The following is a 144,179-nucleotide window of genomic DNA, read 5'->3' as shown; positions in this document are numbered from 1 at the left end:
ATAAAATTTTATTATTTATTTATTAGTAATAAAGAAATAAATTATACTTTTATTTATCATTATTTATATTTAAAATATAGTGATTGAGTTATAATTAAAAAATATAATATTGGAAATTATAAGTTATTCTTGTTTATTTAGCAGTAATGAGAAAAAAATTATACTTTTATTTATTAATAATGTATAATTATTAATTTTATTTATACTTTTGTTTAAGTTATATTTTATTGGAAGACATATTTTAAGTTACATACTCCTTCCTTCTTTTTTTTAATGACCTCATCCATATTATCCTAATCGTCTCATTGTTAGGTCATTCCTAGTGATTTTGTTACATATTTCTTTTGTTTTATTTATAAGAACAAAGTATGAAATAATGATTATTTCTTTTTATGTTATCAATTTATAATGTTTCTTATATTAATTATTTTTAAACTAAAAATATTTTTCATTAAAAGAAGAAAGATAATGTATTGACAAATCATTAGAAGAGATACAATATTAATGACAATGATAATTTTAGAAAATATTATAAATTTAAGATAAATTTTTTGCTATCAACTAAATTAATCACTTTTCTTAATATTTATTTTTTTCCTTCTTTAATATTATATATTTATTAATTTTTAGTATTTAATATTTATTATATTAATAAATTAATATTAATAAATAATATAGCATAAATAGTATAAAAATAATATTTTATTAATGTTAATAAATTATTATTTAATATAGCATAAATATTTTATAAATATTTATTTTTTCCTTAATATTTATTATACATTTTAATATTATTAGTATATTAATAAATTAATTCATATATAGCATAAATAATAAGTTTATATTGACTTGGTCAAAATGAATATACATTAATTTTGGTCAAAATGAATATATATACATTAATTTGGTCTCACATATAGTATAATTTTCATTTATTTGCCAATTCAACATTTGAAGGAGTTAAAATTATTTACAAACATTATTTTGTGCTATGTTAAAAAAATCTGCACACAGTGTCGTTCAGCTGGTATGTGCAGTTTTTTTTCAGGCCCAGAGGCCATACATATTGAACAAGACTTACTATTAAAGCCTCAATATTACTAAGCACACCCCCTTTTGTAAATTTTAACTTTCATTATATCCTTTTTTGTTAGAGATACACCCCTTGGAACCCTTTTTCTTTTTGGGAAATGTTGTTCTAGAATAACATTTACCTATTCTGAAAATGTATTTCTGGAACTATATATCATAGTTCCAACATTACATTTTTGAAATAGATATATGTTATTCCAAAAAGGAATTTCTAGTATTAGAAAATTAGTCTTTATCTTACACTCTCATGTTTGTTAGTTTTATTTTCATCATATCATTAGTGATCTTCAAGCCCTATCTAAAATTTTATTTTCATCCTATCTTTATTGTCTTTAAACCCTAGTTTTATACCCCATATTTGAAAAACTAAAATAACACTTATTTTATTTTTTAAATTTTTTTCTTACATGACATTTATTATGAGACAAATAAAGTACAATAAATAAAAAGTGTATTAGTATGTTTTTTTTTGGAGGAGAGAGATTGTAAGGGCTAAGGAGGTGAGTGCATGGAATAAATACAAGATAAATTATTACTTTTTGTTAAAAAAATATTTTCTTTGATCTCAAATATAAGAAAAAAAATTGTTTCATATTAACTATGAAAGTTAGTTAATTACATTTAGTTGCATAAATTTCAATTAAATTTTTTTCCTAACATGTTTTTCATTGAAACTTTTTATAAAGAATAAAAAAGAGTCATTGAAACTAAAACATCAATTAAATGAAAGATATTTTAAAAATAATAGCATTAAATAAGGTGATGTTAATTGAAATTTTCTTATATTTAAGACCAAGATTAATGCATTTTTTTCTCTCTTATATTTGATACCAGAGAGAGTATTAATTAGCTTATCAAAATTTATTGGATGAATAATTAATGAGGTTTAACTTATGCAAGTTTGCCCGAAAAATCAATATTGAAAAGCTAAAATGATACTTATTTTAAGATTTTTTTTAATTTATTCCTACAAGATATTTATCATGAGACAAAGAGAGTACAATAAATAATACTATTTAATGTTCACATAAATGCTACTCTATTGGTCCTATTTATAAGACTCAATTATCTAATTTATTAAGATTAAAAATAGTGATTAATTTAATTTATAACAATAAATATGTCTTAAACTTATATACCCTTTGTTCCTAATTAAAGACAATATTGACTAATTTACACTTATCAAGAAAAACAATTAATTTAGTTATTCACACTAAATTTTTTCTATAATTGTATTATTTCTCTAAAATTACTTTCAAGTAATTAACGTATGAAGGAAAAATAATAATAGTAATGTTTTAATTTTTAAAATTAAACTCTTCTATTCTTCAATCCTAATCCTTGTAAGAGAAAGAAAGAGACAATTCATAATGAAACCAAAAATTTATACTTTTTTTTTATTACTAATGTATAATTATTAGTATTTATAAATATATACGAACTAATATTTATTATTGTTATTGTACATTGAATATTTATTATCATTAGTATGTATTAATAACTTAATAAATATCATTCAAGTTATACTTTTTTGGAAGGCATAATTTAAGTTACCTACTCCTTTTATTCATATTTATAAGATTCAAATTTAAAATAATATTTTTTTTTATAAGACTCAATCTATAATTTTTTTATATTAATCATTTTTAGATTAGAAATACCCCTCATTAAAGAAAAAAAATGTATTGACAAATCATTAGGAGAGAAGAAATATTATTGACAAGGATAATTTTAGAAAAAATTATAAATTTAAGATAAATTTATTATTATTAACTAAATCAATCACTTTTTTTAATATTTATTTTTTTCCTTCTTTAATATTATATATTTATTTATTTATTAGCATTAAATATTATTTGCATATTAATAAATTAATATTAATACATGCAAATTAATTCATATATAACATAAATAATAAGTATATATTGACTTGGTCAAAATGAATATATACATTAATTTGGTTAAAATTATTTTAAAACATTATTTTGTGCTCAGTAAAAAAATGTGCCTATAAATTGTTTATTTTCTTTGAAATATCACAATAAGAATTTAACACATACAAAATTTGGAGTTAGAGAAAAGTTATGGCAAAGAACGAGTTGAAACCTATCAAAGTGGCAGTCATGATCATGATTGTGTTGGGTTTTGCAGAAGCTAATTATAATTCTCCATCTATGAAAATTGAGCCAAACAGCGCAACTGATAAACTTTCATGTCCTGCGCAATGTGGCATAGATTGTTTTCTAGCTAACATTGGGTATCCTATATGTTATGCTATTTGTGTTTCAAAATGTCCTAAAAATCCACCCTCAAGTCTATACAATTGTATTACTCGTTGTGGCATTAACAAGCCGAGTGATATCAACATTGGTATGTATTCTCTTACAACATTTGTCTCTTTTCAAGGTTTATTCTTTATGATTGACTTAACCATGTTTTTAATTACACCCTTTTAATAATTTATGTGATAGATGCTCGTGGTCTTGCGGCTACTGCGGTGAATTCTTGCTTGCAGGAGTGCATTAAAAAGTAATCATTTGTTATAAATATGTTAAAAAATGAGGTTGTTAAAAGAAATAATATTCATAGATGATTGTAATAAAAAAATATTATACAATGAATAACACCTCTTTTTTATTTTTCATGGATGGTACTTTGCAATTGGTATAATGCATAACCTTTTCGTCCTTAATCAATATTGTTTGGTAGAATATGTCTAATTTCATTTTGATTCATATAAGTGATTTTTATGTTAAGGATCTATTTATATATTAGAGGAATTTCATAGTTTTGGGACAAATTTACCGTAGTGTATAGGACAAAATCACTAAGTTATATAGTTGTGTAGGAGTTACTTATTTATTTAACGAATAAAAAAGTAATATAAATTAATAAAACTTGCTTTCTATATATAAAGATGTTTTTTCTTTCCAGCAAAAAATATTGTTTTTTCTAAGTAATAAAATGCAATTTTATAACATTACTTATTTTCTTATCAAAAAATAAATATTGTTGACAATTTGATAATTTTTACCAATAAAAAAGGACATAAAACTAAAAAAGAACGATAAGATAAAACTTGCATTTTATTTAAAATATGAATATAATATTTGAATACTAATTACTTTTTAATAATGTCAAACGATATTACAAATTAAAAAAAATGTTATGTTATTGCATTTGTAAAAATCTAAATTATGTACAACTTTGCTATTTTTTTATCTGAAAATTGATAAGATAATTTCTAAATTTAAATAGACATAAATACATTTTATTTTTACGTATTTGAGATGTTAAAATATTTTAATATAATTTATTTATTTGTTATAAAAAATTATTTTTAAAAAAATGAAACATCATTTAATAAATTCCTGAATTCTAAAATGTTAGTAAATAGTGTAGCACTCTCAATTTTTTTTAAAAAGGTATAATTTTAAAATTTATGTAAGTTAGTTTAAATACTTATTAATGTTACCAACATAGTGTGACATAATCAATAAATAATTCAGAAGTTCCATCTTTGGTTTATAAGTATTATGTAAAAGTATTTATTGAGAGAGATCAATCTCTTAAATAAATCTTATATCTTGATAAATTAGTCTTTACCTCTTGATGGAAGGATATCTCGAGTTCATAAAAAAAATACTTATTAAAGTTTACAAGATTATTTTTAATTTTTTGATATCATAAAAAATATTTAAATATCAATTTTAAAATAGTAGCACTTTAATTTTAATTAGTGAGAAAAATAAAATAGTCTAATTTAATATATATATATATATATAAAGTAATATAATAATAATAATAATAATAATAATAATAATAATTATCATTATTATATAAAAAATATGAAATATAAAATAAGGGATGACCTAAAATTACATGTGACATGCTATACCAAAGTCTTTTAAGTGTCACACAAAGTAAAGAGTTTATTTTCCTACTACCCCTCTATGCTTATACGATTTAACCTATTAATTAAAATGATTCAAATCGTCAAACTACTAAAATGATTTTGTATTATAAATAAAATAATTAAAATATTTTTATTATAAAATATTATTGATAAAAAGGCCGGTTCGTCAAACTTAATAAACTTTTCTTAAGGCCTGTGGCCTGATCCTATTTAACCAAATAGGGTTTTTAAAAAGCTTGATCATGATCTTTTTGCTAGATGAGCTAGGCCAAATCAGGACTCAAATAGGCTGAGCTATAAGCCTTGACGTATGGTCTAACCTAATTCTACTCCTATTTGTAAACAATAAATAAATAGAAACAAAAATCCGCCAATTAAAAAGGAGGCAAGGGAGTAATTTATTGGGTATGTTGCATATTATATAACTAATTCATATAATTTTATGAGAAAAATGATTATACACTGACAATATAAGTTTTTTTACACAATCATCCAATCACAACTCACCGTGTGTGATAATTTTGTTGACTTTTAAAATAATTATCTTAAAGTAATTTAAACCGTAATTTGTGATTGTGTGACAATGTAAAACTGTTTTACACTATTAATGCATAAACATTAAACTCTAATTTTATATAGAATGCATAAAGTAATGGGATTTAAATATTTTACTTAGAAATATATTAACTTTTTAAATATTTATTTATTTTTAAAAATGAATTTTGACCATATATAATTTTTTTAAAAATTATATCTTTAATGAATATATATATAACTTTTTTAACTATGCTAATTAACTTTTGCAAGAGAATCTCGCTAGCCACCTTTTTAATGGGTTATTTCCTCCTTTCTTCTATTCAAAATGTTCAAACTCAAGATTTTATTCAAGTGGATCGAGCTTAATATCACCCCAATCATATTTTTTTTAATTATTATGTACGTGTATATTATTTGATGGCAAAAAGAAATAATATGTTACCATTTTATCTAAATAATAGTTAAGAAACATAATAAATCAAAGATTAATAATTTTTTACTAATGATACATAAAAGATAATGTTAATATAGTTAACTAAATAAAATAAGTATTTTATTTTCTTATTTATGAATAATTTTATGTAAATAGTTAGAATAAAAATAATCTGGATATTAAAATCAATTTAAAAAAAATACGTGAATAATTTACATATTAATTTATGAAATTTAATTATAAATTAGTAAAATAAAAATATGTAAACTATTTAAAATAAATACATATAAAATAGTATAAAATAAAATTAAAAAGATTTATATATTAAATATTTTTTAAATTATAAATTTTGATCATTTTAAAAAAATTAATAAATCTTGACAAATGATACATAAAAAATAATATTAATATAACTAAATAAACAAAGCAAGTGCTTTAGTGATTGATTACTTTGTCTATCTCAATAAATGGTTATGAGTTCAATTCTTAGTAAGATATTTTATATTTTTCATTTCATTTAATTTTTTTTCACCTAAGTGTAATGTCAATAATTTACATAAGCTTTATATCAATATTAATATGTCATATTAAAGTTAATGTTTGAGTGATGATCAATTGATAGAAAGATTAAAATTACTTATTTTAAAAAATATGAGAACTAAATATCTTAATTTAAAAATAGGAAAATCAAAATTACACATTTGAAATTATATGGAACCAGAATTACATTTTAACCTCTTTAATTTATTCATAAATGTTTTAAGTACATTATAAAATTAAATACATATATTAAATATTTAATAAATAACATTAAATACATATATTAAATACTTAATAAATAACATTAAATACATATATCAAATATTCAATAAATAGCATTAATACATATGTTAAATAAGCATAGCGTTAGCGTGAAAATTATTTTAGCTAAATCAAATATCTCTAGTTCAAATCATGAATTTGCATTTGCATTAAATATGCAGTTGTATTGGTTATGTTTTAATAGAAATTAGGTTAAATTAATTATTTCATCCATATAGTTTTACGATTCTTACCTTTTAGTTCCTATAATTTACATTTTAATTCTCTTTTAGTTAGTTTAGAGAGATCTTTTTAGTCCTTATAGGTTGTATTTTAATTTTCTTTTAGTCTCTATAGTTTGAAAGTGATATTTTTAGTCCCTATAATTTTATTTTTAATTACCTTTTAGTCCTTACTACAAAAAATAATTAAGTACAAATTAGTTATAAATTATCAATTATTTTTTTATTAGAAATTAGCCTATGATAAATTAGTTACGAATTAGTTACTAATATATTTGTAGTTAAATGTAATCGATAATATTACTCATATATAGTGATGATAAGGACTAAAAGGAAATTAAAATATAAAGTATAAGGATTAAAAAAACCACTTTCCAACTATAAGGACTAAAAGGAAATTAAAATATAAATTAAAAGGACTAAAAAACTCACTTTCAAACTATAGGAACTAAAAGAGAATTAAAATGTAAACTATAAAGATTAAAAAAATCATTTTAAAACTATAATGACTAAAATATACAAATAATGAAATTATAGAAACTAAATGAATAATTAAACTTAAATACTAAATTGATTGTGTTAATCATGGATGGATTTAGATAACAATCAAAGGGGGGCTAATTTTCTTCTTCTTCTTGTTGTGTTGTAATTATTTAAATTTACAACTTATAACAAATAATTATTGAATAAATAATAAATTTTACAAAAAAGTTTACTAATTGTACACATAAAACTAAAATTGATTTATATTTCAAATGATAAACATAAGAAACTTATATGCTAATTTGTTTCAAAAGATTGGTTAAAAAAACTCCACATACTATAACTCATACTGATTTTTGTTTCAGACTTTGGAAAACTCTTCTATTAATCAGACACAATAGCAATCATCAAACAAGACTTACAACAGTCTTACAATCAAAGAGTAGATCAAATTAACTTTTAGATATAATAATTGAAAATTATTAAACCCTATAACAACAAAATATTGAATCCGCCCACTCCCCGCCAAATATTGTTAAAAAAAGAGTCAACTTGGTGACAAAATCTTGAAAGACCATGATGCACAATTTTGTTGAGGAGTTAAAATTATTTTATAAGCATTATTTTGTGCCAATAAATTGATGTTGATTTTCCTTGCAATATCACAAGAATTTAACACTTATTAAAAAACTTTGAGATATATTATAAATACTTAGAGAAAAGATATGGCAAAGAATGAAATAAAATCACTGGAGTTGCAATCCTGATCCTGATTATGTTCGGATTCACAGATGGTTATGATTCTCCATCTATTAAAATTGAACCAAACACAGTGTTTGTTAAGCAACTCAGTTGTCCTCCAATATCTGGCATAGATTGTTTTTTTGCTAACATTGGGTATCCATTATGATTTGTTATTTGTGTTTCAAAATATCCTAAAAAGTTTGAAAATTATTACAATTGCATTACTTGTTGTGACGTGAACAAGTCCATTAACATCAATATTGTTATTCATTCTTTTACACATTGGTCTCTTTTTAATGTTTTATATTTATTCTTTTTAATTGAGTTAATTATGTTACTATATTTATTTTATAATTGATTTTATATGTCAGATGCTCGTGATGTTGTGATCAATGTGGTGAATTCTTGCTCATAAAAGTGCTAGAACAAGTAATAATTTGTGAAAAGAATGTCCAAGAAGGTTGTTAGGAGAAATAATACTGATGGATGACTATAATAGACAAATATTAATCAACGAGTAAATAAATCCTTTTGTTGAATCATTTTTCTTATGTTCTTGTCAAATGGTAGACGATACTAGCAAGTGGTGTGGTACCATCCCAATTTTTCGTAAATAAATTTAAAAAGCTTTTTAGTAAAAAATAAATAAATAAATAAATATAAAGCAAATAATAGGTTGAGTATGCTAGGTATAAATAGTTATGTTAAGTCAGCTGCCTCCTGTTGGCCTCATTTTCGTTTTTCTCCTTCTCTTCTCAAAACCCTTTCTTTTTTTCGCAGTCCACCAAATCAGTCTCAGAAAAACGACGATCTCGAACCCGTTCACCGTTGGATCGTCGTGAAATTTGATTATCATGTTCGCAACACAATTCCGAGCATTCTCACCGTTGATAATTTCGATATCATGTCTGAACTGAGAGAAACACCCTTCGCATTGTAGTTTTTTTCTTTCCCGCAGAAACCCAGAGCTGTCTTGGTAAAACTACGATCCCGGTTTCGTTAACCGTTGGATTATTTTGAAATTTGGATATGTTGTTCGAAATTCAATTCCTCACGCTTCCACCGTTGGGATTTGCGAGATAATATTTGTGGAGGGAGAAAATGGAATCGTATGAAGACAGTACAAGTGGAGGTTTCAATCTCTTCTCCGTCTCTCTGACGTTTGGGAATTCTATCGGAGTAGTCGGATGAATAATTGAAAGAATTTCCGGGAACCGCTAGAGATGTTGCTATCGCTGGCTGAAGACACGTGAGCCCGCTTAGAGGTAAGGGATAGTTTATCGCAATTGGGGATTAGAATGAACATGTGTAGAGATCCTTAGAGAACTAAATTTGGGTTTATTTTGAGATGTTTATTGAATTATAATTTTCTCTTTATGATTATAAATATAATATTATTGTGTTCTATGTACCAATTGATGTCCTGATGAGAATTGATTGATAAACTTGAGTGCTCTTGATGTCTTTGTGTTTAACCCATGAATTTGATTAATTGATTGTGATATAATTGTGAGAAACTATTTCAGGGATTTTACACCCCATGTTGTGATGAAATCTTTTGTATAAATTGTTATGTTGAGGTTATGAAATGATGATTCAAACTGTGAGTATGTGATAAATTGAGAATGTGACGGATGATGAAATACATGTGTATTGAGATGAGATGTGTGTATTGAGTTGTGAACTATGAACTGTGCAATCACACAATTGTAAGACCCTTTAAGGGCGACGAGTATTGTGATGGGATCCACTGTGGGAATCCGACGAGTTAAAATGATTTTGAAAACAATTGAGTAGATGTGTGTATTGCATAGTTCATAGGTAAAGTGTACATGATTCATGAGGTGTGATAACATGTTAAATTGAGATTATACCATTGTGATTGGGATTAAGTGTATGTGATAAATTGAGTATGTATATGATTGAGATATATATGTGCATCGAGTTGTGAACTATGAATTGTACAATCACACGATCATAAGTCCCTTCAAGGGCGACGAGTTAATGCTAAGTCCCTTTTAGGGCGACGAGTTGATGTTAAGTCCCTTTTAGGGCGACGAGTTGATGCTAAGTCCCTTTTTGGGCGACGAGTTAATGTTAAGTCCCTTTAAGGGCGACGAGTTAATGATAAGACCCTTAAAGGGCGACGAGTTAAAATTATTTTGAGAACAATTGAGGAGTCATGTGTTTTGTACAGTTCATAGATAGAGTCTGTGTGCTAAAATAATTTTAGGGGTTGGACCTGAATCAGGAGGGAGAGGCCCTGACGAACTCTTCGGAGTGTAGGCCTTGGGGGTCACCGGGTTTGAGTGCTCCTTTAAGCCTATGTTGATCTTATATGGTTGGAGCATTCTCGCAAAACATCGTGACCCTGACTGGTCTCCCTATGATCTTACTTAGTGAGAGTGACCTGACAAACCCATTGTGTGGTGTGTCTTGTTATGTACTCCTAAGCGCCCCAGGGTGGTTTTTCACTGACATGGTACCACATTGCATATAGGCTTGAGTCTTAGCATAACTGTTGGATACGCTTGCTAATTGTTTATTATGAAATTGATGTGTTATTATGTCTTGATCGGAGTATGTGATTCCTGTGTATAATGATTGATGATTGAAAGGTGTGATTGATGAATGACAAAGTGATGAAATAATGTGAGATATGCTAAGTAAATTGTATTTGGCTACTATATGTTGTGTTGTTTCTCTCTAGTAGTTAGCAATGTGATAACTCACTCCCGGTTTGCTGTTTGTGTTTGGATCCTGTGATGATCTTGAACTTTGTGTTCGGGGGAGCAGATGAATAGGTGGATGACTATGAAGAACCTCATGCTAGAGGACACGGGAACACCACGCTCTAATACGATGTGACATTAGGATATAGGTTCTATATTAATTGTATGAGACTTATATGACTTTCTTTGAGTCGAGATGACTTTATTATTTATTTGGACAAGTTTGAATATGATGCAGAAGAAAGTGAATGTGAGCCTTTTACCCATTTGAAAAGCTTGTATTTAAAAATGTTTTAAAAATACTTTTAATTAATATTTGAATTTTTATTCCTTTATTAATATATATGTGAGGAGTAGAGGGTGTCACAGGTGTGTAGTGCATATATTTTGTGTCCTCAATTTATATTGTTTGGTAGAATTTGCCTAATTTTATTTTAATTGTACGTATACGTGATTTTGTAATAACTTACAAGAGAAACCGGATGAAATAAAGAAATATTTGAAGGGAAAATTTTTGTTTGTTGAGTTAATGGATTGTCACTAAATCAATTCTCCGTTAGACATGTCGATCTGATCTAGTTTTTTAAACAATGACGTTTTATATAGACCAAAATATTTTGAATGTTTATTAAAAAAAACTCTTAGCGATATTAAATATCAATTATTATTTAAACCAATTGATTATTTTTAATTAATATAAATGAGATTTTTATAAAAATCAGCATTAAAATTAAAATATGAAAATCTCCTAAATACAAAATTGTGCGTAAATGAAAATTTATTTTTTGCTGGCAAACATGGCACCACCTCAAGAATGAAAATATTATTATATGTCAGAGAAAATAAAGTTTCAGATACATCAGCCATGACAAATCATACTTAGCAAGAACATCATCTACTTGGTTAACTTCTTAAAGATATGACTCCCTAAATAGTGCCCTCCTCCTCTGCTGATGAAATCTTTTATGAGCATCCCTCTCTGATAAGTAGTGCTTATTTGGTCATCAATGATTCCAATATAACAAATATCAAACTATCCACATCCTCCTCTTGTTATAAAAAAATAACTTCATCATGATGCCTCCATAAACAAGATAGGGTAACTCCAAACACTAGTGACCAATGATTAATGTTTTGAGAGTCCATAACCAAGATTGAAATTTTGATGTGAAAAATTGAGAGGAAATAGAGTTGCCCACATTTGACGGGCGGGCCACAGTACATTCACGATACATATGGCTGACACTTTCACTGCCATTATTGCAGTGGGCAACTATCGTTGTCACAACGTGGCAGATTTCTTAGCTAGTGTTTCTGTATTTGGACTCATTAGGTTGGATCTTGTACCAGTTTTCTATTCTTGATTAATTAATTGGATTCATTACAAATTTTACCAATCAATTTTTATTATTTTATAAATTTTATTAATTAAGTATTATTTTTCTAAATTTTGTCATCTAAGTTTTTAGTTTTTTGCATTTTAATGATCACCACAATCAGACTTTTATTTACCAAACTATACCAAATCAGGTGGATTTAAAAACTAATTATCAAAAATAGATAATTTTGTTTTTTAATATTCGTTATAATTATAATTAAGGTAGAGAAGTGACTTTTTAAGTTAATTATAAAATCGATATACAAAACTCTAAGAAAATTATATCATTTTGGTTACCAATGTGATGATAAAAATAAAAAAAATTAAATAGTAAAATTTATGAAATATTAAAAATTGAATGATAAAATTCATAAAAAACTTGAGTAATAAATTTCATAAGAAATTATAAAAGTTGAGTGATAAAATTTAAAAAAATAAAACTTGAATGAAAAAATCATAAAATAATAAAAATTTGATGATAAAATTTCCTATTTTTTTTATTTGTTAAAAAAAAAAACTAGCTAAGCAATTTGCCACAGGATGCCAAATATCTCTAAGGGCTATATCTGGATGACTCCTATTAACTTTGAGACGGTACCATAGTTTTCCAAGTGTGACACGGAAGCCAACGTCCGGGTAGTTAACTCGGTTTGAAACTGATAGACTAAGAGTATGTTTGGATTTCCGTTGAAACCCCTCAAACATATTTTTGGGTGACTAAACTGAGTTTTGCTTCATGTTTTGTTTTCTCTAGAAGTACTTTTGCCAACTACGTTTAGTGGTAAACTGAGTATGCTTCAAAAGCAACAAATGGGTTGCGTCTCCAAACCTCAGTTTGGCCAGCAACATTTATGAAAAATAATAAATGCCCACTCATTATTACCCCAACTCAAACACGATACCTCATATATTGTATTTTTCTTTTGGGTTTTCGACGGTGATAAGATTTTGTCTTGCTTTGTTATTGCTATCTGTACATCCCTCTTTAGTTCTTTGGTTTTGCTTTCAACGTTTGTACCTGTTTTTGGGAACTTTTGGTACCTGAATTTATATATTTCTTTTCCCTAATAAAAAAACTGGAAAACTATTTTGATACTCATTAAAAATATATTTAAATGATATAAAAATAATACTCTATTAATATATATATATATATATATATATATATATATTAAATTTCATACCTTTTCAGTAATTAAACATTTAAAAGTACTTTTGATAGTATTCTCTAAACAAAATTTATTTTATCAAACATATTTTTGAGTGAAAAATATTCAAACTTAAATCATATTGTGTAAACTCATTTTATTTTATCAAATTTAAATTTCGAACGTATTTTTAATTCAAACTTAAGTTCAAACATACACTAACACTTGTCCAACATTTCGCCTTAGTTAAATCCACCCAATATATTCTCTCATAGTAGGAAAAATATTTTTTTGTGGTTAGATATATTAACTTTTAAACAGAGGGTGGAGGGTTATTTTCGTCTTTGTATCTCACTCAAGACAACTTCCACCGCTGCCAATCCTTCTTAACTTGAAGGGTTAAAGTTAAATTCAACATAACGCCACTAGAGAACCCTCAAACCACCCTCCCAAACACACACCGGAACATTTATTAAATAGTTTTAAGTTTAATGTATCCACGTATTTATATTATTTTTTACTGCTCTAATATAGTAACAACTACTCCCACTAAAGCACTTCAAACAAAAATATTAAAGATATTTAATGCTTCATTAATTATTTTTGTAAAATAACAACTAATTTTAAAATATTTATTTTATTATTAAAACATCATATAAAATGGAACGAAAAGAGTAAGAGTTATATCTATTAATATTATTAATGTGAATTACTATATGTTTATTTAAGAAATACAACAAATAATACCAAAATTTGTAATGTTTAATGTTTATATTGTAACAAAAAAAATTATTCTAACCAAATATTAGCAATTTTTAAGCTTCAACATTTGGCAAAAACATTTGGTATTTCATGCACTAAAAAAAACATTTGGCATTTCATTACCAAGAATCCATAAATTATTATTTGGTTGTAATTTTGCTCTCTCTTTTAAAAGGGGCAGAATTACTTTTTTTTAGGCAATAAGGGAAGAATTACTATTATTCAAACTTTTTTAATTCTAAATTAAAAAGCTACTCATAAACTTGATTAGGAATTTGTGAAACGTAGGAATAAATTAAACGTATTTTCTCGACCTCATACACTAGATTTGGAATTTTGAAAAATTAATTATGAGTTGTAGAACGCTTGAAACTGAAATTTGAGCATTGAATGCATAACATTTTTATTTATTTTATGTCATCCAAAACTGTCATTTCTTTTATGAGGCATTTGCTATATATCCTTGATACAATTTTATTGAGGAGTTAAATTTATTTTAAAAGTATAATTTTGTGCTTATAAATTGATGTTTGTTTTCTTTGAAATATCATAATAAGAATATAACATCTATATAATTCCTGGGAGAGATTCTAAAGACTTTTGAGAAAAGTTATGGGAAAGAATGAGATGAAAATTATTGGAATGACGATCATGGTTATGTTGATCTTCGTACAAGCTGATTACTGTTATGCATCAATGAAAACTCAGCCAGACAAGCTTACATGTCCTGCACAATGTGGCATAGATTGTTTAGTAGCTAACATTGGCTATCCAATATGTTTTGCTATTTGTGTTGCAAAATGCCGTAAAACAGCGACAATCGATAAATACGATTGTATTACTGGTTGTGGTGTGAACAAATCTATTACCGTCAATATTGGTATTCTTTATCTTCCAACATAGTTCTATCTTTAATAGGTTTTATAATCATTATCTATAATTGAGTCAATATTGATATTGTTTATCTTACATATTTTTTTTTATAATTGAATTTACTTGACAGATGCTCATGGTTTTGTATCTTATGTGGAGGATTCTTGCTTGCAAAAGTGCCAAAACAAGTCATAATATGTTTACAAGAATGCTGAAGAATAAGGCTGCTAAGAGAATCAATACTCACGAATGATTGTAAATAAACAAATATTAATCGATGAGTAATATCAATCTAATTTTAAAAAAATAAAACTAGTTCTGAGAACATTTAAAAAGTCTTTTAGGACAAACAAACCAAGTTATTTAAGTAAAATAAATGAATATTTGTCCTAATTACGATGATAATGATAATAATCTTTTTACTTTCTTAATTTTGTTATAATGTATAAAAATATTTTCTTTATTTATCTTTTTAAATGTTGAGCATGTTGACTTGCATAAAAGTTTAAGTTTAAATTTATATTCTATATATCGTCTTATTCTGCAAAATATTTTTTTTAAAAAAGTTATTATAAATACTAGATTAGACCTTAAAATCGGGACTCATTCATGGCCTAACTCTTGCCACGGATCGAGCTTTCAGCCACATTCTTTGCAAGATGGAAAACTCCGACATAGTGGATATCCTCAATGTTAGTTTTGTTCATAGGGAAACTAATAAAAGAATTATGTAACTTTATTTGTCCATTGTACCCAGAATATGTAGGAGTAAAGGAACCACCCCTGTCCAGTTAAAAAAAAAAATCCGCTTATTTAAACAAAATATATAATAAAAATGTTCTTAATAATAAATTTTCCGTTGATAAAAATCAATAATAAAACTATTTTAGAAATGTATTCTTATTTCATAAGGGATACCAATAAATATTTTTAAGTTATATTCATTTTGTGCATTTAATTAAAGTCGTCTTTATATTGTAAGGTGCAAATATCAACACATAATCAACTTTAAACTTAAAATTAATTTGGTTTCGAAGGTCGTTTTCTTTTTTCAAATAGGTTTTTTTTATGACTTTTCCTAATAAATATTGGTTGCGACTTTTCTATTTTCTTCAATTCTTTCTATTGGGTAAAATAAATTCCTTCATATAGGATAAATTTTAGGAGTATTTATGGATTGAGTTGAGTTTGAATTTAGTTAAACTTGTTATCCAACTTGATCAAAAAAATTTGGATTAGGTTGGGTTGAGTTTGTGAAATTTTTTTATATACTCGACCCAACTCAATCTACTCATAAATGAATTAGGTTGGGTTGGATTAATCAGGCTCAATATTTAAAAATAATATTTTATTTTGTTAAATTTAAATTTTTTTAGAATAATAATTTGTTTTTTCCTAAAATTTTATAAATATATAATGACTAAATACACTCAAAAAATATTAAATTGTGATAATATTTGATTAAAGAATTAATGATTTCAATGTTAATATAATATTTTTATTCTATAAATGAAAAAACATAAAACAAAATAAAAAATAGAGATAAAAACAACTTAAAAAAGAAAAAAAAATCATGAGTAATTTAATTTAATAGTTTAATAAACTGTGAAAGCTAAAAATTAATGTGCTATATATTTAATAATTAATTTCTATATAATAAAAAATTAATTATATGATATAGGTTGGGTCGGATTAGGATGGATTGAGTTTTAAAAAAATAAAATCTATTACCCAACTCGTATGTGATTAGGTTTTAATTGGGTTGAATTGAGTTCGACGGGAATAATTAAAATAAAACCCAATATAATTGGATAGGGTTAGATCATTGATTGATCTGAACATCTGAATACTTCTAACAAATTTACTAGAAGAATCTTACTAAGTTATATTTTTTCATAATAATATTTTTTATATAAAAATGTTTTTCTTAGGAATAGAAAGTTTTATAACTTTATTTTACAAAAAAATATTAGCAAGGTTCGACACAATTGGAAATACACTTTTATGCTTTTATCCCAAAATGAATCAATCTAGCGGAAGGAGGATTAATTGGATGCAAATTAAAATTTTACTCCTTTCTTTGTTAAGAAATAAATTTTAGTTGGATTAGCCAATTTTTTCCGATTGAAAAAAAAACATAAAACTCAAAAGAACGACTAGATAAAAGTTAATTTATTTAAAATATGATTATAATATTTGAAGACTAATTAATTTTTAATAATATTATACGATATTCAGCATTTAAAAAAGGTTATATCCTTGTATTGATAAAAATTTAATCATATAAAAGTTTGTTAAATAATTTATAAATTTACGTAGATGTAAATGAATTTCATTTTTTGCATATTTTAGATGTTAAAATATTTTAAGAATTTTTTTGTTTTTTATATTATAAAATTCCTAAATTTATTAATTCAACAATAAAAATTACTTTAATAAACTCCTGGATTCTAAAACTTTAGAAAAAAAAAAAATAAAAAAAAGGTTAAATTATTAGTCTATAGTAAATAAAATTGGCATCCATGATCCACGATAGCCTATTGGCGTTAGATAAAAAAATCATTAGAAACATTAAAATGTTAAGTAGCATCCATGTTTTGCTTGCAAGTGGACTTACATAGTTACATTGCACTTCTCAAGCACATTATGGTTCATAGGCAATGGTGTGATGTCATGTTTGTTACAGGTTTTTGAATGCTAGAATTTTCGGAAGATTGCCATATATATATATATATATATACTTTGCAACATTGTTACAGTAGCTGCAATTAATGTTTGTGAGAATAATCAAACCCTCCTTGAAAGGCTGCTCTGGCATCAGATTTGAGATAGTACTAGAAGTAGAAGGCATTGTAAAACTGCTGAATCACAACATGCGTGTTTGCCCTTCAGCCTCAGGTGACTTAATTGGTTTCATTTTCATACATATATAGCATAGCTGGACTCCGATCCATACAGGAAGGTACCCCAGTTGATAACCCTTTGATTGAGGTATCTAGGAACAAAGCTTTGCATGGTGACAGTTTTCAAGGTAATTAACCCCAGTTGGAGTTTCAATCATGATTATGTTTTTGCCTACATTAGTGACCCGAGTAATGCCATGCACGTACCCACTGATGCAAAAACTAAAGCACGTGATGGTGGACCAAGCATTAATTGTTGAGTCATGATGGTTTTGCAAAGTAGATATGCTTTTCATATTCCTGAAGATTGCTTTTTTGAAGAGGCACTGAAGGTTGTCTTGCACAAAGTTGAGTGTACAAGGAATGACCTTGAGACTGGGAGTTTACCTAGTCCTAATAAAATTAAGGAGTGCAGATCGTATCCACTTTATAAATTTGTCAATTGAGGAAAATTAAGTCCCCTAGAGAAGATTTTGATGAACTTTTCAATGTAATTAATCAGGGAAGGATGATAGACCCGGTGCTTGTGCCTCAAGGATTGGGATGGTGTCCCTCTTCCTATACCTGAAAGCTATGAATGAAAAAATTATTAGGTGATCTTAGTTAGGATTACGAACACCGGTTGATAGTCTTAAATTAAAACTAATTAATTTTTCACATGATAGAGATTGACCAACCACTTAGACATCTGAGAAATTATTAAAAGATACTAGAACAACACTCAATTCCAACCAAAAATGTAATACTTAATCATAATTTCGAATTGAATCAAGCTAATAAGTTGACTTTACAAGCATGAATCAAATTGAGTTTGATTTGAAAAATAAAAGTTCATATTAAACTCAATTTGATCTTCGAGCTTAATCAATTCTTATTCCTTCATGTTGAACTGGACCTTACTCATTTCCAACTCTAATTCTTATATTTACATTTTTCAAGATCATTGATTTAGACTATTCTAATCTTTTATATATAAAAAAATAACTAATTCATCAAAACCAAAACAAGTAGATAACTTAGTTAATTTTAATTAATAATCATAAATTTAAATTTATGATTCTAATAGAATTAAATGATTTAAATAGTGATAATATTTAATGACACTATACTTAATTCAAGCATTGATTTTTTTTCACCCATAAGTGTGACTTACTCTCTTTGTTACATAATAAATGTCATCCTAAGTTTTTCTTACTAAAAATAAAAATAAATAGAAAAAAAGTAATATTTTTTTACAAAACTAATATTTTTTTATTATCAAAATTTTATATTAAAAAGATAAAATGACAATTATTAAAGATATTAGTGAAAAAAATTGATATGATATTAAAAAAATAGTGCAACACTTGTTTCAAAACTTATATTTTTTTTTCTAATTAATAAAACTTATATTAATGTTAATAGGAAAATAATGAACCACTGGCATAAAGAATAAGTATACATCTAATTATTAGATTTCACAATAAATTAAAAATATAAAAAATTAACAATTAATACAAAATGAGTTCATGTTTGGTATAATTAGAATTAAAAATAAGGCTCATTTGTTTTATATAAAGGACCGAAATAAATATTGTGAATTAATTTGCATTTTCATTAGCACTATATATGATCCATCCCATTATATAGGATAGCATAAATTTGATATAAGTTTTAATAAGCTTTTATATATAAAAATGATGACACTTTAGCAATTCAACTGTTAAATTCTGTAATGTAAGAATATTTAAATTATTCAAAATTTAAATGTGTTTGTAATACAATTTAAATTAGTAAATTTATTGTTATTTAAGAATGTATTTCATTAAAATCTTTTAAAAAGGCATAATAGAGAAACAATCATTTCTTTTAAGTTAAGATTTTACATTTTAAGAAATTAATATTGATTGGAATATTATACATAAAATTTTAAATTTATGATTTACCAAAGATTTTATATTTGGACAGATCTTCGTATTTAACTAAAATTTATCCAAGAGCCTTATTGAGTATTAGGGTATTTTGTGGAATGAAAACTTTTGCATAACTAACAATTAGCATTTTCTTTATCAAGAGAACATCTAGATCAAGTGAGCATCCTTATAAGAGCACTACGAAGTATGAAGCATCATTAAAGAGTGCAAGAGGAGTAATTCGCTTATTAACGAATTACTTTGCTGAGAGAACTGGAGCATGGTGGGGCACTTCTAGATACTAATTTACATAAAACCTTAACAAGTATTTTAAATCTAAAATGCGATATGAACAGCAACATGCTTTCATTTCAACTAACACTCATTCATCTCCCCCACCAAACTAGCACATCCATTCATTGCAATACAAAGGAGAACCATACAACTAATTTACATTGAATATACATTATAAAATAAATAATAATTACAACACAATAAAAACAGATGAGGACGACACTGGCACTGCCGCTGCCACCACCACCACAACAACAATATCTGCCCTCCTAAATTATTGTTAGAAGCCCCTCGACGAGGGAAAAGAAAAAATTGCCTAGTGTTAGGACAGATACGCAAAAGATATTTAAATACTTCTTCTGGTCATTCATCATCTGATAAACAGACTACATCAGGTGATGTAGCTTGATGTGCTGAGTTAGCCGGCGAGCTATTACAGCCAAATTTGGATAGGTTCAAGTTCATCAATGTAGGCAAATCTGGCATATGTGGCCGAACATTTGCCAGATTTATACCAGGTTGACTATTAGCATCACCACGAGAATTCATGGCAGCAGATAAATTAGGTGTGGATAACCCACTTGTACTTACGGGCCAATGCCCCCTATGAGGAACAGACTGAAAGTTTGCGGGCATTGGCCGGGGTGTCCGGTGAGAAAATGGGGGAGAAGTTACCGGAATATTACCGGGTGTAGGCTGACCTGGCCTCCCATGCGGAACTGTACATGGACTGGAGGCTGGGATGGATGTTGGGGGTCTATAAGGCTGGAGATGTGGTGCAGGGGCACGTATCTCCCCGGCAGTTTGAACATTTCCCAAGGGTGAAGAGAGGGAGTTGATATGAGGTAGTCTTGGAGAAACACTGGAGAAAGTTCCTGGTGTACTGTAAGTGGCCTGTATTGGTGATACCATAGTCTGAGTGGTAGTTGTGGCGTAGGAACTCTGCACGCTGGCTGCAGGAGGCCCACAAGATGATGCACCAACCAGACAGGGCTGAGTGGCATTTTGCTGACTTGCAAGCTGAAATAATTGCATTGGAACACTTGCATCTGACATTAATATAAGGTGTGGTTAGAAAAGACAAACAGAAATGAGGAGAATGGGGAAAAAATGAGGTGGATGTGCCTGCGCAGTGAGAGACATGCATAAAATGGCATATTTAACAAAATAAAACCCTTGCCTGATGTTTACAAAAATTCAAACAGCCAACCTTGGAAACAACTGCACTCCGTAAATGCATTGGTAGTTTTTTACTTTATATAAAGAAAGAAAACAGAACCCCAGGATATAAGTTATTGTATGCATTGTTTGCTTGAGAGCTTGATTCCAAATGCCCTACAAAGCCTATCGAAAGGGAAAGCCCTCTGTCCATTAACATTTGTTTTTGTGCAGATTCATTTTTTCCTTTTAGGAGTTAAATTATAAAAGTACATAAACAATGATAGAAGCATGACACTTGTCCATGTTAAGAAGTCTCCGCATATATCTTAATGGTATCAGCAATTTAGTTATGTTTTCAAGCAACAAATATACTTCAGCAGAAACTTGTACAGTCAAAAGGAGAATAATAAAGGGCAAAGAAATTTCCAACATCACTAGAGTCGGTATAATTTGAAGAAATATACCTTGCTGCATTCTTGATGCACCAGATACTTTAAGATCCATGGATTTAGCCCTGAAAGCCTCAGCCAATATCTTATTTACAAAAACTATTTTATTTCGTGTATCCAGGTTCTTCCTTATATTCTGAAATTCAACCTCAATCTCCTTACGTTTAATGTCATACTTCCTGTAAAGTTCCTCGAGTTCCTTCTCAAAATCACATTTCAACTGCAATTTCTGCTCCAACAAGTAGAATAATATAGTAGTTATCATAAAAGAAAAAGATTAAGGATATAAAACCTAATATAAGTATTATCATAGCAACAGTAAACCAAAAGCTAACCTTGTTTTCATATTCTTTCATATTTTGGTCTGTCAGTATACGCAGTCTTTCTAATTCATTGGTAAGTGGATCAAGGCACAAATGTCGAATAATCCTGGAAGCTGATTGGCTAGCAGGTTGTACAGGATGGCTATTATTCTCTGTGAGAGTTGACAAATTTCTTGTGTCTGAAGACTGCCGTCTGAATCCACCAGGAAGAAGTGAATCAAGGTCCATATTTGAGGCTGGATGTACAACTTGACGAGAACATGAGTCAAGTTCCACATTTGAGGCACATTGCCCAACAGCTTGGTTTTGAATCTCAATTGATGTCTCGGGAATGTGGTTGGAAATACCATCTTCATTGGATGGCTGGTCTTCAGTTCGAGTCACCAAAGGCAAGTTAGCTAGGTCCTGGTTGGAAGAAAGGATACCGGCAGAAGGTAATTGCCCCTCCTGCTCTGGAGGCTCCATGACCAGTGAATCATTAATGGATTGATTGTCTGGTACAAAATCAACAGAACTAGATACCAAAATGTTCTGCATTTCTCTAGCAGTATCACGGTCAGGTGGAGACTCTACAGATGATAATGGTTGCACTTGTTCTAGAGGCTCCATGAGATCATCAACTGGTCTAGATACTGGAGTCTCTAGGGACAAACTGTTTTCTGTCACGGTTCTACATGCTCCTTCCTGCTGGTCCGAATATGAGGCTTGTTGCACAACTTGATTTTGAATCTCAGAAATGTGATAGGGGAGATCATCTTCATCGGATGGCTGGTCTTTGTTTCCAGTCACCAAAGGCAAATTAGATAGGTCCTGGTTGGAAGAAAGGAAACCTGCAGAAAGTAATTGCCCCTCCTGCTCTGGAGGCTCCATGACCAGTGAAACATTAATGGATTGATTATCAGGTACAATATCAACAGGACTAGATATCAAAGTGTTCGGCATTTCTCTAGCAGTATCCGGGTCAGGTGGAGACTCTACAGATGATAATGATTGCAGTGGTTCTAGAGGCTCCATGAGATCATGAACTGTTCTCGATACTGGAGTCTCCTGGGATAAACTGTTTTCTGTCATGGTTCTACATACTCCTTCCTGCTGGTCAGATATGGCATTTTTCTTCACCACTGCACTGTCTGTTAATTGACATCGAGCCACTTTATCGCTATTTTCTGGCACTAAGACAGGAATTTGTTCATCAGGTAGGGTCAGACCATTGCCTGGGCTAGTAGCACAAGGCCCTGATGATAAATCTCCATCTAATAATGGACCTCCATTAGATATTTGATCCATGGATGAAGAATTCAGAGGAATTATATTCTCAGGATAATCAGTACAATTGACTGTGGCAGGCCTTCCCACAGCTTCCTCCCCATCTAATACATTTACAGTAATCCTCTCATGACAAGTGTCTGACACTTCAACTGGAATTTGTCCAACAGGTATGTTTGATAAGACTTCATGATTTTGTTTCTCTAAAGAAGGTTGATTTGAAAGAATAATACAATCAGCATCCGAGCTATTACTAGGACTATCAGCTTCGCGTCGTCTGGACAATACACTATCTAAAACTGATGACTTGGGAATGTGGTTGGGGAGACCATCTTCATCTACTGCACCTCCAGATATTTGCTCTGTGGATGGAGTGAGATTGACAGTCTCAAGCATTCCCACATGTGCATCTCTATTTAATACTATGGTCCTATCAGCATTTCTCTCATCAATCAAAGGTGGATTTGGAATGACAATAGTTGAACCATCACCGTCATCATCCTCAAGGCTCGGTGCAAAATTCTCACAATTTTGCATGCACATGGCATTTTCATTACGGACATGGTCTTGAGGTGATTTTGAATTCAAGGAGGAAATTCTTTCATCAGACAAAGATGAGTTCAGAGTTTCAGCATTTTTTGAACCATTATTGTCATCAGCCTCATGGATTTGTGCAGCATTCTCACAATTTGGTGTGGATATGGTATTTACACATGGGATATGTTCTTCAGATGATTGAGAATTCAAGGGTGCCATATTCTTTGCACCATCATTGGAACCATTAGCCCCAACCTCTATTGATGAACCACAAACAGGATTGCTCAGTATAGTCCCATCAAGTTCCCCTTGCCTAGAAGAAGGAATTTCAACATGATCACCATTTGAACTGCTGGTGTTACACCCTGTAGGAGACACCTCTCCACAGGGAACATCTAATGTTTTCCCATCACATATCTCTTCATTAGATGAAGGCAGAACTTGGGCTATAGCATCCTGCCCAAAATCATGAGATTCACAACTATAATTTATACACTCCCCCTCCTCTGGCAAGCTAATAGCTCCATCAGAACGCTGAACATCTAATGTTTTCCAATCACACATCTCTTCATTAGATGAAAGCAGAACCTGTGTCATAGCATCCTGCCCAAAATCATGAGATTCAGAACTATAATTTACAAACTCCCCATCCTCTGGCGAGCTAATAGCTCCATCAGAACATTGAATATCTAATGTTATCCCATCACATATCTCTTCATTAGATGAAGGCAGAACTTGTGTTATAGCATCCTTCCAAAAATCATGAGATTCACAACTATAATTTACAAACTCCCCCTCCTCTGGCGAGCTAATAGCTCCATCAGAACATTGTTCTCTGGAATTGTAATGCTTAGAGAAAATATTTCCTTGACTATCATATTCATTTTCAGCAACATTATAGCACTTATTTCCAGATACTGGTCCATCTTTTGAAGCCACTATGTCCATCTCATTAGCATAAGCATGTTTGACCAGAGGAGTTTGCAGTTCAACTGTGCTACTGCATGGTACAACTACAGAGGCATTGGCATCAGGAGCTTCAGATAATCCAATCCCAGTTCCAGTCCTTGTCATGATTTCAACTATATCATTGAAACCCTCTCCTTCGACAACATGATCAGACACAAGGTCTTTCGGAGCATTAGAATGCTGGGCTTGATCACAAGTCTGGTCAACCTTAGTCCCAGATTTGTTTGAAGTAACTGGGTTTATCAATTCATCAGGTGCTGAAATCTCTTGGAATGTCAGCCTTGTTTTTAATTGCTTGTCCTCAAGATCCTTGAGACATATCTCATGCTGCCTTTCCAATTCTCTAATTATTTTCATGTATTCACTGTTGAAAACCTTGAGCTTTTGCTCTTTGGTTACATCATTGGGAGAACATGATTGAATAGCTGCCCTGTGTATTCGGTACCTTCTCCAAAATTCACCATTTTCATTTTCAATATCTTTTTTCAACTTTTGCTTCTCTTCTTGTTGTGTCAGAAGTAGCTTATTCCACTGGCTTTTACTCTTCTGAACGTTTTTAATATTTTTAGAATTGTCATTTTTTACTAATTCAACCTCTGGTGTCTCTTCAATAAATGAATAAACCCCATTTGATGACTCAGAAGCTTTTGGATAGCTGGCAACATTAGAGTTTCCTGTGAGTTTTAAAAAAAATTCCTTCAGATCCCAGAGTCTTGAATTAATTTCATCCACCACTTCCTTCTTGCAGTCAAAATTCAAGTTCTGCTTAGCAAGCATGAGGGACTCTTCAAAGTCAAGTTTGTGATTTAGCAAAGCAGCAGCAGTCCAACACTGAAAAGAAAAAGCTTGTCAGTTACATGTATTAAAGGCAACCAAGTGAACGACACACATTTACAAGAATTTGGAAACCTAAATTTCCAACATTAAACAGGTTGTTAAAAACTTAAGATGGTAACCATAATACCATATTGCAAATAAGCAGAAGATAGAACCATAACTTCTTAATAACAAAAGTTTCATCCACACAACATTGTTCTATGTAGATCCCTACAATGAAATATGAAGCCTTGTATGCAAGAAAAAGGCAAAAAAAAATCCATAGAAAGGAAGAAGTCTCATTAAATGGAATGAGTGGAAAGAATACAATATTCAACAGAATTAAGATCAGTAAAATAACTTTTACAAAGTTACTTCAAGTCAAGATTATTTGACCGGAAAATTGTGTCAGGCATGCATATTGAGGCTAGAACCTAGCCTCATTTGATCAGCTGACTGCGCTACCCAGAGATCAGAATCTCAACTTGTAAAAATTTCAAGGCATTCAACATAAGAAACAGGTTTGAAGTTGACCAGGTAGATCAAGTGCAGAGTAAAAAATGTTTGCCCATTAGGTTGCAGCAACAAACAAATATCCATGGATAAAACATCAACAGGCATCAATGAAGTATTAGACTTTACCAAATAGAAAGGCCAAATGATGTAGAATGAAGGATGTTTAAGGATTATTATGTTATTCTTATATCTTAGAAATTGTAAGAATGATGCACTTTCATTTTACCAACGGTCATGTATAAAAATGTTAAAAAAAAATATTCCAGCAAGCAAAATAGGCCAGGCCAAAGAAAATTGAAGGGAAAAAACATATGTATGAAAAAGAAGAAAATGCAAATTCTAACCAGAGATAGTTGAAAAGCCTGTAATATTGACACTGGTTCTGTACAGATCTGGTAATTGTTCATAGTATATTCAAGACAATTTTCAACCATACTCTTGACATTTTCCTGCATTAGGAAAAAGATGTTCAAATAAAACAAAATTCAAACTGAACAATAGAACCAAGATTGAAATATACTAAATGACAGAGTACATAAAACATTGTCCTTGGGTCATGGATTCATGATCTGGAATTCAGGTTTTATTAGTAGCAGGTGAAGCCATGATATGCTATTTTAACGTATACGGTGACTCCCAAATATGACAAAGTAATCCATCAACAATGCATACACACTTTCCAACAAAATCAAACTATCAACACCAAACCCTTGGGAAACCAGCAGCAGAGCATCATGTCAGAGATATGCTCTCATTAGTTATTTACAGCTCCCCCCCCCCTCCAAATTATTTTAATATTGGCTGTTTGTTTCTAAGAATAGCTTTTGGTGTAGAACAAGTAATATTGGTCTACACCTATAATTGGATCCAAAACTTATTAGCCTGATCACTGTTGTTCTTTCATTCCAAGCACACGGCAACCATTTCCAACCCATTATCTTCAACCCAGTTACTGCTCTAAGCAATATCCTTTCTGTTAATATTTAAAACATTGTACTTTTCCTGTTTCAGATATCACTATTAAGTTTCAACCTTATACTTTTCCTATTTCAGGCACCCCTATTAAATTTCTAAACAAAATGTTACAAAATCAGAAAATCCACATCAGAAAGCCCCTTCAACATATCCTGGATCAAGCCTTTTAACCTTGGACTTCACAATTCCAAAACAGACTTCATTCCCAAACCATTAGACAACATTCACAAGATTCAAACTAAAACATTTGCAAAATTATGACAGGATTAGTAATCTATCATCTGAACATCCAGAGCATAATGAAAGGACAGAATCAAATCAACCAAATTATGAAGGCCTTTTACAAACAAACAAACAGCACATATAACTTGACAAAAAGAAAACAAGGTACATACAGGCAGATGCAGAATTTCACAAAGATTTGCTATCTCTGGCTTCAGTAAAAGATGTAAGCTCCTCTGCTGTTTTCGTATTTTCTCTGTTTCAACAGTGTTCCCTTGAGGTATCTCTGGGTCTGTCATTTGATCAGCAAACAAATTAGCAAGAATTAAGAACTGCAATTCATATGGAATAAATTATCAATCAGCCTTGTTATGAAGAGAAAGGACAGTTAAGGCAGCAGCATGCCCAAAAACTGCCTCACTTTGAGACAGTAAGACAGAGTGAGTGCCTCTTGAAAGTGAGACAACAAGATGATTTTTTTTTTTGGGGGGGGGGGGGATCAAGCATATTAATTCTACAGTTGTGACGGGAAAGAAAAGCAAGTAAGTTGGGGATGGAGGAAATGAAGAAAGTATGCTGTGTTGGCAGGAGTTTGGTCAGTAATAAAGATGTTTGTACGTGTTTCCTACTTTCCTTCAGTTTTGAAGATGGAAAGAGAGAAGAGAAGTATATGTCTCAGCTATGATGAGTGAAAAACCATAGAAATAGATAAGAATCTTCACCGAAGATGTGAGAAGTCACTTATATTACTCCTTTGGCACTGTCTGAACTCCGGAACTGAAAGATTTTTGTTTTTGGCTTCTCCCTGTATCTTCCCTCGGATAGGCCAGATTGACTACTCTACATCTTAGTTCACTCACTAGGATTAGAATGATTCAGTAAGGATTTGGGGTATCATTTAGGTCACCAATAAGCTTGCAACTCAAATGGCACCACCCCCAAATCAGTAAGATCATAGGCCAAGTCATGCCAGAGATTCAAACTAACTCTAGACCACCTATCCCTTTGTCTTAACCAAATCCAAGCACATTCAATTCACAAAAAGAGAATAAAAAATGTGTCATTTTGGTTGAGTTCATGATACAACAGAGGTGAATGCCTCATGCCTCAAGTATAAGAAAAAGCCTCCACATCAGCATTGAGGCTCCTCAGGTGATGAGAAGCTATCCAAGAAACCTGCCTTGTCTCATTAAATCTCCATATTTTTTCAAGAAATAATTACAAACACAAGCAGTTGAACTAGACAAGAATTAAGAGACATTACCCACTGAATCTCCAGAATTTCCTGCAAAAAGTACCTTATGGTGTCAGACGCCCATAGGAAACATCAATGGCTTCAACAATTCTTGTTATTTGTCATTTGTCTGTGAAGACACATAACAAACTGAAACTTAATAATGGTGGGGACAACTAACCTTCCTTGTTCCTAGTAGATAAATTTTCACCATTAGATTTTGAAGAAGGCTGATCAACATTATTGGCAGTTTTCCTCCCACCCTTTTTCACATCTGATTCTGATAAGGAGATACGCCTGAAAAAAAAATTTAGGAGCTAACAAAATAAGCTTATCCCAAAACTAATGTGCAGGCAAGGTTTTTTTTCTTCTTTTAAGATACTGGCATTGTTTTTAATCCACCTAAAAATTGATTTGCAAGCATATCATCTTGTATTAATGTATGATATGTGTTGACGACCCATTTCCCATAAGCAATACAATCCGCACAAAGAAACTAAACTTTAGGTGGTTATAATAGCCAGGTAGTTTCTTAACAAAATATGTAAAGGCTCTGTTAAAAGTTGTTAGGAACTCAACAACCAAATGGATTAAGTATCAACAACCCAAGTAGCTAGCAGGTATATGCACAAGTTTGGGAAAGTTGGCGTAAGAGGTGCTAAAGGTGTTTGGCCAAAAGGGGAAGTCCGAATGTGAGATAATGAGTTAGGATATAAGGAGAAGGGAAAGTTAGTTAACATAGTTAGACTATTAATGAGTTAGTTACAACAGTTAGGATATTGATTAGTTAGTAAAGGAGTTAGTTAGATAGAGGGGTTTATTTGATATAAATAGGGGAAGAAGGATAGGAGAGAGGGAGATCTTATCATTTGTAGATTGAGCATTAGCTCTTTGTGAAAGGAGAAATCCTTTGTGAAGAGGAAACCCTTGGAGGAGAGTTTTTTCTCCTATTTTACGTTCTTTTCTTATTAGTCAATAAAATCCTTTATTTTCTTTCTCATTTCAATTCTTGGTGCCTAACAGAATGAAAGTCAGTTAGACACATAGGAGAGAAAATTGAGGTGAGGAGGCATGCAGGGGACAAATCTCTTGGGAGTTAGGGGAAGGGATACATGTGTATTCTATTAGTAAAATTTGTGACAGAAATGCCTCTATGCAAAGATTAGGCTTGAGGTGAATCTCATCTTTTGAGGATGATCCATTATGTGTTTACCATTATCATACTTGAATAATAATACACATTCACATCTATTTACAGCTACTTCGAGAGAAAGTGAGGGAGTGTATAAATGCAATTTTAGAGACACACTTTAACTTACTATCTATTACCTTTCCCTTTCATCCTTTTTCTTTTCTATTTTCCTTGCTCATATGGCTATTAGAAAAAACTTAGCAACTAAGAAACATCCATACAGTATTTGCTCAAAAACAACATGTGCGTGTAGATTGGACAATTATCTAGTTAGCTACTATTTAGGGATTTTGAATTAGTATTTAGGGTTTTTGATTTAGGGATTTCTCTTCATTAGGGATTTAGCTTTATCTTTTAGATTTGGTTAGTTTAGATTTTTTATTCTATTTTATTAAATTTTGTTAGTCCATATATAGAGCATAGATCCTCATCAAATGCCTTGAACAACCTTGGCCGACACTTCCTTTAATTAGAGAGCATCTGAAATTTTAGTCAGAGGAGCACTCTACCCTAGAGGAGTACTCTAGGTTTATCATGGAAGTATCCTATCAAGAGGAGTACTTTTGGATTAATTTTCCATTTTGTTACCCATCAGTATGACAAGTCGACAATGGAAAAATTATACCTTAGTTAAGCTTATAGTCCTAATATTTTTTTCTTTGTAATTATTTTAGTCCTTTACTTTTTCACTGCATTCATTTCAAACACTCATTTTATCAATTACATCAAATTTCCCTAGATCATATATCCAAATCATTTTATTAAACTGTAATTTATCCAACAGTTATTCAGACGTCTTAGAAAAATCAAACTTGGCACCTCACATCTTACTAGAAAAAAGCCACAGTATTTTTAACATACAGAAAAAGATATCTTTAAGAGAGAAAAGAGGAAACTATGAGAGAGCTAAACCTAATAAAAGCAACAAAACATGGATTAAAACTCTTATTTCATATTAATTCAGGAACAGGATTGGTTATTTCCCTATCATTTGCTAAAAACTAGCAATTACCTTATCCTTTTGGAACATGACCCGCTGGTCTCCACAACATTGCCACATATCCTTGATGGGTGAGCATCCTCAATCAAGTTGCTGATGTTATTGTCAACCAACATAGCAGAAGCATCTGAATGCATGTCCAACATATTTTTTTTTCTCTTCAAAGATATTGATTTTTCACCCTTATCATTCTCAACACATTTCCTAATCAAATTTTCATTTATTATGGAATCCCTTGACCCTGACTTCTGTGATGTCTCCTCCATGCACGATTCAGACTGAACCCTTTCAGACGCCCCACTGGGCGGCTCACAGGTTGCAGCATTAGACGGTACCAATGAATTTAGAGTCGCATTATTATCTAATAGTTCTTTCAAAGGCCCACTCAACTTAGACTCAGCTCTCATCTCTTTACTATTGGCATCTTCAGGTAGAAGAATATCCTTATCATCCCTGGCAGAATCAAAACAATTCTCTTTAAGGCACACGTCAATCTTGTCCCTAGCCCCGTCATCACCTTCCTGAGCTGACATATCCACCCCATTTGACTTCTCATGGCAATCTGGCATTCAAAAATTAAAAGTAGAAGAATATTAACAACAACAATATACCAACACTGGCACGCCACACTCGACAACATTTTTAGTTAACAACTCATCACCTTCTTGAGTTGACCTATACATCCCATTTGTCTTATCATGGCAATCTGACAGTAAAAAATTAAAAGTAGAATAATATTAACAACAACAATATACTAAGTACTAACACTAGCACACCTCACTCAGCAACATTTTCAGTTAACAACTCATCACCTTTGACCTATCATTCCCATTTGTCTTCTCATGGAAATCAGGCAGTCAAAAATTAAAAGTAGAAGAGTATTAACGACAACAATATAGTAACACTAGACAACTCACTCAGCAACATTTTCAATTAACAACTCATCACCTTCTTGAGTTGATCTATTCATCCCATTTGGCTTCTCATGGCAATCTGGCAGTCAAGAATTAAAATGAGAAGAATATTAACAACAACAATTTACTAACACTAGTACACCTCACTAAGAACCATTTTCAATAATTCAATTAACTCCTCACCTTCTTGAGTTGACCTATCCATTCCATTTGTCTTCTCATGGCAATCTGGTAGTCAAAAATTAAAAGTAGAAGAATATTAACAACAACAATATATTAACACTAGCAAACCTCACTAACCACCCTTTCTTCAATTAACTCACCTCCTTCAGTTGACCTATCCATCCCATTTGTCTTCTCATTGCAATCTGGCAGTCAAAAATCAAAATTAGAAGAATATTAACAACAACAATATACTAACCCTAAATTCCATCCTCATCTACAAAGGCATCACAGCCATGAGTGAGAGTGTGTGAGAGATAAAAACTGTATGCTATTGATAAATTGGAAATCGTAACTTGTAACAATCCAACAACAGAACTCCACCTAACTCAAAACATTTTGTTAAAAAGTGTAACTGATCAGAACCAACTCATAGCCACCTCCACTAAACTCTAACCAAGTCCACCAGTTAGAATAACACTGCAACTGATCTGAAACCGATTCATAGCCACTCGCTTAACAAAATAAAATTACTTAACCATTAAATTTATAAAATTTTTGCAACCTGTTAAGTTACCTATCTTAGGTTTAACAAAGAGAGCACGATACTCGCCCGCAGTCATTCTCTTAGGTCTAAGTCTCGAAGAAGCTTCCGCGCCACTTTTCTCATCATCATCATCTTCGTCAGCGCTAGCCTCAAACGCCAACTGTTTCCCACTGCAATTGCTCTTCGAACCCGAACTCTTGGATTTCGAAGCCGAAGGATCCGAAGAAGGAGAAGGAGAAGCGTTCTTCGTTCTCTCAGATCTCCGCAACGGACTCGGCGTCTTCTGACCGAATCTCACCGTGATTCTCGCCGAGAGCGACGGCGGCGTCCGCTTCTCGAGCCGTTCCGACTTGCGATTCGGAGTGGCGTTCGTGGCGGAACCGCTCGCAAGCGCATTCTTCCCTAATGTCTCTCTCGAAGACCTCGTAGCCAGTCCTTTCTCTGTGACGACGCGACCGGAACCAGTGTCGTTCGCCATTAAAACCTAATTTACAAACCCTAATTCGCCAATAATAGCAGTTTCGGAGACATGGTGGTTTCTTCTGAGCAATGTTGAACTCGGAGAGTAGCGCGGAGAAAATTTTACTCGGCTTCAGGAAACGGCGGCGAACGGCGACGGTGTTCTTCGAGTTGGGTTGGTGTTGCAATCAAGGGGATTCTCCGAGCACTATAAAACGCTGCATGTGTATCCCGAGGAAAGCCGAGAAATTATTGCGAAGAATGGAATACAATTGGCTACAAGAACGGGGAAAAGGGCATTATAGACTTTGACTTCAAAGTGTCATTCTACACTTGACAACACAATTTTGGAGTGAGTGTGGAAGAGAGACAAAAAATTATGCCCGTTTGGTACTGAAGAAAGTGGGAGGAAAATCAATAAAAAAAAAAATATGATTAATGAAATATTTTTTTCTGTTTGATGGAAGAAAAAATTGATTTGTAAAAACAAAAATTTAAGATGTCGTTTAGGTTTAGGGTGGCTTTTCATTTTGAATTTTGTTTTTTTAAAATAAAAAATAATTTTGAGTTTTGATTTATTTTTGTTTTTAATTTTTTTTTAAATATTACAAATTAAAGATAAATAAAATGATTCAGTTATTTTATTGTATCTCATTTTACTATGAAATAATGATAATAATAAAGGTAGCGGGATATGAGTGACAGCAATGAAGACAGCAACACTAGTGGAATTGAAATAGTAACAACAGCAATGATGACGGTAATAATAGTAAAAATGGTGGAATAGTAATGATAATGTTTTAAGATTTGAACCAAATAAACTATTTTAAGTGGTTCAACCACGACGCAGAGGTTTGATTAGGTTAAGTTGCTTATTTGATCGACCATGCATTGAACCTAATGTAACTCAATATGACTTGATCAAGTTTGCGGTTAAATCGATGACCCACTAACCAGGTAGGGTCACGCCCAAAGGAGGAAACACACTAGTCATACGGGTCAATTAAGGTTGGATATAATTTATTTTTTAAAATAAAAATTGGGTCATGCGGGTCAATTAGTGACCCACTGGTTCAATCATTGACCCAATGTCTTGATTAAGTCAATCACCAGTTTAGTTTTTAAAATGATGGGTGGTGATGAGTGAGTGGAATAGTGCCAATGACGTTGACAACAATGATAAAGGCGATAGAATGGTGATGGTGGTGGCGGTAGTAACGATGATGGTGACAATGACACTGGTAGTGGTGTGGCGAAAGCAATGGTAAAATGGTGACAACAACGATAGGGTGAAATAGTGGTAGCAATGGCAACAACGACAATGGAGGCAACGAAATGATGACAGTGACAATGGTATTAGCGGTGGTGGTTATGGTGGAATGGTGGCAATTGAGGTAGCAATGACAACGATGTGATGGCGACAATGATGACAGAAGTGGTGGGGTAGTGGTATGGTTAGAATGTGTCTTTTAAAACTAAAAACCAATTTTGCAAAGCCTTTTTTTCTTAATTTTGATAATGAATGTAAAACTATTTTGAAATTGAGTTGAAAATCAATTCAGCTCTATTTTTGTCGAATGTGTTTTGTTTTGAACATTGCATTTGAAAATCAAAAGGCAGAAACTCACAACCACCTCGAACAAGACCTAATGTGACACTTGGTTTGAGTGCTTTCTCTTTTCATTTTCAAAGAAAATAAAATAAGAGTGGAAATATGTTTGCTTAAAATGTAGAAAACATTTTTTCTAAAAATATTTTCAAAAGCATATCCAAAGCTAAAAACAACAAATTAACGTTTTTAGTCTTTTTCTAAAAAAGTGAAAACAATGTGACACCTTAGATTACTGTCTTCTCGATACATGTTTTCTAAATCTTGAAAATTTGAAAATAAAAACAGAAAATAAGACCTCAAACGAAGCACTTAATTCTGATTTTAATTTTTTCTTTCATTTTTTATTTTCCTTCTATCCAATCAAATAGACCATTAGAGAATATGGGAAAAAACCAAGAAAGGGATAAGAAGAAAGATAAGAGGGAAGAAAAAAATAATAATAACACTTTATTTTTTACTAGTAGTTTAAGAGTTTTTCTTTAAAGAAATTAAACACCATTAAGCAAAATAATCATGCTCTTGTTAGAAATATTACAATGGTAGGAATCATTTACGATTCATTCTATTACTTTTCAATTGTCTTTATAGGAAAATAATTTTCATTTTTTTATTTCTTAAAAGTCTATAATAATATTAATGATGTAAAGAATATAATTTAATCTAATATTGTAATGAGGAATAGACTAAGGTGGACCACCTTGATAAGTGGTCCACAATAGACCATAAGTTTTAATTATTAGATTAATCTAACAATTATATGATAGTCCACACCAGATCTTGTACCTTCCTAACAACTCCTTCAATCCCCCTTACAATCATTATTTGTCATCACCTAAGGCAATTTTTCGACGACACCAACCCCTTATATCATTTCAGGAATTATGGAAAATAAAAAAGATAATGCAATTTACGTCATCGACTTGTTCAAAGAACTTTGTTTCATCACGTGCGTTGCACAAACAACAACTCCCCTCCTTGGTAGTTAGTGGCATAGTGGACAACATGGTGTTTGGGGTAAGAGACCGTCATCACCTTAATGCTCATTGGTGTTGTTGAGTGGCATGGTGGATGATAAGGCACATGTGGTGGCAACCATTGTGACCTTGGTGAAGATTGGCATGTGGTTGGATGAGGTGATATTAGTGGTCATTGTGGTCGCATTCACTAATGGATTCAAGGGGGGCCTCCCTTCCCAGGGTCCCTTCCCTTGAGATCCTTTATGTATATATAAAAAGAAAAAAGAAGAAAAAAAAGAAAAATTAAAAATAAAAATACTAATAAAGAAAAATAGATTTTTAAGTTGATATATGCTTAATTTTCTTTTAGTAGTAGATCGTGTGACTGTCCAATATATAACAATTGAGCTTCTGACATTGGAGACTTGGACCCAATAACATTCAATATATTGATTCCCTTTGTAATCCTAGGTGATTCAAAAAGGGATTGCTAGGATTTCTTAAGAACTCCTTGGCGTGGGTAGACATGAACAAAGACCAACAAAAAAAAACTAGTGTAATAAATTACTAATTTTTTGTCTATAAAATAATAATGTCGATCAAAGTTATTGTTGATAGGAATAACACCGGGGCGGGTCGAGGGTTAGTTTGCCTATCCCCATCCTTGACCTCACAAAAGATGGGACAAATTTGAGTTTGGATTTATAAAAGGTTGGGTGAAAAAAGAAATCCAACTCTATTCTCATCAGGTTCAAGAAATCCATTTCACATTTTTAAAAAAATATTTATTAATATATTTTAAATAAATCATAGATTAAGTTATATATATAATTTGTACGGCCAACTACAACGTGTTGACTGGACACAAAACTTATATTTTCTTTTACTTCTCATTTTTATTGTTTGTCTCTTAATCGGTCTCTTTCTTTCTTTGGATTATTTTAAAAATTATGCATGAGCACAGATCTCTCCCTAGTTAATTATATTTTAATTCAATCATTATATATAATTTAATAAAGAATAAATAGCGTAAACATATTTAAGAATTAAATTATATTTTTAGTTAAATGTATAATTTTTAATAATCCTGCCTAGGTTAGCTTTGCTATTCTTAGCCGGTCCCAAGCCCGGATAAAAGGAGAGGGTTGTGTTAGGCTTTCGACAGCCAACGTAAAACTTTGTCGAATCTCTATGACATGGATCAATTATGTAATAATGTGAATGCTAGGTCGTTGCCCGGAAGCAACGCGCTGTATGACTCGAGTACAGTGTCAAAAGAGCAAGGGCCGCTGCATCGCCGCCCGGATGTAGTGAAAAGTAAGCAAGGGTTCCCACATTTTCGTGAACGAGTGTGGGTAAAGAAGCTAGTTCATGACAGGAGGATTCGCTTTGGTACATGGAATATAGGCACACTTACTGGAAAATCTATGGAAATAGTGGATGTTATGGTGAGGAGGAAGATCAATTTTCTGTGCCTACAAGAAACTAAGTGGACAGGTGAAAAAGCGAAAGAATTAGACAACTCGGGATTTAAGCTGTGGTATACGAGAAAAATCAGATCAAGAAATGGGGTAGGGATTATTGTGGACAAGGAGTGGAAGAAGGATGTCGTGGATGTAAGAAGAGTAGGAGATCGTATCATAGCCTTAAAATTGGTAGTGGGACAGGACACCTTTAATGTTATTAGTGGGTACGCACCTCAGGTTGGGTTAGTAGAACACTTTAAGGTAAAATTTTGGGAGGATCTAGAAGGGGTACTTCAGGATATACCCCAAGGAGAGAAAGTTTTCCTAGGAGGGGATCTCAATGGACATGTAGGTAGCGTGGCTAGAGGTTTTGAGGGGGTGCATGGGGGTTTTGGCCTAGGGGAGATGAATGGGGAGGGTAAATCCATCTTGGAGTTTTCGGAGGCTTTGGATCTTTCTATAGCCAATACATGGTTTAAGAAAAGAGAGGAACATCTTATCACTTACAAAAGTGGAGGGACATGTTCTCAGATAGATTTCTTCCTTGTCAGGAAGTCTGATAGGAAGTATTGCTTGAACTGTAAAGTTATCCCGGGAGAGAGCTTGACTACCCAACATAGAGTTTTGGTTATGAATGTAAGAATTAGAGATAGGGCAAAGAGAAGAAGTCCTATGGTAGCACCAAGGATCAAATGGTGGCACTTGAAGGGTGAGAAACAAGGAATCTTCCAACAAAAGATATGGGAGGGATGGTGTGGACAATCACAAGGAAGTGCGAATGATCTGTGGAACAAGATGTCCCAAGAGATTATTAAAGTGGCTAAAGAGACGTTGGGTGAATCTAGAGGTTTTGGACCTAGGGGTAAAGAATCGTGGTGGTGGAATGAAAGTGTTCAGAGCAAAGTTAGAGTAAAAAAGGAGTGTTTCAAGGAGTGGTCTAGGTGTAGAAATTCTGAAACTTGGGATAAGTATAAGATAGCTAGAAATGAAACCAAAAAGGCGGTGAGTGAGGCAAGAGCCCAAGCTTTTGACGGACTATACCAAGCTTTAGGAACCAGGGACGGAGAAAGATCTATATATAGGCTTGCTAAGGGTAGAGAGAGGAAGACTAGAGATCTGGATCAAGTAAAGTGTGTTAAGGATGAAGAAGGCAAAGTCTTAGTGCATGAAAAAGATATCAAGGAAAGGTGGAAGGCGTATTTCCACAACTTATTTAATGATGGATATGGATATGACTCTAGCAGTCTAGACACAAGAGAAGAGGACCGGAACTATAAGTACTATCGTCGGATTCAGAAACAGGAAGTAAAGGAAGCGTTGAAAAGAATGAGTAACGATAAGGCGGTGGGGCCAGACAACATACCTATTGAAGTGTGGAAAACTCTTGGAGATAGAGGTCTTGAGTGGCTCACCAAACTCTTTAATGAAATTATGAGGTCAAAACGCATGCCGGAGGAATGGAGGAGAAACACGTTAGTGCCAATCTATAAGAACAAGGGGGATATACAAAATTGTGCAAATTATAGGGGAATCAAGCTCATGAGTCATACCATGAAATTATGGGAAAGAGTGATCGAACGGAGATTAAGAAAGGAGACTCAAGTTACTGAGAATCAATTTGGTTTCATGCCGGGAAGGTCGACCATGGAAGCGATTTATTTATTACGGCGGGTGATGGAGCAATATCGCATGGACCAACAAGACTTGCACTTGATTTTTATTGATTTGGAGAAAGCGTATGATAGAGTGCCTAGAGAGATTTTGTGGAAAGCTCTAGAGAAGAAAGGGGTTAGGGTTGCATATATTCGAGCTATCCAAGATATGTATGATAGGGTATCGACTAGTGTTAGGACACAGGGTGGAGAGTCAGACGATTTTCCCATCACAATTGGTTTGCATCAAGGGTCAACCCTTAGCCCCTACCTTTTTACCTTAATTCTGGATGTCCTCACGGAACAAATCCAAGAGATAGCGCCGAGATGCATGCTTTTTGCAGATGACATAGTCCTCCTTGGAGAGTCGAGGGAGGAGTTGAATGAGAGGTTGGAAACTTGGAGACGAGCTCTAGAAACACATGGCTTTCGCCTAAGCAGAAGAAAATCGGAGTATATGGAATGTAAGTTCAACAAAAGAAGGAGGGTTTCTAACTCAGAGGTGAAAATAGGAGACCATATTATCCCTCAAGTCACACGGTTTAAATATCTTGGGTCTGTAATACAGGATGATGGAGAAATTGAAGGGGATGTGAATCATCGCATTCAAGCAGGATGGATGAAATGGAGAAAAGCATCGGGGGCGTTATGTGATGCAAAGGTACCGATCAAGCTAAAGGGAAAGTTTTATCGGACTGCGGTAAGACTGGCGATTTTGTACGGAACAAAATGTTGGGCGGTCAAGAGCCAACATGAGAATAAAGTAGGTGTAGCGGAGATGAGGATGTTGCGGTGAATGTGTGGTAAGACTCGACAGGATAAAATTAGAAACGAAGCTATTAGAGAGAGGGTTGGAGTAGCGCCTATTGTAGAGAAGATGGTGGAAAATAGACTTAGGTGGTTTGTGCATGTAGAGAGAAGACCGGTAGACTCTGTAGTGAGGAGAGTAGACCAGATGGAGAGAAGGCAAACAATTCGAGGCAGAGGAAGACCCAAAAAGACTATAAGAGAGGTTATCAAAAAGGATCTCGAACTTAATGATTTGGATAGAAGTATGGTACTTGATAGAACATTATGGCGGAAGTTGATCCATGTAGCCGACCCCACCTAGTGGGATAAGGCGTTGTTGTTGTTGTTGTTGTTGTATAATTTTTAATTTTGTTATAATTGGTAATATAATTATAATATTATTTATTTAACTATTAAATTTTTTAATAATTATAATAATAAAATATGAAAATAATTACATAATTAATAAATACATATAATAATAGAATTATATATAAATATATAATTATATTATTAATAATTATAGAAATATATATAGCCAAACGAGTATGGGGCGGGACGTCAAGTGACATATTCAAACCCAATTCTACTTTCCCAAGTTGAAGAAAATCTGATCCTACCTTGACCTTAGTCAAGATGGTTTTTTTTTTGTCAAAATCAATGTGGGATCGGATAGATAGCCATGGGTTTATCACTTTTTATTGTCAAGCGTAATTATTAATGAGAAAATAATATTTGAAGTAGGATTTATATATGTGTGCGGTTATTTATTTATTTGGTTCATTTTATATACCATGTTTATAAGAAAATATGAATAAATTATAGAAAGATAGAATAATTAGGATTTAATTCAAGTTTAATATAAGTGTACAAGAAATATATATAGAGTAAAAAAAATAATAAATTTAAGTTATTTATAACTTGAAAGTTAAAAAAAAATATAAATTCAATTTAAATATACACTTGAATTTAAATTATAACAACTTATATCTAATTTTTCTATTATATTTAATAGTCTAACCTAAACACCATTATTTTTTTCAGCTGTGATTGTAGCAGAAAAAGCGAGATTTTCTTAGGTGGACAGACCCAATATCTCACTCTTACGCAATCAATAAAAAATTGACAAGTGATAAAATTTAAATAAAATTTTCATTATTTATTAAATTTGATTCGAGTTCCTTATAATAAGGATATCATATAATTAGTTTCATTTGATAAAGATTTGATCTTATGAAAATTTTATATAATTAAAATTTTCACTTTTTTATCTTTTATTTCTGTAAATAAAATAAAATACATAATTAACTTATTTATAAACAAGATTCTTTTTGAAAGAATAAACGAGAAATTTTATAAATATACTTTTGTGTATTTTTAATATATTTTGTATTATAATTCAACTTTTTATTAAGAGAGACCGAGAAGGGAATGATCAAATTTCAGACCACATGTTGAAAGTTATATAAATAATTTAAATTATATTTTTACTATTTATATTGCTGCCGTATTTGAAAAGAAAAAAAACTGCCTATGTTCCATTGCCATGTCTTTCTTTAATTACACATGATAATTTTTTTTGGACAGAATTACACGTGATAATTATGAGGTATGTTGGCAGCAATATATACAAGGCATATATTGTATAAAGTTCGGAGAGTTAGTTAAGTATTTTAAAAAATATATATTAAATAATTTTTAAACTGTTAATAAAATAATTTAAATAAAAGACAAAGTATATACAGATTGTAGGAAGATGTCAAATTTAGAAAAATAAAAGAAGAATAATTATGTTTCAATTCGTTTAAACAAACAAAAACAATAAGAGATTAGTTTTTTTTATTCTATTCTTGAAAATAGAGTTTCTTATTAAATTTTATTAATAATACAAAATATATTAAAAATACATAGAAAATATATTTATAAAATTTCTTATTTATAAGTAAGTTGATTATATATATTTCATTTACATAAACAAGACATAACAAAAGAAATGATAAAAAAAACAGTCTATAAATATTTAACATATTTTCATTAGATCAAATCTTTATCAAAGGAAACTAATTATATCACAATCCTTATTAGAAGTAAATCAAATGAAATATAATAAACGATGATTTTTTTTTTTATATTTTATTACCTATCAATTTTTTATTGGTTATGTCTAAAAGTGAGGTGTTAGATTTTTATGCTATCCAAGAATATCTCCAAAAAAGCTCCTTATTACTATTATCTTTTTTTGAAGTTACTAAGCCTTTATCTTATTATTCTTATTATGCTTATTACTTCATGCATATATGATTTTAATTTGGTCATTTATATGCATGACTGATAAACCCTGTTGATCTGATAAAACGAAGAATAAACATGTTTTATAATTTTTATTTTTCTGGCAATTGGTGTTTTACCATGATATATATTTAATTTATTATTGATCGGCGGATTGACAATCTATATCGTATCTGAAGGGGAGAAAGGACCTAGTTCCAGACAACACATCAAATATTGAATATGATTTTTTGTCGAAGAAAGAAAGATATTGAATATGACCGGTAAGAAACAAGTAGAAAGGAATAAAACAAATATCATGTAACAACCATAAAACATATATAAAAATAATAATTAAGTTTATCCTCATGTAGCCATTTGTTTTTCGGCCGGCTTCATACTCATTTATGCATTTGACCACACATGTTGACAAACTTTGAATAAGTTTTTAGTCAAATGGTCTTGATCTCTAGTGTCATCTTTCTTTGGAAGCTTGCTAAATAATTCAATCATACCTTATAGCAATAATGAATGACACAATTCATATGAATCAAGCTCAAGCCCAAGGGGGATCTAATTTATCACTTTGATTTTGCATCCCCTTCTTTTGGTTCCCACTTCATTCTCCTCTTTGTGACTTTCTAGTGACTACTGAGAAATTCCCTTCATGGGAAATCTTGTACTTAACCACAAAATTATGCTTCATCTTTGGCTAGTTGCTTGGATGTGCTTAGGTGCATGCTCAGCTCAATTGTCTTACGACCAAAACAATTGTACTCTGAATGAAATTGGGCAAGGGGCAAGGTACAGTTGCAAGTCAACTCAGGATTCATGCAGAACATTCTTGGTGTATAGAGCAAATAAGCATTTCAACACCATTTCACAAGTTTCAAAGCTCTTCAACATGAACTCTGATGAGGTGCTACAAAAAAACAACCTCACATCTTCTTCTTTGTTTGATGTACTCAAACAAGGTAAAGAGGTTCTTATTCCTGTTAATTGCTCCTGCTCTGGAGGGTATTTTCAAGCCAGTTTAAGCTATAAAGTCCTTGACAACACAACATACTCCGAGATTGCTTGTGGTGTTTTTGAAGGGCTGCTGAAACATCTCACACTGGCTGAGGAGAACCTTTCACAAGGTAATAAGCCAGAAGCTGATTCTGAGCTTCATGTTCCTCTCGTATGTGCTTGTTCTGAAAGTTACAATTTCACAAGGAGCATGAAGGTGAAGTACCTTGTCACATACCCTTTAGTACTAGGAGATGATCCTGACAAATTGAGTAAAAAATTTGGCATTTCAATTGAAGAATTCTATGCAGTTAATAGCTTGAATCCCTTGTCAACTGTTTATCCTGATACAGTTGTTTTGGTTCCATTAACGGATGGTCCTATCAGAATACTTGATATTCCTGATTCTCCTTCTCCACCTCCTGGTTTTCTTCTCACAAATCCAGTGGTTACAACTGAGGAATCAACGCAATCGTCGAATATGTACATTGCAGGATCGGTTATAGGATTCTTTTTGTTCATAGCATTGCTTGCAAGTGGATTGTACATGAAGAGAATGAGGAAAAGTGATGTTGTCCATTCTTTTAGTCAAACAAACTCCCTCACTTTGTTGTCTCCAACTAGAAGCTCTCATATATCTACCCAAACGGGTAAAAGCTCTACAACTTGGTGCCTTTCCCCGGATCTTCTTGTTGGAATAAAGTACTACTTACTCAATTACAGCATGGAAGAGCTCCAAAAGGCCACCAAGTATTTCAGTGAAGAAAACAAGATCTGTTGCAACCAGGGTCACGACAGTGACTTTGTCTACAAGGGCTCGGTCGATGATCATGAGGTGATGATAAAGAAGATGAGATTGGCAGACACACAACAGGTGATTGATTTACATTCTAAAATCAACCACACTAATATTGTGAACTTGCTTGGTGTTTGTTATATTGGTGATGAGAGCAATGATGACTCATGGTCTTATTTAGTTTTTGAGTTGCCTAAGAATGGATGCTTGAGGGACTGCTTATCTGATCCATGCAACCCTCTAAATTGGTACAAAAGGACACAAATAGCCTTTGATATTGCAACATGTCTTTACTATTTACATTGTTGTTCTTTTCCTTCCTATGCTCACATGAATGTTAGTAGTAGGAATATATTCATAACAGCAAACTGGAGGGGGAAACTGGCAGATGTTGGAAGAGCATTGGCTGCCAGTGTCACACCTACCAAAAGAAATGGTGTGGAAATTCCCAAAGGATTGGTGGCACCAGAATACCTCTTACATAATGGTTTGGTTTCTGAAAAAGTGGACATTTTTGCATTTGGGGTTGTTTTGCTTGAGTTGATCTCAGGAAGGGACAACTTTGATGGAAAAGCAATCAAAGATTCCCTTGGATTTTGGTTGGGGGAAGCCAGTGAAGGGGGCTGTTTTGAAGGGTTAAGGAGCTTCATGGATCCAAATCTGAAGGATTTTTCTCTTCCTGAGGCTTTATGTTTGTCTTTCTTAGCAAAGGATTGTGTGGCAGATGATCCCCTGCATAGGCCATCCATGGATGATATCATGAAAGTCCTTTCAAAAATGGTTTAGCCTAGAGCAGAAGAAAATCTGTAACCAAATTGGCTAATATTAAGCTTGTAAATATGAAATGTAAGAAATATTATTATGTTCCCTCTTGTTTAGCTCCTCGTGATTATGAAATGGAAGAAATATATTGATACAGCTGTATATGCTTGGAATTGTTTGGTTTGCCAAGGCATCTAATCTATAAACTAAATAATTAAATATTTTTGTGTTCTCAATTGGTCTTTAGTTTTGTCACCAATCTTTGCCCTTGAACACAAATTAATCATCACCTCAACACTTAGTCATTGGAGGATATTAGAGAAGCAGATTCCATTTTACACTTATATAGCAACCGTCATGCATAAACAACTGTTTTTTTTTTAACTGAAGCATCCATGTCTATCTATAACTTCAAAATTAGGATAGTTTCTATTCCACCGTAGTATTAATGAAACTAGGGCCATATTGGGTCTTTTTTTTACTGGGTTAATATTCTATAATTATAACAGTTTTTTTTTTTGGAAAAATAAAAAAGCGTTAGAAATAAATATTTTTAATACACTCTTTTAAATATTTTTTTACATTTATTGAAATTTATTAAATATTTAATAAATTTATATCACTTCATAAATTTTAATTGATAATTGATAATATATTATTAGATTTTTGTAATGTTGGGTATTTTGATTAAACCCTATCCCTGTTAGTGAGGTAACAATTATGACACCATGATTTGGGTAATAAATTTTATTAAAGTAAGACCGTAATGTGCTAACCTGTAAATACTTACAAGTATTTATTTTTATACTTGAAATGCTCAAATTGAGGTTGGGCCCAATCTAACAAGATACAAGGTTATCGATTGAGGGGAATTGCTAGGGGCATCCAGCAAAATTGTTGGTGCACCCAACAATTTTTTATAATTCCCAAAATATTCCTTAATGTTTCTGTGGAAAAACCTTTTTTCGCAGTTAATGTTACAACTATGGAAGAATCTTCTTCCGTGTCATCTCACAGAAGAACTTCTTCCACAGGAAGCCACGAAAGAAGTTTCTTCCATAGTTGTAACATTAATTGCAGAAGAACCTTCTTCCGTGGCTTCCTGCGGAAGAAGTTCTTCCGTGAGATCACATGAAAGAAGGTTCTTCAGTTTGTTATTTTCAACTGCGGAAGAACCTTCTTCCGTGAGTTAATTTATTTTTTTGGTTTTTAAATTTTTGGATTATTTTGTATTTGACTATGTTATTTTGTATCTTGTATTTTACTATTACAAAATTTAATGCATATTTAATTCGGGTTATTATTAAAAAATAAAAAATATTTATTTAATATATATTAAATTTTGTAATAGTAAAAAAAATTGTGATAGTAAATATTTTTTATTTTTAAAAAATATACAGATTAAAAAATATATAGGTTATTAGTACAACGTTCTAACCAACTGGGATAATGAGCCAATTAGGTTATAAAATAAATAATGTTATTATACATATCACTACAATTTCTAGTACATATTTAATGCGCATGTAAATTTAAATAATAAATTTTATGATAATTAATTTTGATATAAATCATACAAATTATTTAATCAGTATATTTTTCTAAAAATAAAAAATATTTACTATCACAAATTTTTTACTATTACAAAATTTAATATATATTAAATAAATATTTTTTATTTTATAATAGTAACTCGAATTAAATATGCATTAAATTTTGTAATAGTAACCCGAATTAAATAAAAAATATTTAATGCATATTTAATTCGAGTTATTATTACAAAAATATTTAATGCATTAAATTTTTTAATAGTAACCCAAATTAAATAAAAAATATTTAATGCATTAAATTTTGTAATAGTAATCCAAATTAAATATACATTAAATTTTGTAATAGTAATCCAAATTAAATAAAAAATATTTAATTTGTATATTTTTTTAAAAAATAAAAAATATTTACTATCACAATTTTTTTACTATTACAAAATTTAATATATATTAAATAAATATTTTTTATTTTGTAATAATAACCCGAATTAAATATGCATTAAATTTTGTAATAGTAAAATATAAAATACAAGATAACATAGACAAATACAAAATAATCCAAAAATTTAAAAATAAAAAAAAAACAAATTAACTCACGGAAGAAAGTTCTTTCGCTGTTGTTATTTTCAATTGTGGAAGAACCTTCTTCCGTGACTTCCTACAAAAGAAGTTCTTTCGCGAAATGACACGGAAGAAAGTTCTTTCACAGTTGAAAATAACAATGGAAGAACCTTCTTCCGTATGAAGGTATTCGCGTTTTTCAAATAAAGGCAATTTTGCCCATTCACATAATTGTTGGGTGCACCTAGCAACTCTCTCGATTGAGGTATCTTTAAAGTTGTGCCAACTAAAAACTAAACACAGACTTAGTGTTCACTTGGTGTTCAAATACGTTTTTAACACAATAATGATATAATGTGTGTGTGAGAGAGCATACTTGGTCGAGGGAACTATTAATATTTGTCAAGATATGTCGTCACATTGGGATTAAGGATGAGAATGAGTCACACGAAGTGAAACGTTGCGTAAATAGGTTCAGTCTATTTTATAAGATTAAAGTTTAAACATGATCTATTATTTATCAATTTTTTTTTCCTTGACTTGATCTTTTTAAAAATTGGTCTGACATATTAGTTTATTTAAAAACTTATTTTATATTCAAATCTAAATTTTATATTTTTTCCAAAAGTAAAACTTACAATTCATATTAGTTTTTCAACAACGTAATTACGTTAATATCTCTTCACAATAAAACGAACCAAAAAATGACGGTCAATAAGATAGCATGCATGCATATTTGATCCATGGATGATGTCTTTCAATTGGATAATGTGTAAATGTTATTTTTCTTTTTAGTTTTTTGATTTTTTATCTATTAATATGTTCATGCCAAGATTAAAAAGAGAAAAAACTGTACATTCTTCCCAAAAACTTAACCAATAGGAATAAAAAAATTAGCATGCAAGACATTATCACCCTCGCATATTACATATTTATGATTCACGAACTTGAAGTTAATTATGATTTACGCTCATTTATTTTAATAATAATAATTTTTTATTTCAAAAATTATTTTATTATTTATGATATGAGATTATTAATTTATTAAGATATTAAATATATAAGTATAATATGTAAATAGATTGATTTATCAGGTCTACTAGACTTTTTTATAAGTCCAAACCTAACTTATTAAATTAAATAAACTTTTTAAAAAGCCTAAATTTAACTTTTTTATTAAACAAGTCAGATTTTAAATACGTCATACCATAAATCCTTATTGACCTTTGTTCTATTTTCATCCCTAATTGGGATTTCTTATTGTGTTAAACTTGAGATGAGTTGGGATGCACTTGAATCTTATTGGACTACCAACTAAAAAGACTTTTACCAGGTTAAAAATAGGCCTAAATTTGGTCATAAACACCCATTTAGGTATGACAACTGTACCCATTATTGTAGGAATTGACCCGAACCCGCTCCGACTTTGATGAAGGAAAATCAAGTTGATTGGGGTCGAATTTTTTCCTAATGAGGAAGTTAGGTTTTGGGATGAGATTGAGTATGTTAGTCCTCACCTTCACTCTCGCCCTACTACTATTCTAATATAATAAATATTTTATATTACTATTATCACCTTACAATTTTAATGGATTAATGCTTATTTTATGCATGAAATTATTGCTTTTCCTTATAATCGTGTATAATTTTTACTTAATTTGTTGCTAAGCACTTGAAATTTTAACCTCGGTAAATAAGATGTTATGATCACTATTTTTTTAAGCTATCCAAAAATAAATGATATCAAACAATTTTTACTTGAAATTTCAATTTACCATGTTATAATAAATTTAGTTCAGTTACAAATTTTTTATCTTATTTTCTCCATTTTTTATGAATAAAAATAATAAGATAAGATCAGGGATAAGATGAGGTAAAGAAACCTAATCCCCAAGCGGATACAGGAATTGATCTAATTTTTGAATGGGTAGGAAGGATTTGGGGAGTCAGGGATGGAAAGATTGAAACTATCCTGTTTCGTCCCATTGTCATGCCTACACCTATCAAGTCTATGGTTTCGAAGATTGAAAAAAAAAAATCATCACTGGTTACACTTTATTAATTTTTTCATTACACTTTATTAATTTTCTCATTACTTAAGAATATTTGTTTAACGAGTTTTGTATTTTTATATAATAATTTCTTTTGCAATAATTTTTATTATAATTATTTTGAAAAACATTAGTTGCACATTATTATTAATTGAAATATCAAATATGTATAAGTTAGACTCACTAAATAATTTGAATCCCACTAATTTTATAGGATTCGCATAAAATATATCTGACATAGAATTTTACTTTCAAATTCTAATTTTTTTATAATAATAATAATAATAATAATAATAATAATAATAATAATAATAATAATAATAATAATAATAATAATAATAATCTTTCCATTAGTTTCTAAAAAATACCATCTGGGGAGAAAGTTTTATTACTTTTTATTGAATTTTTTTATAAAATATATTTTACATTCCTCTGCTTTTTATCAACTTGGTCTTTGTTCTTGTATTTTAAAATTGATTAATTTGACCCTCGCATTTTGAAATATGGTAAAATTAATTTTTAATATCACATAGTAGCTTTTATCACACATAAATAGTCACATGATTGTTATGTGTTAACCATGAGAGTCACCTCAATGAACATAATTAATCAAGGTACAATTGAACGACCAATTTCACATATTTCTAAAAATAAATTAAAATTAAATTAATCAATTTGAAAATGAAAAAAATTAAGACATAGTTTAATAAAGAAATAACAAGACTTGAAAGTTAAAACACATTTTTTTTCCTTTAATGACGTCAAGTAATCGTTTTGATATTTCAATCCTTGATCCTCCTTAATTAATTCCTAGTTTCTTATTTAGTTTTCATACCCTTTGGCTGTCTATAAATATAGCAAGCTTTTTAAATCCTTGCAAGCATTATTCTATTCCACATACAACACCAAATATCCATAGAAAATTACACTTCATAGCTCAGAAACTAAAACTAAAATGGAAAAGCTTGCTAAGCAGGTTTTGTTTTGCAGTTTATTAACTGCACTTGTTTTGCTACCATTCCCGGTAATAATGTCTCATTTAGTTGGTAAGGATCCTTTTACTTAGTTGCTTTGTTCTTAACTTGCATGCATATGCGCCAGAGAATTAAACGGCCACAATGAAATATTTATATCAATGAATTCAAATACGCGTAGACATTTTTTTTAAGATTCTTTTTATCAGATTGAACACTAGCTAGGTCCTATATATGTATATGGTAAGATTTTTTAAATGTTAATTAATTAATTCTTTGTTGGCTCCTACAGAGGACGAGAGCGAGTTTAATTATGATGTTAAGAGTAAGAGAGGACCATATAACTGGGGAAACATTAAACCCGAATGGAGTATATGCAAAAATGGATCCATGCAGTCACCGATTAATCTGTTGAATAAGAGGGTTCAAATAGCACCCCATTTGGGAAAACTTCATATCAACTACCAACCATCCAATGCAACTCTTAGGAATAGGGGTCATAATATAATGGTTAGTCTAATTACAAAAAATATTTAATTAATTAATTGTCACCAAATTATTCTGCAATTAAAGGATTAATTTTCTACCAATGATTTCTTTGTGACCCTTTGCTAATTCTTTTGCCAATAGCTGGAATGGCTTGCTGGCACAAGCTATCTACAAATTAATGAAACTCAGTATGTACTTAAGCAATTCCATTGGCATTCTCCCTCTGAGCACACCATAGATGGCAGAAGGTACTTATATACAAACATATTTCTTTCTTTAGGTTTACAAGGGATTAAATCTGTATTCTATATGTAATTGTTTTTCTCATTAACAAAAGCAAATTAAAAGAACCTTTAATCAAGAACAAAATTTAGATTAAGTTCTTGCAGTGTTTTTGGTCATTAATTAAGTAGTTTAATTAATATCAAATTGCTTTCAGGTTTGATCTGGAGTTACACATGGTGCATGAAGCTTCATCCGGAGAAATTGCAGTGATTGGAATGTTGTATAAGGCTGGAAGACCAGACCCTTTATTGTCATTGGTAAATTAATTAAAGATGACAGCGTCTCTCTGTGTGATTGATTAGTGAATACAAAATTACTTATATTAGTTATATATACGTGGTGCATCTTTTCTAGTTAAATAATAAATTACTTGTATATACGTTGTGCATCTTTTCTAGTTAGGGAATCACATAAAGGCCATTTCTGATTGTACGGGAGCAGAAATAGAATTGGGTGTACTGGATCCTTGGCTGGTTAGCATATGCAGAAGCAGAACACAGTATTACAGATATAGTGGTTCTCTGACTACTCCTCCGTGCACTGAGAATGTTGCTTGGACCGTGCTTACAGAGGTTTGCTAACTAACCATTGATATTTCAATTTTGCAGTATTTGTAATATTTAGGTTATAGTTTTTTCTTGACTCAATTACATTTTTACTCCCTTAAAAATTATAATTATGAAATATTAGTTTTTTAAGTTTCAATTGTTTTATTTGGATATTTCAATTATGATAATTGTACTCTCTTCTTTTATTCTTTCATTAAATATTTTACATTTTTTTATTAATGTGACACGAGATGATAATATGTTGATGACTTGATTACTAATGTATTGCTTGAGACATGTGTTTATGTGGTTTAATTATATTTTTAATTTCATAAATATTATAATTATAGGAGATTAAAATTACGTGTTAACATATATGTTAGATAATATGTCGGTTAGCCCATGATTTGCATTAGCAATTTTTTTTAAAGTTTAACAAAAGATTAACGCAGGAATCAAATCACACAATTACGGTACTACGTAAATGAAAAGTAGTGCAATTTAAGCTTCCTTTTTCTTTCAATTTATTTTCTTCAAGATATTTTACTCTGTCGAACCTGTATGATTGATTAGGTGAGATATGTTTCAAGGGAGCAAATCAGACTGCTTAGAGTTGCCGTTCATGATGTAAGTTATTATAGCTTTAATATATCTCACAAGAACAACGGAAATATAGATAATGCAAAGCAAGAATTTATAATTTATATAGATATATTCGTCAATTAGTAGGGATTTTTTTTTTGTTTAATACTGATCGATCCTATTAAAGTACTGAGACTTAAATTGGATTCGATAAAATATTAGTATAAAGGATGAATATATTTTATAACCAAACTCATACTTACGACGATCAATCAAAATTTTAATGTATCAATTATTTTCCCAATTTGGTTAATGAGTATTTCTATACATCATTAGGATAAGGTTGGCAACCAATATTTTTTGAAAGCTAAAAAAACTTTTAGCAAGATTATAATTAACTGCTTAGTTTTATCGTGTTTTGTTCTTAAATTTTAAAATGTCAATCGACATGCTGCTGGTAGATGAAACAATTTATTATGTTTTAAACTTTACCTATACTTTGCAGGATTCAAATGCAAGACCATTGCAACCAATAAACAATCGCTTAGTGAAACTCTATATACCATTGCAGGATTCAAATCGCTTAGTGCAACGTTAGAGTTTCAAGTCATCGGGGAGCGAGTTTTCACATGCACTAGGCCTATATGTGATTTTGTTTTTCCTGAAAGGACCTATATATGTGATTGTTATTCAATGCTACTTAAGTATTAACTTCTATTTCATGTTTTTGGGTATAAATTTACTTTTGAAAATTTTGTTTCTTTCAGATGTACTAAAATAAATTTTTAATTGTCTCTATTTTATTATTCCTTTATGTTACTAGTACCATTATTACTTTTGCAATGAATTGACATTATCTTTAAAAATTTATTCATGTATCGATCACACTCACACGTAGTATTATTGAATATAAAATAATAATATAATTTCGTTAGTGTTAAAATACATGTTTATAGTTTTTGAAATATGGTTATTTTAGAATGAGTTCCTTTTTAATCTCTTTCTCTCATCTTAGACTTAAGTTAAACTTTGGCTGTTATAAGTCCCTTACGAAAAGTACATATAAAGAGTAAAGATGAATAACTTTTATATGCTTTAACAACCTCTAATGGAAAAAAAGTAATTAAAGATAAATTGTATTATATTAAAATGGTCCGAATGTGTTTTTATATATCAAAGATAGATAACACCAAAAAATTGTTAATATTTTTGTGTTTTTGCTGTATTTAAGAGTAAATTACACTAAAATTTCCTATATTTTTCTTAAATTAAACTCTATATTTTTTTATATTACTTTTACCCTCTTTTTATTAACGCCGTTAATTAATATCTAATGAAATATGTAAGCAAACGAAATTATCCTAACATTTTTGTTATACTCGCATCATTATGTTTTTCTCAAATTGCATTCAATATCTCTCTCTTTTTTATATTACTTTTACCCCTTTTCTTTTAACAGTGTTAACTAACGTCAATTGATAAAATTGTCCTAATATTTTTTGATAAATACTTAATAACAAATTAACAATTGATCATGTGAATAAATCTTTCTTAAAATAATAACAGTTTTTCCTTTAATATTTGACTCTTACTTTATTGTTACTAACACTTGAAGAAAATGTAACTTTTGACCGAGATGTTACATCAAACACCTAGCCATCAAAAATAAATATTTCAAAGAAAGGAGTTAAAAACATAAATGCAGGAACAAAACACTAAAATTTGAAGCAAATGACCAAATTTAATCAATAGACATTGTTGGAAACACATCCAACAAAAACACAAGAACCAAACGACCTAACATGTATCAAAAAAATTGAACTAAAAAGAAGAAGAAGGAAGGATGTTAGTACATGCGTACCAATAAGGTAGGTTCACGTAGGAAAAAAAGTTGGATTCACATCCAATTAGAGAAAAAAGAAAAAGAAAAAAGAGTGTTAAAATATTTTTAGGTTAAAAATGGTGTCATGTCTTTTATAAAGTTAAGATGAAGAATATGAGAGTATTTTAAACATAAATTTTTATTAAAATTCATGTAACTAATATGTATCTATTTTCTGTTAAATTATTAAACGGTGTTTAGGAAGAAGAAAATATGGGTGTAACTTGAGTTAAATAGTTAAGGAGTTTTTTTAGGTGAAAAAGAAAAAAATGTCAGGTGTCATTTGAAAAAAATATAGAAGGTGTGAATATAATTTATTCTATATTTAAACATAAAATATTTACGTTATTATAGTTTTTTAATGTGATTTTCTTAAACAAATTTGGAAATATAGATAAGAATTTTTTATTTTTTTTGCTGTACAATGAGAATAATGAAGATCCAACTAAAGTTTCCATGCATATGACCTAAATCTCCACCAGTAAGCCACGTCCCTTACTGATATTGTAAGTTACCCCAGTGTTGCTTTTCATCACACGAGTTGGCTGCCTTATTGAAATGTATTGAGTTCATTTCCTTTATTTTGTGTCAATAAATAGAGAGAGAGAGAGGGGTGAGATTAACTTATTTGAAGAGTAATTTTTTTTAGAATTATTTTTTATATTTATCATTTATTTTCTTAAAATTTATTAATTATAATAAGTAGTTAATTAAACGGATCATAATATCCCAGCTAAAATTTAAATTAAAAAAAAATTTCACGTGAGCAGTGAGCTAAAACTAAAACCACATCAATTGCTGCTCAACTCTCGTCTCATCTCATCCGACCAATTGCGTCTCCTCTTGTTTCGTTTCATAGGTGGGCAAGGATATATCATATTGAAGAATTGGTGACTTAATTAATGCTTAATTCAATTCAAGTACGTGACTTAAAAGCTTAACTGCTCCACTACTGCAACCAATTCATCTGGGCAATTACGTAACTCGATCAAATGACTTATTGTATAATTGGGTAATTGGTGAGCGCAGTACCGTTTTGGAAGAATTACATGAAAAAACTTAATAAATTCAATATTCAAGTAACCACGCAAAAGTTTCTAATTCGGGTTCCAGACTTACGTGAGCATGTCATTAGGCTAATCATATAGCATGTCATTTAGTAATTAATTTTGGATGATGTTGATATACGATAAAACAATTGGAGTCTCTAGCTAGTTGGGGAAGGTGGTTGGTTTTGTTCCGGTTATAAGTAACAACAAGGGGGAGACAACATTGCAAGAATTTAGATGAGCATGTCATGCATTAATGATGTTATCATTGAGAATATGAAATGAAGAAGAAGCTAAATTATTGTGACTAAGTTGAACTCTTTTCTTAATTAGCATGTCTTTAATATGAGCAGACCTGTACAAAACTTTGTAGATGTTTCTAATGCTGCATTGTGTTAGGCACCAATCTAAAAGGTGGGAGGCCAGAGGGAAATGGAATTAGACAAATACTACTATAAAAGGATTCCAAATACCAAGATTCAAGGAGTACACTTGAAATAAGCTACCGTAGCTTATATGAATAGGACCAAAAAGCATTAATTAACTCATAATTTATGGTACATTGTCTGCATTTTCTAAAAATTTGCATGCCTATACTGTATGAACGTACTGATTCCAGACTGATATGGTTGTACCAACTAAAGACATTTTTCGAAAGAGATCTAACTCCTTAAAAAAAATTTAGTATTTTGAGAAATTAGTTCTTAGGTCTCGGCAAAAAAATAGCCCAGTACACCAGAAAAAAAATCTATTAGTGTTGTTCATGAATTAGATAGGCAGACCCGGCCCTCATTCATTTTACTGGATTGGTGTACCAGTTGGCGATTGAAGCCTATGTCAGTTACAGATTGCTTTTATAACTATTGACTGGCTAGCTAGCTTTATCCTAAGGTACTGGTTCACTCTTGAATCAGAAAAAAGAAGAAAATCCCCGCATGCTGCATGACACAAGTATTAGAAAAGAAGATAAGCACTTTGCTTTATCAACTTATGCATGACTATTGTTATATTAAATGTCTCAACGTTTACATTTTCTGAAAATCAAAGGAGAACTCCAATGAATATTTTAAAGGCTTCAAGAGAAGACAAGTTACAAAAATTCTAGAGAACAAATGTATGAATATTTTTTATTCATTGTGAAACATTAATTCTTTGTAAACTTATATTATTCTAGCATATTGGGCTATCCCATCCCATTGTTTAATATCATAGCACAATATATAGCCTAAGGTTACGGCATTAATTTGTTTGTGATTTACATAAAAGCTTGAAGAGATTTGGTAGAAAAAAATATACTTGTGTACGTGGCTGAAGATGCAAAGACAAAATAATACTTGTGTAGCTTAAAAGAGATCGCTTGGAGGAAAAAAAAAACATTTCTAATAGTCTAGAAATTTGTTTCCTGTAATTCTATTTTCAAGTGGAATTCTTGGTGGTATGTAAAGGACTAAACATAGTAGCTAGGGTGAGACAAACTAGATTTTATTATATATATATATATATATATATATATATATATATATATATATATATATCCCTCGGTACTGATGGATGTTTATAGAGGGGCAAATTAAAGAAAATCAGCTTGCCAACAATTAATGTTAATATTAAACATAGTAAAGGAATTGAATACATCACGTGATTGACTTCAGTGGGGATGAAAAATTGAAAATTTATTTTAATACATATATATGAACGAAATAAAAAATTGAAATTGAAAATATATAGCCTAAAACATGAAATAAACATACAGAAATAACAATCACGTGTAGACCTAGTGCATGTGAAAAATCACTCTCCCACCAAAATCCCAAATCATATTCTGGTCGTTTTATTATTTTATATATGCTCTCGCTAATGTCTTGAAACTTTAACGATGATCTTTCGGCTTATTTAGCTGCACTAAGCGGTTGTTTATTGGCTGCAATGGTCTTGCATTAGCATCAAAATCCTGCAAATTTATCATAAATATGAATTTTAAAATAATTATTATACAAATTAGTAATTTTCAATTGACATTTTATGATTGAACGAACACTTTAATTATTACAAAACTTTTTCATTATTAGTATATTCTAATTAATTTCATTTTACAATATCATAATTAAACAAATATTTTTTTCCTACAAATTGACGACTCCTCTCTCTCTATCTATACAGTTATAAATTCCTGGTTTGTATCGTGAGCCTTTAGTCATGTGAGATATATGAAAAACTATAGTAACTTACATCATGAACGGCATCTCGAAGTAATCTGATTTGCTCTTTTGAAACGAATTTCACCTGATCAATTACACAGGTGTTCAAATTATAAAATATTGAAGAAAATAATAAAAAAGGAAAATTTATAATATAACACGAATAAATAAATATTCCAAATACCGCTAAATTGATATATCATGCAAAGTAGAGTTAGCTAACAAACCTCTTTAAGCATGGTCCAAGCAATATTCTCAGTGCATGGAGGAGTAGTGAGCGAACCAATATATCTGTAATACAGTGTTGTGCTTGTGCCTATTTTAACCAGCCTTGGATCCATTACACCCACTTCTCTTTCTGCTCCCGTACTATTAGAAATGGCCTTTAAGTGGTTCGTTAACTAAAAAAGATGTATGTACATATATAAGAAATTTAGTATTCAATCATAACAAAGACATATATAAAGACACTGGCATATTTAATTAATTTACCAGTGACAAGAAAGGATCTGGTCTTCTTCCAGCCTTATACAATATTCCAATCACTGCAGTTTGTCCTGATGGAGTTTCGTGCACCATGTGTAACTCTAGATCCAACCTGAAAGCAATTGGATATTTATTTCAAATACTTAGTTTTATTATTTGAAGTATTTAATTAATTTATGTAAGGGTAAATCTTTTTGGTAATTAATTGGAGGATAAAATTTAGATAGGTAAATTAATAGTAAAGTATTATTAAAACTCAGGTCAAGAAGCACAAGCTGTGTTCGAACTATATCAAAACAGATGAGTACAAAAATTATTTCACCACCTATGTAAAGCACTACAAAATAGAATAGCAATTACAAAAATACAGTTCCTTATATAATTTTGGTATTTCTCTCTAATCAAAGTTAGAGTTTTAGTTTAAAATATTCTATCTGGATCTTTAATTCAATTTTTTTATTAAGTTGATTATTTAAATAAAACTCTAATTTTAATTATAGGAGAACAATAAAAAAATAAACCATCATTTTCATTCTTAAAGTATTGCTACTGTTATACCCCGAGTATTGAAAAATTCTTTAAATTAATTCCTAAATATCAGTAAAATATATTAATTTAAGGACTAAATCAATAGATATTGAATACTTTAAAGACTACTTATATAATAGTTTCATTATTTTAAGAAATATTTAGGATAGAGGATAATACTTGAGAGCTTAAATTGATAGTTTATTGTAAAAAGAATTACGTATGTATGCAAGGATGTAGAGAGATTTAAATATACAGATTACAGATTTAATTAATTCCTTGTAAAGCTAAAGAAATATGTTTGCAATTAATATAATATACGTACCTTCTGCCATCTATGGTGTGTTCAGAGGGAGAATGCCAATGGAACTGTTTAAGTACATACTCAGTTCCATTAATTTGTAGAAAGCTTGTGCCCGCAAGCCATCCCAGCTATTCACATTCAAACAAAGTTGGTAAGGGACACAAAAATTATTAGTAGAAAAATATTTAGTGATAGTAATAAATAAAATATTTTTTCAAATTGACTAACCTTGATATCATGGCCCCTATTCTTCAGAGTTGCATTGGATGGTTGGTAGTTCATCTGGAGTGTTCCCAAATGGGATACTATTTGAACCCTCTCATTCAACAGATCAATTGGCGATTGCATGGATCCAATTTTGCATAGACTCCATTCGGGTTTAATGTGTCCCCAATTAAATGGTCCTATCTCACTCTTTACATCATAGTTAAACTCGCTCTCGTCCTCTATATGCGTGTCATCAAAGAATGAATTAACATTTACAAATATTACCATATACATATAGGACCTGGCTAGTTTTTAATCTGATAAACTAAAAATCCCAGAAAAGTTTGTGTGTGTGTATGCTTGTGTGAATACATTAAAAAATGCTACTTCTATTTAGTTGTGGCCATTTAATTTTTTGACGCATGCATGCAAATTAAGAACAAAGCAACTAAGCAAAAGGATCCTTACCAACTTCATGAGACATTATTAGTGGGCATGATAAAAAAACAAGTGCAGTTAATAAACTGCAAATCAGAACCTGCTTAGCAAGCTTTTCCATCTTAGGAGCTATGAAGTGTAATTTGCTATGTATATTTGTTGTTGTATGTGGAATAGAATTAATGCTGGTAAGGATTTAAAGATCGTACTATATTTATAGGCAGCCACGTACGGTACAGGGTATGATAAAATTAATTAAGAATTTGGGAATTAATTAAGGGTCAAGGATTGAAATGTGAAAGCGATTACTTTGACGTCATTCAAGACACTTTTCTTCTAGACTTGTATTTTAGGAATTTCGGAAACCATTAAGAAGTTGCCATTTGTTACCAACAATATATGTCTGTTTACACGTTTCAGTAATCACGTTTTATGTCCTTAATTATAACTATGTAGCATGTTGTATTTCAGTGACTCCTAAAAATATGCTTTTTGGGAGAATTTATTTCACTAACGTTTGCGATGACGAGTCATGGTTTGACAAAAACAAAAGCCATTCTTACATTAACTAATGCACTCTTTTGAAGTTTTGTACGACATAATTGACTCACAGTCCATCACATAATAAGAAGCAAATTGAAACACTTCATAAAAGTTAAAACCAAATCATATTAAGCAACAGGATCCCTTTCAGTTTGAACAGAAAACTGCGTGAGCTCTCAAGCCAGGATTTAGACTTTTCCACACGTGCTTATAATTTTTTTTATTATATCAACCAATTTTTTTAGTATAAAATAAAATAATTAAGGGTTAATTAAGAATGTATACGACTTCTAATTAATACATGGAAAATGTTTTCTTGACAATGAAATGGGATAATAAAAGTTTCCTTTTTAATTTTAGGGAATATTTTAAATTAATGCAATAACATACATACTATTCTAGTTAAAAAAAGTTCTCCAACATTGTCTAGAAAACTAATTATAAACAAATTCAACAACATATAAGTTTAATTGTGGAGTGTGCTTGAGCCACGAGTTTCTAACATACCATACCACACAAGTAAATTTAACACTATTTTTAATATAAAAATCTTAAAACATTAAATTTGTGAGTTTGTCACTTATAAGTCAAGTAAATTTAACATTATTTTTAATAAAAAATCTTAAAACATTATATTTGTGAAAATTTTCTTACTTATATATGTGTATGTTGTTCAATTTGTTTATTTTTTTTTCAATATGAAATTTCACCTATTCACACTTGTCCTTATAAAGAATTAATCTGCCTTAATATTTTCAGTTAAAAACAAATTCGCCCTACTTAGCCCCTTGATCTGATTGCCTCTAACATGTGAAAATTAAGATTATCTTTTCTGGAATTTACTATACCTATCTTTTATGTTTGAATTAACATATTAGTATATTACTATTATTACATTTAATATTTATATATAAATCATAACAACCTTTTTTAGAAGGCTAAATATAGGACATTAATTTTTTAAAGTTCAAATACATAATGTGATGGGATCTTATCACAATAAAGTATGTGTGGAATAAAATGAAAAATGTGATGCGGATTTTATGCATAATATATAACTAGCTCAAAGTTGAATAATTCAGACAAGAGTTTAGCTCCATGTTAATATGATTTATTAATATAATTAATTAATAAGTTGGATCGGACCCGAGAAGCCACTAGAATGATATATATATATATATATAAGTTATGTATTGTCCAAGACAGTATATGATATCCGAATACAAATATTTAAATGTGTTAGTCGGATTAATGTACACGTTAAGTCGCCTTTGATTCAGCCAAAAGTGAATTACTAATTTACACCAGGTGTGTTTAGATCGCAAGTTTTGTCTACTGTCTGAAATTTGTAACATAAAAATATAACAAAGACCAATTCAATGGTCATTCTTATATGCAGTTTTGTGTCATACGTTGAAATTACTTGAAAGAAAAATAGGTGCAAGGAAGCGCATGTTCAACTAAATTGATCAGAGTCTGTTCCAATATATATTTATGTACTGTGCATGTGGAATTGGTTTGTGATTTTTATTACAAGAAATTTTAAAAAAATATTTTTTGAAGTTTTCAATGGCTTGGATAGTGTTTTCCCCTTGTCAAAAGTTTTCAATTTTTACCACCGTACGTTATCATTAAAATAACCCTTAGTCAAACATTCAAACTAAATATGAAATTAATGATTAAAGAAATTAACGTAATTTCTTGGAAGAAGATTAGCGCCTGCTAATGTCATTTGCATTCTTGATATTTGTCTCGTTTAGCAAGTTACATATGTATATTAATTAATATTTTTTTGATCGAAGAAGGCAATAACAGAATTTTCATTACGGATACCATTACCTGGTATTAATATTAATGTTTTAGTTTTGAACATTATAACATAAATAGTTGGAAAGTTGTTAAAAATAACAGTTCATAAATAATAGCGGAAACATATATTTAATGTGTACAGTAAAAAGTACAAATTGAGGCCAAATTCATGAGTATAAGCACTGATTAGAGATTCTCCTCTATTACTTGGGGTATTATTCTCCCTATTATTCTTCCAATAGAAGTTAAATGCGTTGTATTAAAGCGAAATTAGATTGGTCCAAAAGTAGTGCAAGGAAGAAGCAAAGCTTTCAAGGCAAACATAATCATAATATGGTCTCCACCAATTAGGGTAGGAAATATATATATATATTTTATCGATAAATATTTGTTATTAACAAGAGAATTCAAACTTACGATATTCTCTTTTTTTTTTCTTTTCCTAATGTAAGAAATATATTAATTACGTGAAATGAAAAGTGATGATAAAATATTTGTTTAAGATTTAAATATTTTTTAATGTTCAAATTTGGGTTTAATTTCTTTTTTATTCTTTAAATTGAAAAATTATTTAATGGATTTGATTCAATTTGATCTATTTGAATAAAAAATTCATCCAATTCATTTATTAACACTATTTTTAATGGATATCCATCCATAAACAAAAAATTTAAAACTTAATTATTTTTAATTTAAAAATGTAAAACTTAATTGTTTTAGCTAACCTTGACTGAGATTAATTTTTCATTGATATCGATTGAGACTATTCTTTTGCCAATGTCACTTGATGATGATTTCTGGCAGACATTGGCCATGACTATTTTTTAGCCAACATCAGCTAAGTTTTTTTTTTGTTGACATCGATCAAGGTTATTTTTTGACTGACATTAGTTAAGGTTTTTTTTTTGTTCAATTGACAGCCGAGGCAACTTTTTGCCTGACGTCAACTAGGATTTTTTTAGACAATGTTGGTTGGTGATATTTTTCAATTGACGGGCCAAAATATAGCCCCAATGAATGTCGATCAAAAAATCCTAGTTGATGCCAGCGGTAAAAAAGCCTTAGTCGACATTGACGGAAAAAACCCTTATTGATGTTAGCAAAAGTTAGACATGATTGATATCGACCAAAAACCCTAGTGGATGTAAGCAAAAAATAGCCATGATCGATGTCAACCAAAAACCCTAGTCAATGTCGATCAAAATAAAACCCTAACTAACGTCGACCAAAAATAGTCTCGATCGATGTCAACTGAAAAACATCATCAGCCGATGTTGGTCGAAGAAATTCTAGAAGACATTGGCCAAAAAATAGTCCCAACCAAAGTCAATTGAAAAAAACCCTAACCGACTTCGTCCGAAAATTAGCATCGACTGGCATTTGCTGAAAAACATCATCAGCCAAAGTCGGTCAAAAAAACTTTAGACAACATCGGCTAAAGAATAGCTCCAACCAAAATCGACCGAAAAACTCTAGTCGACATTGTCTGAAAAATAACATTGACCAACGTCAACTAAAAAATATCATCAACTGATGTTTGTCGAAAAATAATTAGACCAATTTAATTTTTCTTCAACTAGTGAAATGCAGGTTCAAAAACGATCAACCCTATTTAGTTTGGTATTATCTATTATTTATTATTTTTTATAAAGTATATATAAATAAGGGAGAGAAAATTGGCATGACCTACTTTTTCAGGCCTTAGCTAGTCGGTCTGGCCGAAACAACCCTACTTGTTTTTATTCTTTTAGGGACAAAGTTGGTAGTTTATTAATTTTTAAAATATACATTACCTATTTGTATAATTTTTTTAATTAACATAAATTTTGTAGAAATGATATAATGAAGTCCTTCAATCAAATGGTGAATTTTTATAAGTTTTAATTGAAAAATCATATTAAATAAATTGAGTTTATGAAATTTCATATTATCTTAATAATTAGTTAATACATTATTATTTAATTTTATTTTCACCTATAATACATTTTTTCAAAATATAAATGTCGATTGTAAATTTTTTACACACTTATGAATATTTACTATATCGAGCATCTACGTATAATTATCAAAATAACAGTACATGATTTAGTAGTTAAATTTGTAATTAACAACGAAAAGTTATATTAATTAGACGGAGTGTGTGTACTTTATCTCCTTAACTTATAGTCTACTAGATAAATTTACGATCGACCTAAACTAATAGAAATTAGAATTTATGTTCTTAAAAAGCTTGCTTGTTTGTGTTTTCATAATTACGGAAAGATATATATTTTGAAAAGCCTAAGGTAATTTGATAATATTCGGCAAAAGTAAAAAAAAAAAATACATAGTTTTGATATTTTTAAAAAGTTAAAAAGGTAGATGTATCTTTTGATGGAGATCGAGAGTGTGTTACAAAAACATACTTCTTCAGAATTAATTTGTCCAAACACACATATTACTCTATTTCAACAAACAAGCTTAACCGTTTAAATTCTACCGATCACCCATTTTTTTTTCCTTCAGGTAGATGAAATGATTCTTCATCACCTCATTGTGTTTCCCACGATTCAACCAACTTGGTCATACCATTAAAAAGAAAAAAAAAATATCATGGATACCAAATTGGATATCAACCTATATTTTGAATGTCTAGCATTAGGTGGAATTTCCCTATTTAGCCCACATAAAAATATGGACAAAACATGTCATCATTTAATTTGTTTAGTTAACAATTTTAATGGGCATCGCACTATAGATATTGCCTCATACGTCATTGGTGACAACCCCACCACTATATTATTTTCCTTGGATTCTATCTCAAATTATCATTCCCGTGCCTATGCCCTATTTAAGTTGCTTAGCCTCTTCCTTTCCTCTATCGTGTGAGATCATTCAAACTACAAAGGCACATATCTATAGCATCCTAGCTATATCTGGTGCGTTAACTAAATACGCTGGCTGTTTTTTTTTTTTTAAAAAAAAAAATTCAAGTTTTAAGAATAAACTTATGCTCACACTGATTATTTGCGTATCTTCTTCTTCCTTGTTTAAGACCGTATACATACATATATCGTTGGCGTGATTAGTTAGTTAGGTTTAAATTCAAATAATTGTAACTAATCTTTTATCTTATATTTTGGATACCTCGTATATATGTATATACCAGTTGTATCAGTTATTTAATAATGAGCAAACCCTAATTTCTTCCATTTTTTATATGATACCAGAGCCTAGCTAGCTAGGCGATGAGAAAATCCTAATTTTTCTCCGTTCTCTCTCTTTCTTTATATATATATATATATATATATATATATATATATATATATATATATATTATGTTCTTGCTTATGATTAACAATTTATTAGCATGGATGAATGTGTAGTATGCTTAGTTTTATATTATGAGCTCACATCGTTTTTATTATGGTTAATTAAGTAAACCAATGTAGTTGATGTGTTGAAGGGTGAAGAAGCAAAATGAAAATGAGGCTTGTGGTAATTGCACTAACAATATTGATGCTTGCAAGTTCTTCTATGGCTATCCATGTGAAGACTTTGGTGGCCAACAACATGCTACAAGAGAAGGAGGGAGAACACAGTAATGGTAATAATAATGAGCATCAAATCCCTCTGAACCGCTATAGTGATATCCATGAAATTCCTGGAACGGGTGGACCTGGCGAACGTACAGTCAGTGGCCACATGGAATATACCAAACCAGCTAGCCCGAATAGGAATGGTTAATTAGTAGACGAAGGGTATATATATATAAGTGTGTGTATATGTGTGTTTGTGAATTAACAAGAGGTTGTTGGTACAAGTGAAATTTGACTCAATTTCTTTAAATAAGATTTTGAGTTTAAGTTGTTTGAATGAAAAATATGATTAAAATGATTAGTATTAAAAGTGGTCAATTAAATTCTTCAATAAAAAATAAAGTTAATAGATATTTTGTATAATAAGATGATTATCCAAAATATATATGTAATGTGTTGACGTTGGTAAGCTGCATGTACGTGCATAATAATGCATGCAAGGAATTGCTGGGGAACTACGTTCCTACCTCATGTCCACAGTTGTACCCATATAAGCTAGCTACATACATATGTGATGCTTCAAGGGTCACCCAATGCCTGTGAGTATTATTGTGCCTGTTGCACCACCATATGTTGTTGAGATAATAATAAAGAAGATTTGGTTTGTTTCTATATATACTTTGTCTGTCTTGCTACCATTTAATTAAAATAAAAAATTAAATAAAATTATGATGACAGGATAAGATAAAAATTAATATATATTAAATTTTTTAAAATAATTTATAATTATTATATTATATTTAGAATTTAATTGATGAAATACGTACACTGATTATCTAAAAGATTTTAATTTGTCATATAATTCCTTTAAAAAAGGTATATATATATATATATATATATATATATACCTTTTTTGTTTTACCAATACTAGATCTTCAATATTATCTAATTTTTTTTATCATATTATAATTGAAAAATATTTATTATGACTTTATTGATAATTAATCTTAATAAAAAAAATACACTAGTTGTTTTTAATTAGTAGAGTTTGTATATATTCAATCATATTAAGATCCTTGTATAAGAGATTTGAGTCTAATTCTATTAAAATCTATATATATATATATATATATATATATATATATTACTGGTATCTAAAGTTATATTTATATATGTATATGAATATTTTAAAACTCATTATTAATTTTATATCAAATCATTATTTTTATTTTGTGACTTATATGTATTGATTTATTATCTATAAATATTATAAAGGAAATAATCTCATTTACTGTCATATTTGTTTTTAACGTTTTTATCCTTAACTTTTATAGCTACTATATCATTTTATTTTAATTTCTAACAACTGTTAAACTTTTAAAACAAGTTACGCTCAATTACCTGTATAAGTAACTTTTAAATAGTGCTTTTTTGCACAAGTACATATAAATTTGAAAATCAAATAAATTTATACAAATAATTATTTTTTTTTTATTAAAACTTAAATAAATTTGCATTAAAAAAATTTAAAACTGATTATTTTTTTTAAAAGAGACGAATGTTTTTGGTCTTAACAAATACACTAGTTGTTTTTAATTAGTAGAGTTTGTATATATTCAATCATATTTTTTAGTCACTGAGATTTGAACCTAAGATCCTTGTATAAGAGATTTGAGTCTAATTCTATTAAAATCAATATATATATATATATATATATATTACTGGTATCTAAAGTTATATTTATATATGTATATGAATATTTTAAAACAATTTTTTATGCAAGCTTATATATGACCAAAATCTAATTGTCCAAATCTTAATATTTCCAAAAGCTTAGTTAAGTTTTTTTTTATGTACAAGAAAAATTGAAATAAATTAAAATGATAAATTTATTCAATATAATATTTATATTGAACATGACTCACAAAAATTAAGTCATAATTTATGATATAAAGAGAGATGAGTTGCTCTTATCCCCATCATTCATTTTTATTTTTGTAATTTAATTAATTATACGAAAATGAAAAGTGATCGAAGATAGAAAGTAACTCATTTAAAGATACTCTTGAGTTGTTATTTTCAATTCTGTAGATCTTGAATTTAGTGTATGTTTGGACTGAAGATGAAAAGAAATTGAAGAATATTATGAATGTGCATGTTATTTTTTAAGGGGGAGATGTTGGTGCTGGTCTTCAGAAATTTACTGTTCTATACCAGTAGTAGTTTTAACGATGTAAAAATTAAAATGTTCTTTTTCTGTATCGTGGGATTTACATTGATTCTATATATGACCAATGTAATAAAAATCCTGAAAATAACTTATGTTAAATAGTGCTTCTGCAATACTGATTGTTGTATTCCTCTGACATTTCTATGAGCTTCTCATTTTCAAGGCAGCATGACATTTATCTAGGTTGACCTTATAAATACCTCACTCTACAAAAGTATAGCCAAGAATTTTTTCGGCTTTCACCCCAAATGTGCACTTGGCCAGATTGAAGCTCATATTAATTGTTCTTATGAAACGGCCTGAACTTCGGTCAAGTCCAACATGTGAGACTCAATCGTGCACTTTTCATGATCATATCATAGTCATAGACTTCCAGATTTATCTTTTTCTGAGCTTCAAAAACTTTATTCATTGTCCTCTAGTAAATATGCACCAACAATTCTTCAAGCTAAAGGACATCATGATAGCAGCAGAGGTTCGAGGGGAGAGGAGAGAGGTTCAAGAGAAAAGAGAAAAGCTGTCCTTGCTTCGAGGGAAGGTACCTCCTAGGGTAAGAGTTTTCTTACGTAAACTTTGCATATCCTTTTTATTATGTGCGTTGATGTATTTATACATTGCAAGGTCTGGTACATGAGTTCATCGTTATGAGCTAACAGCTTCGTAACTTCCCTAACGAACTCGTAACTACTAACTGACAAGCATGGGTGGCATTATTACAGTTACAACACGTAATCTTTCAAGTAACTGGGCTTGGAGTTTGTTCGTTTGGGTCTTTCCTCTGCATGTTCTAGTGTTACGCTGTTCGCAGTGTTAGCTTTTGAATCGTGAAGGCTATCAATACCCTCGCCCGTGAAATGCACCTTGTCCTCAAGGTGATGAAGATCGCGGATCTCTGACCAAGTCTCCCATGTGGTATCTTCTGGGGGTTGTCCCTCCCACTGGACCAACACAAGGCGTGTCGGGGGTTGTGATGATGTGTCTAGTTTTGAATCCAAGATACAGAGAGGACGAGCAACTGGTTTCTGAGCCTTGAACTGTAGAGGAGAGGTGTCCGTTGGAGATGGAGGTGGGCCGTGGTGTTCTCGGAGCAACGGGCAATGGAAGACGGGATGGATCCGTGCTTCCTTGGGTAACTCTAGTCGATAAGAGACCTTTCCCACGCGCTCAGTGACCTGAAAAGGTCCAAAGTATCTTTTTGATAGCTTAGGGTGGATATTGCCGGTGACGGAACGTTGCCGGAATGGCCGTAACTTGACGTAAACCCATTGTCCGATGGTAAAATGGACGTCACGGCGCTTAATATCTGCCATTCTTTTCATGGTTTCTTGTGCCTTATGGAGTCGTTTATGTAGTTTCTGATGAATCTCCTGTTGTGAAGACAAGATCGAGTCCACAGCTTCATTTGCGGTTGCACCCTGAAGGTATTGAGGTAATGCTGGAGGTGGTTTACCATAGATAACTTCAAATGGTGTTAACCCAGAGCTTGAATGTAGAGATGTGTTGTAGCACCATTCTGCCAAGGTGAGGTAGCGATACCAGGTGGCCGGTTGCGCGTGGACGAAGGCCCTGAGGTATTGTTCCAAGATCCTGTTCATAACTTCGGTTTGCCCGTCAGTTTGAGGGTGATACGCTGTACTCATACGGAGACGCGTCCCGCTTAACCGGAAGAGTTCTCGCCAGAAAGAGCTGAGGAAGAGGGGGTCTCTATCGGAGATGATGCTCTTTGGAAACCCGTGATGCTTACAGACAATATCGATGAAGAGAGATGCTACCTTGAAGGCTGAGTGGTTTGTAGGTAAGGCTCCGAGGTGGGTTCCCTTGGAGTATCTATCTACAACAACGAGGATTGCTGTGTAGCCGTGAGATGGCGGTAGTTGGGTAATGAAGTCCATGGAAATGTCTTCCCAAACTCCGGTAGGTGGCGGAATGGGTTGAAGGAGGCCGGCGGGACGCTGGGTATCAGCCTTGGTCTGTTGACAGACAACGCATTCCTTGATGAAGCGCTCGGTATCCTTTGGCAGGGAGGCCCAGAAGAAACTTGATTCCAATCTGTGGGTTGTTTTAGCCACGCCCAAGTGTCCACCTAATGGAGTTGCGTGAAACTCGAGCAGAAGAGCGGGTATAGAGGGGTTGTCATCGTTTAACCAGATACGATTCTTAAACAGGAGCAGTCCTTGGTGAATACGATAATCAGGGTGATTCTGAGGGTGGTCTTGTACCTTGGAAAGTAGTGCCCGAAATGCCTGACTAGAGTGGAGAGTGCGTCGCAAGTCGTCCATGAAGTCAAAGTTAGGCATTGATAATAAGAGGAGTTCGCCGGAAGAACTTGGTGTTGATCGAGACAAGGCGTCGGCGACGGCGTTGGACGATCCCAGCTTATACTGGATCGTGTAGTCGAAGCCCAAAAGCTTGGAAAGGTAATAGTGTTGTTCAGGGGTTTGTACCACCTGTGACATTAGCTCACGGAGGCTTTTATGATCGGTAAAAATGGTGAAAGAATGGCCCAAAAGGTATTGGCGCCACTTTCGTACTGTTGCAACTATCGTGTGGAGTTCCCTCACGTATGTGGATGCATGAATCATACGGGGCCCAAATTGTTTGCTAAAAAATGCAAGTGGATGGCCCTTCTGCATCAGGACGGCGCCCATGCCGGTGCCGGAAGCATCGGTTTCTAGCGCAAATGGCTCATCGAAATCGGGTAATGCAAGCACGGGAGCATTAGTCATAGCTTTTTTTAATGTTTCAAATGCAGATTGCGCATTCAAAGACCATTCGAATGCATCCTTGGCCAAGAGTGACGTAAGGGGGGCCGCGAGCTTGGCGTAATTCTGGATGAATTTTCTGTAAAACCCAATAAGGCCCAGAAAGGATCTGAGTTCTTTGGGTGATAATGGCGTGGGCCATTGGACTATGGCTTGAAGCTTGGAGGACTCAGGTTCGACTCCCTTGCCTGATACGATGTGACCGAGGTATTCGATTTGAGTTTGGGCGAGGAGGCACTTTGATCTCTTCAGGTGATATTGACCTTGAAGTAGGGTGTGGAAGATGACCTCGAGGTGTTCCAAGTTAGAAGATAAGGTTGGGCTGTACACTAAAATGTCATCAAAGAACACTGTTGCGAACTTTCGAAGGAACGGTGCTAGCAGGGAGTTCATGGCGGCCTGGAAGGTGGAGGGGGCGTTACACAGACCAAAGGGCATTGCGCGATATTCGTAGTGCCCTTGATGTGTTCTGAAGGCCGTCTTCTCGACGTTTGGGCCATGCATGAGAATCTGATGAAACCCTTGCCTGAGATCTAACTTTGAGAACCAAGCAGCGTGTCCCAGCTCATCTAATAATTCATCTATCGTCGGTATCGGAAATTGATCGCGTATGGTGACTGAGTTGAGGGCACGGAAGTCAACACACATTCTCCAGGTGCCATCTTTCTTCTTCACGAGGAGCACTGGTGAAGAATATGGACTCATGCTGGGTTGTATTAATCCTGCAGAGAGGAGCTCCGATACCTGCCTTTCTATCTCTGATTTCTGAAACTGCGGGTATCGATATGGCCTTACGTTAATGGGAGTTGTGTTGGGTAAAAGGTTAATGTGGTGGACGATGTTTCGTGGAGGGGGAAGGGAGGATGGAGTTTGGAATAAGAGGTGGAAACGATTAAGAAGGCACTGGACTGCAGGTATCGGGTGAGGAAGAAGAAGATTTGGGTCGGGTTGTGGGTTTTGAATGAGGTTTAAATGGAATAAAGCTGATGCGGACCCGGTTTGGATTAGACGTTTTACTTGAGGTGCTGTTATTGGCTTTGGTCCAGTAGAAATGTCCGCTTTTAGCTCGATGGGCCGGCCCAAGTGGGTAAACTTCATAGAGAATGCGGTGTAATCAGTAGTTACAGGCCCAAACTGCCGTAACCACTCTATGCCCAAAACTGCATCTGCTCCACTGATTGAGAGTAAGTGGAATGTCACCGTGAATTTGTGGCCCTGGAGGGATAAGGTGGTGTCGGGGCAGACTTGGTTGCAGTCAAGGACTGAACCATTTCCTACCAAGACGCGGAGGGGGTTTGTATTTTGGGCTTTGAGGTGAAGAAAGTGGGCTATACGGGGTTGTAGGAAGTTATGGGTACTTCCACTGTCTATGAGTATGGTGAGGGGGGTGTGGTTGATGATGCCTTCAAGGCGGAAGGTTTCGGAGGAGGGAAGGCCTGAAAGGGCATGGAGGCTTACGTGAGGAGGGTTTAAGTCTAATGGAGGGTCATATTCGAGGAGGTTTTCTGGTTCTTGATCTGGTGATGGTGGTGAAGAGAGGTTGGGGAGGTTTTCTTCTGTCGTGAGTGGAGGGTTATCGGCTATGAACAAGAGCACGCGTCCCTTGCAGCGGTGAGTTGAACTCCACTTCTCATCGCAGTTGTAACACAACCCTTTTTCACGCCGGAGAGCCATCTCGTCGGGAGTTCGCTGGACATATGTGGAATGCGGTTTTCGGGGAGTGGGAAGGTATGGGGTTGGCTGGGTATTGTGGGAACGGAGAGGGGTTTGTCGACGATTCCGTAGCTTATCTTCTTGCAGTTTTGCAAGAGCCATAGCCTGCGGTAGTGAGATGGGCTGAAGTGCTAACACTTCCCGACGTATATCTTGAGCTAGCCCTGAAACAAAGCAGCTTAACAGGAAAGGAGGAGGTAAACCGATCACGCGGTTAGCTAACCGTTCAAACTCGTCGTAAGAAGCCTGACCAGGATGTTATAAACCCATTTCGAAACATCCATTGATACCATCTCAATGCAGCTCCGTCGAGATAGAAGGAGGCCACAATGATCCTTTCTTCTTCCGGTGTATGTTGGTATTCGAAAAGCTGTGAGATCTTGAAGATCCAGCCCATGGGGTCACGACCGTCAAACCTTGGAATATCTAGTTTGATTGTGTTGCGTTGGTGGACTTGGGTGTTGATACCGGCGTGGTCGCGTACTGGAGAGCGTAAGTGGAGGTGATCAAGAATTGAATCAACCTTCCCGGAGATCTCTGAATACTTGTCAACGAGGTCACTGTGTTTGTCTAATAGGGTGGCGTGGCTGTTAGATAGACGAGTGATTGCATCCTCTAATCTGTCAGTGGTTGTCTTCCTTGTGGTGTGGTCTGCCATGGTGGTTCGTGACGGCGCCAGGTCGGACCAGTGATAACAGCAGAGGTTCGAGGGGAGAGGAGAGAGGTTCAAGAGAAAAGAGAAAAGTTGTCCTTGCTTCGAGGGAAGGTACCTCCTAGGGTAAGAGTTTTCTTACGTAAACTTTGCATATCCTTTTTATTATGTGCGTTGATGTATTTATACATTGCAAGGTCTGGTACATGAGTTCATCGTTATGAGCTAACAGCTTCGTAACTACCCTAACGAACTCGTAACTACTAACTGACAAGCATGGGTGGCGTTATTACAGTTACAACACGTAATCTTTCAAGTAACTGGGCTTGGAGTTTGTTCGTTTGGGTCTTTCCTCTGCATGTTCTAGTGTTACGCTGTTCGCAGTGTTAGCTTTTGAATCGTGAAGGCTATCACATCACCTTATAAAAATAGTGGGAGATATAAGATTGGTTGGTTGAGTTCGACTTCTCCTACTAAATAATACCTTGAACCGCATACGCGCCAAAGCTAATAATACCTTAAATGTGGACAGAACTAGACTATGCAGGAGACTTGGAGTCGAAACATTAACCTTGTTAAGAAAAAGGAATCCCACACAAAATCACCATTGCCTGCCAAAAATAGAGGAATCCCACACATTAAGTTATTTTTCACCGAGACTATTGTCTCCAACCCTAGTGTTGGAGATTAAGCAGGGAGACAAAATGTTGCTTTGTAGTGGAGATGAAATTTTGACACGACGAATCAAAGTTGTTTTGCTGGAAATAAAACAATTCAGGGATGTTTTGCGCAAAATCAAAATGAGTGAAATGTGTTTTCTGACAGTAGAAAATCCACTTAAATCTTAACATCATTTTTTTAAACTAATAGGAAATAGAGACCCTAAAATATGTTCAATATTCTCTTCTTTCTTAAAACTTAATACTATAAGTTAAATATAACCAACATTAAATATCACAAATTTCTTGTAACCTGAAGGGCTCAATCCATTATTTACACACACCACTTTTAACAAATTATTAAGAAAATCTTAACAGTAAAAGCGCGCGTACTTATTGCTGGTCATTTTTATGAGGTAGATTTGATATGATTATTCTACTTATTGGTGTTTCCCAACATTCGATCAAGTTGGACAGACCACATACATTTTAAAAAAATAGGAAAGAAATCAACGATACAATTAATTCTACCTATATGAACAATGTCCCTTCATTAGGTGGAATTTCCCTATTTGGTCCACATAGAAAAACAGACAACCATATCATCAATAATTTTTTAATTAATAATTTTAATGGGCATCGCACTTAATCTTGGCCTCAGAGTCAACGGTTTCAACCCCACCATGATATTATTTGAAACTGACTTCCCAATTCCCTATCTCACATTTAATTCCATTCCATATGCCCCTAGCTAGCTCGCTCCTATTTAAGCTGCTTGAACCTTCTCCTTTCTTCTCCGTGTATAGGATCACACAGAAAGGTACATATAGCATCGTCGGGTAAGTTAACTTAACGCGCTGCTTGTTTCTTGAATGATTGTGTTTTTTATTTTTATTGATAAATATTAATTGTTAATTTGTTAATTTTTATTATCAAGAAAGTAAAACCTTTAACATTTTTTCCTTTTTTTTAATCATCCAACTAATCTTATATCTCCTTTTCTTGAATGTGTATATATGCACTACTAAAAAATATGCATATTTAGTTAACATTAGTTTATATGAAAACCAATGTTAACAAATGTATCGCGGTATTTTTGTTAATAACTAAAAATTGTTAATATCGATTTTAAGGGAATCAATGTTAAATGACCCTAAATGTCAAGTGTTCAGTTTTGCTCACATTCAAGCTCTCACGCCCAAACCTCTCACACGGTCTTTCTTTTGTGCCCAAACCTCTCAAGCCCTAGCCTCTTGTTGTTGTTGTTGTTGTCGTCATCACTGTTGCCTCCATCGTCATGTCCAAACCACTCTCAAGCCTTCACCTCTCAGTCATCATTGTCGTTGGTTTCAAGTTCTTTTGTTGTAAATTGTGAAGGTTGTTACCACTTCTGCTGGTCTCCTTTTTCATCTCATTCTCCTTCTTCATTTTCTGCTTGTAGTTACAAAGGTCAAAACATTACTCCCTCGCGGATTGTGGTGATCCTCATTCACCTTGTTGCATTATTGAATTTCATCTTGCAATTGATGTACTTTGGACTATTCTTTCTCAGGAGGCTAGTGCAGCAATTGCAAGAGGCAGTGTTTTCGGGAAACTAAAATTTGAGAGTGGAATTCATAGGGTCCAGGTTTTAGTTACCTCCTCTTAGATATAATCTATATATCTACAACTAAATCTACTTTTGGTAATCACTAACATTCTTTTTTAATAGCGAATTCCTGTGACAGAAAAGTCAAGACAGATTCATACTAGTGTTGTTTCTATTGCAATCCTTCCTCATGCTGATGAGGTAATTAACAATCACACTTTATGAATCAATGGCCTTTGATCAGAATCTTGAATGCTTTTGTTTTTAAGAATATAAAAAAGTGTGTTCAACTGTTGGTTACTCTAAAATAATTATAAAGGATGTCTAACAGGCAAATGTGTTCCTACTTTTTCTCTTGTTGGTGTCTCGTAGATATTATGCATGTGCCCATATGCAGGTGGATGTTCAAATAAAGAATGTGTGGTGATGGAGAATGTTGAAGTCCCACATCGAATAAAAATAATGCCGAGATAAACTATATAAGTGAGGAGTAATCCTTAGCTTACAAGCTGGTTTTGTAAGATTGAACTAAACTCATGAAAAACCCACTTTTTGACATGGTATTAGAGCCTATCCATGGATCCCTAGCGTTGTCACGCTCTAAGTAGGTAGCCTATCTAGGGATGATGATTACTATACAAGATGAGTGTTTGCAACATATGGTTAGTGATCCAAAATATTTGGCATGATTCACATTTAATATTGTTTTTTTGTAAATGTGTTCCTGAATAAATTTTACCTATACTTAAGAAATTAATTATTTAGGCAATATGTTTTGGTAATTAATATATTTATTGTAAGGGTTACTCTTAGATATTTGATGAAGGAGGCTTGGTTGATTATGATATGTGATAAATTCACAGTTTTATTTCCTTTGTTCTACATTTTTCTTCTTACATTCGATATCTGCCTTTTCATTTTTGCTTAGAACAAGGCCAAAGCTCTTATGGTACTGTGTGCAAAACTATATGAAATGGAAAGGCTCAGACTTCGAACTAGTCAATTAAAGCTTTCATTAGAGCTGGAAAAAGATATTCATTAATTAACTCAAGTTATCTAATCTAGTTTTGTGTAATATGCCTTGAATGTATGTCACCTTTAATATGTTGATAGGACCATTTTGTGTGCCTTTTTCTGTGTGTTTTAAGTTATCTATCAGTTATTTATTTGTCCTTACTGCTAGGACAATTAAGGCCTGGTGATCCTTAATTGTTTTATCAAACAATCTATTCTCAGCATAACATACAAAGTAACAACTAACACAAGCATGAGGCATTGCCATGACAATCCTAGTCAGCAGAGTCAAAAATTTAATTAAGACTACTTGTTCACATGCTAATTATCCACATGTTAATAATTAAGTTAAGTTTAATACAACGACTTATAAGCTCAAGTTAATTTTATGCTTTCAAAAACAAAAGAAAAGAAAAAACTAGAACAATAGTCTAGACTGAAAATGAAGTCTTTCCTACACAATAATTTAGTTTAATCAACAATATTCTATAATCATATTAGTTGTTTCAATTTACATGCTTTGATAGACACTAACAAGGCATACACATTTTAATTAGAAAATCATGAAGCAAGACATTTACATTGTTCAAGTTGAGAGTGTAACGTAAAAGACAAGATAGGTGTTAGCCAAGTTTTCTAACTTTGTCTATATGTGATGATAATAACTTCCATAATCATCATCATGCAAGCCTGAACTAGTATAAAAGTTGTTGCAAAATCTCTATATAAGATTGTTAACTTTTGTTATTAATTGTTGTAAAGTCACATCTAGAATGTTATTTAATTAATTGACCATAGAAAAATCTTTACACTCACAATGTGTCAAAGCTAAACTATTATTTTTATTCTTAGTTTCTCTTTAGATCAGTTGTAAGAGAATTATCTCTTTTTTTAGGTCCCCTTCTGTGTGTATATATACATGTTATTGAAAATTCAAGTCTAAGTTCTAAGTGGATAAGTGCATAAAAATTCCAAAATTAGGACATTATAAATAAAGTGAGGAGGTGGAAGGATCCAAATACATACTTAAGTTTTTAATTGAAACATAATTTCTATTTGAACATATTGCAAGTGTTGAATCCTGATCATCTAGGTAAATCATCATTTTGCAGGATTTTTGTAGGTTTATGCACACACACATTTACACACCTATAATTGACTTTTGGATAAATCGTCATTTTGTATATAGAAAAACATCTAATTTTCTCTTTTGTAATGATTAGGTACTGCATAAGATCAAGTTTGATACCTAGCAACATTAATGGAATCACTTTCTTAAACTAAAAACATTTAAAAATAGTACCATATATAGTTAATTAATTTTTGAATGCTTGTATTCTTCCCTTCTTTTTCTTTCAATGGATAATTTGTTTACTTAAACCTTGTTTATGTTTTTCAGAGATTCTTCAATCCATAGATTTTTGCTCTTTGAAAGGAATTCTCAGGGATGTATATGTTGCTAAGACATAGGTATCTTGTCCAACATTCATTCAAATGCTCAATTTGCATCAACTATACAACACCTAATGAATATTATTTTCAAAGCTTCACATAGATATAGTAAGCTAATATTTCATTTTTTGTATAAAGCATATACTTAGAATGACACATTTGATAACACACACGCACATGTAACATTAGTAGCAGATTTCCCCTAGGTTCAGATTTTGGCATTTGGCCTCGGCGAAATCGCTTGATTGTGTGTTGGATGAATGTTCCTATCTTGCTGAGCTTCCTATTTGTTGACATATATAGAATCTCTTTTATTAATCTTGAACAACCAATATCAGGAAAGAAAAAATTAAATGAAAATGAATTTAAATTTTTAAAATCTCTCATGTCATGCTATGTAGCGAAGTCATTAATTTTTTATGATCCTTTAATTGTATTGGTGATGCTTTATTTTTCTTTACTCTGTTCCATAGCTCAGGTTTGGCATTGTTGAGGATTAGTTGGGACCTTATTTGTGTAGGAAGCAACATTCCATTGCACTGGTAGATATAAAGTGGATGCATACTTGTATAATTTTGCTGGCAAGCCTAAGACACTAATGACTAGAAAATGGAACGAGGCTATGAATTATCAACTTTATGACTAAGAGGGAGAACCACATACTTCTAGGTATTGAGCTGAAAGAGACGTGTTATTCAACTTTTGTCACTATTACACCAGTTTTTATTGATTATAAATGTTATGCTATGACTTATAACAAGTCACTTTATTCTATTTATTGTCATTTTAACTCTTCCCAAAATTCTAGTAGAGATTAGTGACTTTTCCAAAAATATTTGTGTAAGCATATATATCATCCTTAAAACTATCCTTTTAATAGTTTTGTACACTTATTAGTTTTTATGCATAGAATAAATATTTTTTGTAGTAAGTGTCTATGTTTGTTTTGAATTTGTATGTTGAGTTCATTGTGAAACAAAATAAATATTAAAAAAAATACACTTAATTTCTACATTGGTTGTATCTACAATCGATGTAAAAAGGTGATTTCAACATCGGTTTTTGAATTGTCGTTGAAAGTTGTCCACTTTTAATGATGGTCGATTCAACATTGGTTTTAAATCGATGTTGAAGGCTTTTTCGGTAGTAATGATGGACATGGAATGGATGGACCTGGCAAATGTACAGCCGATGATGATTTTAGTAAATATTATTGACATCACAATCCTCACAAGGACTAAGGCACACCTTAGTAGATGAAGGCATGTGATGCATATATATATATATATATATATATATATATATATATATATATATATATATATATATATATATATATATATATATATATATATATATGCATCACATGTTGTATATATGCACAAGTCTTGGAGTGTTTGATGAGTTATGAATGCTAAATGTGTGTGTTGGTAAGATATGTATATATGCAAGGAAATAAATTACTGAGATTAGTATTTCAATTTATGTGGAGAACTATGTGTTAAAAAAAATAAAAGAAATAAATAAGAAAAAGATGCAAAGCCTCAAACTACACAAAAGAACAACAGTAACAATACAACTTCAGAATATGACAAAACATGGATTAACAATGCAATACAACATGCAATAAGCACAAAGGAAAATAAATTTAGAGGAGAAGTTTTAAATAGTCTGGGTTGAAGCGTGCATGTGCTATCCTTAGAGAGAAAACACCCCCATTGTACTAGTAAGAGAATTTTGATTGCGCTTTTCTCCTAAGATATGACAACCTGTTGATCCCAATCGTGTGCAATGACAAGATCCCTGAATCTTCTAAACACCAATGCTCTTTCTCTCAAAATGTAGTTTTTTATAAGAACAGGAAGAAAATAAATCTAAAGGAAAATATTATTGTTTTTAGTGCCTAGCAAAAATGTTTTTCTGCTTGTGTTTATTGGCTAAAGGAAAGAGATATATATAGGCATAGATCCTTTATGCAACAACACAAAAAATTCAAAGTAAATTTGCCACACCCTTGTGAATGTTGGAAGCCAACATGTAGAATAAAAAAACTTAACAAACCAGAGTTACAACTAACTACTAATGCATGAAGTAAAAAACTTGTAACATTACTAAAAAATATAATAACAAACTATCCTTGATTTGAAAGGCTAATAACACGTAAAGCAAAAAATTGTTCCAATAAAAAGAAAAATCCTAAAAGATAGGAATTTAAACTATTATGGTTTTAGTTTTATGGAACAAATTTTTAAAAAATTACTTTATAAAAACAAAATTGATATAAGTAATATAAATTTTAAATTATAATACAAATATTTACTAACATTCCCCCACATAATTTAAAATTGTAAAACATTTTTAAAAACACAATTTGTATAAAAACATAAAAGAAAGAACATGTGATATTATATTTTACTATAAGAAACTTTCTGGGTTTGAGCCTTATACCTAGTGTTTATGAACTTTCACTCGAGAAAAATGTAGAGACTTAGTTGTTTTGAACTATACCTTTTTTAACCAGGATTTAGTACACAAACCCTACAATATTGATGTTCGTTTAGGTTTAAATCAATGGTTGTGCGTTACACGGTCTTGCACATGTATCTTGTTTCATGGGTGTCACTTAGAGAGTAACCCATATCTTATAGTGGTGGTCCCACCACCACACTCACTAGGTGAATCATCAAAGGGTGGTTTACGACCCCTACCCTTACAACAATGGTCATCAGATCCATTAAAAGGTATTTTTTTTATTAATTTTTTAAATAAAAAATACACATATATAAATACCTCAACCTTAATATTACCATAATTTACTATACACCTCATCTTAGCAATGAGAAACAAAACAACTCCACAAAATAAATATTTTGGTGTACTTTTATCAACAAACAATTTCATTGTTACCCATTGAACTTCATTCATGGGATCACCAATCACACGGAGACAGGTGTCTATTGTTGTGACTAAATAATGAACTTTAGTATCATTCCCTTCAACGACTCAAGTACTTGTTGGCGTGTCAATCCTTTTGTAAGCGAATCCACAATATTGTATTCTAACTTGACAAAGTCAAGAGAAATAGCACTATAAGAAATCAAATTTCTGATAAATTTTCTCACTCTTAGGTGTCTTCTTTTTTCATTAAATTTTGTGCAAGTAACTTTAGATATAGCAACTTGACTATCACAATGCATTGAAATTGGGGGTATAGGCTCATTCAACAATGGGAAATTACATAGAAAATTTTTAAGAAACTCAACCTCATAAGTAGCAGTATCTAAAGCAATAATTTCTGCTTCCATGGTAGAATGAAACATAATAATTTGCTTAGCAAGTTTCCATGATATTGTACCACCAGCTAAAGTAAAGGCATAACCACTTGTCGATTTTGTTTCATCATAATAAAAAATCCAATTTGCATCACTAAACCCCTCAATTAAAGCAAGAAAACATGTATAATAAATGTCATAATTAATGGTTCTTTTTAGGTATCTAAAAACCCTTTCTATTGCAGTCCACTGAGAATGATCAGGATGATGAGTATACCTTTCTAATCTACCAACTGCATATGCAATGTTAGGCCTAGAGACGTTTGTCAAATGCAACAAAGAACCAATATTTTGAGAATATTTATGACAAGAAATTCCTCTACTCAAATTTTTCTTTAACCTAATGGACGTGTCATAAGGCGTAAAAACATGTATCACATCAAAATAATTAAACTTCTTTAATAGCTTTTCAACATAATGTGATTAGGTTAAAACCATGCCACCGTGTTTCTTTATAATCTTAATACTCAAAATCACATCTATAGGACCGAAGTCCTTCATGTTAAGAAAGACTTCACATTATTTATGACATGCATATTACTACTAAATATCAATATGTCATTCACATACAAACATAAAATGACACATCCACTATCATCAAATAGATTCGCATACACACATTTATCACTATTATTGATTTGAAAATCATATGAAAGAACAACTTGATCAAACTTTTCATGTCATTGCTTTAGAGCTTGTTTCAAATCATATAAAGATTTAACAAGTTTGTGAACTTTTTTTTCTTTACCCGGTTCTACAAAGCCTTTAGGTTAGCTCTTATAGATTTTTTCTTCTAAATCACCATTTAAAAAAGTAGTTTTTACATTCATTTGATGAATTTCCAAACTAAAACCACAAGCAAGTCCAGTTAAAACTCCAATAGTAGTAACTTTAGAAACAAGAGAATATGTATCAAAAGAAATCTACATCTTCTACTTGTTTACAACCAATCACAACAATTTTTGCCTTAAATTTTTCTATAGATTCATCAGTTCTTAATTTCTTTTAGAAAACCCACTTACAACCTATATTCAAGTTTTATTAGTTTTAAGAGAATTCATTTCATCATTAATATCTTTTTTCTAAAAAGGTGCATCAATAGACCTCATGACCTCACTGTAATTTTTAGGATCATCTTAAGAAGAAGAAAACAAAATTCAAAATCAAAATCCTTAACATTTTTAGATCTTTTACTCCTTCTAAGTTTAAAAACAACATCCTTATTAGCAATGCTACAAGATGGTAAATCAGAACAAGAAGTATCACAAACATGTTTAAACAATTTATTTTTCAAAGGAAAGATATTTTCAAAGAAAGTGACAACTCTAGATTTTATAATAGCATTATTAGAAATTTCAGACACTTCAAAATTAACTACCAAGAATTTATAAGTAGTATTATGCAAGGAATATCCAACAAAAACACAGTCAACAGTTTTTGGTCTAATTTTTCTTTTCTTAATAATAGGGATGTTGACCTTTGCAAGATATGCCCACACTTTAAGATATTTCAAATTTGGTTCTCTTTTTCTCTATAACTCATACGAGGTTTTTTCAAAATTTTTATAAGGAACCCTATTAAGAATGTGACATGCAGAATATAAAGATTCACCATATCAAGCAAGGCACAGTTTTTTCTTTCTATAATACCATTAGATTGAGGAGCATACGAAGGTGTCACTTCATGAATAATACTATGCATTTCACAAAAATTACTCATATCTAAAGATGTATATTCTCCACCTCTATCAGAACATAGAATTTTAATTTTTCTTTCTAATTGACTTTTTACTTCTATTTTATATGCTTTGAACTTATCAAATAATTCACTTTTGTGATTAACTAAATACACATAGCAATATTTTGAGAAATCTTCGATAAAAGTAATAAAGTATCTCTTACCACCACGTGTTAACACATCATTACTATAACATACATCACTATGAACATTCAAGCAAGTTAGTTTCTTTTTCAATACATGTAGTAAAACCCTTTCTTGGTTGCTTTTCTTGAATGCATGTTTCACATTTTTGTTTCAAATCAACGCAAGCTTTAAGAATAAGATTAAGAAACATCATCCTTTTGATAGAATTCAAATTCACATGTCCAAGCATACCATGCCACATATCAAAACATTCAACATTTGCAACAAAAGAAGAAATGCTAGATATTTTATTAATAGAAAGAGACATAAGAATTAACTTAAACATACCATCAAAAATGTAGCTTTTACCAGTAAAAATACCATGTCTAGTAATAACAACTCTATTGGATTCAAAAACAACCTTGTACCCTTGTTGGACTAACAAAGAAGTACTTATTAAATTTTTCCTGATACTAGAAATGTGATAGATTCCATCTAAAGCAAGAAAATTCTCTGAAGACAACTAGCTTCACTTGACCTTCTCCTAGCACATGTGTCAAACTCCCATTCCGCATGCTCACATTATGTGTGCTTGATTCCTGATATAAAGAAAATATTTTTTTATCAGCACACGTATGAACATTAGCCCCAAAGTCTATAAACCAATCATTTGAGTTAAAAACACAATTTAACTCAAGGCTAGTGACATAGTACTTGTCAGAGAGGGAATCAAAGGCAACACCAATGGTAACAACATTAGCCTAAGGTTTAGGGAAAGACATAGGTTGGCGAAGGCGTTGAAAACAATTGTTGGCCAAATGATTAGCTCACCCACAAAAAAAGCAAAAAACTTCATTCCCTAAATTTTTATCCTTAGGCTTATTGTTGTTATTAAAAGCATTGTTCTTATTTTTAGAAAAAGGAGGATTTCTACCAAACTTATTTTTGTTAAATCCATGCTTCTTGAAGGACTTAAAGAAAGGCTTACTTGAGCTCTCAACAAGATAGGAATTAGAATAAGAATCAGATTTTTGTAAATATTTTTTAGAAAAATGATGTTTATCCTCAATGTGATAACAAGCAAATCATCAAAGGTGAAACCTTCATGTTTATGTTTCAAACTTTGAGCAAAATGAGTCCATGAAGGGGGAAATTTTGAAATCATGAAAGCCACAAGCATAATGTCAGGCAAAACAATTCCTTTCAATTTCATGTCATAAACAATGTTTTCAAATTCATGGGTCTGATCTGAAATAGTTTTGTCATCAACCATTTGAAACTCAATCATTTATTACAAGAGTATCGACTTAAACCTTTTTCAACAGATTCATATTTCAATTCAAGTGCTTCCCATAAATCAATAGAAGTTTTAGTATGGACAAAAATCTTATAAATGTTATTAGCCAAAACACTTAAAATGCGTCCATGAAATAAAATATTTTTATCAAAAACACCATGCTTAGTAGTAGAAGATATGGTAGCTTCAGTTTGAACTATATCAAAAGAGAAAGTTGGAGTTTTTATTTTTGTATTAGAAATCACAGAGTATAAATCCAATTCAGTAAGTTAGAATTTCATTTGTTGTTACCAACAAAAAAAAATTTCACCCATAAATTTTTCAGGCTTACTAGAAATGGACCTAATCATATCCATTGGAGACATCTTGATAAAACAAAAATATTACTACAAAAAAGACTATACAAGAAGAAAATAGGTTTTCTCTCTAAGATTGTTAGAAAATAAAATAAATAAGAAGATGCAAAGTCTCAAGCTAAATAAAAGAACAACAATAGTAATACAACTTTTAAATATGACAAAATATGGATTAACAATGTAATATAATATGCAATAAGTACAAATGAAAATAAATTTAGAGAAGTTTAAATAGTATGGGTTGAAGCGTGCAAGCGCTATCCTTAGAGAAAAAATACCCTTCACTGCACTAGTAGGAGAATTTTGATTGCGCTCATCTCCCAAGATACGACAACATATTGGTCTCAATCGTCTGCACCGAATGGATCTTCAAACCTTGTGAACATCAATGCTCTTTATCTCAAAATGTAGTTTTTTTTTATAAGAATAGGAAGAGAAGAAATTTAGAGGAAAATATTATTCTTTGTAGGGCCTAGAAAAAATGTTTTTCTACTTGTGTCTATTGGTTAAAGAATGAGAGAAATATATATAGGCATAGACCCCTTACGCAGGTACACAAAAAACTCGAAGTAAAAAATGTCACACCCGTGTGAACCTTGGAAGCCTACGTGCAAAAAAAAAAAGAAGAAAAAAAACACTTAACAAACCAAAGTTACAACTAACTATGACGTAAAAAAACTTGAAACATTACTAAAAAAAACAGAATAACAAACTATCATTGATTTGCAAGGCTAATAACGCGTAAAAAAAAAAATCAACCCAGTAAAAAACAAAATCCTAAAAGATAGAAATTTAAATTATTAAGGTTTTAATTTTATGGAAAAAATTCTAAAAAAATATTTTATTTTATAAAAATAAAATTGTTATAAGTAATATATTTTTATAAATTTTAAATTATAAAATAAATATTTACTTTCACTAGGTACGTTGGGGAAACGTACATTGCAAACCCTAGTGGTATGCAAGAATGTATGAGTTGGTACCCTAAAGCCATGTTTGCCATTCTCTCTCTCTCTCTCTATATATATATATATAACAAGACTTGGTTTTATCAATTTTATATTTCTCAGTCTTCCAACCATTTCTTTGAAAAGTTAATTCATTATTATTTCCGTGATTGTAATTTGTGCGTTACGACCATTAATTGAGTTTTAAAAATTTAAAGATCGCAGTATAATGTCATCAGTGAAAACTTTGAAAAGCTAGGCTATGATATATATTCAGATGAGTTTGTAAACTATACATTTCGAGTTTGATTCTTGATAGCGCGCTTAAGGAAAAAAACTGTTTTTTTTTTAAAGAAAAAATCGGCAAAAGAAAGATATATATTATATATGAGTTAACAGAAGTACCACTAAAAGCATTACAAAAGCCAAAAGGTGATGTGAACATAAAAGAGGGTTATGAAATATATATATATATATATATATATATATATATATATATATATATAAATACTAAATAATCCCTAAGGCAAAGCCACCAATAACATAGTTTAGAGGTTTGTTATTAATCGAAAGAAATGAAATTTACTTCGTTAATATTTTTAAACCTTCAAAGGAATTAATCTCTTACTCTAAAATAAGAGATATTCTTAATGTGTACATCCACAAAAACTAAACAAAAAATAGGGAGAGAAAAAACTAAAATCAAGATGAAGTTGTTCACGAATCAATAATCTTGTGAAAAACATACTGTTCATTTGGTTTAGTTGATAAACATGAAACTTATTTTAATTCTAGTCAATAAGATTTTCTATATTTTAAAACTATTTTTTGTTTATTAGGGTTAATTATAAATTTTATTACTCAATTTTTATTATTTTACAAATTTTACCATTAAAATTTTATTTTCGTAAATTTTATCATTCAAGTTTTTAATTTTTCATATTTTATCATCGTTGACTGATTATTTTTTTTTTTACCAAACTAAGTCATATTGAAAATTATTTATCAAAAGATAGATGATTTTGACATTGATTATAATTATGTGTGTGTGATGTATAATTATATCTGATATAAAAAATGATTTTTTTTTCATGACTTTTACACGATTATAACCATAATTAATATAAAAAATCGCTTTTTTATATCAATTATAATTATATCTGATATACAAAAATCTAAAAAAATAATTTTTTATATTATTTTGTTACTAGTGTAATGATAAAATGTAAAAAAAAAAATAGATGGTAAAATTTGTCAATGTTGAAAGTTAGTTGGATAATAAAATTCATGAAAATAACTTGAATGGTAAGATTTATAAAATAATGAAAGTTTAATGATAAAATTTACAATTAATTAAGTCTATGTATTAATTATTAATGATTTTAAGTCATTGAATAAACATAGAGGAACATTCATTTTCAAGACTTTTTTTTTATCGCTTTTATATTCTCATTTTGTATAGAAAATGTTTATACTATATAACTTAAACTCGCAAAATTTTCTTGTAGGTTTTTATGAAATTCATTTTCTTAAATTTTATGATTTTGATCTTACACAAGCTTTTTCTTCAAATTTTTCTATGATTTTGACAAAAAAATGATTATTCTCCAAATATATTGAAATTTTCAATATTTTCTGCACATTCTTGTATAAATTTTGTTTTGAATTGCTTAAAATAACTTAATTTATCTTACAGATTTTTCACAAATAATTGAAATATAGCTTCTCTATTTTTCTATTTGGCAACTTAAAAAACTGAAGAGTGTTAATAATAAAATAGAAAATAAATATTTTAATAATTTAAATATATTTTTCATACAAATATATCATTTTTTTTACTACCAAATTTTTTTTTATTTTACTACAGAACCTTTACAAACATTTAATTTTTATACTTATCATTATCCTTTGTTTGTTTATCATTATCCTTTGTTTGTTTAATAGTAACATCACAGACTAACTAACATATATCACATTGATTAAGTATCGATATAGCAAATTAATAAAATATCAAGTTATCATAGATCTAGACTAATGATAGGTACCAAAAATACAAATTTAAAAATGTCATATAATAAAATAAAATAAAAATATTTTTTAGGTAATAAACTAAAAAATAATTATATTATAAGTAAGAAAAATATATTTAAGTCTATTTTAATATCATAAAATAATCAATTAAGAAAATAATTAATATTTACATAATATCATTGAAATTTTAAAGTTATCCATAAGAGACAATATTATAAAAATATAACATTTACTTCATATATTATAAATTTGATTATTTTGGCCCTCCAAAATATTTGGTCAAATTCCTTCGGTGCTTGATTGTACTTTTTATTGTACAAAAATGACGAGAAAATGTTGTATGGTCTAAACCACCGATCTTCACCCAACTAAATTTTATTAAGGAAACATTAACCTAATTAAAAGAAGGATATTACAAAAAAAAAAAAAAAATCATGCAAAATCCCCATTTCCTAAGGTTTGAGCCAACTAAGTGAGACAAAATATTACTTTATAGCAGACTTCACATTCGAATTTTTGTTTTAATTTTAATATTTGTATATATTAGTGTACTTGTCAATCGATTATCAAAAATTTATGTGGAGAATAATTTTAAAATATCTTTCTTGCTAGTGTTTTCATAAACACACTTGATTCAGAGGCAAGTCAGAAGCTGCATATAGTGTTAAAACTTAAAAATGATAATCTTTTCCACAATAAATCATCTAAGGAAAACTCTAATACCATGCTTAAAAAATAATCTTAATATGCTGAAAGTATAGAAATTGAGAATGAATATAAACAAATCATAGAAGGAAAACTTCTCTGCCATGTGGCAGCAGCCGCCCCAAAACTACCCAAATGATTGCCTACCCCAAAACTACACACAGCCTCTAACTTTACCACAATGCTTTCAACACTTGTTTCCACCTATGTAAGTTTGTTATAGCCTACATAATTCCCTCTCCTACCCTTGCCCATAGAGGAGTGCCTAACAATAAAACTACAAAATTATGGATATTTGGAGCTTTTACTGCATAGGCATATATTTCCATAGTTTAATTTCTTTCCAAACCTCCACTCTCAACTTCATCTTTCTTTTTTCTCAAGACTCCTAAGCATAGCCAACAAGTCACAAGCAAAAAGTTGAAATATCATTCAATTTGAATTTATAGCCTTTTTCTTTTTCTCCCCTTAATTAAAGGTACAACTACAAGTCTACAACAATAAATGAAACTACAAATTAAACTAAACTGAACAGAGGATTAAAAATGGAATCAGTGAACTCAATAATTGTGATTTGGAGCTAATACTTGATAGAAGAGAACAATTTTTCCACCACGAATATGTGCGCCAAGACAATGGAACTACAAACACAAACCAACAATAAACACTTGAGAGTGAAGAATATCGATTAGAAGTGAAAATCAAGCAAAGAGTTGATTTAGGGAAAACGATTCATGGAATTAATTAGCGAGAAATAAAACCTAATAATTGAAGGTGAGAACAAAGCTAAATGCTGAGATGTGAGAATGTGAGAGTAAAGCATGAACAATTCCGTGAACAATTCTGAATCCGCAAGAAAGAGAATTTCGTGAACATTTCCGAATCTGCGAGGAACAAAGTGTTGCGTGAACAATTTCAGATCTACGAGAAAGAGAATGTGATCATTTTGAACTTCCCAGAAGGAACCCTAAATGCAAAAATAGAAAAGAGAATGTACCTTAGTGTTTTGAGCATTTCAGACTCAATGTGAGACACTAGCGACACTTCTCACATGTTTGTTGAGTTACATTTTTAATTTTTAAAATAAAATTATACTGGTGACACGTGTTAAGTGATTCGATGACACAGTCACAGTTAAGTGACACGAAGCATAACTTGAGACAAGCTCATTGGTCGTGAAGGTCAAATCTCCTATAAAAAATTATAATATTTCTTGAGACGGCCACAAACAAATTGTCAGACAAATACTATTTCTTTCTAGTGTAAATGGATCTGACTTTTTTATTGTATCTTTCTAAATTATTTTTGTGTTATGTTTGAAACGACATCACATAACAACAGTTGTTTTAATATTTAAATGGATAATTTCAAAGGAATAAAACAAGAACAATTTAAAAAAAGAGGCAAGTCAAGTATAAATACATTTTAATTTTAAATATCATCAACATCGATCTCTTACTTATCTTTATGTTTTCTTATCACATTATTTCATTCATCGTATATATTCTTTTCTCTCACTACTACAAATAAAGCTTTTTAAGTCGGTTCTGCAGGCCATTTTACGATGGTTTTGAACCGTCATAACATGCAGCGTCGTAAAATGTATCCACCTCTACAATGACGGTTTTCAAACCGTCTTTAAAGATTAGGGTTTTAAAGACGATTTTAAGAATAATCATCTTAAAATTTATTGTTAATTCAAGGCGGTTATCATCTACTAACCGTTATAATACACCACTATTTCTACGACGGTTATTGCAAAAACCGTCTTAGAAAGTGAAACTTACTAAGACGATTTTGTCTGTAACCGTTTTAGAAAGTGAGTCATACTAAGACAGTTTTTGTCTATAACCATCTTAGTATGTCCTTTTTTTGAAGGCTTTCTAAGACGATTTTTGTAAAAACCGTCTTAGAAAGTGAGACTTACTATGACGGTTTTGTCTATAACCGTCTTAGAAAGTGAGCCATACTAAGACGGTTTTCTCCTGTAACAATCTTAGTATGTCCTTTTTTTGAAGGCTTTTTAAGACGGTTTTCATAAAAACCGTCTTAGAAAGTGAGACATACTAAGACGATTTTCCAACAACCGTCTTAGTATGTCATTTGTTTGTGAGACTTTCTAAGGCGATTGTTACTAAAACCGTCTTAGAATGTCAGACATACTAAGACGGTTCAGGTGGAACAGTCTTAGTATGTTTTTGTTTGTAAAACTTTCTAAGGCGGTTATTCATACAAACGTCTTAGAAAGTGAGACATACTAAGACGGTTTCTGACAACCGTCTTAGAATATATATATATATTTTTTTAATTTTTTGGGTGCAGGTATAGTTTTTTAGGTAGTGTTTTAATTATTATATACATTGATTTGAAACAAAAGAATTTACATAATAAAAGAATTTACATAATTAATGAAAGAATTTACATCATTTTGAAGAATTATAAAATCGTTTAATCACATAATAAAAGAATTTACATAATTAATGATAGTATATAGTTTTGCAAGAATTTAAAATTACTATGGAATATCTAACATTGCTAACTTCAGTTGTAACTTGTCCACAAATTACAAACTTTGACAACAAAACTTTCATAAAGCAATGCTGAAACCTTCCTCACCATGTAATGAGTCCATAATTAAGGGCAGATGCAATAAATCCCTGAACAAACAAATGACATTGATTAAAAGTTGATATAAGGATCACCGAGTGTTTATCAGATAAAAATAAAATAAAGATCACTTAGTTCTAAAATGCTAGAACAAACAATTTTTTATTCTTCTCAACAACAGCAAGGAAAGATTACTTACATAAATTGTTTAAAAATCAAAATACATTTAAAAAAATTGTGAGCATAACTACATGATAATTTGACAGATTTCACTGAATGGTAACAGAAATTCATCAATCAAACTATTTTCATAAAAGCATTCACCTCTCACACTTCATTTGCAAACAGTTCATTACACAGGTATATGCAGTTCATTTGCATAAATACATGATATTATAGATTAAAAGGTAATAAGAAAATGTGAAGTCATATAGGTACTAGATAGCATTGTTTAACCAAACTTGAAGCTTTGGCATAAATGTATTTGTGAAAATGACCTGTGTTGGAGTACAAATGATATCCACTGGTCCACCAATTGGCAGTCATGCACTGCAAGGGTAGTTCTCAATATGTTATATACCAACAGAAGAAAAATTGCAAATTTTACACATGGCAAGAATAAGCAGATAATGAATATGACTGCACATTACAAAATGGTATGGAGGGACTGCCTAGGGAATATACTACATTAAATACAGTTAGCATATCAATAATAGTGCACAGAAATTATTTTACTTTCAGGTGCTTACCCTGCCCCGCTATCACTTTCTAAAACCAACCAAAGGATCATTTTGCAACTGAGATAATGTTCAACCCAATTTTAATATAATAATAGAGGCTAGATAATCATGTGAAAAAATAAATAATATCAGGCATCCAGTATTTTTTTTAAAGAATTATTTTTTTAATAAATAAAAAACGAGGTTCCATCAACAAGTTGTGTCATACCAATGTTTGACAATTGAAACATGAAATAAGTATGTATGTATATACATGAACTTACTCTAGCTGTTGGAATTGTGTTTCCAAAATGTTCAAGAGAAACTTTTAAAGGAATGTTTGTAAAAAAATTGGTAAAGGCAGGTTAGGAACCAAAACTACCAGAGGTAACAACCTCAACATTCCATATTCAAGTTCTGCAATTCCCTACACTTCATTCCTCTTAGTTGAAGGAAAATTCAAGTTCAAGGTCCATTTATAGATTTAAAGTTCAAGAAAAAATTAAACTAACGCAACCAGTGTGAATAATTAATTGCCTTTCCATATAAAAACCACTTGGCACATTTAGAAAACAATCTGTTCTTTTATTTCAAATGCCCATATACAGTCTTCCTGACACCATTTCAATGATTGCACAAACTAAGGTTTCCCTTGAAAGGATTGCATCATTTCTTCGTCTAGATGAGTGGAAGACTGATGTAGTAGAGAAGCTTCCACAGGGTAGTTCTGATAAGGCAATTGAATTAGTAGATGGAAATTTCTCTTGGGATTTATCTTCCCCTTATCCAACATTGAAAAACGTAAATCTCACAGTTTTTCATGGTATGAGGGTTGTTGTATGTGGTAATGTTGGGTCAGGCAAGTCCAGTTTACTTTCTTGTATAATAGGGGAAGTACCAAAGATATCTGGGACCCTGAAGATATGTGGTACAAAGGCTTATGTTTATGAATCACCATGGATACAGAGTGGCAAGATAGAAGACAACATATTATTTGGTAAAGAGATGGATAGGGAAAAGTATGATGAGGTGCTAGAAGCATGTTCCTTGACAAAAGACCTTGAGGTTCTACCATTTGGTGATCAGACCACTATCGGAGAGAAGCGAATCAATTTGAGTGGTGGACAGAAGCAAAGAGTGCAAATAGCCCGTGCTCTATACCAAGATTCTGATATATATCTGTTTGATGATCCCTTCAGTGCATTGGATGCTCATACAGGATCCCATCTCTTTAAGGTACTATCTTACCTAAACTCTACTGTTTTGCTACAAAATATTGTTTACAGCTATAGCTTCACAGAAATGGATTCTACTTTCTTTTGTAATAGGCAATATACTTCCAATAGAATTACACTAGTTTTGTTATGTATATGGATGTACAGGATGCCATCTAATTTTCCATTTACACTACATTGTTTCAGGAGTGCTTGCTTGACCTTTTAAAATCAAAATCTGTGATTTATATAACTCATCAAGTAGAGTTCTTATCCGATGTTGATCTAATAGTGGTGAGTGAATCATAGACTTCTCACTAAAGAACTCAAAAATCAGCATTTAGTCAATTTACTATTTTCTCAGTATTTTTCTCTTGCTTACCATTTATTTAGGTCATGAGAGAAGGAAGAATAACTCAATCAGGAAAATACAATGACATTCTCAGGTCAGGCACTGATTTTATGGAACTTGTAGGTGCATACAAAGCAGCTTTGTCTTTAATCAAGTCCTTGGAGAGAAGGCCAACATTTAAAACATCAACTACCACCAAGGAGGACACAAGTTCAGTAAGTTGTTTTGAACTTGACAAAAATGTGGTATATGATCAAATGATACGTCAGATGACATAGTTAAACCCAAAGGGCAACTAGTTCAAGAAGAAGAATGGGAAAAGGGTAGAGTAGGGTTTAATGTCTATTGGAAATACATCACAACAACTTATGGAGGAGCTCTTGTACCCATATATTACTTTCAACGATACTCATTGTGGCTTTTCAGATTGCTAGCAATTATTGGATGATTTTGGCTACTCCTATGTCTGCAACTGCAGAACCTGATATTGGAAGCTTTAAACTTATGGTTGTCTATGTTGCTTTGTCAATTGGAAGTTCCATTTTCACCTTTGCCAGAGCATTTCTTGCTGTGATAGCTGGATACAAGACAGCCACTGTGATCTTTAATAAAATGCATTTGTGCATTTTTCGAGCACCAATATCATATTTTGATGCCACCCCGAGTGGGCGAATCCTTAATAGAGTATGTCATACTATGTTGACAATTTTCATGGTTTAATTTTAAAAGACACCTTATTTACCTGATATCCTTAACAGGTTATTGCATTGTTTTGAAAGTTTGATTCCTCTATTTTTTTTATTTTTTTTACAAATGACCTTATTGCTGGCTTCCACAGACCAAAGTGCACTAGATATGAACATTTCAAATCTAGTATGGGCAATTGTCTTCAATCTGGTTCAAATCTTGGGAAATATTGTTGTGATGTCTCAAGCTGCATGACAGGTGTTTATAGTATTGTTTCCAATCATGGCAGCATGCATATGGTACCAGGTAGCTTTTTGGATAATGTCACCAAATGAATCTAATTTTGACTTTCATTCCTCCTATTTTATTTTCCAAGGCACGTGTTTAACGTGTATTTAAATTTTGTTACATAAGTTTTGAGAGGAATAAAATTGTAGGAACTGGATTAGGGGCAGTTATGACAGTTAGTTCTATACTAGAAACTATAGGATGACCTTTATGTGTAGAAAATAGTTACAGGTAGTTATGTATTAAGGATATATTATCTAATAGTAGGTGTGTAATTAGGAAGTGTGAAATTATTTTCTGTTTGTGGACAAAGAATACTCTCTGTAGAAGAGTATTGTCTCTGGAACAACAACTGTATTGTTGTATTTGTGTAATAGGAGACTTTTGCCTCTGGGACAACATGTGTATTGCTGCATTGTCTGCGATTTAAGTGTTTGATATTATATTTTATTACTTTATCAACTGGTGTTCTTGTCTGCGATTTAAGTGTTTGATATTATATTTTATTACTTTATCAACTGGTGTTCTATCAGCAAAATGAAACTCACTGATATTATTATGCCAATAATATCACTATATATGCTAACAGAGTGCTTCAATAAATGCAGCGATACTATTCTGCATCAGCAAGGGAGTTGGCACGATTAGTAGGTACATGCCAAGCTCCAGTAATACAACATTTTTCTGAAACAATTTCTGGATCAACAACCATAAGAAGCTTTGAGCAAGAATCAAGATTTAATGACATAAATATGAAATTGATAGACAGATATTCCCAGCCCAAATTATACAGTGCTACTGCAATTGAATGACTGAATTTCAGATTGGATATTTTATCCACTCTCACATTTGCCTCCTGTTTGGTTTTCTTGATATCTTTTCGAAATTCAATGACTGATCCTGGTGAGTACTTCAAACTACATACATTCACTAGTCATACTTGACTCCTTTTGAAACTAAGCACAAAACTTGATTCCTTTTTTACTTCAAATGTGCTTTTTTTTAAGGTATCGCGAGATTGGCTGTGACATATGGACTTAATCTAAAAACCCATCATTCTCAAAGATGACACAGATACAACTAATAAGAAAATAGGTAATAACACTCCCAAGTCAGAAGAAAATTTGAATAACTTGATACAAAACACACAACAATCTAAATAGGAAGAAATAAGGCACATGAGCACAAGCCTCAAGTTTTTCCATTAGATAAAAACAGTAAAATCACTAGCAACACGAAGACAGGGTTCAGGGATCAGGATAAACTCACCTTTCAAATTTTGAAGCCGCAAGCAAGCTGCCCTTCGTCCGTGTGTTGCTAATCGAGAAAGGCAAAATAAAAGCCCCTACCTACCAGCGAAACAAAAACCTTGTCTTGACAATGCCATTCATTACACATTTTCAAGCAAGCAACACCAGTGCATGGGTACTTACCAATTCATACAATCGGACTGCGGCACGACACACCTTGAACAAGGCTTAGTGATGGGTCACAGACTTCTGTTCGACAGGGCTTAGTGATGATGGGTCACAAACTTCTCGTCGTGGGTGAAGAGTGGGTGAAGAGTGGAAAGGGATGCTGGTAAAGACCAAAGAGGACGCTGGGTGAAGAATGGAAAGGGATGGCTGTAAAATCCCTAATTTGAGGGAAATAAAACAAAGGCGGTTCCTTATCCAAACCCGTCGTTGAACATTTTTTGATATTTACAAAAATGCCACCCAGCGAGTTACTAAGACGGTTATTTATAACCGCCTTAGAATTTACGTTGTAAAAAATTATTCTCAGCTTTGATAATTACAAATTTGCCACCGCGCCACTATCTAAGGCGGTTTTGGATAACTGACTTAAATACTACGTCGTAAAAAAGCATTATTCTAGTAGTGTCTTTCACTAAATGTAGAACAGGAATTTAGATCTTCAAATATATTTATTCAAATCAAAATGAGTGAAATGGATTTTCGGGAGTAGAAAATCCACTTAAATCCTAACATCTGTTTTCCAACTAATTAACAGGAAATAGAGACCCTAAATTATCTTCCTTCTCTTCTTTCTTAAGCTTAATATAAGGTAAATATAACCAACACTAAATCACAACTTTCTTGTAACCTCAATCCATTAGTTAGACACATCACTATAACAAATTATTAAAAAAAATCTTAACAGTAAAAGCGTCCTTATTGGTCATTTTTATGAGGTAGATTTGAAATGATTATTCTACTTATTGGTGTTTCCCAACATTCAATCAAGTTGGACAGACCACATACATTTTAGGTGGAATTATTTGATTTAAAATAGAAAAGGAAGAAAGAAAAGAAATCAACGATACAATTCATAACCTATATGCACCCATGCCTCTTCATTATAGGTGGAATTTCCCTATTTAGTCCACATAGAAATACAGACAACCACATCATCATTAAAGTTGTGTATTTAACAACTTTAATGGGCATCGCACTTAATCTTTGCCTCAACGTCAATGGTTTCAACCCCACCATGATATTGCTTGAAACTTACTTCCCAATTGACTCTCACATTTAATTTCATTCCATATATATGCCCCTATCTAGCCCTTATTTATGCTCCTTGAGCCTCCTCCTTTCTGCTCAGTGTAAGATAACACAAAAAATTAAAGTTCATAGCATCAGCTGGTAAGTTAACTAAACATGCTTATTGTTTCTTGAAAGATCATATCAAATTTATGTGTATCCACAAAATCTGTTCTATCTCATGTCCTTAATATTTAGTACGAGCTAGTGCCTAATTTTACAGTATGAGCTCACTTTTTCTTGTGGCTAAAACATATTAATTCTTGATTCCCCTCTTATATATAGTATGAGCTTACTTTTTCATGGTATGTGGCTAAAGCAAAAATTACTGTTGAAGAGAATGAAGCTTGTGGTGATTGCACTAGTGTTGATGCTGGCAAGCTCTTCTGTGGCTATAAATAGGATGAAATTTGTGCCAAAATTGGACGAGAGATCGGAACTGAGTAATGAATCTGATGATAATGATCACCATCAAATCCCTCGAAAGGAGTATGGAAAACCTGGATCTGGCCAACGTAAAGTGGATGAGGGGTTTCGTCACGTCTACACTGCTGGCAATGACTATGGCACACCTGGCCAGGGAGGAAATTAAATATTAAATGTTATTAATTAGTATATATATTAATTAAGGATGCATTATAAAGCTGTATATATGTATGCATATGTCTTGCAGTGTTTGATGTGATGAGTAATGAATGCTAGCTGATGAGTGGGTGTTGGTAATTAGATATTCATGTAAGTAATAATTAGTTAGAGAATAATTTCACTACTACACATAACATCTTTAGTTACATATTTTTGTCGAATACTTATCAAAGATTTTAAACATATAAACTATAAATAACATTTGATAAAATATCATAAAAATATATTAATAATATTTATTTATATTTGATAATATTTTTTAAATGTTACGAAAACAATATTTTTAATAAAGACATATTAATAATATTTATTCATATTTGATAATATTTTTTAAAATATTATGAAAAATTTTAAACAATATTTTTAATAAGTATTAGACAAAAAATTATTACTAAATATCACATATATTGTAGTGTTTATCAACTTAACTCGAGGAACTATACGTTTGTACGACGCAAACCCTGGTGATTTTATGTACGTGTCCATATTGGTATGTAAGAATGTATGAGTTGGTACCCTAAAGCTTTGTGATTCTACATATGTGTGCAATTACACAATCAGAGTTGAGTTATTAATAGTAAATAAGAGAAGACTCTTGTTTGATCAATTCTATATTTGTCTGTCTTCCAACCATTTCTTTCAAAAGTCGTTCTTGATTGTTTCTGTGATTGAGTTACGACCATTAATTAATTGCATGAGTGCAAAATTTTTGAGATCGCAGCATAGTTTCATCAGAGAAAACTTTTGAATAGGTATGACATATAAATGTTTTTTTATCATGTTATTGGTACCAATTATTTATCGACTTTATCGATAACTAATCTTTGTTGAAAGATCTGACTAATTATTTTTAATGAAATTTTTCTTTCAATCACATTTTTTTTCATTTACAATATTTAAACTTGAAACCTTACAAATTGAGTCTAATATCATTTGAAATAATTACTAGAGTTTGATTTTAGTATATAGATGCATTTGTTAACCATGCAGAGTTTGACTTTTGATAACGCCTAAGGAAAAAGCTTTGTAATCAAAAGAAATAAAGTTTAGTTTGTTGATATTTTTAAACCTTTAGGAATTTTAATTAATTTTTAACTCTCGAATTAGAGATATTCTTAATGTACATGCACAAAAAGAAAAGAAAAAAAACGTGGGGGTGGGGGGATAAAAACTAAAATCAAGATGGAGAAACAAATCAATAATCTTAAGAAAAACATATCGTTTATTTAGTTGATAAACTGTTTTTGGTTGATATAAACTAGAACAAAGAGAGTTAAAACATTGTTTAATTTTAGCTCTGCTGATAAGGTAAGGATTTCCTAATTCTAGTCTATAACATTATAGAAAAAACTAATACTTTTACCAAAAAAAATTATTTACTCTAAAGTGAGGAAATAGAGAAAGTACTGAAAGAATATAAGTTGTTAATTTAAAATTAATAAAGATTATAATGTACTTTAATTCAAGTTAGTCGAAAAACATTGGTTCTTATTTAACTTAAACTCTAAATGAGGAAAATTCCCTTCTACTTCATTATTGTCAAAATTTTGGTCATTATGTTAAATTTTGTTAATTTAAATTAGTACACGTGTTAGAGTACACCTTATGCTCTGAATAAATCATTAAATTAAGATTAACAATCAGTATTATTAGGAATCACTACAGCTAGCATCTTGATTAAGAGTTTTTATAAATTAATCTAATGTAATGCAAACCCGAAATCGAACCCAAAAAGCTCAAAATTGAAAATAAAATAAACAAAAAAATCTATATATAAGATGGATTAGATTTTGGATCTAATTAATTTTTAAGGAAACTATAGTTGAATCCAACCTTTTTTTAAAAAAATCAATCCAAATAGATGTTGTACTCATGCGTAAATTTTATTTATGAATTACTATACAATTCATGGCTATGTAAATAGAAGTTTTTGCCTAAAAAAATGGCTGTATAAATATATAGATAAATATGAGAGTATAGTACTAATTTATTTTATTCACGATTCCATCTTGATCAATTATGTATTTTCATGTGGTTATCAGTTTCAGGAATATTATATTGTTACTATTTTTTTACACTAAAATTTTGGGCAAGGAGATGGCGTCTTAATGCAAGACAAAAAAAGATGATGAAAAAGTTCTTATAAAATACTTATATTTACCTCATAAAAAAATAAAAACTTAAACTTATGATTTTTCATATATGAAAATTGTTAAGCTACTTTATTAAGGATTAAATGTCTCTTTTATTACTTATAAAAAAACACTCAAGATAGAACCATCTATATTTATTATTCTTGTGCTTAATTCCCATTCCATAGTTAAGTAGCAAATTCATTATTAATTAATACATGCATAACCAAATACGCTAGCTTTTTGGATGATTCATAGGTGGACCAGTGCCCTTTGCTATATGTCCACTATAGCTTCTCTGATTCACTCTTTCTCTTTTTAATTTATTAGTTTAGATTTGCACTCCTTTCTATTACTTAGCACTCATATTTTATATAATTAATCAGGTCCTAGCTCAGTTATTATGTGTCATGATCAGGTTAGGTCCGATAATGTGAGAACACTTTTAAAATTGATTTGCTAAAAACACATTATCATTGGATTTCCGGTTCACACGGAATTATTAAAGTTGTTTTTATTGAGTACATTTTGTCATGACATTAGATAGACTCTTCAAGAAGGGAATTTAAATTTCCTTTCTATTCAATCTAGTTTATTGGATGAAGGTTAGGATGAATCATTATAAGATGATCCATTGTGAACTATGATTAATGATTTTTAGATTGATATTATATCCGTAATATTACGGTACACCTCCACATCATATATAGTATTGTCTCTCTTTTTCTTTCCAACAATCATCGTCATTGACCACCATTTATCGCCATTAGAGGTAATTTTTGGTTTTTATCTTGTTATTTCCTCCTTTGATCCTAAAACCAAAACCTATAGTCACCAAGATTAGCTAGTTACCTAAGGAGAAGAATAGCACTCCAATATGATATTGTCCTATACACCAGTTTAATCACGAGGGAGTCATAAGGTGGTTTGGTAGTTGGTGGAGAGACATAAGGGTTGGAGTGATAAGAAAGTCATGAGTTCAAATCTCTCCCTACTAACAACATATTAATTGTCAACATTCAGCAATAAAAAAAAAAAAGTTTAATCATGATAAGGCAAAGGCAGAATATCTAGTAAGGAACATTGGCCGCAACAAGATCAAATCCTGGGAATGAGGCTTTCATTGCATCTCTTTCGATAACTTGCATAAAGCAAAACCCACACGTCATGTTTTCATTCTTTTATTTTCTTGCTTAGGGATTTCATCAAACATTTGAGGTGCGTGGTGAGTTAATTAACACTTACCCTAATCTTATCTTGGAGGCCACGTTTGAGGATGCGGTTCTCGAGAATTTGGGCATACAATAGTCGATCTTGATGGCTACCACGTTGAAGTGCAAGTTGTGGTTTTTGCCCGACACCAAGTTTCAAGGGTGTTGAATCTTAGCTTCAACAACAGTAATTTTGCCTCCTTCTACGAGCATGCACATGCTTGCGCGCGAGTTTTAGTTGGAAGATGTCATCTACTTCAACAACGAGTTTCCTTAGAGCATAGGCATTTCCATCGTTAGGTCTGTTTTTCAAGGATTGTGTCAGTGTGGTGTATTGCGGATTTTCGAACGATGGTCGATCTCAATGGCTACAACTGTGTGGATGGCTTTGAGAAGATTAAGGGGGAGATTTCGAATGTCGGGGCCTATTTTGAGGACTGTGTTGGTAGGGTGTGTTGCATATTTCTAAATGATGGTATCCAACCAGAAAGGTTTGTTTGCGGAGGGAAATTGTTTAGTTCAAACTCCTACGACATGGTGTGAGGAGCGATGGTTGCGTGGAAACGATTTTTGGTTTGGGGATGAAAGGAGCGTCACCAAAAATCATCTTCCAAGATGAAGAAAAGTGGGGGCTGACAAGGTTTGCAAAGTAGAAGAAGAGAGGTAGTGCTACAATGTCGAGGGTGTATTATAATATTGTAAACATGTGATCAACCTAAGGATCATTATTTATGGTCCACACTAGATCACCTATTAAGGTAATCTCCCATAGTTTTCTACTGAGCATTGGAGATTCCATTAGCAAATTTGTATTATTTAAAGGGTTTTTTTTTCTCCAAAGTATACTTGTGTTAACTCGTTGGCAAGTATACTGAATTTGTCACAAGTAGTAAAATACTTGGAAGTCCGAGTGTCAAATCCACAGAGATTTTGTTTGTACTTAGATTAATGCAAACACAATCTAAAAGCAATAGATAAAGAATTTAAAATAAAGATAAGAAAATATAGTAGATAAGATAAAGATTTAAAAGAAAGGATAAAAGATTTAAAGATAAATATAGAAGATAAAATATTTAAATTAAGATATGATAAAGATAAGAGAAAATAGAAGATAAAAAATAAGATAAGAAAAGTAAAAGATAAAAATAGGAGATAAAATCAGAATATGATAAGATTGGGACCTGGCCTGCCTTGTTTGCCTAGGATGTATGAGTTTATGATTTTTCTTTATCAATTTAGGTGACTTTGTTCTACCCACATCTGTTCAATTACTTGCTCCTGATTCCTCACGATGACAGGCCTATTTTATTTATCTATCTTCCAAATTCCTTTAGATGTTTCCAAGAATGCATGGGCATAAAATAATCATTCTATTCCTAGCAATGACTTCCTTATGGAATCCTTTCTTTTTGTTTTATTAGAAGTTACCATCTTCCGAGTGTCTAACCCCTAAAACCAATGCATGCATACCTTCTTTAAATCTTATTTAGAAGTTACCCTCTCCAAAGCGTCTAACACTTTAAATCTTATTTAGAAGTTACTCTCTCCCGAGCGTCTAACCTCTAACAGAATATAAAGATGAATAATGCAAGATAAAAGCAGAAAAGATACTAGAATAGAAAACATATTTGCATTGAATTGATAAATAGTGAGTACATCATACATCGCTTGGCTTTTGGGCCTGCCAGACCCTAGCTAGAGGCTTAGCCACTCATAGCCATTGAGGGCTTTACAATGAGAAAGGGGTGAAAGAAAGAGAGGGAGTAAATGAAACCTCTAGGAGAGGGGGTTGTTGTGTGTTGTTCTTTTCTGCTTGGCTTGACTCCCTTTCTATAGTTGTTGTAGTGGACTTGGGCTTATGCTAAAAATTTTCTTTTTTGATATTTTTGATATCTTTTGGATTTGTTTTGCATGTAATCATATCTTCTTGAGATTTCTTGATATTTTGGATATTTTCTATATCTTTTTCTCCTTTAATCTCTCATTTTCATATTTGCAAGACATAAATAAGAAAAATATCAAATCTTAATATTTAAGCCAAAGATAACTGCTAAATAAATATTTTTAAAGATATTTTCAATATATTTTTACTATCAAAATAACTCATATTTAGCAGTTATCAAAATCCCCCAAATTAAAATTTTGCTTGTCCTCAAGCAAAAATAAAAATGAGAGCAGACTCCGAATGCTCCAACACTTTCAATAGCTACAATTTTTTTCAAATTCTTTCAACTGGTCCCTTCTGTATTTGCCATAATCTCACAATGGAAGCACAAACAACATCGAGATGAAAATAGTTAGTATCGAAAATTAATCAAGTTGGCTTGCCTCACTTTGCTCACAAGGTTAGTGTTTCTTTCTGCGCACAAGTGTCTGGGGTGAGTGTTTGAAATTTTACGACCTGCAATTAAGATTCCCAAATTTGCACTTCATCTCAGTTAAAGTTATTCTTACTTACACTTGGTGGATCACTAAGGACTTTTATTGGCTTGTAACGGGGCCCGTCTAAACAAGAAATTATGGTTTTTCTGGGATTTAAAAAACTTAGGATTATAAGAGAGCATGCATCCTTAGAAAAATTTTCACTTATTTCCTGCCTAGACTTATTTATTTTTCAGCCTTTATTCCTCTAACAACACTTTTCTTCTTGGCACTTATGACACCTCTCTTTTTCTGCCCTTATTTCAAAGTTTTTTTTTTTATCTTAGCACTTATGACACCTCTTTTTTTATGCCCTTATTTGCAATCTTTTTTTTTTATAAGAATACTTTGGGCTTACAAGCTTCTGAGGGTGCCTTTTTGTGTGCTGCTTTTTTTTGGTAAGACTACTTTGGGCTTACAAGCTTCTAAGGGTGCCCTATTCTGTGCTGCTTTTTTTTTTAGGCAAATTCCCTTACGAATCCCCCAAATTAAGGGCTTATCATAACTTGAAACCCTTAAGCTCTCTTAGAACCCTAAATCAAGGTCAAGGATATCAAAATTAGGCTCAGGGGTTTATTCAAACAAATCATTATTACTTTTGGCTCAACAGGGGTGCAAGGGATAAATTCATCACAGGTTGGCTTTTTGGCTGAGTGGCTAAAAGAAACATGGCCTTGATCATATCCACCTTATGCAAATAATCTAACAGTCTAAGAATGATGCAAAATTAAGAATTTAAAAACAGACGTTCTCTCATAATTAAGTTCACACGGCTCACCGTGACAAGATAAAGTTATCGGCTTACCGGACCATGATCTCTTTCCATCAAGCTAACCTTTTCTCTCTTTGTGATTCATGTTCCACTGTTTAACTGACTCTTGCTTCTAGGAAACCAGTATTTTCACAATTGTCATGCAGCATTTCAAGTGTTGAATCCTTTAGAAAAAGCCTAAATAGTGACTTCACAAATATCATACAATTTTTATTCAATGACTAAATTTAAACTACTGAAATTAAATTTCTGAAATTAAAATGCACAAAATCAAAATAAAGAAAGGAAATAACACAACTATCCTAAAAAAAACAAAACGCATAATGCAATTAACTAAGGGTAAGAAATCCTGGGTTGCCTCCCAGTAAGCGCTTCTTTAACGTCATTAGCTTGACGAATCAAATGCCTTCAAGGTGGCATGAAGGTCACATAGAACACATCTTTCTTGCATTTTCGCCTCTTAGCTAGAGACGCCATGAAACTCATGTATGTCGGAAACACCTTCCATATTGTTGCAAGGAAAGTGTTGGTGGTTAAGGAGAGAAGGACACTTAAGGGTTTATCATGTTTTCCATGTCTTCCTTCCTTGACAATCACTTGATGAGGAGTGGTATTGACTTGGAGAATACTTTTTTGTTGAATTTCTACTTGTGAGTACTTCTCCCATTGTTGTGCTTTCTCCTCTTTTCTTTCTATCTCTTCCTTCTTTTCTTCTTCCACATCTTCCTCAGTTAAAATTATCTTACACTCCTCTTTGGGCTTCATCTCAGTATTGACCGCAAAGGTTTCGGTGGGTCTTTCAGCAACTAGCTTAGCTAGTTGTACTTCCAGATTTCTAATTGCTGCATCAATGCTCTTCTAATGTGACCTTGTTTCCTCCATGAACTGTACCAACAATTCTTCTAGCCTAGTGCTTTCTTCTTGTGGGTTGGGCTCTTGGTCGCGTAGAATGACATAATCATTGGCCGTCATATTCTCTATTAGCTCAATAGCTTCTTCTGGAGTCTTTAACTTGATCTTTCCACCGGCTGAGGCGTCGAGGAACTGCTTGGAATGGGGTTGCAAGCCATCAATAAAGATGTTGAGCTGGACTGGCTCGCTAAACCCATGTGTAGGAGTCTTCCAAAGTAACCCATGAAAGCGATCGAGTGTCTCACTGAGGGATTCATCTGGAAATTGATGGAATGAAGAAATTTCCATCTTCCTTTCAGTGGTCTTTGACTCTGGGAAATATTTCTTCAAGAACTCCTCCACCACCTCGTCCCATGTCCGCAGGCTATTCTCCTTAAACGAGCGAAGCCCTATTTTTGCTTCACCGGCCAAGGAAAAACAAAATAAGTTGAGGCGGATGGCATCTTCAGGCACTCCTGCTATCTTCACCTTGTTGCAAATGTCAATGTATGTGGCCAGATGTACGTATGGATCTTCACTTGGTAGACCGTGAAATAGATTCTCTTGAATCAGCTGGATCAAGGAATATGGATATGAGAAGTTGGCCGCCTGCACCTCTGGTCTAGTTATGCTGGTGAAGTATTGAGGTATAATAGGACTAGAGTAATCCTCTAGCGTCATCCTCTTTGGACAATCTTCTGCCATGATGTGTTCTTTAAAGAAGGAATGTGCACTATTCACAAAAGAAACAACTACCGTGCACGTTATCACAGAATAAAAATTAATTTTTTATATATTTTTATTTTTAAAAAGAAAAGAATAAAATAAGAATGAATAAAGACAAAAAATTGAAAAATAAAATGAAGCACTAAAAAAATAGATAAAAACAAGAAAGAAAGTAAAATAAAAAATAGAAAGTGAATACTAATTGCTTTAAAATTGGAATATGTTAATAATCAAGTACGAAAAATAAAGTCCCCGGCAACGACGCCAAAAACTTGTTAACTCGTTGGCAAGTGTACCAAATTTGTCACAAGTAATAAAGTACTCGGAAGTCCGAGTGTCGAATCCATAGAGACTTTGTTTGTACTTAGATTAATGCAAACTCAATCTAAAAGCAATAGATAAAGAATTTAAAATAAAGATAAGAAAATATGGTAGATAAGATAAAGATTTAAAAGAAAAGATAAAAGATTTAAAGATAAATATAGAAGATAAAATATTTAAAGTAAGATATGATAAAGATAAGAGAAAATAAAAGATAAAAGATAAAAAATAAGATAAAAAAGTAAAAGATAAAAATAGAAGATAAAATCAGAATATGATAAGGTTGGGACCTGACCTGCCTTGTTTGCCTAGGATGTATGAGTTTATGATTTTTCTTTATCAATTTAGGTGATTTTGTTCTACCCACATTTGTTCAATTACTTGCCCTTGATTCCTCAAGATGACAAGCCTATTTTATTTATCTATCTTTCAAATTCCTTTGCAAAGACTCAACAAATAAAATGATGAAGTATGAATTCTAGATGTTTACAAGAATGCATGGGCATAAAATAATCATTCTATTCCTAGCAATGACTTTCTTATGAAATCCTTTTTTTTTTGTTCAGTTACCCTCTTCCGAGTGCCTAACTCCTAAAACCAATGCATGCATACATTTTTTAAATCTTATTTAGAAGTTACCCTCTCCCGAGCGTCTAACCTCTAACAGAATATAAAGATGAATAATGCAAGATAAAAACAGAAAAGATAATAAAATAGAAAACACATTTGCATTGATAAACAGTGAGTATATCATACATCGCTTGGCTTTTGGACCTGCCAGACCCTAGCTAGAGGCTTAGCCACTCATAGCCATTGAGGGCTTTACAATGAGAAAGGGGTGAAAGAAAGAGAGGGAGTAAATGAAACCCCTAGGAGGGGGGTTGTTGTGTGTTGTTCTTTTCTGCTTGGCTTGACTCCCTTTATATAGTTGTTGTAGTGGATTTGGACTTGATGCTAAAAATCTTCTTTTTGATATTTTTGATATCTTTTGAATTTGTTTTGCATCTAATAATATCTTCTTGATATTTTGGATATTTTCTAGATCTTTTTCTCCTTTAATCTCTCCTTTTCACATCTGCAAGACATAAATAAGAAAAATATCAAATCTTAATATTTAAGCCAAAAGATAACTGCTAAATAAATATTTTTAAAGATATTTTCAATATATTTTTATTATCAAAATAACTCATATTTAGCCGTTATCAACTTGCTAGCTATAATGACTTCTGGGCCTTGGCTAAGGATCTTGATTAATTGCTTTTTTTTAGCAGCAAATATTCGTTGTTAGTTTTTGTTAACGGGAAAATTTAAGCCCATAACCTATCCCATACCTCTTTCACCATTTATCATCAAGTCAATCTTATAACTTCCTATTTACATTTTGCTTACTAGTGTTATTGTTGTGCAAAAGGCACCACTAGTAGGGGTGTTAAAAAAAGTTAAATTAAACCAAATTGTGCGAAAACAAAACCGAACTGTACTATGACCAAAACTAAAATGTTTTTGCACGGATTCACAAGAGATTATATGAGAAATTTTACTCCATTATAAATGGTTCGGTTTTTGTAGTTTGACTCGGTTCTCAAACAGTTCAATTCAATTTTTTACAACAACAATTCAGTTCAATTTTTTTATAAAATTGGTTGAGTTTTTTATGGTTGACTTCAGTGTTGTTAGATTTTTTTTTTTAATATCCTTAATGCTAAGGAGATAACATCAAAAGGAGAGGCATTTGACAATTGGCCTACTATTATGAAGATTACGCGACTATAAAACCCCACGTAGTGGGTTTACAAGACTATATACCACTCAATGTCTGCCATCACTTGGCAAAACTTAGTGGGCCTATAATATATTCTAAAATGCATTGTGTATCTCAAAGTGCATGTTTGGGTCTTCACTTCCCAGCTAAATCTGATTCGGTTACTTTGAACCAAATTCTCAATTTAGGAGATAAGCGTCATACTAATTGTAGTAACTGAGTGTAAATTAAAACAGATAATCGATGGTTAACTTTACACCTGACCGATGGGTTTGAGTAAAGATCAATCTCAGTAAGCACACAAAGCCCAAACTAAGTCTCACTGTATGTACCTTAAATTGAGACAAGCTGAATCTCGATCACCTAAACAAAGTTTTGTTTTCTTCTTCCTATTGTCATAAATTGAAAAACTCGATCGAGTCACGTAAAAATTCATCAACACCATGAACACAAGGTGATCCACAGCCATTAAACAATTTCTCCCAAATCACATATCATTTCATAACCTAGCTATTCATGTTTCACACACAATCACCTCTCTGATATTTACTTTTTAAGGTGGAAGAGAGAAAATTGTTTCCCATCACAGTGAAAATATCTTCCACACCACATTCCTTTTAAAAATAATACAATGCCTCAAAGAAAGTATATCCACCAAAGAGGGGAATGAAAATTGCTATTAGACATGAACGAAAGGAAGAGATAAAGGGGCGAGAACAGGTATAGCAAGAGTTGTAGTAGAATTTACGAGTGTATAAATATTGCTGTTCTTTTCTTTTTTACGTGCCCAAAATTGCGTTGAGTTGAATATTACAGAAATGTGAATGCAAGTATTATATACCTAAACTTAAGTTGTCCTTGCCTTTAACCCCATCTTCTCAAGTTTAACACATTGGCCACTCCTTCCAAATACCCTACGGAAGCCTGCCAATGTTGCAAGGATAGCCACCCAATTTCAGTTCACACGCAATTTCTCTGGCACAAAAGCAAAAATTGGAAGGTAAACAGCTTACACAGTATCCCCCGTTTTCCTTCTCAAGCAAATGTAAACAACTATTTTTTGCCACATTCACTAGAGTATGTTTTCAGCTGCAAAAGGGTCCAAATATTTTTCCTTGACCCTTTATTATTCCTTCCCTCGTAACAAAATATCTAACTAGCCCACAAAGTCATAGATCATATGCCCTCCAAATTGACGCCTAAGCTCCTCCTCTTGTTGCAATTGTTGTTGTTGCACACCTTCAACACCATGCCTAAGACCCAAAGTGAGTGACACTGATCCAAGACCCTCAAGTCCACTTCTTCGGTACGGCATAAACCCCATCACAGTCCCATCCATGCTTGGTGTTGTAGTAGTAATCTGGCAGTCCAGTTTTGACCTCTTCTCTTGATTCCATTGGTCTTCTTCCATTCCAATTTGTTCCTCGTTGCATGCAGAAGAGGATGACCCCATTTCCAAACACTGGAATTGCTTTTCAGGGATTGCATGTGAATGTGATGCATGGGCGCCACCGAACCTGTGAGCAGGTTGGTTATCAGATTTGGGCTGGTTGTTGCTGCCTTCAGAAGCAGAAGCTAACTGGTCATTTTTACTAGAGGTTTGGTGGTGTTGGCGGGCTTCTGTTGTCACGCCTTTTGTTTCGAGCATGTGTATTTCCTCAACCATTGGCTTCCACACGCGGACTCGAGCATTTATGAACCAATTTGATACCTATGTTAATCAGTTACATTGTTATTTCCAGGTTTCTTGCAGTAAAAATTTATACCAGCTAGCTTGGAAAGGATATATATATACCTAATTGCATCAAAATAAGGAGAAATTATTATATACATTGTCAAACACCATCTAATCCCAGTCAATCTCTACATGATCGTGTGTAAAAATTATTACATGGTCTGAGTCGATCTCCACCCGACAACTATATTTTTCAATTTACAAAATAGAACTAATAACATGTCGCAAGGAGATTGGTAGTGACCCCATGGTCCATACACAATAATTTCTCCCAAACTAGTCATATTGAATTATCACATCTCTTAAATGGACTATGTGGGAAAAACTAGACTGCTGGTTTTAACAATGTCAACCATAAAATATGCTTAACTCTCGTGGCAAAAACTAATAAGAACCAAAACAAAACAAAAATCCTTAATGTGGGTTTGGCTAGCTGGCTTCATAATTTATTTTCAAATTCACATTATATGCATACCTCAATTACACATTAGAAGGAACAATGTTTAGATAAGGAAATGGGTGAAAACACAAACATGTTATTATTTCACAAATTCCTACAGAAATTTTGCAAATAAAATGAAAGCCAATGCATATTTATAATCATTAATAAAAACATGTCAGCCTAAAAGCTTGAGAATGAAAAACAAAAAAAGAACAAGTTTCCTAATTAGCTAAATTACAACGTCAAATTTTGATGAGTTAGCAAACATTTGACTAAATATTTGACCCACTTATTGGACCCGCTTAGAAGCAGCCAAAAGAGCATGTCAAATACACAAATTCAATCAAACAAATAGATAAAGGACTATAGACATAATAATGAATTCAAAAGGAGTAGACCCTCCAAACCTGGTTTCGTGATAGACCCGTTTGGGTAGCCAACATGTGTTTATCAGTGTCCGTGGGGTACCTGAAATGAAATTGAACAGCAAAAGAAACCCATAATTTAATCTCCTTTTTCTTCTTTTGGGCAAACAGAAGTTTCATAGTTTCACACTAGGTCACAGAGAAAGAGGACATACGGATGAAGAAAATGCTCAAATAGCCAAGCTTTAAGAATTGCCACTGAGCGTTCTGGTAAGCCCCTCTGGGGCCTCCATACGTGTTGTTGGGGCTCAAGAAAGTTTATGTTAGCTCCTCCAGATTTGTTTTTTTGAAAACTTTGGTCCATGCACCTTAGCCTGGCCATGTTGTTGTCAAATTTACTACCAGTACTTGTGGTTGGTATTGAAAAGTCCTCTCCCAAGACTTCACATGTAAGCTTCAGTTGATCTGAGATTGCATTTTTTAGGCACCTGAAGTGTTTTGACACTGACTTGAGAGCCAAGGAGACGTACGGGGTAGCCAAACTAAGACCTGCCACCGACTCGAATGATTGAACAACCATCTGCATTTGTTGATGGTATTGCTTGTATCTCCTAGTAACCTATCATGACTCAGTGCAACAAAACCAAAACAGCAAGTTTAAAAGCATCTCCATAAATTCTAACTAACAATATTATAATTAAGCACAAGAGAATTGTATTATTCTAAACCCAAAAAATCAGAAACTCATCCCTTAAAAATTTCATAATTATTGGGGAGTTGTAGCAAGCCTTGTAAAGCAATGGTGTACAACACATGATAACAAGATATTTGTATCTTGTTCTAACAACCACAATTATTCAGGAAAAAAAAAATTATTCAATGTGTGCTGAAGTAGATGACAAAAACTAACCACTAATAACCCACCCAATTTGAACAAGTTAATAGCCTGATAGTCCCTCAAACTCTTTTCTTAGCTAGAGACTTCGGAACAAACAAAGTACTTTCGGAAAGTGGAATATATACACAGTTGAAAGGTTATTATCTACAAGTACTGTTTTTGCATATAGACTTAGGATTTATAAACAGCTTATGACAAGAAGCGAATCCCATCCATCTTGAGCAACAAAGCTTATTCCTACTATTAAAACACAGCATGCACTATCTTCCACTGCCTCAAAACTAGAGCAATTTGCAACAGTAAATACCGCAATTTAACGTAACCTATGTATCACCTCTTTCAACAGCTAAATCAAAATGCTACCAAATAAGGTACAAGAAAAAACAGTAAGATCTATCCTGCTTGATGCATTGAGAATTGAGTTGAGAGCAATTTCTTCAGAATATTTATTTCAAAAAATAACAAAAAAGAATGTCTTTAGAGTACATCTGCATCTAAATCAACGCGGGCGTGAACAGGTGAACATGTGTAGATGCACGTGAATGAAAAATAGTATATTTTAAAACTCTTCAGTAAGCAATAATAATTTATTATGTATCAAACGCAATTATTTTGTAGGGAAAGGGTAATTAGCAAGCAAGGAAACAGAGGATGGAATGTTCTCTAATATTCTCTCAAAATATACAAAGAAGGAAAAAAAGCACAAAAAATATCAATGCAAGAGCATTCGAGTCATTTTCATACGATTAACTAGTTCCCTTTACAAAAATGCATTTAATTCCATAATAGTTCCAAATTACGGAGGTAAATTAACTTAATTTGTTTGAGAAAATTACACACACAAAAGAAAAACTTAAAATTACTTCTAATTTCTAATTTTGAAACTATGAACAACTTAACTAGTTAATATATTAAAAAGTTATTAACAAGCAACTATTTATCAACATAGTTCATTATTAATTGGAAAATGTTTACGGAGATTTTCATTGTTGTGACTTCATATTTTTATGGATATGATTATAGATTGAGTCCAGCAAATTAACAAACTTGACTCCTAAAAATGACAAGATATTCAATTAACAAGCAAATATGAGAATATCTATATTTGTACCAAGAAGAGAACAATTATGAGAATATGAATTAATCACTGAACGAGGAAAGAATAACATGACAAATGACATACATATTACTCCACAGTCCACACAATGGAATCTTACACAGAAACAAAAAACAGTAATAACAGGAAGCTCAAAAAGGATCTATTCATCATTCCACAAGAATGTTCTCAACTAATTCAAATTAAATTAAAATATCAAAACTCAAATACTATATGACACCGTCAACGCAAATACTATATGAACACATACCAAAATCAATTCAAATGGGTATTGGACCTTGTCAGTTAACTTCCACTCTTCTTTTTAAGGTGCGGGGCAAGCCACTCTTTCGGTAGTAAATAAATTACACCCCGGAACAATGAAAATTGAAAAACAAAGCAAAAGAACGAGAGCAACAATAACAAAGACACAACAAAAGAAAATTAGAAAGTAAAAAATCAAAACTTAATTTGACCAGAGCTTCTTGAGGAAAGGAAAACAACAGCATTAGCCGAAACCAAAATGTCAAAAGAACAACAGCATTATTACCAACAATTAGGAATATAATATTTTGCATATACCAACAATTCAAACCAATAAGAATAAGAAAACAACAAGCTATAAAATTAGAGACACGTCGAAATTAACTAACTATCCAATTCAACAAAACACACAAATATGCAATTTCATTTTTTTCCCCATATTCTCAGGACGTGAAACCTAGTTGTATACATCTTTGCAACCTAACTTTTCAAGAGCTTTGCATCCACAGTAACCGACACACCAAAAATGACTTCTTGTTGCACACGGAAGTTTTAAAGCATTTGGCCTTTTTTCACCTATGTTACTCGAGTAAAAATCACTGGCAGACATTAAGCCATATACCAAAAACACACTAGACAAAAAAGTAAAATAAATCATAAACAGACCAGAAGGGTTACTATTATATATACTACATGAGCAGTGTGAAAAAAAAAAAAAAAACACCAACCTCCTCTTGCATGTACAATAGTTTTGCCTTGTTCTTTTGGCACTCTGGTCGAGAAGAAAGACAAAAGCTACTCGCGGCTCCGCCATCAGCGCTATTATTATTATTATTATTATTATTATTATTATTATTATTATTGTTGTTGTTTTCGATTGAACAATACAACACAGAGGATGAAGCACCCGAATTGCCACCACCTTTTGCAGCACTTTCATCAACATTAAGAGCAGTAGCACAAGTAGAAGCAGAACTGACATCTCGAGAGACCCACTCTGGAACATCACAAATCCCTCTCTTTGCAAATTTTGAACCAGATTGACAGCACCATTCATCTAACAGCTGTTGGCACGGCCTCAAGAACCTTGAACTCTTCAAAATCGTGGCGTAACCAGTGAAAGGACCGAGAGGGCCAACATTTCGATAAACAGTGTTGTTGTTGTTGTTTGAAAGCGCATTCAGCTTCATGGTCGAGGAGGGTGATTTCACAACAGACCCTTCATCAAAACAAGGCTTGGATTGTTGTTGTTTTGAATTTGATGAGAGCGACAATGATAGACCCTGATGAGTATGATTCCTGTCATGTAACTGTTCATCGTTATTAATCTTCTTGAAACCCAATGGAATATTATTATTATTATGTGTCCATAAATTAGCACCCCCAATGCGTAACTCGTTGTTTCCATAATGAAGCACAGATTCACCATGATGATTATTCCCTCCCCAAACGCCATAAGCCATGTCCTGCAAGGCATTATGGTAAATTGGAGACGAAGAAGATGAAGAAGGAGGGTATTGCATTTCACCAAACTGCTTCTGAATTTCTCTATTGGCCATTTCACTCGAAACATTGTTATTGAGCTCAGAAGAGTAAAGGGAGTTGTTGCTGTTGTTGTTGTTGCTGCTGCTGCTGTTGTTATAATTCAACATCCAACTAGCACCCAAGTTGCGTGGTTCACATTGTTGCTCCTTTGGGGATGATGAATGAGGGAACGAAGTTGAACCATACTGAACCATCATAAGCTCTTGACACTCCAAAGGGTTTCTAGGAGCAGATAAAGGGTTTGGAAAAGTGATCATTTCCGATGAATAAAGTGCTTCATCAAGCATGTTGCCATTTCGAACGCTTCTTACTTGAAGAAGATCCAAGTTGAACCCTGGTTGTAACGACAACTGTTCTAGGTTGTTGGGGAACTCTTGCAAGTGTTGTTGTTGGGAACTGTTTTGGATCCTCAATTTGTCGCGCCGAAGTTGCTGCGCAACATGCAATTCGGGCCTTAAGCTGCTCATTCCAACCACCTAATTCCACCACTCCCAAACAATGCCTTAACGATCACCCAGGAAGCCCCATCACAAGTGAATATCTGCATCACGCATAAGAGAGAGAGAAAACAACGAAATTAGAAACAAAAAAAAAATACTAATAATAGTAAAAAAAAAACCCTCTCCTGCATCGAGGCACAACCATCACCACCTTATTTGTCACGAGTACATATAGTTTAATAATAATAATAATAATAATAATAATAATAATAATAGTTTTTATTAACATAATTTCGACGCAAAATTGAAATTAAACTAAAATTATACTACAGACACGCTGCAGCAAATTAGGTTCAAACTTCAAACACGAAATATTTACAAGAATATCATGAAAGAAGAAGAAAAAAAGTGTTAATGAAGAACCCGATTGACATAGAGCTTCGTTTTCGTTTAGTTGTACTAGGAGAAGAGGTAGAGTTGATTAATTTATTATTATTCAATAATATCGTGAAATTAATTAATAAAGCTACTTGTGCTTGTTTTTGTGCAAAAACAAAAGAAAGCACGAGAGATAGCAAGCTTCTAACTATTCCAACCACCAAAACCGAACAGTGCAACCAACACCCTCCCAATCTATGTGTCGGTAAGATTGAAGACGAAGCACCCACTCACATAATATAACTCACCCAACCCGTAAAACCTAAGCAAGTACCCCAAAAAAAAAAAACAAGAACAAGTTAAAGCTCTCACGGGATACGTAAAAGCACACCAGCTAGTGAAACCCTAGCTTTTGATCCACCCCTCCAACTCCAACGGATCTAGTAGGCGTCCAAGTTCCAACAACTCACAACTTCCTTTAAAAAAAGGTAACAAAAGCTTAAGAAGGAAACACCTTGAGAGTGGTGCATACGCTGAAACTAAACAAGGAACAAGAAACAAGAAACACGAGCATGTTTTTTTTTCGACAAATATTAGCCATTAATTATTAGTTTTTTTGTTTGCAGTGATCGAAATCACGATATTTTCCACTTCTCTTCTCCTTTAATCACCCAATTCACTTTATATCTCAAGAAACACAAGCACCTTGAATTTATTTATAGGAAAAGAAAACTACTTACAAAATAATAATAAGGAAAGAATAAGAAAGAAGATTATGTGTGCAAGTGTGGTGGTGAACGAGATAGCATAGTGGGTAGTTTATATTACCGTAGGTGCGATCGAAAAGAGGGGTTGATGAGATTTGGTGGGGAGTGTGAAGATTCCGGTTGAGAAGGTGGTTTTGTTGTTGGTGTTGGTTTGGAATGGGAAGTGAGAAGAAGGGTGAATGAAGCTAAGCAGTGCTACAATGATTGCAAAAGCGATTATGGGCCGTTACATTTAACGTCTAAATTCAACATAAAGTCACTATATTTTTTTATTTATTATTTAATTTAATTTTATATTTTTATTTACTTTTTAGGTTTGAAACTTCAGCGAATGCGAAGAAAAAATATCATAATGTGTGACGCTGGTCTCGTGACTCGTGAGTGGGGTGAAACTCCAACATTTGTGGTCCGTTCTTCTCTCCCTCTTCGTTCCACAGCTTCTTCCTTTTGTCCTTTTTGTTTCTTCGTATTTCCGATTCTGTCACTGTCTCCTCCTCGACCCTCCTAAACCAGAAAATTTGTGGCAACAACAACAACAACATATGAAACATGTATGTATGTAGATATCTTATCTAGGAACGAATGAAATAAAATAACAGTTCGTTCGTTCGTTGTTTCAATAATGGCTTGTAACTATTATCCATAAACTTTAACCTCACTTTTTGGGTTAAAAGTAAGTTATGCAATAATAAAATCCTAAAAAGGAGAGAGGAGTTTTCACTCTGGAAAGGATGGATTTTCCTTTGATCTGGACATACAAATGGAGAGACTAACAAAACAGATATTCAAACCTTGTCTTGTCCCAAACTCTTCACAACCCACACTTTAATTACGACGTAGGTGTAAATTGAAAAACTTTATGAAAACTTATAAAATCTTAAACAGTCAAAAATAACCTTTTATCTTCGATCTCCTACCTAACGTGGGGCCAACATTTTCAAACCAAGAGAGAAAATCTGCAAAATCTATACGCATGCTCCAAAATAAGAAAGTCAATCGAGGGCATTTTTTTTAAAGTAATCAAGCCCATATATTTAAAAAATGACATTTTTTTTCCAGAGATTAATCTTTCTTTTTCAAAAGTTGTCAAGAAAATGAATGGTCATTTGTAGAAATAAATTAATCGAATCATATATTAAAAGGTGCTGTACCTCTGCCGAGTGTCCGTTTTCACCATATACATGCATAAAGAGAGAGACTTGAACAAGATCATTAAATACTATATTTATTAAATGTAATATATGAAATGTTGTGATTTTTAAATATATAAAAGTATTCAATATTGCAGTAAAAAATTCAATATTGATAATTTTAAATGTAATTTATATTTATGAAGTTAATTAAAACAAAATTTATAAAAATATAAATAAATTTAAAAGTAATTTTAAAATTAAAATAATTTATAGAATGTAACAAATTCGTACGCAGTGGATAAATAAAGTTGTTACTACGGATTTGTGACGCAAAACATGAGGTTGAAAATTTTGCAATTTATTTGGCAAAATTTTTGGCATTTTTCGACTCTAATTCAGGGTACAAAAGTAAGTTTAAAAATTTTGCAAACGTAAAAGTGAAAATAAGATGATTTAAAATTATATACATTTTTTAGGGGGAAAATTATATACATAAATACTCACCCACACATATTGTTCAAGTTTATCACGTTTTTTAATTTTGTTTTTCTAAATAGAAAATTAATGGAGACATATCTTTGATTTCTAAAATAAATAAATGGTCCTTAGATCTTGATAAATAAATAAAAAAATCAAAAGGAAAAACAAAAGAAAGTAATTATAAAGCTAGAATATAAAATTATTAATAATATGTCTTATACTATGTACTTTTTTGCAAAATATCTATATGTAGACGTGCATTATTGTGAGACTAGCCTTTCAAGCCTACGGTCTACGGTGATTAGGTGGCTATTCCAGTAGTCAGCTTCTTCAAGATTTGCACTTTTGTTGTAGCTTTGTACTATACTGATACCCCAATTACTCACCTCCCTCTATTCTCCATGTTACGGAAAAATTACCCATTCAAACTGTAATATACTGTAACCACTAGGAAGTTATATTAAATATGGCCAAATTTAATTAAGACTATCTGTCTCTCTTACTCTATTAATACATCCTTTTATTTCATTTGTGAAAAATGCATAAAGAAAATATAACGTTAAAATATCTTCATATCTTCTTTTTTTTTTTAATTTGGTATATAAGATAATATAAAAGTGAAAAATAGTTTGTTCTTTAAAATTACTTACATTTTGAAATAGAAATAGTAAAATTTATATAAACTCAATTTTTGTTTTCATGTTTATATAAACATGTTCAATATATAATGATGTGTTTTCATGTATGTTTTCTTTATAAAAATGAGGTACTAGTCTTAAATAATTTTGCATTACTATAAAATTCCGTAAATATGATTGATATGAAAAGAACTTTTCAATTTAATGATTTGTTTTAAGATAAAATTATTTCATTGAAAGTTTTTTTTTTTTTACCAAATTTAAATGAAAGTTACTAAATAGTATAATAAATTGTACAAATTATATTTATGTAATAATTAGTTTAAACTTTACTAACCAGTGTCTGTCAAAAAAAAAAAAAAACTTTACTAGCTAGTGTAATTTACTGTTGCATACGAGGATAATGATAATGAAATTTGAATTTTTCAACTTTGGCATAAGCTATTTAAACTCTTTTCTTTGTTAGTTCAATCTCGGTGGATTTTTCAAAAAAAAAATATAATTTTAACTTTAAAAATACTATAAGATAATTACAGGTACATGAACGTTCTATAAGTACACAGTAACACTGTGTTAGTTAATCATTATTAATTAGTTCAGTAACGGTGTCAGATTTTTATTTTCTACTTACACATTTTATCATATAAGTCTAATTTTATAAATTTTATCACTTAAAATTTTAATTTTTGAATATATTATTGATACATGCTTGTAAAACAACATCAGTTCATTATCAACAGAATGACAAAGTGTGCAAAATTAAAAAGCTGGGTGATAAATTTGTGAAAAATAAACTTATATGAGAAAATGCACGAAAATTAAAAACTTTAAGCCATGAGATTTGTGGAAAAAAAAATTAAGAGATAAAATTTATAAAATAATAGTAATTAAATGATAAAATTTAAAATTTATTTTTTTTAAATAATTATTTTAATTTCTAAATATATAAATTAATAACAATTTAATCCGTAGAAAAACAAAAATTCCATTTATGAATATGCAAAAGTTATAATAGTTATATTATGTTATAAAATAAATGATAAATTAATTGTTAAATTTTAAATCTCAATGTCTAATTGTATATGAGATAAAATCATCACACTCTTACACATTTGAAAAATAAATCAAAATTTTTATTTTTTTCAAATATTAATCCATCACTAATTTATATATTTAAAGAATAAAATTATTTTTTTATTGGTGCTAAAGAATTTTAACTCAGAAAAGTTTGAACTCAGAACTATTCTCCCACGTCCTGGCCATTCATTTTCCGTGAACAAACAAACGTTGTCTTATCCCTCATGTACGGTCAGTGTCTTTTGATTCTGTCACCGTGGGCTCTTTCTTCCTCCTCATGCTTCACCACCAAAATACCAACTTTTCTTTTTAGAAAACGGAACAAGTTTCCACGACATTTACTTATTATTACTACCATACTATTTGTTTTTGTTGCTATATATAACATTTTTAAGATTCAAGTTGAATTTAAAAAATATAATGATTTATATATATATATATATATATATATATATATATATATAAAACTTGATCATTCAAACGAAATTAATCCAATTCTAATTGGATTGATTTAAATCAGATAGGTTAAAAATGTTTTCAAAATATAAACCAAACTAAAGAACTTAATAGAGACTTTTATTTTTATTTTATTTCAGTCTATATTTCCGTTTTTCTTTCTATTTTTATTCACCGTATTTCACCTATTTTTTCTTCTTCTTACCAAACAAACTTGTGAGGTAAATAAATTTAGAGGAAATAAATTACAAATGTAATAAATGAAATAACATAAAATAAGATTGAAATATAAAGAGAATAGACTAAAACTAAAATGAAACAATAATGGATATATTTTATAATTTTTCTAAACTTTATTTAGGATCTTAAATAACATAATCTATATTCTCTTAAAATAGTTTGAATAATTCTGTTAATACCAAATAAAAAAATCATATATCTCAAAATTATAGCATTATCATATTTGCGTAATTAAAATGTGTTTTTAATTACGTAAATATGATAATGCTATAATTTTGAGATATACGATTTTTGTAATATATCGGTAAGTCTCCCAATTTTTTAGTTTTTAAATAGATCTTTAAAGTTTAAACTAAAGTAATAATATGTAATCGTGTCATTAAAATTAGTAAAATTTTCATAATTTTTTTTTATTTCAGGTCATCATAAACTAACTTTAGAAATCTAATTGCGAAAATTGTAAAAGATAAAAAAATCAATCATAAACTTTTAAGTTTAATTACAAACTACAAAAATTTCAAAAAAAAGAAAAAGAGAAGAAACCTACCAACATATTAAATCTGTTTCTTTTTATGGATAGATATTTAATGTTAAGTGTTTAAGAGTTTGATCTGACCTTTTAATGTATGTGTATGAAAAAATATAATTTATAAGTAATCAAAGGCAATATTTCAATTAGTTTTAGTTTTTTTATTAGTTAAAAAAATTATCTAGTAGTTTTAAATTTTGTTTAAAACATTATATTCTACTTTTTCTCTTTTTATAATTTTTATATTTATATTCAGTATATTTATCTAATTTCTTAATTATTTTTTTAAAATAATATTTTGTTATTTTATAATTTTTAATTATTTCAAAAATTAATTTAATTGCATTTTTATAATTTAATAAATTAATTTTTAATTATCAATTAATTTTTGAACTTTTAACTAATTTTTTTAATAATTTGCCGAACATAGTCCAACTCATAAATAATTTTGACTAATGTTGAAAACTGACATACCTATTAAACAAGTTTAGAAGTTTTTGTAAAATTTCTTTAAAAAAAGTAGTTTTGCAAAATCTTTTTAATGCATACGGTACTTTTTTATACGTTTAATATTAATTATACTTTTTATTCAATATTTTTGTTAAAAATTAAAAATATTTATGAAAAAAAAATTAATTATTTATTTAATTATTATTCTTTTTAAACTTATCTATTTTAGTTTTTATATTTAATAAGTAGATTTTTTAATCCTAAAATTTATATTTTAATTTTTGAAAGTGTATGTCCTTAAATTTTTTTAACTCCGTTAAAGAATTATAAATTATATAAAAACTAAAAGTAATTAAACCCAATAAAAATTACTGCATTTGTTTTTCTACAGTTAAGATGATTCAAGAAGGGGATTATAAAGTACTACTCTCTGTATAAGTTACAGTAATATTTTAAGAAAATGAAAATGATTAATTACGCTGTGTCAGTAACAAATCCCAAGGTTTTAATTATAGTAATAACTCAGTGATTTTCATGATTGAGGCTTAGAAATCCACAAATATAGCTGACATAATGTTCAATCAGTATCCAGTGACTAATAGTAATCATTGCGGTAACCGCAAAGCACGAGGGAAACGGAGTGAAGAGGGTTAAGAATAGTGTGACCGGCTTTTCAATTTATCGGTAAATGGAGATATGATCACTGCCGTTAACCAAAAGATCTGCTGCAGACAGGTGCAGGATGAATGGTTCGACCCCCAAAACCACAACTAAACAGAAAAAATTAAAATAATAATAATAAACAATGACTGTGACAGACAGGGTATAATCCACAGTTGACGTAAGCTTCAGTTGCTGCCTCGTATGGTGAATTGAACTGAACGTGTTAGTAATTAGTACTGTATTATTTTTTCTTCTTTTCTTAATTCATGCATAGAATCTCATACCTGTAATAAATAAAATACATGTATATATGTGCACACTAGCAGCACTGCACCATGCAAGGTACTGTACATTTTACAGTGTTTTTCTATTTTTTTAAAGAAAATAAAATTGTAATGTTACGATTATTTTATTTTTAAATTAACATCTTACTTTAAAAAAAATTAATTTTATGCGGGGCAGAGTTAATATTTATTATTTTAAAATACCAACAAAAAAAATTATGTTGTAGATTGCAGATATATATATATATATATATATATATATATATATTTAAAAAACATATTTAGGTTATATCTGAAATTAATAAAGCTTAAATATTATAAATGGATAAAATTAACTGATTTTGTTTTTGTCCTATTGGATAGAGGAAAGAAAAATGTGATAGATAAAAATAAAAGAGTTGTGTAAAAATAAGTAAAAATAAAAATATTTGATTGAAGAAAAATAAAAAAAAATAGAAAAAGAGATAAAGAGATAGAGTGAAGATAAGTACCAATTATAAAATCATTTTTCCTCTAACACTCACAAGCTTTACTTCGGAATGTGTATTTTTCCATTTAAACGCATTAGAATTCGTGCAACCAAAATTTTAAAGGAGTTTCCAAACATGTACTTAATCAGCTCAATGGATCTAGGTCTAATTAGAGGTCCCTTAACAAATGAAACACCAAGTACTAGCTGAGAAGAAGGAAGAATATATTTAGTTACCCTGAAGAAGGCCTTACAATGACTAGGTAAGGTATTTTGTAACAAAAACTCATTTCACTAACTTTAATCTATTATAAGTTAATCATTCACAGATTAATATAGTATTTATTTTCCACAAAAAGTTGTAATTTAAAATAGAGTTTACTGAGTTTTTTAATATAAAGTTCGTTTCGGTTTTTCGAAAAGTTGACTGCTTATTGATTTATTATTACTGTATATAATATAATTGTATATAATTGACGTTAAAAGCAAATTTTGTTGTATTCATTTTTCAATAGCAGTGAATAAAGTAGGCAATTCTTTTGGTCACGAGACTCTATTGTCCACGATGTCTTATTTCCGTATGTTTCAACTTTCATGCCTTCGGAGGAGCACGACATACATAAAAATGTCAGCCTCTGCCTACTGTATATCTATGGGCATGTGTTTGTATACGTAATATTCATGTGTCGGCATTTAATTTACACAAAAAACTTCATATGACAGATTTTTTTTTATTTAAAAACCGTCATAGCTAAGTGTTAACAAATTCTATAGCTTTGTTTAAATTTTGGCATAGATTCTTTTTTTATTTACTATTACTGTACATTTCTTTTACTTAAATCCATTAATTTAAAATAATATACCTTTGTATTTTAAATTTAATTTTTTTTTATCAATTGTGATGGCAATAGTTGAAAGTAAAGAGGAAATAAAAAAGAAACTAGGATAAGGTTTTTTTTTTTCTTTAGAGAAACTAGGATAAGGTTAATTATTCGATGACGAAACGCATTATGAAAGATTGTTTACATGATATTAATTTTTTTTATAAGAAAACAAAGTTAGTGCTATGTGTGTGAATTATTATAGCGTATTGTTTAAACTTATTTATTAAAATAATTATTTTAAAAAATTTCTTTAAAAATAATTTGTATTTATTATAAGAAAAAAAATCTTATTTGCTACTTAAATAAATATTTCTATAAAAAATACTTATTTAAAATCATTTTTTAAAATTTAAACAAATTCATCTATAAATATCATGATATTTTCATAATTATCTTCAATTTTTTCTTATGAATAAAAAGATTACATAAGTTACCTTGGTATCATTTGAATGATGAAGAAGTGTTATAAATTTTTAAACATCGATTCTAGCCCATGAATTTTTTTTTTACATAAAACACCACAGAAGGAACGTTTATTGGTAATTGAACAAGTGCAAGGAGTTAATTAATTGGGAGTGAGGTCATGCTATCACGTCACTACAGAAACCCTAGCTGGACGATATAGGTACCTATAGTTGCGGCAGGTAGCATCGGCTGGAGCACTGTGAAAAACCACCAAATGAGAAAGAAAGAAAGAAAAAAAAAGCTGTGTAGCCCCATAAATCCATTCCCAGTTCCAGGCCCTGGCTTGCTTTGTGGGTCAGTGTGTTATGTGTGAGCATTGGGTAAGGGTTTTTGTGCTCAGTGCATGTCACTATCAACCATTCATTTATTCTCTCTCTTTCTTTCTTTTGCCACCTTTGTTTTCCTCTATTCACCCCACTGCCATCACTCTTTGTGTGTTCTTTGCCCTCGACGTGATAGCCTGTCCTTTCACCAAGAGTGAACACTCAACCATTTATGCACTTCATTCGTACCTTTTTGCTATGCTATGCTAAATGCCACACTCCTTAAGCAGGCCGTGTCCTTACATGCATTTTCGGCAAGCCGAAATAAAAAAATATGTTCTTAGCATATGAAGCAAACCCATGCGTCTATATCTCAGGTTATCTTTGTCATCATTCTTTCTTTGACTAATCATCATCTAACCTTTTACTTTTATTTTTTGTAATCATCATCCTAATCTCCACACTCCATCCACTCCTTCAGATAATCTCTTCATTTTGTTGATTAACATCAATTTCTTAAAATCCATTTTTTTTATCCGCAAAGTTGATTTAATATACTAGCAATAGATAAATTAGCTTATATAAATTTATTCCGATTAAATAAATTAGACAATGTTTCATTTACCATTTAATTTGTCGTTACGAATTTCGAAATGAAATCCAAGGATCTAAAAGAAACTGACCACAAAAAATAAAGTACAGATGTTCTTGCAAAAGTAATTTTATATTAATGTTTATTTGCAATGATAAATCAAATATGTATTTAATAGTCTCAAATTTAAATTTTGAGCTTGTAGTTACCTTGAATAATAGTTAGAAAAAAAATTATTATTCATAATAATTTTATCTGATTTAAACAAATTTATCTTTTATAAAAATTATTTATCGTCTCATAAAAAATAATTTTATTTTATTTTATTTAAACTAAGTACTTATAAATGATTTATTTTATTTCTTTATATACGATGTTTGATTTTAGTAACTTAACATCAACATTAACATTCTACTTGGTAGCATAGAAATAGAAATAGGTAAGAAAATGAGAGGGGAGAATAGAAATAGAAATAGGTAAGAAAATGAGAGGGGAGAGTGGTAATAAAAAGGATGATAAAAGAAATGAAATTATTTGATACATGTGAAATAGAGAGGAAAGAAATAAAACTATAATGAGCTCCACTTTAAATACTTATTTGCTATAATGAGGAGAAATATAGTGAAAATGTGATTGTGTGAGTAGAGTGGCATGGGTAACAAGTTTGTAAAAGCTGGTGATTCTTTCATTAATGGTTAATTGTGTTATACTACTTTTAACATTATTTTACTTTGGCTAAGAGAAAAGTGACAAATTGAAGTATATTCATGCACATGTGTAGTCAAAGAAAGAAAGAAAAAAAGTGGGGGGTGGCTGATATCATTTAGAAAGCAAAAAATTGAAGGGATGAGATTCTCACGTACAGCTAGGGAATACGGTCTACACACATATATATATATATGCACTAAGTTGCGAGAATATAGAGATGAAGAAATTTCACAAGAAGGTACAGTGGATGATTTATCAGTCACATTGACCATTCATTTGCTTAATGACATGAAAGCATATAAAAGAAAAGAAGTGGGGTCTATCTCCGAGATGGAACATGTTCTGTTTTTCAAGTTGTAAGGAGCAGTCACACTTCAATTCACATAATTAAGATCACGAATTGCAATCGATCCAAAGGGGTTGCGAATCGCAATCATGAACCTAATATAAACCAAAGCGCGCTTCAAAGAGAATTACGTAATGTAGGCATGTTGTTTGAAACGCCAGCATCATAGCATGCGTTGTGTTGCGTTCGGAAAATGCTTTGGCCCATCTACTCTTGGTGCTTAATTGCTTTACTTTATTCGAAATCAATTCAAAGTTAGGGCTTCAAAAATTATATCAATCGGTGCATCAACACTTTCCGTTATATATACACTTTCTTATCTCATGCTTTTTCATCTTTTCCTTCGTCAACAATATTTTTTTTACCCCTTTTACTAGAAGGAAGGTTTTGTGTGCTAATAATGTCTGTGTGGCTTTTTCATTTATTATTTTATTTATCTATTTTTTATCTATTAATAAAAACAATTGGATTAAAACAAAGAAAAGGCTCTACAAATTGAAAATTCAATTAAAAGAGAATTTGGATTTTATTTTTTCAAAAATAAAATTTTAAATACTTATTAAGTTAGGAAAAATTAAATTAAAAATAATTTATGGTAAACATATTATAATTTAGTTCATGAGAAAAAAAGAACTATTAAATTTGGATAATAAACAATTTAAAACATTTTATTAGAATTTTTTAAAAGATTATAGTTCAGCAGTAACAGGTGAAACAAAAGGTGTTTTTTCGTGTAAAATTAGAAAATTTGCCCGGACCAATAAGAATATATAACTTCTTAAAGATTAAGGGTTTATTTGATTTGTTAAAAATTATGACACTAAATAAAATAAATATTTTTGTTTCATGTTAAATATAAAAAAAATATAGGATAACACAAATTAAACAAAACATAATAGAACAAAAATTTAACTTTTTATTATTTAGAAAATCAAAGAATAATGATTTTTGTATAAAATATTCAAAAGATATATTATATCCTCAACTGAGTCACCTCTCTCTTAAATTTGAATCACTGTACTGCATTTGAATTCTCATTTTAAATGATAAAAAAAATAAATAGATCGTAATCAAAGTTATAGTTTCATTGCAATAGTATTTTGTATTATCCTTTAATATTACCTTGTGGTGGGGCTTAGCCTCTTTCCCAAAGAGAAAATAACCTTTTTAATACATGCATGAGTTATTGAAGTGACAAATACACAATACTACGTATAAGTCTTGTCTATGATATAACTCCAATACAATTTACCACCCAAATTACTGAGATTCTAATGCTTTTTCAACCAATAAAGGCATGAGATGTAATGGTTAGCAATCACGTGTGGGAGAGACACTTGGCGCAGTTTCTAAAGCAGTACCTAAAGGCACTCATCTTTCACTAAAAATGGTCATGTCCTATAAGGACAACGATAAGTTCCTTGTCACACTTTGCTCTCATTAGGTTGACATTAAAACGATATTTACTTTATATATATATAAGATTTAAAATTTTACAAAAATAATCGGGGCAGAGGTGCTGTTGAGAAATCCCCGCCTGAACTGCACAATGCATGAATAGGCACAAACCTCTAGCCGAGACCCAAATTAAAGAAATAGTGGGCCCTGCCCACAACCGTCAATATCAACATATAATATCTGAATATCTAGCCCAGGCCCAAGGATGAGCTTTGATAGATTAACCATATAATATATCAAGTATTTAGCATAATAATCCTCTGGCCGGTGCTTCTTGCACTTCACTATTGTTTTCTGCACTTCCCATTACTTTATGGAAAGTCCATTCTGGATGAGAATTTATATTCTGAAATGAATTTTTCATAATGTAACGAGAAGTACTTGAAACAATAGTAGATTAGTAAAAGTGTAAGAAGTTTTATCCTGATCCTCTTTCTGTGCTTTCCATGGGTTGTCATCTATTTTTTGTTGGGTTCAAAAGTGGCTGTTAAATGTGCTAGATATTTGATTCTTTAAATTAAAATGAAATATGAAATAGTGTATTACAGATTAAGAATATATTGATAGCATTTTTGTGGTTGGGTAAATCAAAGTAATACTTTTCACTTCGCTAATTGCGTAACTTTTCATGTAGTTGGGTTATATTAAAATGTTGAGCAAATTATATTGATACTTCCTCAGATTTTGTCAAATTACATAAAATATTGATACTTTTTTTATGTAATGTTTTTAGAGTGTGTTTGAACGAGAGAATTTAAAATACTTCAATTGAATTTTTTTTATTTTTAAAATTTTGTGTTTGGATAAAAAAAAATTAAAATTGTGATGGTGAAAAAAAATAAATGCAAAGAGAAGAAAAAATATGGTTGGTGTGCTTCCAAAGAAAAAAATATTGATGTAGCATGAGTAGTCGCAGGGAAACCGAGACACGATGGCATACACCACCATACCCAAGCATTTGGTCAATGGCTCAAGGCATGGCCCAGACCCTCCACACCGGTGAGCACCTCCACCACGTGATAGGCAGCGACGGCTACTCCCCTGACTGGCATGTGCAGTTCTACATATTTCCCTATGCCCGCATCCAATCTACGTTCCGCGAGCTCAGACAATATTTCTTGAAGAAGAGGATCATGAGCGTGAGGGAAGAATCGCGAGTTCAATAACGAGATTTCGGGAACTTGTACGTGGAAGAGATGATGAAGGTTATAAAAAAAATACACAAATATTTTGGAAGGTTCTTCCATCAAGAAGAGAATTTTAATTTCTCACCTTTTAGAAAAAAAATTAAAATTCCATAATTTTAGTTGTTTAAAATTCTGTTTTAAAATTTTAAAAATTTAAATTTTTCATAAAAAAAATCCAAACAATAAATTTTAGATTAAACAAATTTAAATTCTCTAATAAATTACTTTCCTCAGTTCAAATTTTCTGTCCAATCACACTCTAAGCTATGTGTAATGTAAGTAAAATTATGTGAGTGTAATATTTTTCAAATAATTAAGGGAGATATGTTAAAAGATATAAAAACTGAAGTATTTTGTTTAATTTGACAGAACCTCATGAGGTCTGAGGTGTCAGTATTATTTGCTACAAAATGTTTAAATTAAAAATATGCACTATTCAAAATTGTCTTAAAGTAACAGTATACAGTATATTAGAAAATAGAAATTCTCAACATGAAAAGAAGTGGATCAATATTCATAGCATATGACTTTTGTTCGAATAAAAAGTCAAATTGATATTATAATAACAATAAGGCTTTAAATTCTATGTAACAAAATAATTATACCTCAACATGGGACCATGGCAATTCTGCCCTTCTATATTTTGTATACTGAAAAAGTTTTATGGGGGATTAAGAGCAAGAAGAAATGTACATTTATATTGTTAACAAATACTGGAATTCATAGTCATAGGGTATCTTTTCAACAATGGTAGAAGGCTTCACATTACTGTGGCTTCTAAAGCAATCCACCATTGATTTCCTTAGAGTCCCAGATGTAGGTAACTGGCTGCATACCCACTCCACCAGTGAGTCTGTGTCCACAGAAAAATCAAGCATGTTTCTGAGAAGGAGCTCTGGGAATCCTATTCTTTTGGTGCTAGTTGCCAGAATTGAAGCCTGTAGATAGTCTAGCTTTGATTTCTCCAATTCAGCTGTAACACCATCTGCTGTGTATATCCTCACCTGCATCAAGTGCACATCATTCCCTTAATTTTCAATCGATTTGTCGATAACAAACGGATTTCAAGTAATCTGTCGATCTCACTTAAGTACATATCAATATAGATATCAATATATATAAAAATCTGCCAAATCTATTATGACATATCAATATATATAAAAATCTGCCAAATCTATTATGACATAACAGTAGGGCGCTCAATGGATCTTTTTTAATCTTCTAAGACCTTTTTTACGAACTTTGAATGGAAATTAAATAATTTTTTATAAAGTCTAATATAATGTATTCATATTTTATTCTGAATAAAAAAAGTCCTAATTCTTTAGAAGATCTATCTCTTTGAATTGAAATTTAAATAGCGATGCAAGTTCTGTCACCCACACATATCTATTTACTACCTTCCTTTATATCCATCAATGATATTTTTTGGCCTATTCTATAGTTAGACAATATTCTTTTGAAAGTAGACATCACTAGAAGAGAATTTGCCTATCTTAATAATATCTTTTTCACACACATAAATAGTAATTGACTTTTAGTCTAACAACTTTTAGGAACTCACTTATATATACCAAATGTAGCAGACTTTATTAATATATATTCTCTAGTACTGCTGACAATTAAACCGACTCATAGAACCAATTAACAATAATAGAAAGTGTGTTAAGAGTCGTTTAATTTATGTTATGAGGGAAAGAAGGAATACATAGATATGTTCTTGTGCAAAAGGACTTACAGCTGGAGAAGAACGAGTTCCACAACACAGAGCAAATGTGACATTAGGATCATTAAACTCAAGTCCATAAAGTTCACGGACAAACGATTCTTTCTCCTCCCATTCACCCTTTCGCTGTACCTAAAGCACGAGACACATTGTTTTGGAGATATATAACAACAACAATAACAAAATTAAAAGCTTAGTTGTTGATGTATTTAAAAGAACAAGAAAAAACTAGCTGATCATGTTTTTATTATTTACCTCTTTCACATTAGAAATATCTCGTTTCCTCAATATGAAATGCTCTATTGCTTGAGCGTTTATTATGTTGCCTCCTACGTTGAGAGTTGCCTGCACAGAAGCCAATTCAACATTATATGTTTAAAAATATTATAATAATTAAATGTGTTCTCTTTTCATAAATTAGAAAAATTAAATTCTGAAAAGAATCATATTATAATTTTCTTTTCTTTTTAATTACGGCACTCGTCACCAAATCAGGGCAGAGTCCAAGAGGCCACAACAGGATAAGTAAAATCTATAACAAGATTTTTAAGGTACCTTGTTCATCAATGCAAGTAATTTTTCTGGGGTAGATGGCACTCCATATTGGATAAATCCCTGAAACAAACAATACATTAATCATTTTCCTAATCCATGTCCTAGAATTCTCATTAATCAGATTGGTAGTGAATCAAATTCCTAAACAACACTTAATCTGATGTTACAACAAAGATAATAAAGAAATTTAAAAAAGAAAAAAGGGAATCTTCTACTATACATGCATGATGCAAGCATTGCACACATTGATCCAGAATGCTAATTTCTGTTGGTTTGTAAGGCTTTTCAAGTCAACTGTTTGAAGATTGCTCATCAAGATCCTGTAGACCACATGAAAACAAAAATGTTACTTTGAATTTTGTCACTTGTCCTTGTACCACTTCCTTGTCTAGTAGAACTTAACAAAGTTGTCAATGTTGGTTTTTCTCATAAACGTACACATCATCCATGCCATACCTTAACTTCCTTAGTAATGGTATAGAGGATGGACTTGAGATGAACTTGGGATCCATAGAGCTAGAGGTGAATATGACCAAGTTCTTATAAGGACCAATGTCCCTTGGAATGGACTCTTCTGTGTTAAAGATACCATATGGGTCTTGCTGCCTTGATTCCTTTTGCAACAAGAGGCTTGGTTTTGGGTTTGATCCAATGTCCACCCTGAAGCTTCTTGAGCTTAAGGAAGAGTGCACAGACCTTGAAATTGGCCCTGATTTCTCCAATTCCATTGCTCTTGATGTTCTGAGTAGTCTCACATAAATGAAATTCAAACACTTCATGATGCTCTCAGATAGCTTGTTGGGTTGCCACTTGAGATCATTCTCTTCTGACAAAAGTGGATCAAGTAGTGATCTAGTTGGGAGATCCAAGTACATCTCTGGATTGCGTTCCCGAAACTGAAAATAGTAAAGTAATTGCAAATTAGCGAATTCACTCAGTTGACAACAATATCTCTTCCAAGTTAAATTGGTTAGAAGTTACAAGTTTAAATCCTCCAATTTCTATTTTTAATGAAATTAACAAATTAATATTTGTTGATAAAAAAAACAAAATTGATTAGTTTTAAATTTAAATATTGCTTTATGAAATAACGATAGAATTCAAATGATATTTAACTCATTAGAATTGACATAGTGGTAGAGTTATAATAATATACATGAAATCATAAATTCGAACCAAAAATATCTATTGATTCAGTGTTTTACAAAATATTTCCAACAAATTCAAGTAATCGAGCTGATCATAGTGGAATAAATTGTTTTTTGTTTAGACGAATTTTATTTTGAAAACCATAGGTTGATTTTACGGTTTACAAGATCATCAAGAGATTTATATATTTTCCCTTTTACTTTGGTGTCACAACAAGAAATTATTAAATAATTTAGGGTCACTATGATCTCCACTAATTTTTATGACACTTGTAACTTAAAAACTTATTATTTGTCACGTTAAGAATCTTAACATTAACCAAAAATACAGACAGAATGATGATCCTAAACCATAAACCATAGAATAATTTATACCACTATGGCCATCTGGCCAAAACTTTTAATTAAGGAAAATAAAGCTACATGCATGAATGGGAAAATGGGCATGCATACCTTGGGTGATGGATGGCGGGGGTCACGCATAGGTGAAGGAGGCTTCACCATCCCATTTTTTCTTGGAAGTTTTTCATGAAATTTCACATCTTCTTGGAACTTACTTTCTTTCGGTTCGACAGAAGTCTTAACAAAACCTGTCTTGTCATTATAACTGAAGTCATTGAGATTGTAATCGCCCTTTATAGCTTTGCTTATGAAATGCAACGCCTTGGTTTCAAATGCCATCCTTTCTTGAACATTTCTGCGAATAGGACTAGGATTTGGAACCGGAGAAGTTGATAAGTGATTGTTAGAATTGCTCAAGTTCCCTTGATTCCACGTTTTAGGCTTTGATTCCTTGGTGATTTCTTGTTCATGTTTCAAATCAGCTTGGAGTTCGCTTATTTGGGATTCAAGTCTAGCTATCTCACCCTCAACCATGACTAGCTCTCCTAAGAGTTCTCTCATCTGCACAAATTGCAAGTTGCTTCAGACATGTTTGTAAGACTATTCACTACTGCCACCTGATAAAATTCCAATTTAACCATTCTAGATATATTCCATATATTTTATGTTTATAGCTTCTAGATTTAATTCCTAAATTAAGGTTATGTATTATGAAAAATTTAATTCAAATCATCAATTAGAAATGTTAACCATACACTTTTTAACATTTTTTTAATATAAACTCTATTATTGATTGAAATTTATTAAAAAAAAATAACTTCTTATATAATGAATGCTTCTTCTAATTTTGTAATTTTTAATAAATTTTAACTAATAATAAAATATATTAGAGATTGTGTGGCTAATACTCCTCAACAATATATGCATTTCTTAATTTATTGTAGAAGAGTTAAATGAATAGCTTCTTCTATACACCTTAAATGAGATGCACAATATTAAATTGAGACAAGTTATAACATTTTAGGAACTCGGTTGGTGAAGTTATAGACTTTGATGGACCTACTTATTTTTGTTTGTTTGACAGATGATATACCTCTTTTTTTTTTTTTTTTTTTTACTGAATAGATGATAGACCTACTCAATATGGAATATGGAAACATGTTGAAGTTTTTTTTTTAAAGAGAGCCCTCCTGAATGCAATGGACAAACTTGCTCTATATATTGAGCCCATATCCCTAGCTCGATACTTTCAAAGCACACACATAAGCCCATCGTACTTACCTAAATGAAATTTTGAATGAAGAGCTATCTATCACTCTAGCCAGAGAAAGAAGGCAATAACATTATAGCAAATTGTGATCGAGGTGAGGATTAGATTACCTTGGGTGGAAGAAAATTGGGAATTGATATCGATGACCCATTTGGTCTACTATGCACCATCTCCAAAATCTCATGAAACTTTTCTTCTTGGTCCAACAACTTTTGAAGCATAGCGACCTGTTCATTACATTAAAAAAAATCATGTAATTTTCTCACTAAGTGTGGAAATGTCACATCCGTGAAAAGAATATATGCAATTCTCAATTTTGTCCCTATTAAATACATACACTTAATTGTCAAATCGGTTGAACATCTAAACTATGATATGAATATGCACAAAATTTCCCATTTAAGGCTGGGCCTTTGAGGGGTATGGTTCTCATTCACCGCTCGTACTGTCCATTGGCAAAAATAGAAAACCTATAGTTCCAAAGTTTGTAGAAGTAATTGCTGACATAATCATGAACCCAGTGGTAGCTTTTTCAAAAGGAGAGCGACACTTTTCACTCCCATCTTGATTGGCTAATAAAAGTATTGGTTACAGTTTCAGACAATCATCTTATAGAAATGGTATATATAAAATCTATAGAGAGCATGCTCTACGATGATTAAAAGAATATTGTACTTCATAATTTTTTGTTATGGGTGACGTTAAATGATACATAATAAGTTAATTAATCTTGATAGGTAAATGATCAAGAGTTCGCTAATTCTGGCGCAAATCGTAATTAGTAGTGACATCCTTAAATGCACGCACCGCTGGTTTTGTTTTATGTAAAAAGAAAAAAACTAAACTATTTTCCATGTCAAAAACAAAACTAATTTTTCTTATCAATGTATGGTTAAATATCATCTATGAATTGAATCATCACTCATTGAAACGAGCATGCAGCAATTGAATTTTAGATGTTTCATTCTACATGGTAATTAGAATTTGCTATCAAAATGTGCAGTGCGTATCAATATATATATATACCTCCTTTTCAAGTTCCTCTCTCTTTTGCCGCCCAGTAATTTTCTTTTTCCTCTGCAAACAAAGAAGAAGAAGAGGCGGAAGCGTTTTAGATCGTGATGCACACAATTTTTTTTGTTATCTGGAATTCTGGATGGAGGAATTGAATACAAACAAGTGCATTGCTTTATCGAAGAACAAAATTGAAGCATGTAATAATAAAAACTAAAGAAGTCTTACTCACCAACCAAAACAAAAAAAGGCAAATAAAAGCATACCAACTACATATGTCTTCATTCTAAACACCCTTAATATATGCCACGCATGCACTAATTGGATTGATTGTCTTATATACATAGCAGATGACATTTATACATAGCAAAACAACAGTTCTAGTGACGCACGCCTATACATTCGGTACAATTTCCTCACAAACATTAATTTATATTAGAAGGGTTAAAACTATGATCACTAATACTAATTTTAGCTCAGTTGATTGAGTAGAATACATAAATTATTGTAAATCTCTGGTACTTGTCTTTGATTCTTATAGATAAAAAAATTGATGAAATTAATAGACTTACAATGATCTCAGAGGCAGAGTGAAGTGATGATGAGAATTCTACTTGAGGGTCCATGGAGGTGCAACCAAGCTTGAAGGCACTCCAACGCCTCGAAGAGACATTAAAACAATTACAAGGGAATGAGGAGGAGGGGCTGTGAGGTTCATGGAAGTAGTAGTGTTGGTGAGGGGATGATGACACAATCTTGGGGCCAAAGAAAGAGTGTCTTGGGGTTGATGTAGTTGACGTTGTTTCGGAGTGAATAAGACATAAGGGGATTTTGGTTTTGTAATGTGTTTGAGAAGATGAGAAGGAGCTTTCAGCAGGGTGTTCACGAAGTTGGTTCAGGCATTGAGATAATAACCGTCTTTGTTGTGGTTGTGGGTGCTGGTGGGAGTGGGACATCATGCACAGAGAGAAGAAAGAAAAAAGAAGAAGAGAGGGTGGTGTGTTTGGTTTGGTCTCTCTTGGCGTAGCTTGCAATCCTGGTTTAATTTTTTAGAGTTAGCTACGGGTTATGGCATGCTATTGGTGCATTCCCATCCTAAGTTCCTTTCTAATTACATGACTGACTTTAAATAAAGCTAACCTCCTCCTCCGTTTTTGTTTTTCTAATGTATATAGGAGGAATGATAAAGTTAAACTAATTATTCATCTTTATTGTTCATACTCTTAAAATCTAATGATTAACATTAATTATAATTATAACTATTGAATTTTAAAAAATAAATAAAAATAAAAAATAAGTATTTTAGAGTTATTTTGGAGTAACTTCATTCCTCCTCTTTATATATATTCTTGTTTTTGTAGTTTATACTCATACACCAATTAAAAAAGGACAATAATCATGATGAATCAATGTTGATAAATCTTTACCACTAGACTTGGATGTAACATAATGGGTTAATTTCTTATAACGTAAATAACAAAGATTTAAATATTTATTGAAAGAAATATTTATATTTAATGTTTAATTATGATTCAAATAAGATTATTTTTTTAAGGAGGATAGATATAAAATAATGATAGTTTTTGTTTTTAAGTTTGTTTGTATAAAAAATACAAAAGAAGAAACTCTTTTAATAAAAAATTATTAGCTAGTTTAAGATAATTATAATTTTAATTAATTTTCATATCACATATAATAAAATATTATTAATTTTTTCTCTTAAATTGAAAACTTATATATATGTTGTAAAGAAATTGATTAAGATCATCATAGACACTTGGTAGTTGGTAGTTTGGGGCTTTCTAATATATTAATGTTAATTAAAATTTGGTCAAAATGTTAATTAAATGTCAATTTAATTAAATTTTAATTTGGTCAAAAAAATCTTAATTAAAATTTAATAAAAATCACAAAATTTTCTCCATTTAATATCTTACCATTTAATATATGGAACTTAGTTATTAAATATTTATTTTATTAATAAATAAATAAAAAAACAAAAAACCATCCAACTGAGCTGGATGTTAATTCTGGTTAATTCAACTGACTTTTTTTTAAATAAATAAACAAATTAAATCGCACGGCAAATATCTCTATTTTCATATATCAATTAAGGACTAAGAAGAAAAAAAAAGTAAAGTAAAACTGGAGAGGCAACGGGATCCAGTTTTTTATTAGGTTTGTTGATGTATAAAGAGATCTCATTCATCCCCATCCACCTATAAAGAGAAAAAATAGCTTGTTTTTAGGGAATGAACGGGAAAAATAATCCACGCATAAGAGCCTGGTGCCCATGCTTTCGTGTCACATATATACTGTTTACACTCATTTGGATTTTGGACCATGCTAGCTCTATATTGTTTCATCATGCTACCCGCAGAGCTGCCTAAGGCGATGATATTTATGCCCAATTTTATTTTTGTATAAATTAATTATTAGCTAATCAAATTATTTTTTATTTCTCTGTTAAGTTTACAGATCCAACTCTTTTTCACGTTTTTTTGTATAAAGAAAAAACTAATGAAAGAGTCCAAGCACAATAATCAAGTGATAAATACATCTTTAGCTATAATTGCTTTTAACAATTGTATACTCTATTGCTTTCTATAGTTTGATTGTTGTGAAAAATTAAAACTGAAATTAATCACTATGGGTGAGTGATTTCATAAACCTCTTGTCCTGTTATCTGTGACTGTACCAGGCTCTAATCATATGCAGTTTTTTTTTTCTTTTTCAGTTTAAGGTTTTATCATTCATAATGGCTGTCTGTCGTTGTATGTTGACATGTTTTTGGAGAACCTATGCGTGGCAGATTGTGATGCACTTAGTAAATTAATGTTAATATTTATGTGTACGATACAAATGCTTTTTTTTTCTGCATTATGAAGACTAATTTACTTTTTTTTATTTAACTTTATTTTAAAGAAAGGATTTATCAAGCACCTAAGCTTAGTCAAGACGCTGTAATGATACCCGGGCCTTTATTGGAGGGATAAGAGAAAGAAACGTGTACTAGTCAGTGTAAATGTATTTATACTGGTGCTTTTTGTTTTAAAAAAAATCGTGGGACAAATCAAATCAAATGAAAATAGATTGGATGAAAGCTCAATTTTCTATTACGGGATACATTATGAGACAGTTTTTTTTCCTTTAAGTACAAAATATTTAAGGGTTTTAATATTTAAATGATAATTTAAATAAAATTATGTTAAGAGAGATACAGATTCATGTTATTATGTTTTACTTTTTTCTTCTATTCATATGAATAAAAAAAATTTACTTTAACACTTTATATTCAATATTGTTATAACTGTTAAAATGAGTTGTGTGATCAAAGTGTGAAAAATGGATTCAGATTGATTCAAATTTCTTACATGCTACACTTTTGTCAGTCCAATCTAGCTTGACTTGTTGACTTATAAGTTGAGGTAAATTGACCCTATTTTATCTAATTTTATTTTTAAAAAAATTTAAGAAAAAAATATATATGAATAAAATATCAAGTCAAAATAGGTTCGATAGTTCATGGGCCTAAATTTCATGGGCACGCTCGAACTACTTGACCGGGTCAATTTTAACAACTCTATACATTCTTATTCAATTAGGCTTGCTTACTTATTCCAAACACACACATTCATGCTATAATGTTTTGCTTTAAGATCCTATGTTGTTACTAGTTCTTTTATCATATGTTGCACATTTTTTTTTTATCTTGAATGTAGATTATAATAATTATTTAAATTAAAATTTATATTTTTATATTTTCTTGCCAATATTTTTTAAATGACTTTTGTAATTAAATATTATTTATGAAAGTTAAAGAAATAATTGTTTAAATTGACTATTTTAAATTGGGTAAAATATATATTTTATCTTTTAGTTATATATATATATATATATATATGTATATTATTATGTAAGCGCCTTCATGGATAAAGAGATAAGGGGTGTATCCGCTTTCAATTCATAGGGAACAAGTTTTAAAGTTGGTTAAAACTAACATTACAGAGAATTTCATCTAAAAAAACATTACATAGAGATTTATGATTTTTATAAATATGGCTCACATTATAAAGACATTACCTGAACATTATGAATATAAAATAAAAAATAAAAAAATTAGTTCAACATTTATAAAAAAGGTTAGTAACTTCTCTAAATCAGCGAGATAGTAAACCAACAATTTGTTACATTCTTCTAAATTATATTTAAGATGCACACTAATAGCTTTTTTTTCTTCTAAAAAAACAATATTTAAGATGCACACCAACAATTATATTTAAGATTCTTCTAAAAAAAATATTTCTTTTTTCTTTTTTACCGAAATGGGTTGTAATCTGTTCACAACTGCACACTAATAGTTTTTTACCCAAAAAAAAATAATAATCATGAAACATATATTGAAGGATAGATAGAACAATTAAAAACTCAACAAATTACACTAAACGAAATGATGGAGTCGTGAATGATAATGTTAATCACAAAACTATTGAAGCCTATTTGAAACTAGTTATTGTGATGAAAATGACAATTAGTGAGAATGATTATCTTTCAAGGAAGTACAATGCTACATTATCCACACCTATCAAATGTCAGACTTGCTCTAATAAACTTTTGTCTATACCAAGATACACCAATGTCATGTTGCTTTACACAGTTGTTGGGCACACACCACAAGTTGTAGCACCAGTCACAGTTTTGGGCTTACCGTCTTTAAATTTGTCCAAAAAGAAACTAAAGGGATTGAAGCTGTTGAAACTATTTCTTCTGGAATGTTATCATACAGGAAAAAGCAAGCATGCGACTAATGATTCCCATTACGATAAGAAGGCCTAAACATTGGTACCAATGTTTAAGATCATAGCCATTAGTATAGAGTGCCCCACATCGACTTATTAACCAAACTCCAGTGTATCTACATGGGAGAAAAATTATCTTAAAAATCAGCATATGAAAAAAATCAAGAGATAATATAATAAATCAATGTGATGCAATGAACATATATATCATAAGTCGAACCTTTTAGCATTTGATATTACAAATGCTTCAAGAGCCCACTTGGTGTAGCACAAGTCAGATAGAAATTTTATATATTTGCTATCTTCCTCATTGCTATAGGTTGCTACCAGAGTCAAAACTACTGGAAGTAACACTGACCACTGCAAAAATACAACAAATGACTTGTAACTAAAAGTAATTAAGACATGGCAACATCACCTACAGTGGAGCAAGATTTAAATGCTCACCAGTTGTGCTGGACCTGGTTGAAGAAAGATTGCTAACACATAAGCTATGCCAGTGACACAATAGACTAAACACAACAGAACCATGTAGTTATCTGTGACTGAAGATCTTGGATTGTTGAAGAAATAAAACATGGAAAGGTAAACTAGTGGCTTGATAATTGTGCTAAAATGGTCAACGGTATCTTTTGATAGAAAGTAAGCCAAACTACTCATGCCTGAAGAACTTTCTCGCCAATAGTGCAACTTATCCAATGAGAATGATCTTAAAGCTGCGATTTTAGAAAGGAGAGCTGAAAATAAAGCATTATTAGATGACAACATAGGTAACTTGGTAACAATAACAGAAAAAATGCTAGCAATACACTCTATTTAACACACCCTTTATTATTGGATGAAATTTATTAGAAATCACATAATTATATGTGGTTCTCACTTTATATTTAATGAGTCACACTCATGATTTTGTAATTTTTAATAATTTTCAACCAATAGTAAAAGGTGTATTAAAAAAAGTGTGTCAGAAAATGTATCACTGACACTCCTCAACAGTCAACAACAAATTCAAATGAAACTTACATACTGCTATTACAGTGTATGTGTAACCAGTTGCTCCAAATGATTCATCACTCACTTTAGCAAGTGTTCCTAAGCAAAGGCCAGCTAAAAGCAAAATCAAAAAATCCACAGCCTGTGTTCTAGCTTCTCTTAGTCGCTGCTTACCAACTCTGCAAGGAACCAATAACAAATATAAAAAAAAAAGTGACAATTATTTGAAATATTCCTTAAATCTCATAACTTACCTTCCAAGAAAGTATTTGTATTGGTTGAACACTCCTGGTGTTAATCGATCAGACAAATCATTTGAACTTAAGAAGTTCAGGTGAAGGTTATCCTTTTTCATCTCAACATTGCACTTTACATCCTGCCAAAGTTCTCCAGCAAAAGAAGGTGCTTCGTTGTTTTCTGTAGCAGTTGCTGCTCCATGTGATGAACCTTCACCACTTGGCGCAGCCATTCCTTCCATAGTTTGTAGCATATCCATGGGCACAGGGTACCCATTATGAAGCATCCATCTAACAGGTAGTTGTTTATAGTTCACTCCTAAGCTTGGGCTTAATTTTACTATTCCTTCTAAAATGTCAATGAAGTAATCTGGAGGGTTAACACGGTCAGGGACATTGATGCCCATGCTTGAAAAATACTCTTCCACTTTGTTCACTGGTCCATGATACACTGTCAGGCCTCCCTTTGCAAGTAGTATAAAATCGTCAAACATCTTGAACAAGGTGTAACTAGAGATCACACAAAAAAAAGGTATTATTTTTTGTAAGTGACACCATTGTGTGGTAAAATGTCAGGATACATTTGATTAAACACCTAGATTAGACTAGTAAGTGTCGATCACTTTAGTACATGACTTCTTCTAAGCCTTTATTTGGTTCTTAATTTAGTATTTTAGTATCTTATTTTTTATTGGCATTAAGAACAAAAGCAAATGACTTTTTGCAAAGTCAAGGATTAACGTAATCAAGTCTTACAATTTCAGAAACTAATCTTGGGGTTTACTTAAGAAGCATTTTGATATATATGTGTGTGAGTGAGAAAATTATGAAAATCACCTCGGTTGGTGAAGGACCATACATATGTTTACTCCCTCAAGAGCTTCACGTCTAAGTGCTCTAAGTAGTAATTGAGAAGATGAGCTATCCAAACCAGAAGTGGGTTCATCCAAAATTAAAAGGGAAGGTTCCATAACCATTTCCAATCCTACATTTACTCTTTTCCTTTGACCTCCAGAGATTCCTCGTTTCTCCACTGTCCCAACTAAAGAATCCCTTATTGCTTGTAGACCTAATGACTCAATGACTCTTTCAACCACTAACACCTTCTCTTCTTTTGGTAGATCAGCAGAGAGTCTACAATGACAAACAAATATAGTGAAGAGAGAAAATTGATAGTAAGAAAATGTATTCAATAAACTCACAAACCTTTTTATTTACAAGACTTGTGAATAAAAGTAGCTAAATAGCTAACCTAAGGATGTTAAAACATAGTACTTGTTAAACATAAAAAGTCGTGTAACAGAATAAAATGCTTAACATATAGTATACCTGCATCTAGCACTAAACCATAGATTTTCCTCCACTGTCAAATTGCCATGCACAATATCATCTTGTGGCACAAAACCTATGATTTTCTTGTATGATCTGATAGAAGATTCTTTACCATTTACAAGAACTTGCCCAGTTGTGTGACATCCAGTTGCTTTTCCAGTTAAAGCAGAAAGAAATGTTGTCTTGCCGGCCCCAGATGGACCCATGACTGCTGAAACTCTACCTGGATGTAATTTACCAGTCACACATCTCAATAAATGTTTATTTTTCCCTTTCAAAGTGAGGGTTAAGTCTTTGAAAGCAACCTCAATGGTAGGTCTCTTCCTTATCTCAATGTCATTAGCCATTGAAATTACTCCAGAAAAGGTTAAGTTTTTGTTTTGTTCTGCTAAAGCCTTCTCTTTTTCAATCTGGCCATATGCATACTTGAAAATTTGACTTTGAGTGTGTAATTGCTTGCCCCTTGGTGCTTGTTTTTTGACATTTTTATCTCCTATCTGAACATTAAACCCTTCTGAATTATTAGGATTTTCCTCAATGTCATTTATTATTTTTGAGAGATTGTTTTTGTCCTTTTTCTTTCCCTTTGATGTACCAACAGGTGGTAAAGTAGAATCCGAATGTTTAGAACCAAAACCTTTCAAATCTGGATTCTTTGAAGTTTTGCGAGAAAATGTACGTGATAATTGTGATTGTAGTCCTACTGCATGCTTTTTAGCGGTGTCTTTTGCAGATTTCCATTTTTCACGTGCTTGTGATTCTCGCACACTTTGAGCAGCTCTTTCTCTTGATTTTGCTTGTCTTTTTTCTCGAGTTGCAAGAACTTGGTCAGAACAATTGTATATGATAATAAGCAAAAAACACAAGCCAGCCTGTATTGAAAAGTTAAGAGTTAGTTCTATTGGACCATAATGGACTTGAATCTTAAACATGCTACAAATTCCATCTAAAAATGCTGAATTCTGCAATAGTCTCCATTATTGCCTCTAAAGTGACATAAAGTTCCTTTTAAAAATTCAAAAGAAAAGAATAGTTAAATTATAAGGTAATCCATTCCAAGCTCAACTAATCCCTTAGGCAAAAGATGTGTAGCATACAACCCAAAAATAAAGAGCACACCTTAAAATTCCTTTTGAAATAAAACTAAAAACAATACCATGGTTCACACTTCACAATGACTTGCATAAGAGAAATATTTCTTAAAATGAAATGTTTAAATATTACTTACAAAAACTAAGACACCATATGCAGTAATATTTTGATTTGATGACTTAGGCTCGCAAGATGCCAACTTGAAACACCCTGGAGAAATAAAAAATATATGTATAAAAAAGAGAAATATTCATTAGAATTATATCGTGCCACACAAATCAGCTTTTACACCCATATGGTATCTAACAAATATATAGTTGTATAGCATATAAAATTAGCATGATGACTATCAAATGATTAATGGATACATCAAGTACTAACAAAAAGAATATTTCTTTTAAGTTTTAAGAGAAACATATTAATATGCTTATCAACTTCTTTATAAGAGAACACACCTAATTACCCAACCCCTTTTTTTGGTCAGCCAAAAAGAATTTAGATTAAACAAGAAGTACAAGAGGTAACCCGACCCTGATACAATTTTTTTTGTCGCCCTTGCATTCACATTTTATAAATTTCGTAAACTTAAGAACATAGAGAATGAGAATAACCATAAAAAAATGCGTTTACAAGTAAATTCAATTCACAAAAGAAATCAAATAATTAATAGACTTGGAAAACTTACGCTCCTGAGTAGTAGAACCTGTTCTACAATAATACCTACAATCCACATTTAAAAGCAATTTAGAATAGTATATAAATGACATGAGAACAAACAATAAGCAAAAACAAAGTGCAAGATTTTTAGCATATCGTTATAGACAGTGAGAAATCAAGTGGCTATATATAAATTTAAAAAGTAAGTTCTAAAACTGAAAGTTTAGGTATAGATATTACTACCCTTTATTGCAAGGATTTTTTACAATTGTAGAGGGACAAAATGACCCTGCTGAACAGAACACCTCACTACTACTCTGAATATCTGCCCAAATATCTGCCCCACCACAAGTATGGTTAGGCTTTCCAGGAGGAAGCTGATAACGATATCTGCATATTGATTCTGTTGATAAATATTAAAGTGTGCCAAAAACAAAAATTAGAACAATATAACTTAAAAGGGAAAGGACTTACGGTTCACATACTCCACTAGTTTTATTGAGTTGTGCACGTGGACAATAAGAGCCTAATGGGCAAGCTTCAATAGTAAACAAACAAACAACAACAACAAAAAAAAACACAACAAATGAATGAAATTAGAACATTAAAACATATTAACATGATATATAAATTTTTCTTTTGTTTGAAGTTGTAAAAGTCAATCACATTAGTAGGTAGAGCACACGACAATGAAGGGCAAAAATACAGAGAGAAAAAAAAAAAACTAATTAGTGTTGTGATTGTTCTTGTATGTGCATAAATAATACTTACGGATCATGCAAGTGAGACCATGAGGGCAAAAGAAGCCTTCACAACAAGGTTGGCAATCAACGGATCTGATAGGTATGCCCTTCTTGTGACTACCAATGTCTACTTTTTGATTAGCTTTGCAACCCCATCCGGGTTCACAACCATTAACCCATGAGCTCAAATTACAATTTATGTTGGGCTTCAAAAAGCTAGATCTGGTTCCTGACTTCCCACTAGCAAAACTTTGGCCATAAGCTTGTATTTCTGCTTCTGTGCACATTCGTTGTGTAATATCTCCTAAAAAGTCACACATAAAAAAAACACAAATTATCCCAAAAACTACTAAAAAAATTAAGAATGAAACAAAGATTCATGGTTCTATCCCAAAAAAAAGTCCCTACATATTTTGCATAATCAATTTTTTCCCTCATGTACATACACGATCATCAATATTGATATGATGGTATTAAATATTTCTGTGTTACACTTTTTGTGTATATGCAAAAAAAATTGTATCATTTACCAATCTACAAATATTTCAAATGCTAGTCATTGTTTTTATGATGAAAGTAATTAAGTACCCTTCAGTTGTTGGGCACAAATGGTCAAAAAGGTAAGATCTTTGGTGAAATTGAATGCTCCATTCCAATCAGCGTCCCTGAAGGGAAACAAAATGACACCCATCAATAATGTGATATATTTGAATCAACACTATCTAAGACAAGAATAAAGGTACTTGTACATAGTTTGTGATTAAAACATTAATGATGGGACTCACACATCAACTATGCAATAACCCAATTCTTTTTTTATTGCACTCTTGAACACGGATGTATAATTGGACATACTACGATATACTTCTTGAGCGATTATCTCAAGGCCACCACCACCACCACCACTCTTCTGACAAAAAATTAGTCTGGGTCCCACAATGAAGTTTATTAATACAACAACTATAACAAAAGGAACCTTCCTTGTCTCTTTAGGAAGATTCATCATCATATCTATTTATTTACAATGTGGAAGATTTATTGATATCAAAGGAAAGGGAAAAAATTGTAGGTACAAAGGGTTGGGTTCATGATGAAAATGGGTTGACAAGCAAAGAAGCAAAATAATAGAGATGAGATGAGATGACAATGGAGAATAGGAAACCAGACAGTGGGTGGAGACAGAGAAAGAAAGCGCAAGATTTGGGTATTCGCATTTTCCTATGAAGAAATGGCAACAAGGAGGAAGAGTTGGCGATGTATAAGGAAACAACATTTACTTATATCAAAATGAATGCATTTATGTACCCTATAAATCAACGAATGAAAATTAATGTATTAAAAAATATATGCATTAGTCCTAGAATTATGATGCAATTAAGGCAAGTGTCTCACCCATAAGTTGGTTTCTCTAAATGACTCGTGCAACTTCGCAATACACCATATTTTAGTTGTCATCATTACTAATACCATTTTGATATCAACAATGCACGGCTTATATATAAACTTATTTTTATATAACTATTTCATGATAAATAAATATATTTAAATGGAATTCATAAATAATATAAAATAAAAATATTAATTTTGTAAATTAAATATTAATATGGGCTAAATATGTTTTCAGTGTTAATATTATTTTTGGTCCCTTAAATTTAAATTTATTTTTTTAGTCCTCAATTTTAAAAAGTGATCTTTGTAACCTCTCATGTGGTGGAAAAAAATGACACAAATTATGTACTTAAACCATCAGAAATAAGTCAAAAATAACTAAAAATAACACTTTTAAAATTGATAGACTTAAAATAGCAACATTAATCTAAACTTAAGGGATTAAAAAGGTATTTA

At 31.3% G+C, this 144,179-nt stretch overlaps 10 protein-coding genes, 2 long non-coding RNA genes and 1 pseudogene across 19 annotated transcripts; 8 read left to right on the top strand and 5 right to left on the bottom strand.

The window, feature by feature from the left end:
* Nucleotides 1-3,136: 3,136 nt before the first annotated feature.
* On the top strand, nt 3,137-3,736 carry LOC114374062. Its single transcript, XM_028331656.1, has 2 exons — nt 3,137-3,462; nt 3,564-3,736. Exons 1-2 carry the CDS (start codon nt 3,177-3,179, stop codon nt 3,623-3,625), a joined length of 348 nt encoding a protein of 115 aa, XP_028187457.1. The 5' UTR covers nt 3,137-3,176; the 3' UTR covers nt 3,626-3,736.
* Nucleotides 3,737-14,840: 11,104 nt separating this feature from the next.
* LOC114374610 lies at nt 14,841-15,468 on the top strand. Its single transcript, XR_003658590.1, has 2 exons — nt 14,841-15,148; nt 15,272-15,468. It is a non-coding gene; the product is annotated as an uncharacterized LOC114374610 (long non-coding RNA).
* A 4,658-nt stretch (nt 15,469-20,126) lies between these two features.
* On the bottom strand, nt 20,127-33,307 carry LOC114376371. 4 transcript variants are annotated; one of them, XM_028334464.1, is made up of 13 exons: nt 32,544-33,307; nt 32,128-32,172; nt 31,988-32,032; nt 31,839-31,883; nt 31,552-31,596; nt 30,903-31,452; nt 28,880-28,995; nt 28,729-28,749; nt 27,638-27,756; nt 26,612-26,716; nt 22,176-25,766; nt 21,856-22,069; nt 20,127-21,279 (listed from the first exon to the last, which is right to left on the bottom strand). In XM_028334464.1, the coding sequence occupies exons 1-13, from the start codon at nt 32,989-32,991 to the stop codon at nt 20,594-20,596; spliced, it is 6,030 nt and encodes a 2,009-aa protein (XP_028190265.1). In that variant the 5' UTR covers nt 32,992-33,307; the 3' UTR covers nt 20,127-20,593. The 4 variants fall into 4 exon arrangements, with proteins under 4 accessions (XP_028190265.1, XP_028190268.1, XP_028190266.1 ...); XM_028334467.1 differs by lacking the exon at nt 26,612-26,716; XM_028334465.1 differs by lacking the exon at nt 31,552-31,596 and having other exon boundaries at nt 32,544-33,306.
* Nucleotides 33,308-42,265: 8,958 nt separating this feature from the next.
* LOC114375464 (lysM domain receptor-like kinase 4) lies at nt 42,266-44,467 on the top strand. The gene has a single exon (XM_028333243.1). It carries the CDS (start codon nt 42,383-42,385, stop codon nt 44,303-44,305), a length of 1,923 nt encoding a protein of 640 aa, XP_028189044.1. The 5' UTR covers nt 42,266-42,382; the 3' UTR covers nt 44,306-44,467.
* A 4,826-nt stretch (nt 44,468-49,293) lies between these two features.
* On the top strand, nt 49,294-52,123 carry LOC114374014 (alpha carbonic anhydrase 7-like). Its single transcript, XM_028331597.1, has 7 exons — nt 49,294-49,486; nt 49,707-49,924; nt 50,045-50,151; nt 50,343-50,445; nt 50,587-50,760; nt 51,310-51,363; nt 51,824-52,123. The coding sequence occupies exons 1-7, from the start codon at nt 49,396-49,398 to the stop codon at nt 51,914-51,916; spliced, it is 840 nt and encodes a 279-aa protein (XP_028187398.1). The 5' UTR covers nt 49,294-49,395; the 3' UTR covers nt 51,917-52,123.
* Nucleotides 52,124-55,850: 3,727 nt separating this feature from the next.
* On the bottom strand, nt 55,851-58,584 carry LOC114373471 (alpha carbonic anhydrase 7-like). The gene is made up of 7 exons (XM_028330934.1): nt 58,441-58,584; nt 57,994-58,211; nt 57,787-57,893; nt 56,940-57,045; nt 56,675-56,848; nt 56,479-56,532; nt 55,851-56,200 (listed from the first exon to the last, which is right to left on the bottom strand). The coding sequence occupies exons 1-7, from the start codon at nt 58,529-58,531 to the stop codon at nt 56,120-56,122; spliced, it is 831 nt and encodes a 276-aa protein (XP_028186735.1). The 5' UTR covers nt 58,532-58,584; the 3' UTR covers nt 55,851-56,119.
* Nucleotides 58,585-63,587: 5,003 nt separating this feature from the next.
* On the top strand, nt 63,588-64,954 carry LOC114375526. Its single transcript, XR_003658779.1, has 2 exons — nt 63,588-63,680; nt 64,208-64,954. It is a non-coding gene; the product is annotated as an uncharacterized LOC114375526 (long non-coding RNA).
* Nucleotides 64,955-66,163: 1,209 nt separating this feature from the next.
* Nucleotides 66,164-77,281, top strand: LOC114375079 (peptide chain release factor 1-like). 4 transcript variants are annotated; one of them, XM_028332828.1, is made up of 6 exons: nt 66,164-66,833; nt 66,933-67,060; nt 73,849-73,923; nt 74,008-74,085; nt 76,298-76,368; nt 76,871-77,281. In XM_028332828.1, the coding sequence occupies exons 1-5, from the start codon at nt 66,800-66,802 to the stop codon at nt 76,313-76,315; spliced, it is 333 nt and encodes a 110-aa protein (XP_028188629.1). In that variant the 5' UTR covers nt 66,164-66,799; the 3' UTR covers nt 76,316-76,368; nt 76,871-77,281. The 4 variants fall into 4 exon arrangements, 3 of the variants coding, with proteins under 3 accessions (XP_028188629.1, XP_028188628.1, XP_028188627.1); XM_028332827.1 differs by having other exon boundaries at nt 66,165-66,833; nt 76,829-77,281; XM_028332826.1 differs by having other exon boundaries at nt 66,165-66,833; nt 76,824-77,281.
* Nucleotides 77,282-91,212: 13,931 nt separating this feature from the next.
* LOC114374317 lies at nt 91,213-93,538 on the top strand (annotated as a pseudogene).
* Nucleotides 93,539-95,262: 1,724 nt separating this feature from the next.
* Nucleotides 95,263-96,070, top strand: LOC114375153. 2 transcript variants are annotated; one of them, XR_003658722.1, is made up of 2 exons: nt 95,263-95,396; nt 95,614-96,070. XR_003658722.1 is itself a non-coding variant. In XM_028332903.1 (2 exons), exons 1-2 carry the CDS (start codon nt 95,302-95,304, stop codon nt 95,884-95,886), a joined length of 402 nt encoding a protein of 133 aa, XP_028188704.1. In that variant the 5' UTR covers nt 95,287-95,301; the 3' UTR covers nt 95,887-96,070. The 2 variants fall into 2 exon arrangements, 1 of the variants encoding a protein (XP_028188704.1); XM_028332903.1 differs by having other exon boundaries at nt 95,287-95,396; nt 95,580-96,070.
* A 10,826-nt stretch (nt 96,071-106,896) lies between these two features.
* LOC114377547 (BEL1-like homeodomain protein 8) lies at nt 106,897-114,326 on the bottom strand. The gene is made up of 5 exons (XM_028336105.1): nt 114,167-114,326; nt 111,704-113,061; nt 108,933-109,336; nt 108,760-108,820; nt 106,897-107,886 (listed from the first exon to the last, which is right to left on the bottom strand). The coding sequence occupies exons 2-5, from the start codon at nt 112,985-112,987 to the stop codon at nt 107,332-107,334; spliced, it is 2,304 nt and encodes a 767-aa protein (XP_028191906.1). The 5' UTR covers nt 112,988-113,061; nt 114,167-114,326; the 3' UTR covers nt 106,897-107,331.
* A 12,585-nt stretch (nt 114,327-126,911) lies between these two features.
* On the bottom strand, nt 126,912-133,535 carry LOC114374743. The gene is made up of 10 exons (XM_028332410.1): nt 133,055-133,535; nt 132,495-132,545; nt 131,579-131,695; nt 130,310-130,759; nt 129,165-129,604; nt 128,929-129,028; nt 128,709-128,768; nt 128,409-128,498; nt 128,166-128,285; nt 126,912-127,431 (listed from the first exon to the last, which is right to left on the bottom strand). Exons 1-10 carry the CDS (start codon nt 133,439-133,441, stop codon nt 127,123-127,125), a joined length of 2,124 nt encoding a protein of 707 aa, XP_028188211.1. The 5' UTR covers nt 133,442-133,535; the 3' UTR covers nt 126,912-127,122.
* A 3,447-nt stretch (nt 133,536-136,982) lies between these two features.
* LOC114375953 (ABC transporter G family member 28-like) lies at nt 136,983-142,631 on the bottom strand. Its single transcript, XM_028333830.1, has 12 exons — nt 142,363-142,631; nt 142,066-142,129; nt 141,835-141,981; nt 141,620-141,654; nt 141,071-141,144; nt 139,840-140,714; nt 139,348-139,644; nt 138,529-139,020; nt 138,305-138,453; nt 137,729-138,018; nt 137,502-137,641; nt 136,983-137,397 (listed from the first exon to the last, which is right to left on the bottom strand). Exons 1-12 carry the CDS (start codon nt 142,619-142,621, stop codon nt 137,241-137,243), a joined length of 2,979 nt encoding a protein of 992 aa, XP_028189631.1. The 5' UTR covers nt 142,622-142,631; the 3' UTR covers nt 136,983-137,240.
* Nucleotides 142,632-144,179: the final 1,548 nt, after the last annotated feature.

Source organism: Glycine soja, chromosome 11 (assembly GCF_004193775.1).
Source record: "Glycine soja cultivar W05 chromosome 11, ASM419377v2, whole genome shotgun sequence".
NCBI classification, from domain to species: domain Eukaryota; kingdom Viridiplantae; phylum Streptophyta; class Magnoliopsida; order Fabales; family Fabaceae; genus Glycine; species Glycine soja.
Note: the sequence above shows the minus strand (reverse complement) of the source record. Positions and strands in the feature narration are given on the sequence as shown.

Excerpts from the sequence above, each read along its gene's own strand:
- LOC114377547 (XM_028336105.1), bottom strand. The coding sequence starts at position 112,987 with ATGAGCAGCTTAAGGCCCGAATTGCATGTTGCGCAGCAACTTCGGCGC. Across the intron at positions 108,821-108,932 it reads TTTGAGCATTTTCTTCATCC|GTACCCCACGGACACTGATA; the intron begins GTATGTCCTCTT and ends ATTTCATTTCAG. Across the intron at positions 107,887-108,759 it reads CGGGTCTATCACGAAACCAG|GTATCAAATTGGTTCATAAA; the intron begins GTTTGGAGGGTC and ends TGATTAACATAG.
- LOC114375079 (XM_028332828.1), top strand. The coding sequence starts at position 66,800 with ATGAAACGGCCTGAACTTCGGTCAAGTCCAACAT. Across the intron at positions 67,061-73,848 it reads GAGGGAAGGTACCTCCTAGG|GAGGCTAGTGCAGCAATTGC; the intron begins GTAAGAGTTTTC and ends ATTCTTTCTCAG. Across the intron at positions 73,924-74,007 it reads GTGGAATTCATAGGGTCCAG|CGAATTCCTGTGACAGAAAA; the intron begins GTTTTAGTTACC and ends CTTTTTTAATAG.
- LOC114375153 (XM_028332903.1), top strand. The coding sequence starts at position 95,302 with ATGCCCCTATCTAGCCCTTATTTATGCTCCTTGAGCCTCCTCCTTTCT. Across the intron at positions 95,397-95,579 it reads AAAGTTCATAGCATCAGCTG|TATGAGCTTACTTTTTCATG; the intron begins GTAAGTTAACTA and ends TCTTATATATAG.
- LOC114375953 (XM_028333830.1), bottom strand. The coding sequence starts at position 142,621 with ATGTGCACAGAAGCAGAAATACAAGCTTATGGCCAAAGTTTTGCTAGT. Across the intron at positions 142,130-142,362 it reads TGGTCTCACTTGCATGATCC|CTTGCCCATTAGGCTCTTAT; the intron begins GTAAGTATTATT and ends TTACTATTGAAG. Across the intron at positions 139,021-139,347 it reads ATGGTCCTTCACCAACCGAG|TTACACCTTGTTCAAGATGT; the intron begins GTGATTTTCATA and ends TGTGATCTCTAG.
- LOC114376371 (XM_028334464.1), bottom strand. The coding sequence starts at position 32,991 with ATGGCGAACGACACTGGTTCCGGTCGCGTCGTCACAGAGAAAGGACTG. Across the intron at positions 32,173-32,543 it reads CTTTGTTAAACCTAAGATAG|ATTGCAATGAGAAGACAAAT; the intron begins GTAACTTAACAG and ends TTTGACTGCCAG. Across the intron at positions 28,996-30,902 it reads TCATGTTCCAAAAGGATAAG|GCGTATCTCCTTATCAGAAT; the intron begins GTAATTGCTAGT and ends TTTTTTTTTCAG.
- LOC114373471 (XM_028330934.1), bottom strand. The coding sequence starts at position 58,531 with ATGGAAAAGCTTGCTAAGCAGGTTCTGATTTGCAGTTTATTAACTGCA. Across the intron at positions 57,046-57,786 it reads CACACCATAGATGGCAGAAG|GTTGGATCTAGAGTTACACA; the intron begins GTACGTATATTA and ends AATTGCTTTCAG. Across the intron at positions 56,533-56,674 it reads CTTGGACCATGCTTAAAGAG|GTGAAATTCGTTTCAAAAGA; the intron begins GTTTGTTAGCTA and ends GTAATTGATCAG.
- LOC114374062 (XM_028331656.1), top strand. The coding sequence starts at position 3,177 with ATGGCAAAGAACGAGTTGAAACCTATCAAAGTGGCAGTCATGATCATG. Across the intron at positions 3,463-3,563 it reads GCCGAGTGATATCAACATTG|ATGCTCGTGGTCTTGCGGCT; the intron begins GTATGTATTCTC and ends TTTATGTGATAG.
- LOC114374743 (XM_028332410.1), bottom strand. The coding sequence starts at position 133,441 with ATGATGTCCCACTCCCACCAGCACCCACAACCACAACAAAGACGGTTA. Across the intron at positions 131,696-132,494 it reads GAGAGGAACTTGAAAAGGAG|GTCGCTATGCTTCAAAAGTT; the intron begins GTATATATATAT and ends TGTAATGAACAG. Across the intron at positions 127,432-128,165 it reads GAACTCGTTCTTCTCCAGCT|GTGAGGATATACACAGCAGA; the intron begins GTAAGTCCTTTT and ends CACTTGATGCAG.
- LOC114374014 (XM_028331597.1), top strand. The coding sequence starts at position 49,396 with ATGGAAAAGCTTGCTAAGCAGGTTTTGTTTTGCAGTTTATTAACTGCA. Across the intron at positions 50,446-50,586 it reads CAGACCCTTTATTGTCATTG|TTAGGGAATCACATAAAGGC; the intron begins GTAAATTAATTA and ends CATCTTTTCTAG. Across the intron at positions 50,761-51,309 it reads CTTGGACCGTGCTTACAGAG|GTGAGATATGTTTCAAGGGA; the intron begins GTTTGCTAACTA and ends ATGATTGATTAG.
- LOC114375464 (XM_028333243.1), top strand. The coding sequence starts at position 42,383 with ATGGGAAATCTTGTACTTAACCACAAAATTATGCTTCATCTTTGGCTA.